Here is a 144179-nt window from a genome sequence, read left to right as displayed (position 1 = left end):
AGCTATCCATCCATCCATCCTACCTACCTACCTACTTACCTACGTCTATCAAATAGTCAATGGCTCCTTGTGGTATTCGTGCAAGAATACAGCAAATTTGAAGTCATATTTTTTTACACTATTCTGATCATCATAATAAGTAAGCCAGTTGGCCATAAACATAACTAGGGCTCTGATGAATGCAGCCCAAGTTGTTGCTCTCAGCAGTTGACGCATAGCCTCCTGCACCTACACACGAACGACTCTGCCGAATCTCGCTTTCATTATTGTGCTGCTTGCACAATCATTGGGAAACAACCACAGCTTTGTGGGTATGGACTGAATGCCAGGGGTGAGGAGTGCATTTCCAGTGTGTTTGCCATTGTTTTCTTAAATGAATATGGTCTCTGTCCTTCTGTTCTTTAGAATGTATATGTTGGGCTTCAATGATTTCAAAGCTAATGGTAAAATATGCACTATTCAGCACTGCTCTGTTGAGATTTGAATCATTATTTGTCCTCTTTCTCTGGACAGACTGTAGGGTTAAATGGCTGGGGTTTTTGAAACAAAAGATTTATACTCCATTTTCTTTGTACTATCCATCCACGCCTCCTGTAATAGGAGCCGGTTGAAAGCTCTATGTCTGGGTTGTCATTTCTCTTGCACAGTATATATTAGAGTCCAAACGACCTCTACACCATCAAGGTTCTACAAACCTTAAATTTAAGCTACTTTCTCCACCAAAGTACCTAAAACAATAACTTTTTTATGTTGCAACAAACATTACATTTAATGAGTACAGTGCACATGTAATGATACAGTGAATCAGTGTGAAGCCTCAAATAATGATTTCTGTTGGCACTATAAAAGGAATGTAATTTTTCTTGTTGAAATACCATTTTTCAGTTACTGCATGAGTGATGTGGTAATTATCCCCTACACCTGGGATTTAAATCCAATCCTACAACCCCATTTTCTGTTTGCAAGCTGTCAGGCTGATGCATAGGCTTTGTTCTTATCTGGCAGTAGGCAAGGAATCGGTAATTCAGAAACAACAAAGCCACTGATGGGTCATCATGTAATCTGCACTGAAAATTGCAATCTGTAATGAGATTGGGAACGCAGATGAGGTGACTAAAATTGATTACCTACTATATCTGAAAATTTCAATTTTATTGCACAAATATGATCAAACTAGTCCATAAGTTTGGGGATTAGTTGAGAAAGAATAAAGATTACTTTTAAATTAGGTGAATGCAGATAAGTTATTTAAATGTAAATTATTTGCTTTATAGCAATGTGGTTGGTCTGCAGGGTGATTCATATGGCGACATATTTTAAGCTCCCCGATGGCATCATTTCTGCCTGGGAGTTCCAATTAGAGATGACATATACACTTTCAGCTCTTAAAAGTAGTACAGCAAAGCAGACCATGAGTGAAACTCATACCAATCCCCAAGCCATAAAAATTCACCTTTCATATGCTTATTATGGGAAAAAATAACATCTAGAAGTCCTGGGAGCTTTAAAAAACAAGTAGCAGACTGTGCTTGGAGTATTTGAAAACATCTTCCACTCCCCCTCGCCCCCAGTGCACACAAACTGTTTTCCAAAAGGTCAGACTTTGTGGATTTAGCTCAGGAGTCAAGATGACAGGTTCAATCCCTTGCTTCCAGTAGGAGCCATGGACTTTACATAATCTTAGAACCACAAGAGATATTGGTGATATTCTGGGCCAACTTTCCAGCTACTATAAAGATCTCTTCATTTCTTGTCAGTAACACATGATAATAATTTCTATCTCTGGAAATCTGGCAGATCTCAATGTTCTTGAAACAAATGGTATATCTAATAAAGAATCTTTATTATGACACATTTTCCAAAATGAATTACAATATGCTCACATAATGCCACCAAAATATTTCACCTCTTTGTCTAGCTCCTAGAAAGAATCCATTAAGGGGGAAGGAAGAGACTTAAGAGATTAATTTCTACTTGAGAGAACATCCTCTAGGAAAAATACGTGTCATCAAAGCTCAACTTTCTTTGTCTTTTTGGGTTGTCAAGGAAAGAAAAAAAAATTTTCCATCCTGTGGGCTGTAGCTGCTCTTGCAGCTGCAAAAGTTTCTTCTACTCTTGAAAGTCATTACCAATAGATTATGAAACAAGGGTTCCCCTCTGATTATTGCATTCATGATCTTATACTCATATAAGACAGCTGAGGAGCTGGAAGGTCACATTAGTGAAGTGCTTGGTCACATGAGCTAAATTACTCTTCAGCATGAATTTTATATTCTGAATCTTTTCAGAGCTTCACTAGTCTCCTGCCCAGTGTACACTGTTCCTAGGCCTATTTTCATAACCTGGCCCTCTTCAGAAGGAAAATTCCTAGGAAAAAATGTGTTTTTATTATTAGTTTTGTTTTGCTTTGTTTTTGCTTTGGTCTTACATCCTGAATTTTCTGCTCAGTTCCTCTGAAACCCAGAGAGAGCCCAGTGGCACCGAATACAAGAAATATACATTGACATTGATCTACAAATCCCAAAATAATGACCGAAGCTCTAGTGACTCAAATTAACATTTGCTGGGCTTTGTTATTTTTTTAACCACCATGTACACTCTTCTCTTCTAAAAGAGAAAGGAAAGAATGGAAAGAGATGCTTAAACTATGGAAAGGTTTACATTCCAAGCACCATCTTCACAGAACTGCTTTGGTTATTCTTGCTCTTCTTTCAAAATGTAAACTCCTTCTGCAATGAACTTACTTTTTATATTCATTCTTCTCTTCTGAAAATCTCAATGTTGTTTTACATGTAGAAAAGTAATATGCTCCTCATTTCAAGCATCCATATCTCACATTTGAAGCACATAAACAAAAAAGATGTCAGCTGTCCCTGCACCCATGCAAATTTCGCTCCCAGTCCCTCTTTTTCATTGAAACTGCTTTCTTAGTGAACCTTAGTCGAAGACACTGTAGTCAGTCTCTAACCTGGGGGGTTGCAATAGCTCTCTGTTTCCCATCATACATCTCTAAACTGCATTCTCCACAAAACTGTCAGTTATCCTTTTAAAACACAAACTTGAGGCCATTCTTGTGTTTAAATCCCTCCAATGGCTTCATATCACACTGAAAATAAATTCCAAACATCTTACACTTACAATATTATGGACTCTGCCAACCTCATCTCATATAATCCTCAGTCTTGCTCACTGTGCTATTGCCAGGCTTGGCATCTTTGAACTTTACCGGCTTTTTCTTGCAAATAGGACCTTTGCTGTAACTTACCTGCTTTTTGTTCCTGGTTCCTTCTGGTCAGTCAGATCACAGCCAAGTTATCCCTTCCTCAGGCCTTCCTTGTCCCCACCTCCCCTCCAATCCAATCCAAAATATCCACTAGTCACTTTATATTCAAACATTCTCTTCAAATTCCTGAATAGTGTCTAACATTTCTGGTACTTATTATTTTTTCTCTTCCAACTCAATTTTAAGTTGTACGAGAGCTGGGACCTAGTTTGTCTTATCTCTAAGACCCAAGCTTTGAAATTGCCTAACACATGGTACACACTTAATAAAGATGTTAGAATAAATGTCAGTCCTTATCTCCTACTCATTTTACCCAATTACTTTTTCTCACAGTTTTTTAATAATTGTTTTCCCATATGCAGAACTGATGCTGTTGACATCTCCCTTCTTGAAATTCTCTTGGCCTTTGAATTCTATGTTACACATATTGGGTTTTCTTTCTACATTTTCATTTCCTTTTCTAGTCCTGTAATTAAAAGGCTGAGTTTCCTCAAGATACTTAACTGGCCTTTTTTTCTTTCTCACTGTCTTTCTTATTTCCAATACTTTTATGGCTCCAATGATTATGTCAAAGAAAAACTGCACTGGACAAGTTAAACAGGCTTTATTTAAGACTATTATAATAGGAAAGAGAGACTTAACTCAAATCCACTAAAACAAAAGGCAGGAGAGTTTTAAGCTCTGGGATGAGCTAGTGGAAAAGTACTGGAAGATGTGAAGAGGGAGAATGGTCAATGTGATTAGGCCATTATTGTTTGCTAATTGGCATTTATTAAAGTTAGGCTCCTACTTTCCCACAGAGATTGAGAGATGAGGTCTCTGTCTTTCTGGATGGTTACATTTCAAAGGGATGGCTCCCAAATCATTGAAAAAGCCATTTCTCAGCTGTAAAACTGGCAAGAGGTTGGGAGAAGAGTTACATCTCAAAGGAGCAGAAGGGGAATTTACAATTGCATTTTCTAAAGTAAGTGCTCTAAAAAAAAAAAGGGGGGGTGTGGGGAGCAGGTGGGGGAGGGTAGAGGTCAGAGTATTTAGACCAGAATAAACCTGTCTAAAGTTTAGTCAAGCTGAAGGGAACATTAGATCATTTTGAATGCAATTACCAGGTTATCTTCCAAATTAGTATCTTCAGACCTAATGTCTTTGACAAGCTGAGATCCTGAATTTTCAGTTGTCTGTTGAACACCTTCAGCTGGCTATTCCATTTTTACATACAATTTACCCTGTTATAAAACAAATATTACCCTTTCTTTTTTTTAAATGATTCTTATATATTCACTATGTCCTTTGCATTTTTATTGTTACTGATTTCTTACCTGCATGCTATTTTAACCACTTTCTCCACCTCCATTTTTTCGTGTTCAAAACAGATCTTCGATAATTTTTCCAAAATACTACTTTGAGCACATTCCTGCCCTACAAGATCTTCAACAATTCTTCATTGTCTATATGATCATAATAGTTTCTTGCCATTCTAGAGCTGAAAATAATTTCTTAATGTGCAAGTTAACAAGATTCATAATTTTGTAGAAGACCCTACTGGTTTTGACCACTTAAGGAGACTGCAGAACTCTTAACGTTGACATAACTAAGAAAAATAGTAATAGGAGAAGAACGTGGCCCAGACCTATTTGAATAGTGGCTTTACAATGGCTTAATAAGTGATGTTAATGAAATGAAAGAGAATTTAAGAGAAAAACGGAGTATCTCCATTCATGGTCTTTTAAAAATCTCTATTAGATCAGGACTTAGTACTTAATCTTTGTTTTCCCAGTTCATTTTGGGCTTACTTATCTTCTTATGTTTCCTCAATCCTTAAATCAAAAACAACTCCTACCGGTTTCTTTCACTTTTATATTTTTGGCAACATTGGGAGCCTGTCTGGCAAAATGCCTCCTAGAGACTTAAAGAAGAGAGTAGTAAAGCCAGTTACTTCTTATGCTCCACTCAAGGGAAAATTCTAGGATTCCTAATGTTCCTTGTAGCATCAGTTGGCATCACAGGTAGTCAAGGGAGAAAACATGTAATTCAGAGGGAAATATATTCTCATTCCTTTGCTGAGCTACCTTCTCCGAGTTTTTTATATCACAACCAGGGCATTCTCTTTGTTTCAAATACTATTTTAGGGTAGAAAAACAAGATGAACAAGCCATGCCAGGCACTCAGGATACAGAAGCCAGCTTCTGTATGTGTTTACATAGCTGGGCTAAACATTCGAACTGGGCCTTACAGATTATCCTGGTACTGGGCATAGGGAAAAGGATTCACAGGAGTTAAATTAGTCAGTGTGGAACTAGTTAGCTCCATTTAAGGAAGCAAAGTTCACTAGACTCTGAAAGACTCCCAATTCTTTTTCTATGGAGAAGTTATCTATTCTTAAGTAGTGATATTTTACTTAGCTTTTTTATATATGCAGTCAACTGTCATCTCTAAACCATTCCACATACATTAAGCAATGATGTTTTATGTTTAAATATAATATTAAGCTTGTTTATAATGTCAAGCATGCTTAAATGTAAAGTTTCTGCACTTTTGCTCAGTTTCCTTGTTTGTAAAATTTCCTTCTTACATTTTTCTACCTATTCTAAATCTATTCTTTATTAAACTACCTCAATTATTGGCAAGAGGTAAATTATGTTGGAGAACAAGTCTAGTGATTATAACATGTATTTCCAGGATTTTAGCATTTCAAATAGAATGTGCATTTTAAAATACTAAAATATATAGTAATACATCACCAAAAATATCAGAATTTTTTCGTTGTTTAGCATTTTATTAGTTTGAGTAATGCTAGTAACTCCAACAATTAAAGCCTGAGTCTTAGTGACCTAACCCGATAGAAGTTTATTTTTTAGTCAAGTAAAACTCATTTGACAGTAGGGGTGTTGTTGTCAGGTCTCCTTTTCAGGTGATATTCAGCCTGCTGATTAGAAGAGAATGGAGAAATCACACTCACTTCTTAAAATTTCTCACCTGGAATTGGCACAAAGCAGTGGGAACTAGTCACATGATCCCATCTAGTTTAAGGGAATCTAGGGGCTGCTTCCAAGCAACAATTCTACACCATGAAATGGGACCACAAATCTTTGGTACTCAGCTTTCTATTTCTGCCACAAAAGCTCTTATTTAGGTGTTTAAATAAAATGTGAAAACTCACTTAGTTATATCCTAAAGTCAAAATCAATTACTCATTAGAAATATGGTAAAACACAGTCCTTCACATAGATTAAAAGCTTAGATAGATATGTTCCTGTATATTTGCATTACAATAAACTTCTATTGGAAGAATAATTTTTTCTTGAATTTGAAGGCTTTCAAAACAAGTATGGAAATCGATACAGGCAATTCTGCAATAGAATTTCCATCTACTTAAGGTAAATCTAAAGAAAATGAAGAAAACGATTTTTTTTTTACAAAATTCATATTTCACTGAGTTTAAAAGGTTTTTCAAAAAATATCTCATGCAAGTTATAAAATGAGAGAGGGGATTATTTAAAAGTGGATTCAAAAGAAAATGCTTAGAGCTAGAGCAGGGGTTGGAGAACTATGACCAGCAGGACAAATCTGTCCCATTGGCCATTGGCCATATTGTAAGTAAGGTTGTATTAGAACAAATCCATGCCCAATTACTTACACATTACCTATGGCTGCCTTTACATGTTGCCTTTTGCATTGCAATTACTATTACAATTATAGCAGAATTAAGTAGTGCACCCTGCAAAGCTGAAAACATACTATCTGGCCTTTTACAGAAAAATTTTGCTAAACCCTGAACTACAGTAATAACTGTCTTCTCATTGTTCTGTCAACTCTTGTAAAAGTTGATGCCTTCCCAGTGTAAAGTAAGAGGTTTATCCACAGCTAGAACAATCTGCACAAAAATATTCTCATAACTGAATAATGACATTTTAAACCCACTTTCATTTTAATCTCACACTTTAAAAAAGATTAATATTGTTTTATTTTCTACCTGAATGACTCATTAAATTTCCTTTATCTTATATAGTATTTAGTGTGTTATCTTAGGAATGTGTTATTTTATCTCTAAATAATTTATATTAGAAAGGCAACCTATTTTAATATATAGTATACACATTTTCACTTTAAAATTTGTAATGCATTTATTCATTTTGTAATTATATTAAATATTCAGTTCAATAAAATATTTATAAATTCTAGTCAGACTATTATTCCCACTAAGCTTTGGTACTTCAACTACTTGAAAATGTCCACTATTTCATCAGAATGGATGTTTGAGTTAAAGGAGGAATTAATCCAGTTACTTTGAAGTTTCCTATTTATACATATACTGAGTTTCTGACAAACATGCACACCTCCTTTCAGAACCTTCTGGAAATGATTAATACATGAAAAAGTGCGCACTGAATGAAGAGTCACTGAAGTCTGAGACTAGATAGCAGAATAGAGATGTCACTGTCTGCCTTTGTAAGAGGTACATATGAGGAGTGCTGATGAGTGGTGGATGTTACTCAAAGTGACTGATGGGAGAAGTGGAAGTTTCTATTTGGATTTTAACTAAACAAATCGGAGAAGTGCTTCAACCCTCTCTCTGAGCTCTGGGTTTTTTCAACTACAGAAGAAGGAGCAGACTAGTAGTTTATTATATATAATAAATCTAATAAATTTATACATATATTTTTCAAGGAGTGCTTTCTTTAGATGTATGGATAGAGGTAGATAGCTACAGTGGTATAGAAAGAGTGATAGATTAGAGATAGAGAGAGAGATTAGAGATAGAAATAAGGATAGGTAGATGGATAGGTAGGTAGACACAGGGAGGTGTGTGTGTGTGTGTGTGTGTGTGTATGTGTATGCAGAGAGACAGAGAGAGAGAGAGAGTGGGGGGACAGAAGAGAGGAGGGGAGAGAGAGATAGATGATAGATAGATGGATAGATGATAGATCAACCAGACAGAGACAGGGAGATGTGTGTATGTATGCGAGTGTGTGTGTAGGGGGAGATGGAGACAGAATGGAGAGATTAGAGATAGAAATAAGGATAGATAGGTAGATGGATAAGTGAGTAGACATAGGGAGATGTGTGTGTCTGTGTGTGTGTGTGTGTAGATAGAGAGCTGGGGAGGGGAGAGAGAAGAGAAGAAAGAGGTTGAGAGAGACAGAGGCCTTTGTAACAGATCTGAGAAAGGTCACTCAGTACTAAATTACTCAAAATTGACTGCAGGGAGGAGTGGAAAGAGAACTGTCAAACAAAAAGCAGGGCTTTTACAAATAAAGTTCTGATTCCAATTTTATATATACATATAGATATAGATTTAAATACAAATAAAGATAGAGATGGACAAGTGAGAGAGCAAGGGCAAGAGTGAGAGAGTCATGGAACTCCCCCTTTGATTCTACACAATCTTATAAAGTTTAAAATGCAAACATAAATCCAACAATTGAAGTGGAGGCTGGAGGGCCATCTAGATACCCATTCTCAGGTCTGCCCAATTTTTCTAGTGTCTTTCTGGCTCATTTTAAGGCTTCCTAATGGAAAATAGCATTTGAAAAATGCTTTTAAAAACAGCATTTAAACTTCCTTCTATCTTTTACATTATTTAAAATCCCTCTTTTGCTAGTGAAGCATTTCCTCTTTTTTTTTTTTTTTTACTCATTTTCATTTCCTACCCCTACCCTCTACTTCCTGAAGTACTTCTTTTAATGTATCTATGCGCTGTATTTTGAAACATCATCTATGGTTATACTGGCCTCTTGAGTTTTTATTTAATTTTAAACTTATTTGGTCTGTTCTTATCAGTAGAGTTTAAGGTTCTCTTTCTTCTTCCCCACCCCAAACCCAACACTTTGCAGGGTGCCTTACAGAGATTGGAAGGATATTATGGCTTTATCCACCACTGTGTACTAGATCTCCAACCTAGTTAGGCCTGTTTATAAGTACAGGAAGTAGTTTATTTCCCAACGCTTAAGTGCTGTAAAATATAAACTCCTGGTAACCCTGCAGGATTTCATTTTCCATACTACATTTTACTTTAGTCATAGCAATGGAGTTGGATAATGGAGTTGGATAATCCAATTGTTTAATGCCATGACACCCTGTACCCACTTACCTCTTGCTCAGTTCTTTCTTGGGGGGAGAGGTGTAGTTGTCAGGCTTATGAGAACCCTCAACAGTATCTACTGTAGTCAGGTAACTCAAACTCTTATGCCTGGAGACTGTGAAGAGCTCTAATAATTATCACTTACCTCTGAAAAGTAAATGACCCAAAATAGAGAATTCTAATTTTTGAAATACAAATTTCGCATTTCAGTGGAAATGTACTCCTAGTTGATAGTTCAACTAGGATTCCCTGTAGCTCAAAATGTTTCCTATTTGGGTATTTGAAATAGATTAAAGAGGATCACTAAATATAATAGCTATTCAAAATTTGGAAACAGAAACTGAAAAAGTATGTGTGTATGTATGTGTGTGTTTCAAATGATAAATCACGTTCATGCCAGGGAGGATAAGTTAACGTCAATCTCACGGTGAATCGGCTAAGTTACACAGATACTGGAACACTGTGAAAGGTTTACTAACCAGTCCTGAGTCTTATTTGACATTACTGTCAGGCAAAAAAAGAAGAGTGTATTTTAGTATTTGAAATCTCTATGGTGACTAAATTGTTGATCTGTAGTCATTTTTCAGAAGTCATAAAATCACTTGAAGTGTTAAAAAACGTTCAGTTTTCATAGTCTGGAAATATTTGTAGGACTCTAGAAGCTAAAATAAACTGTTATCTTCATTTGAAGTTGTTCCCAATGCCTATTCAGTAGTGCAAGTGCTCTGCATTTTTATTTCAGTGGTGAAGATAGATGATCCATCCACACCTAGTTGTCCCTTAGTATAATGGCCTTTATTTATGAGTGTTCATGGAGAGAGCTATAGTCATTGGCCAGAGAATAGGATAAAACTACCAGGCCCTTATGCTGATAAAATGAACCTTGGCTACATAAAAAGATTAAAATCTTACAGTAAGGAATTTATATTTCTGGCTATGATGGATTAGTTTGTAAAGACCAGCCTTTCCTCATCTAAGAATTATACAAGCTGGATAGAACAAAAAGGAATCTATCTGAATACACTGGAAACAAAATGAAAAGTCAGCAAGGACTAGAGAGTCCAAAATCTCAGAGAAATTCTGAAAAGAAGAGAGTGACAGAGAGGGGAACCTAATATTCAGTTCTGTTTTTTCCCTTCCAGCGGTTTACTCATTTGTAAATGGTGGCTGAACAGTTGAAAAGCTTCTAGGCTTTTGTTCAGTCTCCTAGAGCTTGAGACATGAAACTTGGAGCTGGGCACTGTCAAAGTGGGATGCTTGGGCTTTTAGTTGGGATTCCTAGAGGGTACCTGTTATGAGAGTGAGAGTAAGAGAACCACGGAGCATCTTGTGAGTCAGAGCAAATCAGAAAATGTATCAGCTTTTATAACATTAACATCTAGCTCTCATCAGCTCAATCATAGATTGGGTTAATCTGTTTTATCCCTGGTACAAAGACTTGTCAAAACCAAAAACAAAGCAAAAATATAAATCTTTGATAGAGAACAAAATCCTTCAGACTCTCAAAATATCTCTACAAATTTTCACACACAGTAATTATCATTTAGTCAAAAGTTACATACATACCAAGAGACACTGCCAAATGACACACACACACACACAAGAATAAAAGCAACAGTAAAAAGAGATCTACAGGACATCCATATTTTGCAGTTACTAAATACAGACTTTTAAATAAACATGATAAACATGTCTAAGAATATAGATGACAAGATGGGGAATCTATTAAAAAGAGTCAAATGAAAATTATGTAATTGAAAATTACAATAACTGTAATTAAAAATGCAACATATGGATGTAATGCAAAATTCAACAAATCTATCTTTGCCTTTTTTCTATCTTTTACCACTAAAATATATGTTACAGAACAGGAACTTTGTCTATCTTTCCTTGCTATTTCTGCAACATTGAAAATAATACATGATAAAAATAGATACTTAACAAATATTTATTAAATGAATGAATTAATGATAGCTTGCCAAGAGACAAATAAAGTGGTATATCCTTTTAAGGCTAGAGTTACAAGCAAGGAGATGAAAAAGACAAGACAGGGCAGAAACATTTGTTGGCACAACGGCAGCAGAAAATGAAGATAGGAAAGAGCTGCAGAATCATAGACAAGTCTCCACTCAATGTGTTCTCTTATTTGCCATCTTCTACTTCTCTCAGCTGCTTCCACGGTAATGAGCCTTCTAGTTGAATACAAGAAGAAATGTTGAAAGCCACCTGTGGTTATGCACCTGCTGCCCAATTACGGGCTGCCTGGCAGAAAGACTGAGTTACTGAGTTGGTTCACACCTCAATAGGAGACTGATAGAACCAGGAAGTGCTATGATAGAACTTTCCTCATTCTTCTCTGAACCTCTCCTCTTGGGGAGGGGTTGCAGGAGAATCCTGTCTCAGACTCCTCCACAGCTTTGCAGTGGTGCATGGGAGGAGGTTTCACATTAACCATTTTCCTTCCCAAGGATAGGAAACTAAATGCTTTCCTTAAATACTGTGTGTGAAAATTTGTAGATATTTTGAGAGTCTGAGGATTTCGTTCACTGTCTCAACTTAGGCAGCAGGCCACGTAGTTTTGAAATATTTGTGCTTTTAGAATTAAATGATATTTAAAAGGAGCCATAATAACTGGAGGGAAAAAAAGCAGAAAAAAAAATAAAGGTGAGAAACTCAAGGGGGAATTAAGTAGCCCAGGCAGTTTATAGGCGACAGTTATAACTTCAGAATTTTCTATTGACATCCTTTAAATATCTTCAAATTAATAGAAAGAGGGAAAGAAAAAAATTTACTTGAGGTAAAATGTGGTTAGACCATAAGGAAACACTGAAAGCTAAAAAATAAAAGGCTAAAGTTAAATATCTACAAAAAACTTTTCTTAATCTATGCAACACAGATTTTTTTCTTTGAGAAATTTTTTCACTGAAGTGCAGAGATTATTCTTAGTTAGACTTACCAATTTAGTCTGCTGTTTGATTTCCTTGCTTTGATCATCAAATTAGTGTTAGTGTTGTCTCTGCGAGGCAAGCCATCTATTCTAGACATTAGCTAGGTAAAACAAGAGAATACAAAAGGCCATAGATGAATAAGAAATCCAGGTCCCATGGAAGGAGAGAAGTTTGAAGCCCTGGCCAGCAAGCCATTCCTAGAGGATTCAAGAATTCCAGGAATACTACAGATACCAGAATTCCAGGAATGAAATACATGAGACAGACTCCCTAGGGCATCTTTGGGTGAAGGCTAACTAGGGCAAAAACTAGCCAAGGGCAGGAGCTCAGGTTACTCAGGGGAGTCTAGAATATTATCCTTAATTTATCAACACTGATACTGTTTGTGAAGGCCTAAGAATGACCTCTGCAAACTTCATTCAAAGAGGCAACCAACTTTTCCACCCTTTATGTTCCAAAAGTACTATTGGGAAGTTGGATCCTTTCTCGCTTCGTCCAATTCCTGAAAGCTATATAGAGCAATTAAGAGAATACTTGTAGGTCTCTGAAAATATTAATGCTTTCCAGACTTTGAATAATTATTTTTGTTTATCTGTGTAAAATTACATAGTTCCAGAATGAGTAGGGTTATCTTCATTACAGAAAACAGGGCTCTCTTCATTGAGATCTGACAGGTAAACAGGTGGATGTTAGTGTTAGTGGCTTGAGAGATTATAGACAACTGTCAAAACTAGGTGAAGAACATATACATTCAACACATACATATACATACAGTGAAACAGATCTGATTCTACCAGATTCTATTAGATATTTATTTCATTTTTTAATAACAATGCCTTGCAGTCCAATAACACACTAGGAAATTAGGTAAAGGGGCTGTTTTTTGTCACTCAGTGTGTCACGGTATAATTTTACCCATCATTATTTCAGCTGAAGGTGGCATTTAGCAGTTCATTAGTGATTAATAGGGCCCTCCATTGCTCAAAGACAATCTTAGATATTTAAGGAAAGCATTTAGTTTAGATTGACGGTTTTTCTATCCTAAGCATGTCTCTAAAACAAACAAACTAAAAAGTTATGGTGAATTCTATTAAGAAATATGTATTTCATGTCAATTTGCGACCAAACTGTAGGCAGGAACGACAATAAGACATAGGTCTCTCTCCCTCAGCAAGCTTCATTTCCCTATCAAAAGAGAGCAATGCGTGCAAGGTCTGAGTAGAAGACTTAACCATTTTTCAGCCCCGTCATTCTCTTTTTATATTTTGTTCATAATGGTAACTGTCTGGTTTGATGCATTGGTTCTGATGCTTTCACCTGTCTGTTGTCATTCAGGTGCTAAATGAAGAGAATAAATATGTATAATTCTTTCAAGAGTGCATTAGAATGACCCATCTTGGCATATTTTATGACATATCCCACCAGACCCTGATTATTTTGTGAAGTTGGCATTCAAGTTATACTGGTTGGCTTTTGATAGCTTTTGCCAACTTCTTCTGAGCATACATGATTAATCAGTACAATAAAATGGGACACTCTAAAATGCAGGATTGATGAATGGGTAAAGATTTTAAAACTTTCATTCCTTTATCAGTCATTCAAGACAGTTTTACTACCCTGTTACCGGAAAGTATTTTAGGACATCTTCCACCATTTGATCACTGTGCTGGTATTGAGTAGCCCCTCACAGAATGGGGAGAAATGGATCTTTTGATTTTGATAAAGATTCTCCCTTCTAGATGAGGAGGCAGTGTTTTCTTCTTTGGAATATTGTCAAGTGACTTTTGGTAGGTAATAGAAACCAATAGTAGCTGGGAAATCTTAGGCCTAGTTGAAAAGGCCTTTTGAGAATCAAGTCTGGATTGGAATTGGAGAAGTTTCTTTTGCATACCCCTTCATTGGGCCACTGGGAAAAACACATGGAAAATTTGTAAGTCTGACTGTTTTTATTCATTCACTCATTTAACAAATTCTTATTGATCCCTATGTGCTAGGGACTGTGGCAAAAATGATGACACAAAGTTAGTAGAAAAAGCCTCTGTCTTAAGATATTCATAGTGTGACTGCCTGATGGGTTCTTCCAGCCCACTGCACAAACAAAACCAGTTCACTGAGACCATGCCATTGCAGTACAGAGACTTTAATTGACACAAGACTGGCTGTGCCATGTGGGATATGGTTATTACTCAAATCAATCTCCATGAACATTTGGAGGCTAGGGTGTTTCAAGGAAAGTTTGGCAGGCCAGGGAATCTGCTTCTCTGGATGGGGCTGCAGAACCCCTTGGTGCATCCAGATGGAGTCATTGGTTGTCCACCCATCCATGGGTCAGAAACGTGGACACCCGAAAAGACATCTCAAAGGCCAATCTTAAATTCTACAATAGTGATGTTATCTGTAGGAGTAATTGGAGAAGTTGCATATCTTGGGACCTCCAAAATAATATCTGGTAATCTTTTATGTCTGCACATTAGCAGAATTCAGGTTCTTCTCATCCTCCTAAACTGATGGTCTTTTATTAACTAAACAAATATGGTTTAGTTTATGGGAAGAACAATTATCATTTAAACTATAAACTAAATGTCTCCTAAAGTTAGCTTGACCCAGGCCCAGGAATTATTAAGGGCAGTTTAGAGATTAAAGGCAAGATGGGGGTTGGCTAGATCAGATCCCTTTCACTGTCATAATTTTCTCACTGTTATAATTCTTGCAAAGGCAGTTTCAATAGCTTTGTTGTGGAGAAAATAGATGAATGTACGGAAAATGTGCATGCGATCTTAAAGCATTCAAGTTAAACACAATCTCTCTTAATTTAAGGGTGGAAGAAAAGTGTTCCTGGAAATCTAATTATTCAAACCTTACAACTCTACTTTTGGTAAATGCCTTAGAAAAGATCAAGGCTTAGTATTGATGATCCCAAGTCACAAAATGGCAAACGCAGACCAGCTTATGTAGAAAGAAACAAAATGCATATATTTCAGAGATGAGGATTCAGATTGGACAATTATTTTCTTAGTCTCATTGATTAAAAGTTATTGTCTTTTTTTTTTTACTGTGAGGAATTTGGAGTTTTATTTAAGGATACACTATCTTTCAAATTTGATTTTCTATAAATACATCTGTTGAAGTCTATACATTTTTCTTTAAGATGGATAGTTCAGCCATTTTTAGAACATTATTTTTGTCATATTTATACAATGTCAAGTTAGAGTATCATTTAGCAATATTATTGTGTGTACATACTTGGACTGACTGAAGAACTCCAATAGGATCAAGATTCTGGTTTTCAGAGGGCACCTTTTGTGGAATTTCATCTCACCTGGGAAGACTGAGTATTGCCATGGCAGGGACATAACCACTCTGGGTTTTCTTTTCTAATAAGGCCTTCCAGAGAGGGAAGAAGAGAAAGAGGATCCACAGGAGCACAAGCAAAGACAGATGTGGATTCATAAGTTGCTGAGGGTTTCAGGACAATTAAATCATATTTTACCATTTCTCAGCAGAACTAGCAATATTGATTCACCAAAACACTTATATGTCTCTATCAAGATATCTTTGTGTCCATCTTCATTCTTACTATTGGCGATATCAAGGGGTGATTGAGTCGGAGGAATTTCTAGCTCCAGATAATTTCCATCTATATTCCCAAAATCGTGCATATATATACATACATATATAAAATACATTCCCCAACCAGAGCCAAGAATGAGGATATGGGTAGAATAAATAAAGCATGAGAGATGTAAAACATGTCCACTGTGTGTTTGCCTCCTCAAGCCCAAATGCATGTCATAGGATGAAATGGACATAGAGCACAGCCCATAAAGGGAAAGCAAGTCATCAATAGACAACCTTTGTGAACCATGTAGAACCTAAAGGAAAACTTCCCCTTCGTACCCTGAAGGTTTACTGAAAATCACAACTGACAAAAGATTAATAGGAGAAAAGTCATACAGGTTTGTTAATGTGCACAGGAGGGTCCTAGGGAGAAATTACAGAGTTATCACCCCTCAGCCAATGGGGTACAGATGCTCATATATGAAACTACCTTTGCAAAATGATGACAGTAAGAGATATCTGACACGGGTGACTCCATCTTGCTTCTAGCCTCACAGGGTGGCTGTCTTTGCTTATTCCTGGGTGTAAGCCAAGCTAACTTTCGGAGAAATTTAGTTTACAGTTTAAATGAGAATAGCCCTTCCCCAAAACTAAACTGTTCTTATAAAACTAATGAAACCAAGTTAGGAGGATGAGAGGGTCTTGAATTCTAAATAATTACCAGCCATTATTCTGCAGTTCATAAGATTTGCAACTTCCCCGGTTACTTGGGCAGATAACATCATCACCATTGTAGAGCCCAAGATTGACCTTTAGAGATGTACTTTCAGGTTTTTTTCATTTCTGACAAGGGATAACCCCATCTGGGCCCTCTAACCAGTCCCTGTGGTCCCTACCCAGAAACTGACTCAGCACAAGAGGACAGCTTAATTTCCCTATTATTTCATCTCCAACTCAACCAATGAGCATGCCTCCTACCCTAGCTCCTTGCCCACCAAACTATCTTTGAAAAATCCCTAACCTCCAAGCCTTTGGGAAGATCATTTTGAGTAATGACTCTGTCTCCCATGTGGTGTGGGTGGCCTCGTGTCAATTAAACTCTTTTCTGCATGCAATGACATGGTCTCGGTGAGTTGATTTTGTTTGTGCCGCAAGCAGGAAAAACTCGTTGGGTGGTTACATATACCCTTCTTCTTAGAGGAAAGGGAGATGTGGAAATGTAGATGATTTTAGAAGTATAATAAATGATGTTTTGGGAAAGTGAATGGGCTTAAAGAACATACAGTGGCCTGGGACAAAATCTGTTGGGCTCGAAGAGCAGACAGTGGTTTGTGACAAGTCTGTCCAGGGGTGTTGACAGATTAGTCTTTCTTCCTGTTATATGAGTTTAATTAATGAATATTCGGGGAAGGAACCAGAGGTAACTGTTTTCTTTGGTGGGTCAAGATTTTAGGCAGATGAGGGCACTTCAGAGAATGACTTCATCCTGTGCTTCCTGAGAGGCAGAAGGCTAAGAGACAGGGTGGCAGGGTGGTGGGGAGGGGGAGTTAGGCAGACCTTGAGATTTCCTCAGTTCAGCATGTCAAAATGCTATATTTTGGTTTCTGAACCCCAACAACAATAGCAGCCAATTATTTTTAACACTTACTACATGCCAGTTACTTTTCTGTATGTTTTTGTACAATAGCACTAATCCTTAGTTTATTCAGTCCACATTTGTATCCTCAGTAAGTGGAAGAGCCAAGATTTGATCCAAGGTGGTCTGACTCCCAAGCCATGTTCATATCCCTGGAGAAAAGATCTCTTTTAAATCTCATCTACTCTTTCTAGCAACACAAAGAATGGCTTAATGATTGCTCTGATCTTCAGTGGTATATGAATTGTTAGTGTCAGCTTTAGCTTTACAGAAGGGGGTACATTTGGGGTCCTTTCTCAAGGTTCTGAATTTGATTTATCATTTGATATTTAAGAGAGAGAGTGAATTTTCACTAATTTTGGTTGCATTACTGCTGACTCTAGAGACTAAAGGCAGAAAAGGCTGTTTTGATTCTTTGTAGAATGAGTTACAAAGTTAAAACTACTTAATTGCAAATTTCATAGACCAAGAATTCAGAGAGGAGGCCAATTTTGAAAGTCAAATACTCTATGATGATTATGGAGTAGTGGAAAACCATAGAATAAGGCTATATGGTAGCTCCACTTTGCCCTCCAGGTACCAGCAGATTTAGATGAGGAGCCCCTGTTGACAAAGACTCACTCCCTATCTGCCAACACCCAGATTTATCAACAGGAAATTAATAGCTTCTGTACCCCATCATTTCATGGGGAGTCTGAGAATAAGCAGATAATATATGCATAGAGATAGACTTTCAGAGGTAAGGTGCTACTGAATGTTTGATTTCTTGTTTTTCCTTTTTTTTTTTTTTTTTTCCTTCGAAAAAAATAAATGGAAGTGGCTAGAATTAACACACAGTGTTCAAAACAGAAGCTTGGAAAAACCACTAATAAGCAAAGTCTGACTTTCTAAAAACAAATGCACAGGGTTCCAAACAGAGTTGAGAAACAAAAGCCTGGGCTGCTCTGGTTAAATAGTTTCTACATTTTGAAAAAAATCAACCACAACTGGCAAAACATTTTTTTTCCCTTTTTTTCCCCTTAAATCTACAGGGAAGAGACATCTGATACCAACTATCCTCAGCTCTCTGGTCTTTTGAGTTCATTTTCCAAATCTATACACAAAAGCAGCAGAGAATATAGTAGAATAAATGTGTCCAGGGAAGAAATAAGTGCATTGGGGAATTGAATAGAAATGATAAAAATCACTCACACTTCTTTATTGAAATAATTAAATATGAAGTGGAGTGGAGAGTAGCAGATGAATTCTAATAGTAATTGAATTGGCACTTAGGAGTTACCTTATCTGCCTTGCCACAATTCAAAACTCCCCACAGTGTTTTCTCTCAGTCCACATCATGTTAATTATGCCTCTCATCCACCATCTTGTTTGTGAGCAAAGTAGTTAGTATGCATAGAGAGGCATTCAGCTCTCCTAACGGGGTTCGGTGAGTAGTTATTCCATCCCTCAAGAAAATGGCATCTGTTTCTGTAGCACACAAGAAGCAGCTAATACACATACCAACTGCCATGGGGATTTCTTCTTCCTGCTTTACGAAAAGAACAAAGGTTTCTGTTTTTTATAACTCAGATACATGGTCCTGCTTTCTCTATCTGGGTGAAAATCTTGGAGCTTGATTCTTGTCAACTCCATCTCCAAAATTATTTGGTTTCCCACAAGTAAGTTTTCTGTTTTATGTGCATCTTTGTGGATCCCACCTATCGCATGTCATGCACAATACTTGCTGAAATCCTACGTAAAAGTGGAATTTTGTTATAAAATTTTTCCTCCTATCATATTTTCAGCACACTTTGTTTTATTTTATAGAACAGAGAAGATTATCCATGTAGGTTTTCCAGCCAATCAAATTATTCTGCCTCTGATTGCCATGCTCTCTCTTTGGATGGGGGAGTATAATGATAGATGATTTCTGCAGTATATAAGTTCTTTTCAACCTTGATTATATAGACTAGTTTTCTCGTTTTAAGATTAGTCACTGGGAAGAATGGAGTTGAGAAGTAAAGATTTTGCTAGCTGGAATTCTATTTATCTTGTTCTGCTTAAACAGTTCCAGCAAAAATAATAATAAAAAATAAAAATAAAAAATGAAGGCAGACGGATGTTAACTAAGTTTAACCTAAGGCCAATTGGGTTAAACTAATTAATCACTTAAGAATAAGAGGGCAAATTGAGACAATAGAAAACATCGTGTATGGAGTTGACCTGTAGCCTCACTCACCCCTTTGTCTATGTGTGCATAATTTAATTGCCATCTGAAATTATTCTTGTTCATTGTCAAAGTAACCAATTCATTGGCCTGCAAAAAATGATGAAGACTTGGGCCTCTGGATCAAGGCACTGAGAGGTTTCAGTCATACAATAAGTTCCCTTTGAGGGTGAGGGATGTTATATAATTTCTAATCATTAAAACTATCATTTTGAATATTAATTTGTCTCTCTAGCCATCCGGTGGGTGGCCCAGTAATACCAGAACACAGCATGGAAAATTTTGCTGTAGGGATATGTTTTGGGAGGAATTGCCTCAGAGGCCAGTATAAGAGATTGCAGTAGCTGTTGGGGAGAGGATAGATATGAATATACTGGTTGATTTATTTTTCAAGATCAAATTTGCATCAATGTCTCTCCAATTCCTTTATTGTCTAGGTGTCATTCTTGGTGTCATTTCCTGCTATCATTTGTTATTTGACTCATAAGCTTTTATACCTTGTCTATTATCCTTAAGTGTTGCTTAGGCTAAGCTAGGCTTCAATCAAGTGTATATTTTCAGGTCCAATTGAGACTCCAAACTTTGATTTCCACATTTTGATATACCAAAACATAAGCCAGGAGTGAGGCTATGTCTACACTGTACTATTCAATAAATCAGAGATTGGAAAGGTGTAAGATTGCAAATCAGACTTTTCACAATAAAAAGCACTAACTTCAAGATTTTAGTTTATTTTGAACACCTTTGAAATATTTTCTAGTATTTTAGGGTGGTTCTAAATATGAAATAATTTGTTACTTTTTGCACTCCTCTGATGAAAGTCGTAATCTTCCTTAAAGTAAAAATATAACCCTAAATTACCTGATTTGATTACCGGTATTTTTCAAATTAGTTATTTGCTAAATCTATATTCTTACTTAACCTTCATGGGCATGACAGCAATTGTATAGGCTTCAGAGATAACAAAACTGTAAATGTTGTGTGGAATAAAAGATTTAACACCGAATGGTGTGATTAACTAATGGGATGGCATTGCAAATGGCAGCGCAACAGGAAAATCCTTGCATTACTGTGGAAAAAAAAAAATAAGATGGATAAAACGTATTAAGTCCTACAAATGAGAATGAAAAAGTTGTAGGAAAAAAACAAATTCTAGTGCAGGAAAATCAGCTTAGTGAAAATTGAAAATGCATGTAATAAAACTAATTCAGGCAGGATATTAATCTTGTGTAAAAAAGATAAAAGCATGTTAAAGCCTGATTGTAAAATATTAATGTGCTAAACCATCATAAAACTTCACATATGCCCTTTAGTGATAGTATTGCTAATGATGATAAAAACTTATTTGCAAATTCTTCTTTTATGAAGTCTGGGAACAGAAAATCTGAAAATGAAGACTAATGTAGACATCTACTGTGTGTAAAAGATAGGAAATGGTGGAGGTTAATGAGGTTTAGGGCAACTGGTCTCTTGACATTTAACTGTGTGACCATAATCAAAGACCCTGTGCAGTCTCTGAGTGAAGTGATTCGAGATGATTCAGGTTTGAACCCTAATAATATTGGGAGTATTCTTGACTCTTCCTAATTTGTTTTCTGACGGGGCACATACTCTTGGAATTACACTTATCTTGGCCCACAATAAAGGAAACTGCATTTCTAGATTTCTTTCTTCCACTGAAACCCCATTTTAACAAAAACAAAGGTGGAATTCATCTCAAGCCTTATTCTGCTTTTATATCATTATGTTACCGGCTCTGAATTTTAGGCACTAGAGTCACTGAAATTCTGTGATAGCTCAGGAGACTGTTTTTGTATAATAGGCGGAGGCAGCAGGAAGAACTGAAGTAGGCTGTCCTAGGTCAATCAGCTTGACCTGCATGCAAATCCTTATTATGTCACTTACTACAGGGTGTTGATTCGTTTATTTAACCCCTCTAAGTCATGCATACTTAATAGGAAAAACACATAGGGACAAAAAAAAGGGTTAATAATCCCTATTTGCATGGTTCTTGTGGGGGTCTATAATGAAGTATATAAAGCTTCTGTTATCAGTGCTCAAATGTAATAATAATTATTAAAATGTTTATTACTGAATTTTTTTTTATCTACTCAGAAAGTTCTACTAGCTGACCTCCCACACAGTATGGGTATTCCACACGTCATGATTCATTCACCTATTTCCATGTAACTGGAAAGTTTTCTCTCTTCACCAATGTTTAAGAAAATCCTATTCATGTATTAAGATCTGAGTCACATCCCACTTTTTCCAAAAGGCATTTCCAGCTCCTCCATCACAAAATGTACCTTCTGTGTTTCTCCGGTCTCCTGTTAAAGTTATCTTCCTTTCAACTCTGGTTGAATCATGTTTTATTTCTCCCTTAATAGCAGGAGCAATGACTTGTACTTCTCTCACATCTTACCAACTCCTAAAACATTTAGCATGTTACCCAATACAGGTTTGAAATTCCTTTATTTGGTTGCATTCTTAGAACACAGGACCGAGAGAGATTCAAATTCTTTGATTGATTATGAAGACAAGAGCATGGCCTTTGAAGAATTTTTAAGAGCACACAGCTCAGGTTCTGAATATGACTTCAGGACCCTCGTATTTTGTAAAATGACACTATATTTAAGGCATATGTCTAATTAGAAGTAAGCCAATGAGTAGACCATTTGTCATTGACTTTATAAACCCATCACTGACCTGATGGTGAATATATATTAAATGGACTTTTCTCAGCTACACTGCTGAATGTATTTGTGCTTCTGTTCTCTTTGGCTCCATTTACCTTTACCACTATTATCTTCTCATTGTTGATTCCTGTCCAGGTACTGTTTTTTGATGTCTTGTCAAGTCATCAGCCCAAGTGACATGGTGAACAAAGGGAAAGAAACTCTGCTCTTGCTAATTTCATGCCATTTTGCTTTTCTGCCTCAATAGATTTTGCTCTTTAAGATACAGAGAGACCTTCCACAGATCAGAAGGCAGCTCAGGGAACATGGAGGCCAGACATAAATAATCTAGACGACAATAGGGATGCCTATTTATAAAAGTTTGTAAAAACAAAAGAGGAGTCTGATGGCAAAACTGGATTGGTTTTACAGAGCAGAGGTAGCATATCCCAGGTAGCCTAGGCCTAGCTGTATTATCCCTGAGAGAAACTGAAGTCCACATAGCAGCATCTCATTAATTTAAGTAAACCTTCAGAACAAAAAAGCAGAGGGACAAACATCTTGTGTTGTTGATTTTTAATATCTTGTGTTTTGTTTTCTTATTTGTATTACCACTACTTGTGACTGACTTGTCTGCTAATCCATATTTCAAAATCTAGTGCACGGCTGCATCAAATAACCTACTACCATAGTCTATAATCTCCTATTTAAGAGATAAGCCTTAATAAAATATGGTTAGCATGAATAAGCTTTGGATATGATACTATGGCCATGTCATCCTAAATACTGTTTGGATTAAACCATCAATAAATGTAAGCTTTTAAAAAAATATAAGATGTCTCTAGAATGGATAAAGCAGCATCTTGGAAATGAGAGGTTAGTAAATTTAAAAAAAATTATGAGGCTTTTTATAAAAACATATTTTTAAGACTTTTCAAACACTCTGGCTTTATGAACAAACACACATATTGGCTCTGATTCAATTCTCTACTTGACATCATAGGTCCAAGTATTGCTTTGTTCCTGCATAGGATAGATGTTTTCAGACATAACAAGATTCAAATAATCTGTTTATGATACTGGAAACTTTTGTTTTATCTTTTTCTTTAAAAAAGAAATATCTGTTAGTGGAAGGCATTAGAAACCAGTAATTATAGCACTACTAAGGAAGTGACCTTACAGGTTGTTAGACCTGTTAAGTAAGTTAGATTTGTATAAAGTGAAGCTTATTTAGCACTTGATTGTATACAGTCCTATAGTGTTCTTTAAGGTTTCACATGGCTGGTCTTCCCAAATAGTTAGAAACAATTCAAGAGAAAAATTTGTTTTGCTTCACTGTTCCTAAACACTTCCAAGTCTGTCACTCACTAAACCCAGTGCAGTTGGACTAACCACACAATAACACTGAACTTCAGTTTCCTTTTTGTCAAATGACAATAATTATACTTGCCTTGACTAATTCATAGGATCATTCTGAGGCTTACTTGAGGTATCAGATGTCTAACTTTTTCATAAGTTGTAAAGCCCTATATAGCTGTTAAATATTATTATTGTGATAACTGACACCTATAAGTAGTTTTTCATTTTTATGGCATTAATACAATGAGGTCACAAGCCAAACAAACAGTTGGTTCTCACAGTATTTTATTTGTGGTATGAAAAAGTAAGCAGTTTCTAAAGTACTTCATGTAATTCTAGTTGTAGCTTACAGACCAAGAGAATTGATTTGTATGTATTTCTTCATATTGATGAAATCTATTTCATGCTCTGAAGAAAAAAAACAACAGTTTTCCATTAAGCAGCATATGTCATAATTCTACACCCAGGATCATGGAAGTTACTATAAAGGTGAGACATGGTACACTATTTAATAGAATTTACTAAAATTTCTTCCAACACCTATTTTTAAAAACTGAAAAATTATAATTAGAACCATTACAATTTTTATTGCTAACATGTCTATCCTCTCATTTTATTTTCTGAAGATCATAAAATATCTATTACCTTTAATATGGAAATCTATTAAAAAAATCTCTTCATTGCCTGAAGGTATGTGGGGGCAAATTCCAATGACTGGACTTGCTGAATATAGTACAGTTAAAATATATATATATATTTTGATTATTTTATTCTATGAAGTCAACACAAAGTTAATATAAAAACTTCTCTGTTCTTAGTCATTGGGTACCTAGTGTGAAATGTCAAAACTAGAACGATGCCAACTATATATATAGTTCTTATTTGCCAGTACAAACTAAGCCATTCCTGTATCAGTGAACCCATAAATAAAAGAACATATGATATATTAGAAATAGTGGGATAAAGAAATTGAAAAACTTTCTTCTCATTCAAATCCTTTATGCTCCCCTCCATAGCCAAGCTTCTTAATTATGGAAAATTATATAAGACGTTTGTCATTATACAGAAAGCCAGACTCCAGGCCCCTCACACCACTGATGCTTCTTCTTTTAAAGTCATCTACAGACATTTTTTTCTTTTAAAGCAAAGCAAATGGAAACCTTATTGAACTTAACTTACTTGAAAGCTCAGCTACGTTTAACACTGTGGTGACCTCCTTCTTTTGAACATACTTCATTCTCGTGATCTCAGTCACTCCTTATTCCCCATTTCCCTGGTCATTTCCTCTTAAGGCATTCTTTTCTCTGCCTGAAGATCAAATGCTTATTTTACTGAGGGTTCTATCCTCTTGTTGAGTTAAACAATTTTCCTGTAGAAAATGTAATTCAACATTCATTGATGACTTCTTAATCCAGCAACAACTTCTTCCTAAGCTTCAGACTCAAAAAGCCTAATGGCCTTCAGGATACGTGTATTTTCCTGCCCTATTTTAACTTAACGTGTCTAAAAGTAAATATAAAATATCAGCGCCAAAATCTGCTCTTCCTCCTCTGCTCTCCATTTCCACAAATGGTGCCATAGTCCATCCAGTTACCAAAGCCAGAAACTTGTTAGATTCTTATATTTCACTTTTTCCCCTTCTGTCCCATGTCTAAGCACATCAACTCCCATTCATTTTATTTTTTTACCTGAATGAATCCTGAGTCTTTGCTTCTCTCTCTCTCTCTCTAATTTCAGGCCTATGTGAGTATCAGTAAGGGCCAGGAAACATGGTAGAGTGCTTGAGTTCCCTCTCGTTTTCATATATCCTATTGCTTTTAGCTCTCTCTTGGATTAGAGGAAGGGTATGAACATAATTCCATATTAGTTTATATGTGTTATGAGGCACAGATCTCTGATACAAATTACAAAGGCAGCAGCCAAAATTTGAGAATCCTTTATGCTTGAGGCACAATCACATGGCCCAGCTACTCCATATTTTGCCCCACCCAGTACCCTTACCACAAATCTGACTGTCATTACCTCTTACCTGGATTACCTTAATAGCCTCGTAGCAAGTATTTCTGCCCCTGGATTTATAACCTTAGTCTATGATTCACACAATGATTGTAAATATTTTAGAGGCTTTTAAATGCCACTCTCATCCCTAAATAGGAAGGTTTAATTCCCAATTCACTGTAAAAAAAAAATTCTAGATGTATAAGTGCCCGTTAAATATTATAAGTGCCCACAAAGTCCTTTCACCAACACATTATATGTTAAAAAAAAAATTTGCCCTCACTTAAAAACAGAGATAGATAGTGCCTTTTTTCTCAGATACTTTAGTCAAAAGATATGTTTTTCTGTTAGGTATATCAATTTTAAAGCTGAGAAGAAATTGGTAATTATATTATTCTTTTAATGGTCATATGTGTGTATAATACATATATAAATATAATTATCTATAATTATTACGTATGACCTATAGATCCTCTGCAGAGAGGGCTATGATGACATCATCTAATCCCCTCCATAAGTCTTCATGACATTCCATTTCTTTTCAATCCAACTAAAAGCACATTTGCGATGGAACTTACCCAATTTACTTTGGGTGCAGTCAACTTTACTACCTTTTTGGTTTACCACTTCATGTTCTCCATGGTTGGCACAGCCTGGACTGACATAAAAGCAGGCCTAGTAATATCCTGGGGAAATAGAGCAAACAATTTTCCAGTCCCATTCTATTTTTATAGCTGCCAATGCTATCTAAATGGCTGACTTCCTGAGCTATATTAATTGCATTTTAGGCTTTCCTAGATTTCCTATCTGACCAAATTTTAACTAAGAAACTATAATTAGAAGATTTATAAGTTGACCCAACTGATTTTGCTATTCTGGAACTGAAAGGACAGTGTATTTTATGGTATTGCTACTAAGGATTACTAGGGATTTGCAATTCACTGATATGGATATTGTCCATAATTCGGCTATGATAAAATAGGTGTGCAGTGGGACTAATAATCACTGCCAATAAACTTGGTTTTGGTCTCAAGAGCTATGTGGATACAAAGATGAAAAATGAAGATAGCAACCATAGTTGCAGCCCTCACAGAAAGCAGACAATATACTGATGTTTGTATAATATACACAGATATAAATATAATGCAAAACAGAATCTAAAAATAAGAGCTGACATTCATTGAGTCTTAATATATGCTAGGAATTGGCTAAAAGCATGTATGTGGATAACCATCAATCCTTACAAAAAACATGCAAAGCTTTTCTAGATAAGAAAATGAATACTTAGAGAAGTTAAATAATTTGCCCAAGTTTGACCAGGTCAGGATTTAAACTTAATTCCATCTGCCTGTCTGTTTTGTCTGTAAACCTGTGATATTTTCATAAATGCCAGGGAAGAAATAAAGTTGTGTGTGTGTTCAAAGTAAGTTATATTTATCTCTATTTGGAGCCTCAGGGGAGGCTTATAATAAAGATTTTATTGTTATTTATGCTAAAAATAGCATGGAAAAGGGTCTGGATGAAGGTAAATATTCTAGGCAGAAGACATAGCAAGAAAAGCATCAAAGTGGGAAACAGAGGAGAGTGAACAGAAAGCAGGAAGTTGTGTATCTGCATTGCAGGCTAAGCAAAGGATGGAAAGGTAAATTGTGGTCAGTTTATGAAGGGGCTAAGGAGTTTCAGCTTAATACAGTAGGCTATGGGGAACATTCCAAGTGTTCTGCAAAGCTTAATTACTGAAATATAATTATACTCTAGAAAGGCTTACCTTGCAACAGAATGTAAATGGATAGGTGTGTGGGAGGGGAGACGGAAAGATAGATGATAATTGTAAAAGGCTATTGCAGTAAGAGGATAATGAAATGAGGTAGGACCAAAAAGGTAGGAAGGTGAATGAGGGAATGTATAACCGTAGTTATCTTCTAAACTCTTCAGCTTTGAGAATTATCATTGCTGATCTTCAAACAATAGATCGTGGTTTGACGCTTAGCAGGGCTAGAAACTACAAACCTTGGGAACTGAATGGTTCCATTTAGGTCTAAAATACCTATAATGTATGACCTGTTATAGATTCTATAAGTGAGAAACATTTATAATAAATATTTTTGTGCAGCTTGAGAAGCAACTCACCACTCAAGATGCTTGGCTCTCTATGCTATAGAAAGGAGAAGCTATTCAATGGTATAATCAAAGTCCTAGGTGTTTTGTAGAGGTCTTGGCATAACTGGTAGTGTGACTTCAATTTCTAGGCTCAGGTTTCTCGTTTGGAAGATGCCTGTGGTAATAATTATTCTCCTTGTTTCTCTTGGTTGTTATAGGAAGTCAAATGAGGTAATTAATGTGAAAATACTTTAGAAAACAAAAAATTATCTCTTCTTTTAAGGGTAGGGATTATTTCACTGTGCCTCTTTACAGTCTCCAAAGCACTGCATTAACACTAGAGTCTAGAAATACTCTTGAATGAGTGGTGTGTACAGGAGTTTAGGCGGAATGGCTTTTGTACCAATGCATTGATACTATGTTCTGTGCAGCAAATGTGGACACATGATTTGATCCCAAGTTGTAAGCCTTTATTGAAAGAAAAGGACAGGAAACAGACATGGTTGTGACCAGAGGTATTACAGAAACATGAAATAAAGTATAGCTACTATTGGTTCATTTTCTGTTAGAGGTTCTTTATGACCTACTATAAAGATGTAAAAGCTACAGAGAAAAAACTCATTAGTGAAGTAAACATGAAGCCTATAGACAATATCTCAGTCAGGAAAGAATTGGGTCTCATAGAGTGGGTGCTTCATTTACTATCCCTTGGGGAAGATGGGCCAAAAAGAAGAGTATCTAATTAGTATACGGACTGTGAAGAAGAGAATATTCTTTCCTTTGACATGACTTTAGTGCACTGGGCATTATAAGAGGAAAAACAAAGAGTGATGTTCAAAAGGAAGAGGGAAAGTCACATATCTTCATTTATTCATTCAGCAAATATTAATATTTAGGGTGCATATAAGGAGGCACAAGAGGAATGCACAGTGCATGTGAAGTAAAGATGGTGCTCCCCCAGAAACACTACTTGGGACTCATGGACTTTGAAGGATACGACAACAGATTAATTTACACACAGGCACATAATAAATTATGATTCTTACAAATATTGAGCACAAATAGCATGAATTTTCAAACTATAACAGGGATGGTTAATTTCTGAAGATGTTTTCACTAAATTGAAACACATTTACTCTATAACAGATGGAGAAAAAAGGAAATAAAAATTAAACAAAAATGGGATGAAAATCAGAAAGCTTGCCTTTCACTTAAATAATTTCTACTCTGAGAAGATTCTCCATTGATTTTTCAGGACTTTGGTCATTTGAATTTTTATTTTTTATTTTTTACTTATTTTTTTGAGACCATCTTGCTCTATCGCCCAGGCTATAGTGCAGTGACACGATCTCGGCTCACTGCATCCTCTGCCTCCCAAGTTCAAGTGATTCTCCTGCCTCACCCTCTCGAGTAGCTGAGATTATAGGCATGCACCACCATGCCCAGCTAATTTTTATTTTTATTTTTAGTAGAGACGGGGCTTCACCATGTTGGCCAGGCTGGTCTCGAACTCCTGACTGCAAGTGATCCGCCTGCCTCAGCCTCCCAAAGTGCTGGGATTACAGGTATTGGCCACCATGCCCAACTGGTCATTTGAATTTTAATTCTAAAAGGAAGGTAGCTGCTGTCTGAACGTTTCAATAGCCAGTGTTTTGTTTTGTTTTTTTCCTTCTGCTCTCAAGGTCATGGTGAACACTGTATTTAAAAGGAATTGAACTTTACCCAAAGGGTGTGGATATGTTAAACAATTTGTTTAGATACAAGCAGAATAATAACAGTCAAAAGAATCCAGTTGTATTCACATTTGGACACAGAACAAATAAAAAGGGATTGGCAATGTAGTTCCAAGTGGAAAACATCACAAAGAAGAAAGCTAGAGAATATACATTTCTGGAGAGATTCTGGCAAAAGCTAAGATATTCTTCTTCCCATGATCTAACAGATAAGATATAATTTTCTTCTCCTTTCCATTTTCAAACTACTTCCTCATTTGTAATCATTTATTGCCAATAAATGGGATCTATCTATCTATTTATAAACACGTAGCCAATCACATAGGGTGAGGTTGAACAAGGAAGGCTGACATAGAAACACAGACTAAAAGAGAGAAATAGGTGACAAAATGCATTAGAGGAGAGGATTACCCTTGGGTTTGTTTTCATTATTTTTTTGTCTGTTGGCTAAAATAACATTTTTCTATCTTGAATACAAGACCTTGTCTGGGGGTCACAGCTATATTTCTTTCTAGTTTAAGTGACATATTCACTTTTATTTCTTATTTTAAGTTGACCTGGAATCTTATAACACTCCTATTTACAAGAAATTGTAAAATCAAACACAGAAAGCTCTTTTGTTTGCTATTGATACAAACTTATTCAAAGCATCGTTTGGTGGCATTTTAAACATCCAGTCATTATTTTTAATATAACTGTATATTTTTAATATAACTCTATATTTTTAATAATATGCTCCTTGGAAATAGATGCTTTTTTTTTCCAAGTTTGGAAACATACAAGATATTTACCTGGAACTCTTCAGAAGGATCTTGGTTTTCAATTTGATAATATACTGAATCATATTGTGCATCTGCACAATACTGACAAAAGAAAACATTAGAGCACTCTCATTTCAGGATAGTTCTGACTATTGCCCTTCAGAGACAGACATTTTGGAGACACAATAATGGTGTCTAATAATTTCAGCCAAACTAGGTATTTATCACAGCTTCAAACAGGCAGTAACTCACTTATATTTATTTTCTCGGAATGTAACACTGGTCTGAATTAAACATTATGATACATACCTATACTGCTATAAACTATTTTTTCAGATTTTCCTAGTCAAGATTTCTTTCTCAAAGAAGAAAATTAGACAGGTGCAGCACACCAAATGAGATGAACTTTGTCCTCAAAGAAAATTGGTTTTTCCTTTTCAATTTCATTTCAAAGAGATCTGACAAGTGTGGCTTTGAACAAACTTTAACAGCACAATATCCTTTGTGTAAGTTTTCCCTTGTCAGCTTTTCCATTCCAGAAGGAACTTAGAACAAAGTGGATGTTGCCCTTTGAGTTGAGAACTTCATCAGTTGAATGAACACTAGTATAGTGCAGTGAAATTGAGGGCATACTCTCTCTACGAATCTCAACAGTACGGTGTCTCAACAAATATAATTTCTCTATCTGGAGGAAGGACAGACACTAGCTATACATTTAGATTCATGCACTCTCCTTCTTTATTCTTTATAGCAAAAGCCAAGCTATTTGGCAACATAACCACTTGAAACTTTCATAGATTATGCTAAGAAGCCTTTTCTTGTGTGTGGAGCACAAAACATTATTTTGTGATGTTGTTTGGATCTACACCATTTTATACCAAAACCATAGGGAGGCTGATTATTAGAGGGGCAAAATCAGACTTTTAGATGTGTGCTGTTTTTCCTTATACATGAAAGTTAAAAAAAAAAAAAAAAGGTTTTGTATTTGTTTTGCTTTGTTTCAATTTTAACATATTTTGTAGCTTTGTGATCATTTAAAAGTAAAATACAAAAGCAGAGAAAGGAAAACATGGGAAACTGCTTCACAGGGATTCTAATCTTTATTGTACAAAAGCTTGTTATGGCTACTCATTCCTTAGAGCTTTAGATTGTGTATAAATTGTGCTACTTTATGCTGGTAAGTAACTGCTTTGACAAGTTTATTTTTCTTCGCATACGCTCCTAACTTTCTTAAGGTTTTTTTTTTTTTTAATTGCTCCTTGCTTTTACTTTTTCTTGACTCCAACTGTTCCTTTCATCTTCTTTTTTTTCCCTATGCATTAATATGTAAAGACTGTACTAGTGTCAAACATTCATGTACAGACAACTTAATAAATGCAAAGTGGATAAGGTTACAGAATAAGTCCATGCCCAATTTAATTACAGCATTTTGATTAACACAGATTGTAAGTAGTTTGAACTAAGAATTTTAAGTTGCTCATCTTGAATATTACAAAGGCTAACCAGAGACGAAGTATAACTTTGACTCAGAAACTGCCAGAAAACACTCTGATTAACCAATTTAGATGTACTATCCAATTAAGGATCTAAATATCTTTGGATCACAGAAATTCATGTTAATTGATAAGATAAAATATTTATTACCCAGAGAGCTGAATTAGCAAAGAGAACAGCTCTAATCAGGTACTAACTTCCAGAAAAAAGAAGAATGTTGGTTGAAATTAAAAGTGTGATACTTACAAGCAAACCTGCCTTGTTTATTCATAGGTTATGCTTCCTGCCAGCAAAGTCAGTGTCTTTGAAAGGTTGGAGTTTAAGTCTGTGGCCAAGTTTCTAAATGGGTTGAAAGAAAGGGCATGGAGCAGAGATGAAAGAAAACTTCCCTGAAGTAAAGGCCTGAAGATACCTGCAAGGGCAATGGGGAAAAACCCCAAAGCCTTTGTATTTACTGAACTGTCATTAGTTGCCCAAAATTTTAATTTTTTTCTTTTTGGATAAATGTAATGTTGTTTCTCTTAAAAATACAAGGAAGGCAAGGGAACATTAGAGGCTCTTGTAATGTATTTTCTAGTACTTGGAAAAAATGCCTATACAGAGTAAACAATCAATGAATTTAGAACTCCTCCATCTTAAAAAGCATGAAAATGGAAGCTATTCCAATTTTTCTTTGTAAGATTTAATTAATTTGTTTTTGGGGTTGAGGCATCTCAAATAGATATAAAATCAGGTCTAAGCTATGCAAAGATTCAGAGTAACAGTAAGGTGATTGTTATTTAATTTTTTATTTGTAAAAATTTAAAATCATTGTAAATACAAAGTTTTGTACTCATGGATTTTAATAGGTAGAATATAATTTTTGATATAGTAAAGTTGCATGTAAGAGCATGCTACATTTTACCCATTTAATGTTATCAAAGACAACTAAGTTTCCAATACCTTTTCAAAGCCAATACCTTTTCAAAATGGGATTAGTCAGATAGAACCACTCGCCTGTTGGCAATTTTATTTAAATTATAAGAAAACACACACAATTCGCACAAACATACACAAGCCCCATTTATTCTAGCTTTGCAGACTCATAACATAAAAGGAATAAAGTCCAAGTAAGTCAGAGTAAGACAGATATTTTGTCTGGCAAGACTTAGCGAAAAGAATTTAGAGAGAAGCTGCTAGAATACTTTGTGCATTTCCTGAAGTTCTCAGCACATATTATACAATTATTGCTTCTGAAAAAGAAGTTTTCTAATCCCAGAGACGGTATATTCTACTTGCCATGTCCTGTAGTTAGTCTTACTCTTATTCTTTTTGGTTATGGTTTGCCCAAAATATCAATTCAGAAACTAGTGTGGACAATATTATAAAAATCAGGAACATTTTATTTCTGATTAGAAAGCTATTACATATAAAAATTATGTTAATAGTCCAATCAACTTCTATAAATTTTTACCTAATTGACAATTATAGAAATTTTTAGTGAGACATCTTTTTAGTTTCCTCTTCCTTTGTTTGCACACAATGCAGTAGTTGAATAATGTATTTATGCTGTAGAAATTAAGAGTTCAATGTATTATCCTATTAAAATAATATATTACAGCATTACCAGCATCATTATTACAAAAATGGATTCAGAATAATAAGCCAAATTTGACCAGGGGACTGTGCAGCCATAAATCTACCAGAATCGCACAAGGCGCAGTATTGCTGACAAGAAATTCCTATGTACTGGTCTCTTGAGACATGTTAGTTAGATTCATATGCACAGGATGTAAGAATATCAAGCACTTCTGTTTGAATGCCAAAGAGAACACATTTAAGCAGATAATGTCCTTCAGGAACAAAAAATAAAGCATTTCTTCACAAAATGAGAGATGCCACTATTCCTATATTGGGAGGAACATCAAATGTACATTAAAGAATCTCAAAATGACTATATATAAAAGTGAAAAGCTTCATAATAAAAAATATAGTGCCCAGAGTGATGGCACATTATAACCTATTGCTCAAAATTGAGGTCTGGTTCTAGGCAAAATTATAACTCAAACAAAATTTATCTTTGTTTCCTCTACTCCTTAAATCATATTCCCTTTGTCCACTGGCTACTTCATTCCTTCCATCCCAGGCCCTGTCATCTAGGGCGCTCATTTTCTTTAGAAGGGAACACAACAGAATATTGAGCCTGGGAATGCCCTATAACTTAGTCATCAAATTATTTACTTGTAAGAAAAGAGATCCTGACATATTAGCAGAGATGACCAACATCCCAAAAAAGAGTCACATCCCCTCTTATCTGTGTGAGGGTATATCCAAAGACCCCCAGTGGATGCCTGAAACTGGATTACACTGAACCTTATATATATTAAATATTATATATTTTTGTTATAAAGAATGTTTGTTCCTTTACATACATACCTAACACAAAGTTTATAAGGTATAATAAGACATTAATGGCAACTAATAATAAAATGGAACCACTATAACAATATACTATCATTAAAGTTTTGTGAATGTTATCTCCCCCTCTAAAATTATGTTACCACAAGTAACTGAAACTGAAAAAGAGGAAAACTCCAGATAGGGGAAACTACTGCATTTCATAGCACATTCTCAAATAAAGCACCTCATTTCTTGATTGATAAGATGCATTTTGTCTTCCTTCTAGGACCGTTTTTATTAATGGCTGGTAAATCCTGAGGCTGGGAGTCTGTGTTACTGACTGGAAATGCAAACAGCCATAGATGCTATTGTTCTGTGTTTGTGTCTGGGGCTTGAGGCACTTAAAGTGGAAGCCTAGCAAAGTTACCTCTGCATTTTGAAAAACCTCCACCAATGATTCCTTTGCATAGAAAGAGAAATTTTCATGGGTCTAGAAGAAATATTTTTAAGTGTAGGCAGAGCTCCTGGTTAATGTCCATGTTTGTCTGTAGAAAAAGACTAATTGATGGATATTAAAGAACACTTTTTAATCTATAATTTCCTTCTTTAAAAAAATTTAATTCCAATAAATTTCCACTAGTAGTTTATTTATTATTTGAAGAATCTTCAGACTCATCATTTATTTCTTCCTTGTTGGTATTACATACAAATTTTGTGGGAAAGTTATCCACACTTGATTTTACATATACTCTGTTAGTCTAAGGTGGTACTTCACAGACATTAGTGTGCATAGAAAACACCTGGGCCAAAGACCCTGGCCTGAAGCTCTAAAACGGTCTAAAAGGTTCCTCGGTAGGCTGAATGCAGTGGCTCATGCTTGTAATCTCAGCACTTTGGGAGGCCGAGGCAGGTGGATCACTTGAGACCAGGGAGTTCGAGACCAGCCCGGCCAACATGGCAAAACCCCCTCTCTACTAAAAAATACAAAAATTAGCTGGGGGTGGTGGCAGGTGCCTGTAGTCCCAGCTACCTGGGAGGCTGAGGCAGGAGAATTGCTTGAACCCAGGAGGTGAGGTTGCAGTGAGTCGAGATCATGCCACCCCACTCCAGCCTGAGCAACAGAGCAAGACTGTATCTAAAAAAAATAAATAAAGCTTCTCAGTGATACCAATGCTGCTTTTCTGGGGACCAGCTATTGAATGGTTCTACTATAGACTGAACAAAGATTGTCAGCCTATGGGTCATAAGCTTTGAATTTAGCTGTGTGCTATTAGATACGTATAAATGTCCTCATGTGGCTCTGCCTTGACGTGAACAATGCTTCAAAAGTGTCCTCACCTACACTGGAGAATCATCTTAATTTTGTTGCTCCTAGAATTCTTGAAAGATCAAATGATATACATAATGCATTAAAATGGAGCATAAATTATGAAGTGCTATGTGACTAATCTTAGTTATTAATGTATTATTTCAAGGCCCTCCTCTGAGTCAATGTAAACTAATTTATGAGAATCAAATTCACTGCCAGAAATAAAACATTGGGCTGTATGTACCAATTATTAAAATCACGTAATCATTCTAGAAGAAGAATTATGGGCCATAAGAGTTTGAAAAAGACTCAATCCCTTATTATTAAAAATGCAAAATTAAAAAACATCCTGTCATATTGGTAAACTTAATAATACTATTATTTATTCACTACAATGCTTAGTGATGGGGAAGGTACACCCATGATATACTGGTAGCGAGAGAATAAAATGGTACTTGGTTTCTAGATATATGTGTTAAGAACCTTAAAAAGTGTTTGCTGTTGATTAAACTCAGTAACTTCACTTCTGGGAATCTATTTAAAAAATAAAATAATGTGCTAAAAATAGTTTATGCATCAAAATGACTATTACAGAAGTAGTATTTATTATAATAAACTTTGCAACAGCCCAAATGACCAAAATAGTAGTGTTATGTTATGATCTGAATGTTTGGCACCTCCAAAATTCATGCTGAAATTTAATCCCCAATGTGGTAGTATTAAGAGGTGGGGCCTTTAAAAGGTGATTGGGTTACACCCTCATTAATTAATTAATCTATTCATGAGTTGATGAATTAATGGGTTACTATGGAAATGGGGCTAGTGAATCATATAAAGAGGAAGAGAGACCTGAGCTAGCCCACTCAGTCAGCCCTCTCGCTCCATGATGCCCTGTAATGCCTAGGAATTCAGCAGAGCCCCACCAGCAAGAAGGCTCTCACCAGATGCAACTCCTTGACCTTGGGCTTTTCAGCCTCCATAAGTGAAAGAAATAAATTTTGTTTCTTAAAAATTAGTTGCAGGTATTCTGTTATGAGCAACAGAAAATGGACTAAGACATACTGCTAAATAAAATACGGTACATTAATGTAATGGAATGTGAGAGCGAAACGTTATTCAGAAAAACCTGTTGTTTCAAACTTACATTTCAATGGACAAAAACAAAGCAGCTATCCTCCAGAGCAAATCTGGTGAAATAGAAGAGCCTTAGTATGCAGTGGATTCCCAAATATGTATATATACTTTGACCTTATAGGATCACTACAAGAACTGCCTTGATCAGAGGTTTGGAAAAATATTTTTGTATAAATATGTTTAACATACTATTACAAAAAATATAAAAACCAACCAAATAGCCATTTGTGGTGGAAGGTTAACATACATGCTCCAGTATGGAATATGATACCAGCATATGTGATATTTTATACATTTAACCATATGACTGAATGACTATAAAATTTAGAGAGATAAAAACACAGAAACTTAATGTATAATATGAATTTATCTTATTAGGATAAAATGTCCCAAGTACTAAAAATATCTTTCTTTAAGATAATTTTACATACTTTTATATATTTAATTTTTTATATTTAGTATGCACTATTTTTATTACATAAACCTTTTCAATCAATTCACATTGCATGTGTGCTTTTAGGGAACAGGTATAGAAGAAATAACAGATAATTCATCAAGCTAGCAGTTGATATTATATAAACACAGTAATAGCTTGACTGGATATATTTAATTTTTACCCTTTTACGATTGTTCTGATGTCAAAGAAACAGTTCCAAAACTCCTATAGAGATAATACCTACAAAAATAATCCTCAGGGAAAATGGAAACCAGGGTTTTGGCAATTTTTTAGGACTTACAATTTTATGTCCACTAGATTATGGATATGTGAACCTGTTCCCATTCTCAGAACTGAAGCAGGTGATTTAAAGAACTTATGCCTAAATTGGGGTTCTATTAAGTCTACACACAGCAACCTGTGAGGAAATGTAGTTGACAACTATCTCTGAAATGTGCAGATGGCATTTTGAGGGCCTTTACACTGCACCCGATCCATTTTTTGATATTTCAATGTAACAGAGTCCTTTTTTCAGAGGATCTTTATCGACACCTACTATATATCCAGTACAACACTGGGTGTAATAGGAATTCAAAGATACATGTTAATGTAAACTTAAGTTGCATCTCCCAGAAAGGAGATCGTGAATCTTAGTCATAGATGAGGCAACATGACGGCAAATGATATAACTATAAGAGAAGCACAAAGAATCTGATGGAAGACCAGAGAGGATTACCCTGGTAGGGTAGTTAGGAATGGCTTAATGGAAAGGCAGCCTGGAGAATAAGAACAGGTACAGCTGGTAAGTATGGAAAGGGAAGACTTTCTGATACAGAAAATAAGAGCAAAGGCAACAATCAAGCAAACAATTATGTCATATCTGGGAATACTAGATTCTTCTATTTAGAACAAAATATTAGACAAGTTGAAAAAAAATACCACGCTGGGTGCAGTGGCTCATGGCTATAATCTCAGCACTTTGGGAGTCCAACGCAGGCAGATCACCTGTGGTCAGGAGTTCAAGACCAGCCTGGCCAACATGTCAAAACCCCATCTCCATTAAAAAATAAATAAATAAAAAATTAGCTGGACATGGTGGCTGGCACCTGTAATCCCAGCTACTTGGAAGGCTGAGGCAGAAGAATCACTGGAACCCGGGAGGCAGAAGTTGCAGTGAGCCTATAACAGTCCAGCCTGGGCGACAGAGCAAGACTGTCTCCAAAAAAAAAAAAAAAGAAAAAAAAAAATCAAAAGGTTTTGCCGAAATCAAACCATCACGTGTTCTAAGTTTCAAGCCAAGGTATCTAAACTTCATCTTATGGGGAAGAGGAAGTCAGTGAAGGTCTTGGAGTGGCAAAATTACACAATTTAAGTAATAGGCTATGACAATTATTCTGATGTTAATGTGCTAAAGGGTTTTATGGGAAACCAGATCTAGGGGGATTATATAGGAGACAGACCAGAATTCCAAATGTATCTCAATAATGTGACTATTAATATTGCCCTGAGAAAGTTTCTCCTGTCCTTTCTGTGTAATCTACCATCAATATAAACATATCTTTATGTGAATTAGAAAAAGGAACCCCATAGGGCCGGGGAAGCCCAGGAGCACACTACATTGCTTGGGAAGCAGACAGCACCTTTGTGCCAAAAAAACCCAAAAAAACAAAACAAAACAACAACAACAAAAAACAGAAAAACTTTCCTCTAGGTCTCTGAGTAGATTTTGCAACATTATTTGCATATGAGGAAAGAGGAGTATAATCCTGGCTTTGTTTTAGCCTTCATTCTCCACTTAGGAAGATTTATGCATTACATGCACTGGACAACTACAAATGGAATTGTGTTTCACTTATCCTACCTTCCAAGATTGTGGTTAGCACATATACCCAATGTATTTAGAAAAGGATTGTAATAGATATCCAATGAATGATAAGGATGGTGGTGGTGATGACGGTGATCGTGAATAGGGATAGCAATAATATTAGTAATAGTGTCTACTGTTATTATCTTGACTTAGCATATAAAGGACTTGGACTAATATTCAGAAAATAGAAATGATCAGGTGAATTAGAAAATTCAAAAGGGAAAATGAATAGCACTTGACCGGTTATATTTGCTGAATGAGGGAAAATAAGTCAAAGGTGACTTTCAGCTTGATAGATAGTAAAAGAATAATTATGTTCCAGTAAGAAATGGTGAAGTCAGGAAAAGCAATTATGGGAAAGATGACAAGGTTTGTCTTTCACCTGTTGTATGTAAAAGTAAAAGTGAGGTATCCAGGTACAAATATTCATCAGGTGATTGAAAATGTGGGATCAGAGCTCACTGTAAGGATGGAGCTAGACCCAATAAATCTGAGATTCAGGTGCATAACAAAGGTGCATTATAAAACTGTATATGATCACTCAGGGAAGGTATGTAAAGAGAGAGAAGAAAACATGGATAGAAGTAAGAAGATTCCTTTGTGTAGTTGTTAGAGCTTATCTACTACTTAATTCCAGAAAGATGCCATTCACAGCATAGTTGATGTGACAAAATCCCCATGAAGGAGGGCAAAGTGACTTTGTACAATTATACATGATAGCCCTGTTTGGAGATTCCCCACGTTTAGGAAATGATGGAGTTCTGCTTCAGCAAAAGATGTCTGGTCTCTCCTACTGAATGCAACTATAATATGTGAACAGAAGGCATGCAGCAGCTCTTTGAGAATCTTGAAAAGAAAATAGTAGTAAGCAGATTGGGGAAGAAGACAAGAATTAAAAGTACCACCAAAGTGGTGGTGAATTTATCATTTTTCTTCTCCAGTATCTCCTAGCCTGAATGTAATGCAGTCTGAAACCTTAAAGTAGGCATTAGAAAGAACAGAGAGCTCCAGGAGAAGCTTGCTAGTTTTGGCTCAGGGAATCAAAAAGAGAGCTTCTCATTCTCAGAGAGAGTGTAGACTTCCCTGTTGTATTTTTCTTACCTCTATTTCCTTGTTCGTTATCCTACAAGCAGTCATATCATAGCAGTGGAACACGCCACAATGCAAGAGGAGGCCACAGAAAGCAAAAGAAGGAGGGTAATTGTCCGCTCTTAATTGGTGGAGTTGTGATCCTGAAAGAGTGGCATCAAGCTTTGGTGCCTTTTTTTCTCTCTGCCCTTCTGCCTTTTGGCTCCCAGTTTAGTCACAGAAATTCAAAATGAAGCAACTAAAACTCAGCTTTCTGGCTGGACAACCAGAAAGGGAAGTCCCAGGGAACTGGAAAGTCACAGAGACATAGCACAGAAAGAACCTCAGGAAAGCTACCCAATAAAATTTCTTAGAAATACCTGGGTTCACTCAAGCTGGCATGTATGGGTCGAACTCGCATACCAAAGGCTTTTGAAATGGAAATAGATCACTACCCACAGTGGTGCATATGTGAGATGGGTATGAATAGCACTTACAAAGGCTTTGAAAACATAACTGCCATAGGAACACAGCTCATAGAAGTTGGTTGGGACTTTCAGAATGAACCTAACCATGTAAATCACTTACTGAAATAAAAATATTAAAATAAAACAAGGTTGAGGTTGACATTCTCATATTTAAAATGTTCAGTGTACAATATTGCTAAAGATATGAGAAAACAAGGAAAACCTTGACTCTCATGAGAGAAGGCAAACAACAATGCCAAGAAGACACAGGTGTTGGAATTATCTGACAAATACTTTGAAGTAGTCATTACATAAATACTCTAATAAGTAATAAAAAGCACTCTAATAGTGAATGGAAAAATAATCTAGCAAATAAGGAGGAAATAATTTCTATTTCCATCCCATCAAATAGAAATTATGGAATGGAAAATATAAGAAATAAAAACCTCGCTGGTTGAGCTCAACAGTAGATTGGAGATAGATTTGAATCTCAACTTGAGCGAACCTGAATGATTAATATAAATCATCCAGTATGAATAACACAGAGTAAATGAGTTTTTTAAAAGAGTTGATCCTTAAGACCTGTGCGACAGTACAAGAGGTCTAATATTTGTGTCATCAGAATCTTGAAGGAAGGGAAGAAGAGTGTAGCACTATATATATATAAAATGGCTGAAAACTATGTTTAAAGATGTAAGCATACAGTTTGGGAAAGTTCATCAAATACCATTCAGGGTAAACTCAAAGAAATTCATGGAAATATAATAATGAAACTCTTGAAAACTAAAGACAGAAAAAAAAAAAAAACTAATTTTGAATGTAGCCAGAGAAAAACGATCAATTACTTGTAGGGGAACAATGTTCAACTGACAATAAATTTCTCACCAGAAATCATGGAGATGAGAAGAAAGTGGCAAATATTCTTAAAACACTGACAGAAAACAACTGTAAACCCAGAATTATGTTTCAGAAATGAAGGTAAAATAAAGATGTATTACGGAGGGAGTATTTGGAATGATGGAATTGCTCTGCGTCCTGATTCTGGTGGTGATTGCATGACTGTATACGGGTGTTAAAGTTCATAACACTATACATCAAAAAGTCAGTTTCACTGTATGATAATTAAGCAATACAAATAACAAGGGAAAGAAATGAGAATCTGAAGCCAGAAAATAAATGTATCCATAGATATCTTGATTTTATTCTACATTTTTTTCTTTCACTACCTGCGCTTTCTCTCTCTGACTGTCCCCTGGGTTTAGAAAGAGTGCCATCACGGATAATATCCCGTGAGAAGGTGAAATTATGGCTATTTTTATAAGTGGATAAGATAGCTTTTTCCCCAAATAATAAATTCCTAGTGGCAATTTGAAAACTATATTTAGCATTAAAGTCTTTAATATATCATTTGTTGAATGTTCTACAAATGTGATAACTGAAAATGTAGCAACCAGTGGCTGCTGTTTCATGATGACTGTGAGAGGGACTTCTTTGTGGACCCACATAATCACCTGGAAGTGGGTCAGTAGAAGCCATCTCACGTCACTCATCAAGGAATGGTGGAAAGGCCAAGATCAGAACTGCTAAGAGCAATATGGCAGCAGGAGTGAGTTAGGAAGTAACTGATAATAGGATTTATGTAATCCTAACTTTGATTAATACTGGACTAACGCTGATCACTTAGAGTTTACAGCAATGCTTTTCAAACATTGTTCTAGAAGACCTAGGCCTCAAGGTTTAAGGAGCACTGCTGGTGAGGCTATGAGGAGACCAAGTAGGTAGTGTTCCTAGTGCCTTCCCCAGTCTCCATAGTGTAGGCTACAATATTTGGGTCTCTATGAAGATTTTTATTGGAAAGGGGGTTGTATTTCTAGGAGGTTGAGGGAATGTTGTATGGGTCATACTAAAGAGAGCCCTACCTAAAGGCATTCAGCCAGAAGCAGATACAGAGGCAAATGGACCACATTAGTAAATTTTAGTGTAACTTTCAAGAAGGAAGTGTGAGGGACTTTTAGGAACAGCTAACTTTTCCAGGAGGTTCAAGATATGCTTTCATAGAAGCTCCCGAAATAGGAGTAGGGAAAGGGAAAAAAATGCTAAGAAAGCCTATAGGAATGCTATATCCAGTGGTGAGAATCAGAGAAAAACAGTAACACAATTTTCAGATTTTCCAGCTGAACTGCCTGCAAATGAATCCACAGTGCAGTAATACCTTCTGGATTTTCAGCACAAGTAATTTTCAGCCACTTCACTGAGCCTGTGAGAGAGGTTAAAAAGAATGGGGGAAAAGAGAAGAATGAGAGGAGCACGTGATGACAAGGAGAGCATGACACGGGCCCTTGGAAGTGAACAATTTTAAAATTGCTAAAGAATGCATAGAAAAGCCAGAAATGATTTTATAAGGCATGATTTAGGGACCTGAAAAAGAGGTTTTTTTAAATATTGAAGATTAAAGAGAAGAGAGACGATATTCATACAGTCAGAAACGAGAGGACTGTCACCACGGTCAGCCATGACAGGGTGGGTTCTGGGCCACATGAAAGAAGAATTCTGTTAGGTTCGTGCAAAAGTAAGGGCAAAAACCGTGATTACTTTTGCACCAACCTAATAGATGCATTCCTTCCTCACAGGGGCATGTCTCTGACAGCCTGTCATAGGGTAAATAGATACTGCCATAGGACCACTATTGATTTGTGAGACACCAACAATACCAGGACAACTGACCCCTGAGTTTCGCCTCTTCTAAATGTCTCAAAGAATGTGGGCCAGGTGTGTCCTTAGTCTGTGGGGTCAGCTCGACTCACATGGAGGAGTCCTTTGGTCTTGCTTTTAGTAGTGGAGATAAAACAAGATTTCAAGGATTAAAAAGGAAGAGGCTAAGAAAACAAGTTCTCTCTCAGTTCATATTAACTTATGTCAAGAGAAACAGACAGAAGTACCAGAGAAGGACGTTCAGTATTTGAAGACAGACTACTATAGGTTACTCTCATCTCTAGCAAAAACCCATGTTATTCAAACAGTAGTAGGTCTCCAGTACTAAAAAGTTGAAAATTTCTAAAGCTCCTTTTCTAAGGGCTGCTGATTAAGTAGAATTTGTTTTTTTTTTTTTTTTTTACTTTTAAATAAAAGTTTGTTTTTAACCTAGTAATTTTACTTATGGACCAGTTGGTCAATACGTTTTGGCAACTTTGAAAAATATGTTTTATTATTTCCCCAATCAAACCAAAAAGCCCCTTAGGGGCCATTGTAGTCTATTGGTTAAGTATGGTTTCATTCCTATGCTTCTTTAAAAGCTTTATTATTTCAAATAGACAGTAATGGCTTCATCTGAGCTAGTCCAGTTTATCATGCCATTATATATTTAGGGCATGTCCTGCATTTAGAAAAATCCCTTTAAGAATTCTGTACAAACTGCCAAGAGCCATAAAAAGATTCGTAAAACTTCCCAAATGCAGTATTATCTGCATCCTCACCCTAGGGAAGATCAGCAATGAACTTCTTGCTCCAGGAGTACTCAAGCAAAACCAATTCAAATACCGGGTCATGATGACTCTGCTTCAGGAAATGTCCCCAACTGGACAGGCAACAATTGTTTATTCTTTTTTTTTTTTTCCTTTCTTCATAAAACAGCACAAATTGTTAATTTTATTAAATATTGACCATTGAGTACATGGCATTTGCTATTCTGTACCTGCTGCATACTGAAGTGCAATGGTATCCTCTACGAAAAGCACTTCTGTGATAACAATTGTTTATTCTTGGCTGTTAAGGGGGTGGTGAGGGAGAATATGATGCACATTTGTTGTCTACCAAAATAACCATCAACTAATTAGTAAGGGGCATATGACGTACACCACTACACCACTTTCAGTGCTCCCAGACTGGTGAGGAGATGCTAGGAACTGGCAATGCTCACTTCCTTTTAATGTCTTACTGGGCTACCCATAAGAGAGTCATTTAGTTTTACTTTCTCCACTTAAAAAAAAATGTTCTGGTTTGTTTTAAAGAAAGCTGATATTCCACACCGAATTGTAGTTTACTTTCTTGCATCTGCAGAAAGGATAGTTTGGTAAAATATTTACTGCATTGAGTAAATTTTTCCGCATATATATCTAGCCCTGTGGGAAGAGAAATTTAAGTCAAACTCAGAGAAATTTTTATGAATCAGTAGGAAGGACACAGAGACCTCCAGACAGATACATGTAGATTATATGGGAATAAATGAGATATATCCATTCAAGGTTGATACGGCCCTTTAAACCCTTGCCCAACCAGGGAAGCCCTGCTTTGGATTTTGGCTGCTTGGCTGATCATTATATCTCACTTTGTGACCCTCTTGCTTAAAGAATATGTCACATCCTCCATTTATTGAATTTAGGACATTATCACTGGCTCTTTAAAGTAATCAAATGGGTGGAGAAAAAAGAAAATGCAAAGATCTTAATAATCACCCTGCAGTGTGGTAAAGGGACAACAGATCATGAAGAATACCTGAAAAGAGGAAGTCATAAAGAAACTGCTCAAGACAAAGACGACAGTGAGTTATTTGTGCTGGCTCTTCTCGCTTATCAAAGGTGGACACGGATGCCCTAACCTTTCAGATCCTGACCAAACTCTTCAAAGCTACCCCAACATGCCTTCAAATACATATTTGGAATAACATCAAGGAGTGGTGAAGAAATGTGAGGCTCTTGAGACTACAGATGCTTCATTTTCCATTTTCTGTGTACTTCTTTTGTTCCAGACAATTCCAGACTCCATTCCCAATTTTTTCTCTATGTGCAAAAACTAAGGCTTTGTGCACTCTGTTGCTATGGAAACAGGAGAGGGAGAAACAGTTTATGTATTTCAAAAGCTGTCAGCCTATATGCTGTGGATTTTGATAACTAAACCTACACATAAACCATCTTCCCTCCACTTCCAGTGCTCAACACCTTAACTTTATAGCTAGATGGATGGATGGATGGATGGATGGATGGATAGATAGGTGTGTGTGTGTGTGTGTGTGTGTGTGTGTGTGTGTGTGTGTGTGTGTGTGTTGCTTGGGAAAATTAAGGATCTATTTATTTAGCTTTGCTGCAATCCCTCTTATACTTAATTTAGTGTCCAGGGGACAGAAAGAAGCTTTGGTGATGCAGTTAGAGAAATACAAAACTGTTCTTAATAAATGCTTACTAAATCAGAATGAAGACAGAGTTAGCAGGCATCACAACTCAATTTATTGCCAAAATAAAAAAGATTGAAGCTCTATTAATTTTGAAACAGATCTGAATGTTGCCAGGCTTATATTTTACAGAAATGTAATGTCTGCTATACCCTCTTCAGCCCTCTAATAAAAGAGCTATTTTGAAATTACAAAATACACTGTTTTCCCCCAGAGAACCCAATTCAATAGCTTATTGATTTTTCCTGGCATCCTTAGTCTGGTGTGAAGGGGCTTCTGGGCTCCCAGACCTGGTAGGAGAGAGTGTGTTTGTAATTGATTCATATTCTGTACAGCAAAGCCACCTCCCCACACTCTTCAACTCAAAGTCTTTATGATAGTCCAACCCATTAAGTGCTTGCCTTCCTACTATTCTCAGTTGCTTGCCAGTATTTCCTAATAGTTTCGAGAAAATAACTGCCATCGTAAGGTCATTTTTAATCAAGTTTAGATAATACAGTTAAGTGGACCAAGAAAAATACATGAGAACTTTGACCTTCAAATCTAGAGCACACTCCAATAAATAAAGGGTCTGTCCCAGTCATTAAAAGGTCTGTCAGGTTCTCTGCCATATGACCCATTTTCCTGGTGTTTATAACTAGATGATTCACTTGAGCCTAAAAATCAGGCCCTCATGTAAAAATGTCTGGGATTGTTTTTCCCCTCCATGAAGAAATACTAGCAATAACTGATCTACGCGTGCATAAATGATAAGTGAGGGACTAATGAGAACATGATGAACAGCTAGTGATGCTCTTCATTTTCTTTTTCTTTTTTTTTTCTTTTTTTTTTTTTTTTTTTTTTTTACTAGAAAAGGAAAGCCCTTGATCTTAAAGGGAAAAAAAACCACTCAAGTTCAAAATCTACTGGTCACAATATGAGTTTCAGAATTCTATTAGCTTAGTCTCCTGGTTCTATGTAGTCATTTACCCAGTAAATGAGAATAGTTACAGAAGGATTAGAACTCTTCAGAGTAAATTATTGTGTTATTCTTAATAATCATAGGTATATAACCCTTTTCCTCCAAGGAACTCACAACATCTAATTGACCTTATCTTGCAAATAGTTACCCTACTCCTGAGAGGTGATACATTTTAAATTTCCATTAAATTGGTAGGGGTAAATAAAACCCAGAGATAGCAAATGGCCTCATCAAGTCTTTTGAAAGAGGATATGATAGCTTATAGATAAAATTTTAAAAAATGAAGTCTGATTGTAAGTATGTAGATTTTCTAAATCCCTACTAATTTGGAAAGTTTCTAAAAGGTGTCAAAGGATTCCCCTTTCAGTGGCCCTGCCCTCCTCACAGATTTTGCCAGTTACCTAAATGAGAAAATCAAATGAATGGTTACCACATTTTCAGACGGTATATGCTGTAAGGAATAAAATATATATTGTACAATAGGATAAGGTTCAAAAAAGATATTAACATCTTGGGAAGATGGCTAAAGCCAACAAAATTAAATTTAGTAAGAATGTAAGTTCCTGATCTTAGGTTAGAAAAAATTAGACACAGTTGTGAAAGAACAGCTTGGGAAAGGTGTGAAAATTGTTTATATAGATTTTTATAACAACAACATCAATATGAATCTGCCATGTATCACATCTGATAAAGGAGCAAACATGGCCTTAGGCTGTACTCACTTAATTATGGGATTCTGAATAAAGAAGGTGCTAGTTTGGATGTAATCTATCTGGTCAGACATTCTCTAACAATCTCACCTGTCTGATCTTAAAAATCACCTACACTTCTTGGTATAGAATCTCCTGGAAAAGAGAGTAGGAAATGAGTTTATTCCAGGGAGATGAGCAGAGTGCTAAAGGAATTACACCTATCCTTTAGTTTGACGAACATCTAACAGAACTAGTGATGTTTAGCCTAGAGAAAAAAGATCAAGGGAAAACACAATAGTTGTCTTCACTGTTTCCTTAGTGATAAAAGTAGGACTGCTGTTTTGGAGATATATGGGCCAGATTTTTATGTAATACACAATTTTCACAATCTGGGCAGTCCAAAGATTAAACGTACTGCTTCTGTGGGTAGTGAGTTTCTCCATTGCTATATCTAAGTATCAGATGGGTAATTAGTCTTTGAGATCCCTACTAAACAAAGTTTATAATTATGATTCTAGAACTTTCTAGAGTAAACCATAATATCCCTGGCCAAAGATAACAAAATATATAATGGACTGATACATTAAAATACATAATTCATAGTGCATCTGAAAAATGGAAAATATGGAGCTTCAACTTTATCTACCCAGTGTATGTAACGAGGAGATTTTATTAAAATTTTCACTTCTAAAGGTGATATAACAATGCACCTGTCAGGGAAGGGTGGTCTTTATGCTTATACACTTTGATGCAGGTATGCTGAAGCACAATTATCCCAGCTAACACCTGTAACATCCCTCCTGCAGACTGAATGGTTGACCAAAAAAGAAATTTAGAGGTGGTTCTAGGACTTGGGGTAAGAGCAGAATTAGTGTTTAATGGGTACAGAGTTTTAACTGGGGAGGATGAAAAAGTTCTGGATATGGATGGTGGTGATAATTGCATAACAATGTGAATGTACTTAATGTCACAAGACTGTATACTTGTAAATGGTTAAAGTAGTAAATTTCATTCTGTGTATTTTACCACAAGAAAAAAATTTAAAAACAGAAACCCAGATATTCTCACTCTGAGTGATTAAATTCATCCCCTGGGCATTTTCAATAATTTGGTCAGCATATCCATAATGAAATCTTCATCATAAAAAAACTGCTTACCAGATCCTTCTGGGTCTTCCCTTTTCCTCTCACAGAAGATGTCTCCTTCTGAGAGTATCCATAGAAACAGGGACACATATGTGGGATGTGCTTAAGGTATACATGTGTACTTGAGTGAAGGAGAAAAGATTTGATACTAGCTTTTAAATGCAGGGCTTCAGATGCCAGATATGATAGGATAAAAATTACCACTTACCTATGAAGGAAATAGAGTTACAGACTACAACTATTAAAGGAAGAGAACCCACAATGAGATGTGATTCTCATTAAATTATATATCTTAGAAAGTATGGAAGGTCTCTTATTTGTAGTATAAGTTGTAATATTTTGTTATGCATAAGATTGAACCAGCAGAGTTTATTTGCAATTCAGGTTTACTGGACTGGCCCCCACCTATTGACTCTGATCCAGTAGATCTTGGGTTAGGAAAGTTCAGTTTATAAAAAGAAATCCAGATGTTTATGATGAGGCTTGTTGAAGAATACATTTTGAGAAATACTAAACTAGATTATATAGCCCAATAGTTCTCAAACTTCTTGCCTCAGAATCCCTTTTTATTCTTAAAAATCAGTGAGGACACCAATGAACTTCTGTTCATGTGGGTTATATCTATCACTATTATATTGGAAATGAATACTGAGAATACAAAAATTTAACTTAATTCATTTACAATTATAATAAACTGTTAAGTAAATTAATGAATTCTAAAAACAATATTTTTACAACAAAAAAATTGGTGATAAGAAGACCTTGTTTTACAATTTTGCACATCTTAGTGTCTGGCTTCATAGAAAACTTATGAATTCTCATATATATGTCTACATTCAATTTGATGAAATATGTTGTTTTTGTTGAAGCACATGAAGAAAACCCAGCCTCAAACAAACATGTAATAGACAATAAAATATCATTTCAATAACCTTTTCATATATTGTAGACATTGTTCTTTGATGCTATACCAAAGCTCAACAAGTGGCTGTTTCTTAAAGGTTAGTTACAATGTGAAATCTGAAACCATATAAGCAAACATTTTCTTCTTTGTTACCTTAAAATTTATTGGCCCATGGAGGGTGGAACCAAGATGGCTGAATAGGAAGAGCTCTAGTCTACGGCTCCCAGCATGAGCGATGCAGAAGACGGGTGATTTCTGCATTTCCAACTGAGGTACCGGGTTCATCTCACTGGGGAGTGTCAGACAGTGGGTGCAGGACAGTGGGTGCAGCACACCGTGCGTGAGCCGAAGCAGGGCAAGGCATCACCTCACCTGGGAAGCACAAGGGGTCAGGAAATTCCCTTTCCTAGTCAAAGAAAGGGTGACAGATGGCACCTGGAAAATCAGGTCACTCCCACCCTAATACTGCGCTTTTCCAACAGGCTTAACAAACGGCACACCAGGAGATTATATCCTGCACCTGGCTCGGAGGATCCTATGCCCAGGGAGCCTCGCTCATTGCTAGCACAGCAGTCTGAGATCAAACTGCAAGGCAGCAGCAAGGCTGAGGGTGGGGGGTGCCCACCAATGCCGAGGCTTGAGTAGGTAAAGCAGCCAGGAAGCTCGAACTGGGTGGAACCCACCACAGCTCAAGGAGACCTGCCTGCCTCTGTAGGCTCCACCTCTGGAGGCAGGGCACAGACAAACAAAAGGCAGCATAACCTCTGCTGACTTAAATGTCCTTGTCTGACAGCTTTGAAGAGAGTAGTGGCTCTCCCAGCACTCAGGTTGAGATCTGAGAATGGGCAGACTGCCTCCTCAAGTGGGTCCCTGACACCCGAGTAGCCTAACTGGGAGGCACCCCCCATTAGGGACGGAGTGACACCTCACATGGCCGGGTACTCCTCTGAGACAAAACTGCCAGAGGAACGATCAGGCAGCAGCATTTGCGGTTTACCAATATCTGCTCTTCTGCAGCCACTGCTGCTGATACCCAGGCAAACAGGGTCTGGAGTGGACCTCCAGCAAACTCCAACAAACCTGCAGCTAAGGGTCCTGACTGTTAGAAGGAAAACTAACAAACAGAAAGGACATCCACACCAAAACCCCATCTGTATGTCACCATCATCAAAGACCAAAGGTAGAAAAAACCATAAAGATGGGGAAAAAACAGAGCAGAAAAACCAGAAACCCTAAAAATCACAGCACCTTTCCTCCTCCAGAGGAACGCAGCTCCTCACCAGCAAAGGAACAAAGCTGGATGGAAAATGACTTTGACAAGTTGAGAGAAGAAGGCTTCAGAAGATCAAACTACTCCAAGCTAAAGGAGGAAGTTCGAACCAATGGCAAAAAAGTTAAAAACCTTAAAAAAAAATTAGATGAATGGCTAACTAGAATAACCAATGCAGAGAAGTCCTTAAAGGACCTGATGGAGCTGAAAACCATGGCACAAGAACTACTTGACGAATGCACAAGCCTCAGTAGCCGATTCGATCAACTGGAAGAAAGGGTATCAGCGATGGAAGATGAAATGAATGAAATGAAGCAAGAAGAGAAGTTTAGAGAAAAAAGGATAAAAAGAAACAAACAAACCTCCAAGAAATATGGGACTATCTGAAAAGACCAAATCAACGTCTGATTGGTGTACCTGAAAGTGACAGGGAGACTGGAACCAAGTTGGAAAACACTCTGCAGGATATTATCCAGGAGAACGTCCCCAGTCTAGCAAGGCAGGCCAACATTCAAATTCAGGAAATACAGACAATGCCACAAAGATACTCCTCGAGAAGAGCAACTCCAAGACACATAATTGTCAGATTCACCAAAGTTGAAATGAAGGAAAAAATGTTAAGGGCAGCCAGAGAGAAAGGTCGGGTTACCCACAAAGGGAATCCCATCAGACTAACAGCTGATCTCTCAGCAGAAACTCTACAAGCCAGAAAAGAGTGGGGGCCAATATTCAACATTCTTAAAGAAAAGAATTTTCAACCCAGAATGTCATATCCAGCCAAACTAAGCTTCTTAAGTGAAGGAGAAATAAAATCCTTTACAGACAAGCAAATGCTGAGAGATTTTGTCACCACCAGGCCTGCCCTAAAAGAGCTCCTGAAGGAAGCACTAAACATGGAAAAGAACAACCGCTACCAGCCACTGCAAAAACAAATTTTAAAGACCATCAAGGCTAGGAAGAAACTACATCAACTAACGAGCAAAATAACCAGCTAACATCATAATGACAGGATCAAATTCACACATAACAATATTAACCTTAAATGTAAATGGGCTAAATGCTGCAATTAAAAGACACAGACTGTCAAATTGGATAAAGAGTCAAGATCCATCAGTGTGCTGTATTCAGGAAACTCATCTCACATGCAGAGACACACATAGGCTCAAAATAAAGGGATGGAGGAAGATCTACCAAGCAAATGGAAAACAAAAAAAGGCAGGGGTTGCAATCCTAGTCTCTGATAAAACAGACTTTAAACCAACAAAGATCAAAAGAGACAAAGAAGGCCATTACATAATGGTAAAGGGATCAATTCAATAAGAAGAGCTAACTATCCTAAATATATATGCACCCAATACAGGAGCACCCAGATTCATAAAGCAAGTCCTGAGTGACCTACAAAGAGACTTACACTCCCACACAATAATAATGGGAGACTTTAATACCCCACTGTCAACATTAGACAGATCAACGAGACAGAAAGTTAACAAGGATATCCAGGAATTGAATTCAGCTCTGCACCAAGTGGACCTAATAGACATCTACAGAACTCTCCACCCCAAATCAACAGAATACACATTTTTTTCAGCACCACACCACACCTATTCCAAAACTGACCACATAGTTGGAAGTAAAGCACTCCTCAGCAAATGTAAAAGAACAGAAATTATAACAAACTGTCTCTCTGACCACAGTGTAATCAAACTAGAACTCAGGATTAAGAAACTCACTCAAAACTGCTCAACTACATGGAAACTGAACAACCTGCTCCTGAATGACTACTGGGTACATAACGAAATGAAGGCAGAAATAAAGATGTTCTTTGAAACCAATGAGAAGAAAGACACAACCTACCAGAATCTCTGGGACACATTCAAAGCAGTGTGTAGAGGGAAATTTATAGCACTAAATGCCCACAAGAGAAAGCAGGAAAGATCTAAAATTGACATCCTAACATCACAATTAAAAGAACTAGAGAAGCAAGAGCAAACACATTCAAAAGCTAGCAGAAGACAAGAAATAACTAAGATCAGAGCAGAGCTGAAGGAGATAGAGACACAAAACCCCTTCAACAAATCAACGAATCCAGGAGCTGCTTTTTTGAAAAGATCAACAAAATTGATAGACTGCTAGCAAGACCAATAAACAAGAAAAGAGAGAAGAATCAAATAGATGCAATACAAAATGACAAAGGGGATATCACCACCGATCCCACAGAAATACAAACTACCATCAGAGAATACTATTAACACCTCTATGCAAATAAACTAGAAAATCTAGAAGAAATGGATAAATTCCTCAACACATACACCCTCCCAAGACTAAACCAGGAAGAAGTTGAATCTCTGAATAGACCAATAACAGGAGCTGAAATTGAAGCAATAATTAATAGCTTACCAACAAAAAAGCCCAGGACTAGATGGATTCACAGCAGAATTCTACCAGAGGTACAAGGAGGAGCTGGTACCATTCCTTCTGAAACTATTCCAATCAATAGAAAAAGAGGGAATCCTCCCTAACTCATTTTATGAAGCCAGCATCATCCTGATACCAAAGCCTCACAGAGACACAACAAAAAAAGAGCATTTTAGACCTATATCCTTGATGAACATTGATGCAAAAATCCTCAATAAAATTCTGGCAAACCGAATCCAGCAGCACATCAAAAAGCTTATCCACCATGATCAAGTGGGCTTCATCCCTGGGATGCAAGGCTGGTTCAACATACGAGAATCAATAAACATAATCCAGCATATAAACAGAACCAAAGACAAAAACCACATGATTATCTCAATAGATGCAGAAAAGGCCTTTGACAAAATTCAACAACGCTTCATGCTAAAAACTCTCAATAAATTAGGTATTGATGGGACATATCTCAAAATAAAAAGAGCTATCTATGACAAACCCACAGCCAATATCATACTGAATTGACAAAAACTGGAAGCATTCCCTTTGAAAACTGTCACAAGACAGGGATGACCTTTCTCACCTCTCCTATTCAACATAGTGTTGGAAGTTCTGGCCAGGGAAATCAGGCAGGAGAAGGAAATAAAGGCATTCGATTAGGAAAAGAGGAAGTCAGATTGTCCCTGTTTGCAGATGACATGATTGTATGTCTAGAAAACCCCATTGTCTCAGCCCAAAATCTCATTAAGCTGATAAGCAACTTCAGCAAAGTCTCAGGATACAAAATCAATGTGCAAAAATCACAAGCATTCTTATACACCAATAACAGACAAGCAGAGAGCCAAATGACGAGTTGACTCCCATTCACAATTGCTTCAAAGAGAATAAAATACCTAGGAATCCAACTTACAAGGGATGTGAAGGACCTCTTCAAGGAGAACTACAAACCACTGCTCAATGAAATAAGAGGATACAAACAAATGGAAGAACATTCCATGCTTATGGGTAGGAAGAATCAGTATCATGAAAATGGCCATACTGCCCAAAGTAATTTATAGATTCAATGCCATCCCCATCAAGCTACCAATGACTTTCTTCACAGAATTGGAAAAAATTGCTTTAAAGTTCATATGGAACCAAAAAAGAGCCCGCATTGCCAAATCAATCCTAAGCCAAAAGAACAAAGCCAGAGGCATCACACTACCTGACTTCAAACTGTACTACAAGGCTACAGTAACCAAAACAGCATGGTACTGGTACCAAAACGGAGATATAGACCAATGGAACAGAACAGAGCCCTCAGAAATAATGCCACACATCTACAACTATCTGATCTTTGACAAACCTGACAAAAACAAGCAATGGGCAAGGGATTCCCTATTTAATAAATGGTCCTGGGAAAACTGGCTAGCCATATGTAGAAAGCTGAAACTGGATTCCTTCCTTACACCTTATACAAAAATTAATTCAAGATGGATTAAGGACTTACATGTTAGACCTAAAACCATAAAAACCCTAGAAGAAAACCTAGGCAATACCATTCAGGACATAGGCATGGGCAAGGACTTCATGTCTAAAACACCAAAAGCAATGGCAACAAAAGCCAAAATTGACAAATGGGATCTAATTAAAGAGCCTCTGCACAGCAAAAGAAACCACCATCAGAGTGAACAGGCAACCTACAGAATGGGAGAAAATTTTTGCAACCTACTTATCTGACAAAGGGCTAATATCCAGAATCTACAATGAACTCAAACAAATTTACAAGAAAAAAACAACCCCATCAAAAAGTGGGCAAAGGATATGAACAGACACTTCTCAAAAGAAGACATTTATGCAGCCAAAAAACACATGAAAAAATGCTCATCATCACTGGCCATCAGAGAAGTGCAAATTAAAACCACAATGAGATACCATCTCACACCAGTTAGAATTGTGATCATTAAAAAGTCAGGAAACAACAGGTGCTGGAGAGGATGTGGAGAAATAGGAACACTTTTACACTGGTGGTGGGACTGTAAACTAGTTCAACCATTGTGGAAGTCAGCGTGGCGATTCCTCAGGGATCTAGAACTAGAAATACCATTTGACCCAGCCATCCCATTACTGGATATATATCCAAAGGATTATAAATCATGCTGCTATAAAGACACATGCACACATATGTTTATTTCGGCACTATTCACAATAGCAAAGACTTGGAACCAACCCAAATGTCCAACAATGATAGACTGGATTAAGAAAATGTGGCACATATACACCATGGAATACTATGCAGCCATAAAAAATGATGAGTTCATGTCCTTTGTAGGGACATGGATGAAGCTGGAAACCATCATTCTGAGCAAACTATCGCAAGGACAAAAAATCAAACACTGCATGTTCTCACTCATAGATGGGAATTGAACAATGAGAACACACGGACACAGGAAGGGGAACATCACACTTTGGGGACTGTTGTGGGGTAGGGGGTGGCGGGAGTGGGGAGTGATAGCATTAGGAGACATACCTAATGCTAAATGACGAGTTAATGGGTGCAGCACACCAACATGGCACATGTATACATATGTAACAAACCTGCACATTGTGCACATGTACCATAAAACTTAAAGTATAATAATAATAAAATTAAAAAAATATATTGGCCTATCTTGCACTAATTCATAATTTTGTAATGGTAAACATTTGTTACTTGCAAAATCTTCTTTTTAAAGTTATACAGAGCTAAATGTTGATACATTTTGTTAGACATCAATCATATCACATATATTAACTTCACTGCTGATCTAATTAGAGAAGTCTTAATATACCGGGACACTACCAAGATCATGATACTGAATAAAATTTTTCCACAATTGTAATTATTGTTTGAAAGCTTCAACTTCATAGCTTACAACCAATACTGTAATTGTTTTCCTTGAAGTGTCAAATTCAGCTCATTTTAGAAAATGATGGCCAAATATATAAGTCCAGTAACCACAATTTGTGAGTTGTTCTTTGTAGTTAAAAAAAGAAAAACGTTCCTCTGTGAAAATGATGGCTAGTTCAGCTTGCAACTCAACTACACACATGCATTAGTATGCAGCAAATGTACATTGTGCATATTTCTATTTTATAACAGATACTCAACAGATGTGTACTCGGGTTGAGATTTAATAAAATGAATCATTTTAACTACTTCATTCAATGGAATTCTTAAGAAATACTGATTTTTTTTTCAACTGCGAGTGTGTGATGGTGAAGATTATAACTGCTAGTATATATTTGGTGGCACTGTGTTGGTCTACCATTAAGGTTACAGCAGCTCTTCCCATCACAGCTTTTGCATCACCTGTGCAAAATGAACAGTGTTAAAAAAGCAAGTAATATCTTAGTATTATTATGGGAATAGTCTTGACCTCACAGACCCAAAATGGCCTTGGAGATACCCGTGGATCTGCAGACCATACTCTGAGGGCCTCTGATCTACACTATCAGGCCAGTGTTTACCTATGGGGGTGCTGAGGTTAATGGCAATGTTAATGATTAAGACAGCAGCAAGTCAGACAAAAGACAGAAAATCTAGTGATCAATATAGATCAGGCGGGTGATTATAGTTAACAATAACCAATTGTACATTTCAAAATAGCTAGAAGAGAATAAGTCAAATGTTCCTAGCATAAAGAAGAGATAAATATTTAAGCTGATGAAAATTCCAGTTACCATAATTTGAGCTTTACAATATGAATGCATCAAATTATCACCAAAATGTGTTCATCTATTATGTATAAATTTTTTAAAATAATTAAAATCAAAATAAATACAAAATAGAAATGACAAACATTTAAGGTAATGCATATTGCCTCCCCTCAGAAAAAAGATAGCAGCCGACATTATTTGTGCCACATCTTTTTTTTAGTTTTACATTTTCTTGAATCCTCACTAGAACTCTATGAGTTACATACTATTCCTGTCCTCATTTTACAAGTGAGGAATGTGAGGTACAGAGGGATCAAGAAAGCTGCAAGAGATCACAAAATTGTTAGGTGGCAAAACCAGAACTGTCCTTCGGACCTTTTCCTGGAAGTAAGGTAGGCGTGCATGGGGAAGAGGCACCGCCCAGGCACTGAAACCCAGGACATCTGAGGTAATCCACCAGAAGAAATAGTGTATGGAAAGTTATTAAGGTTATGTTTGCATGAATAAATACTAAGAACCTGTCCGATTTATACGTAGGTGTTAATTACCTTAATGTAGTTCATGTACATTTTATGAATATCCATATCTGTACTTTGTATTTTATCTTTTCTTAGTTTGGTCAAGTAAACGTAACCGAATCTCTTCCTTTAGCCTTAGCTGCCTTGTTCACAGATGATCTTTTACAATGAAATTTACCAACAGTGACTCCCAACTTATTCAGCCATGTAAAAGATAGACACATTTATGCGTCTGTTCAATTTAAACTGGAGAAGAAGCTTTGCCACTGCACACTCGAAGAAAAGACACACTATCTCAGAAGCTCTATGAGACTCCAGGCAATCTAGAGACTAATCTGTTTATGGACATCTGTTATCATCAGAGGGGCCTAGCCCACACGTAAATGGCTATATTCTTTTCAAATCTTTAACATTCATTCTACAGCTAGAATACTTTGCTTTTCCTTATATTTTTGGTGTTTTAGTGTTTCACTTTCATAAGGAGACTATTAAGATTTAGATTTAACTAACATTTATTGTCTGTGCCCCAACACCATCTTGTTTTTCCCCTTTCCTATTTTACAAGTCCAGTAACTTCTAGTAACTTCAACTGTGACTATATTAACATATCTTGTTTTATATTTTTTCCATCCACCTTCAAAGGAAGAAATCAAAGCTCAAAAAAGTTGAGGAACTCACCCAAGGTCATACAGATCTTAAATTGCGTTTTAGCCAGAATGTTAGCCTAAACCCTCTGATACCAAATCCAGAGAAATACTGAAACAGAACAAAAGAAAGTGCATAGAATTCTGAATACTAGGCATGTCCTAATCTATATGAACTGTATGGTATATTTAAGAAAGGCTGGTAGCATTTATTCAGGCAAGACGCCTTGTTTTATTCAGTAAACACTGTATTCTGAAATAAGAAAGCACCTATGAGTAAATCAGAGCTAACTCTCTATCAGCAGTTGAAGATATTTTTCCTTCCAAATGGTAATTTGTTGCTGGTGGAAGGACAAATACTATTACTATTTGAATAGTAAGTACAGTATGTATGAATGGTATAAAGAAAGCATGTAGTAGAAATGCTGCCACTACCTTCTTTGCAATTTAGCATGGTTTTCTCTTCCATGGAGCCCAAAGAATATTGCTTCAATATTCTTTTCAACACAGGACTCCAAATAGCCACTACCAATTGATCATGGTTAACAATTTAAGATGAAGCAATTTTCTTCTCTCGTTTAAAGTAAATTTCATCTATGTAAACAACCAAGTACTATTTTTGCTTTTAGAAAGATTTATACATGGAAATAGCAGGCTTTTGATCCATAGATGTTTAAGATTACATATATGTTTATTATCACAAGGAAAATAGTCTGATTCTATGTAAAAGGTAACTCAATACCTCCTTACACAGACTGGGTAAATTTTCCATTACCAAACAGCATCTTTAGTCTCTTATCAGAACCTAAATACAGCCACTTGCCACTTGTTTTTCTTCTATGCCCTTCAGTAAGTCAAAGGAAGATGAGAGTCAGAGTTCTATGCCACTGGGATCCAAAGAAAATGAGTCATACCCACCTGAGCACTATGAGCTCCAGTTCAGACATCGTCTGTTGCTCACTCATCAGCCCTTGCATGCATACTCAAAAAAGAAAAGCATAGAATTGAAGTTTTGTATGAGCTCCCCCCCGCAAAGAAATCCGTTAGTAATACTAACTGGACTCTTAATCAACTGCCCAATTCCCTTGGGCTTTTCAGAAAAGTTAGGCTAGGTCTGAAGATAAACCTCTAATAAAAATTAAGGTGATTATTCATTGCAGTGCAATAGGAGAATCAACATTTCCTGGTAGGCAGCAGGGAATTGTACAACCCACCAGCTGTGCGCTAACATCGAAGCGCTCCCACGGGTGCTTTCAAGCCCCAATCAGGACAGGGATAAGGGAACTATATTGGAAATGAGGGGCTGCTGATGGCTCAGGTGAGTCGGGCAAAAATAAAGAATCAGACTTCAAAGGGTTGTGTGCATTAAGAGAAGCACAACAAAGGAGAAGAGAGAGAGCTGCCCCACATCACCAACTCTATCATGGAAGCTCTCCTTATCATTCCGCTCCAGTCCTGTGATTATGAGGAGGGAGTGAAAACATCCACTAATCAGGGCAGTGTGGTGTGCTATTCACAAGCTCATAACTGGCAGTAAAACAGAAAGGCCCATGTCTGCTCTGCTGAGTAATTTCCACACTGAGGCCCTGAGCAGAGATGTCGTGTCATTTGTAACATCTGCCTTGGCATCCAGGAGCCAAAGTAAGCTAGTTAGGGAGTTGCACTGCTTCTTTCTCCCTCTTCCTGTGACAAGTCTAAAGGACTCAAAGTTATCTGCAAGGAAAACTAGCCTGAGCTCTTCAGAGTTGTCAGTTCAATGAAGGTAAGGCAGAAGAGTGTATTGGAGGCTAAAGAGATACTCTGGCTTCTTATTTACCTAGAAGAGAGGGCAGAAGTAGCATCAGATAGGGAAGGAGAAACCAAGTATCAAAGCAGAAACAGACACTCTGGAGGAGAGATCTTCATAGCTGCACAGGAAGGAAGAGTTAGTCTTTATGCTTCATTAATTTTTTTTCATATAAGACTATGCCACAATGATAGTTATAGAACTCAATACCACTACTAACTCCAAGGACACTTGGGTTTTTAACCTTTCCTAATTATTCTAAAGCCCATATCCTAGCCCAGTGCCTCTTACTCCTAATGTGTCCACAAATAACCTGGAGATCTTATTGGAATAAGAATTCCGATTCTGAAATTCTAGGTTGGATTGAGTATCTATAGTTTTCAACTGATATCAGTGCTGTAGGTACAAGCACTCCCTCTGCAGTAGCATCGTACTGCATCACAATTTTGGGGGTCCTGGCAGGGCCAGGAAACAGTAAGGGCCAATAAACAGCCTTTATTTTTATCTTTCTCTCATAAGACATTAAAAAAAATACTGTCCAAAGTGCAGTCACAGTATATAAACCACATCTTGCCATTAGTAAGTCTTATTCCTCATATGGATGAGAGAAATAAAGATGTAAAAGAGGATGCACCTGGGCCTTAACAGGTGTGGCTGGCTACTTTCTAATGAGTTCGAGGGTAAAGTAAAGCTATATTGAGTGTGTGCCCAAGCCATACACCTGTGCAACTGCATATTCAGAGAGCCCAGAGAAATTGGAAACTAGAAATATGGAACCTCTTAACAATTTGGCACTTAGAAAATGTATCAAAGTGACGCAAGGCAAATCAAGGCCATTAGCCATTCTGTCTAAAACTTCAAGTCCCAGGACTATTCAGTATAGCTTCTCGTGGCCTTGAACCATGCCATGAAGAATGACTCTCAGCCGATGGTTTCTTTGGTGCAAGGCCCTGAAGTAGGTACTATGGGGAAAGTGAAACATGAAGAACACATAGAGTATGACCTCCAGAAGCCTGCTGAGGGGCTGGGGAATGGAGTATCTAATGCACATTCTTGTTTGATGTATTTCTATTATTTTCCTACACAATTTCCACATGGCAGTTATTGCTGCAGTAGTTCCTAAAAGACTGGCTACATCTAACAGCCAATGCCAGTAATTTTAAACACATTTATATCAAATGATCCCATACTGAAGTGATTTTAAACTTTTCCACTGCCCTTTCTGTATCCAAAAGACTGTGTTAATCATGGTTGGGTTCTGCCTCACAGCTTCTTTGAGAGGTTCATCAGTATTCCTCTTTCCGTTTTACAGATGGGAGGACTGGGCAGAGAGACGTTAAGTGACTGCCCAAAGCAAAAGCTGGAATCAGAGACTATGCTTGGGCCCTCCGCTCTCGCCCTTAACCAACTGAGACATCCTGGCTCTGTTACCCCGGCTTCTTGCACACACCAGGCCTGCCAACCACTTTAACAGCCAGCGACAGACGAGTCATTATGAGCTGCTATGTAGGGAAAAGAAAATATAAGCCAGATTCTCATTCTGTATAACTCTAGGGGAACTTTAAATTGCCAGATGTCAATCTGGAACCTCTCCTGAGTGCTCCAGCTCTCAGGCACAGATGGAAAAATTGGGCTTTAAGGATACTTTCTGGGCAGACTCGGAGTCCAGAACTCAGGAATGGGACCTGGTGCTCCAAGGAAGGCTTGCAAGTGGCCTTTTGAGATGTCATTTAACCTTCCCAGACTCCAAATCTCATCCGTAGAGGAGGCTTATTTTTCTCATTTGTCTATGAATCAGAGTGTTGTGTTAGAGAATAGGCTTTGTTATTGGCAGACTTGGATTTGTATCTTGTCCTCACCTCTCATTAACTGTGTGACATTGGGCAAGTTATTCAACCTTCCTGGGCTTCAGTGTTCTCATGTTTGAAAATTTAAACATTCCAGAAGCCATTTTCACAGTGATACAGTGAGGGTTAGATACGGCTAAATAACTAAAACGTTGCTGATACATAATAGACACTCAATGAATGTCCTATTTTTCTCATTTCTTGTTGATATTCATGAATAAAATATCTTGGAAATATTCAGTAAAGAGAAATAATGCTGATATATTAATCCTATTTTAATAAGCATTCACTCTGGGTCAAAAATGTATCAACAAGTTATCTCATATAGAAGCAAGGTAATTGAGATAAATTAACTGGAAAAAATAGAATACTAAAAAGGGGTTAGTTAATTGTCCTCAAATAAATGAACTGTTTTCATTCAATAAATTATGGCTTCCTATTAGTTTTCACCTCTGCTGAAAGACACAGTAAAATGTGTTCAGAATGAAGTAATGTACAAACAAAAACCTCCTGATGATAACAGTTAAAATCTAGAATATTTTTCTAGGAAAGAATGCACAGAAGTTTATGGAAAAGCAGATACAACCCCAATTCAAGCCAACAAAATCAATGAAAACCTACAATTATACTAACATTCTAAGATAATAGATGACAAATATGGGAAGTTGTTAGATTACTTTAAAAAACTATTAATAAGAAGAGAGAGTTTACAGCGATAGCCTAATATGGAGGAAAGAGAACAGCTATTTTTATCCTGAATTTGTAACTATCCTTTTCACCTTAGGTAAGTTAAATATTTGGTTTAAGTCTCCTCGTATATAATGGGAACTATTGAATTAACTTAGTTCTAGTATAATTTTAGGTAGTTGGCTTCTGATTAAAATGTGTCTAGATTTATAAAATAAAGGGTATTTAATACTCTTTAGAACCAGACATACTGTGTAAGATGAGGTATGTCTAATATAAATTTCCATCCATCTATTAATAAAACGATCAAAACCACTCTCCAGTTTAGAGGCAGGATGATGAACTCAAGGTCACAGTGCACAGCAAGGTGCCTCTCTGTCTGCCCACAGATGACCAATACAATTTTTTTGGAATAAAAGACTGCACAACCTAATCCCAGACACGAGCGCCATGATTTGTTCCAGCATTAATTTGACAAACCTACTATGTGCCAGGCAGTATATTTATTTGCAGTGGTATTTGGATATGACACGAGTACCAAATTTAATTTTTAAAAGTAATTTGCCACCATTTGATTCAGAATTTTCCCCAATATTCTCGAAGGCAAATGAAATTAGTTGATTTGTATTATATGGTAAAAGCTGCAAAGGACAATGTGCTGACCTTGGTCTGCTAGTTTGTCTCTTCGTTGGCAGATGCTCTCAGGGAGGAGAGTTGAGATAAACTGGAGGATTAGTAAAATTCTGAGGGTAAAAGAATCTTCTCTCAGCCTTTAGGGAATGGAGTAATGAAGCATGGCAAAGCAAGTCACATTACCTATATTAACTTAGAAAGGAAAATGAGTTTTCTGTTACATGTAGACCTTATTAATGAATAATCACTACATTGTTCATAACTCTGCCTATGCTGAAGAAGGTAAAGTGGACCAGGATGAACAGAAAAGATGTCAGCAGGTAAATTTTCATGGGGCTTTGACATGCAGACTGATTTTCAAATGCTTTGACTCAGAGGACTCAGAAAGCAAAGGCAAGGAACAAGTAGGTGTACAGAGTGTCATTTTGGTGGGTGAATGAGTCATACCATAGGTTTGTTTCCTGCAAATGGTATTGTCACAGCGTCTGCTTAAGTTATTTGATCCAAGCTTTAAAAAGAAACATTGCAAGTCTTCCTTTCAGAAAGGAGACCCTAAGGAGTTTAAAAGAAATTATGGTTTCTTTTCATCAACACTGCTACAAGCCTTACTGCCACCAGCACTAATTACTGTAGCTCACAAACCCTGTACTCTTTCTTCAATTTAAGGCTTCAAGAATACTCAAAGTAAACAGTGGAAATCCAACACGGATGTGGGCTTTTTGCTCTCATTTTAAAATGCCTTATATAAGAGGGAGAATCCTTATCTGAAACTACAGGTTTGAACACACCGTAGGTCTTAAATTAGACCTCTCTTTGAAGCTTAGTAACAGAACAGTAGATGGGAACACAGATACAGCTGAAACTTATATTCTGGTGGTGCAACTGCAGTGCCTTGTCTATAAAGAGGCTAGAAAAAGATGAGCATAAACTGAAAGACTAATACTAAACAGCTGTGCTTATTTGGGGACAAAATGTGTATTGTTGAGAATGTTTTCTTGAGATTTATTCCTAGGAATTATGTACACATGGAAGTCAGGTTGGCTCTCCTTTGGAGGAAAATATTTCCCCCATGAGAGAAATAAGCTTTTTAAATCACAATGCTGTTGAAGGTAGAATTGTAGGAAATCCTAAACAAAGGAACAGTCCATCTGAAATCTGCAATATCATTTAGACTTTTCTTTCTTCTCGTAGAGCATATCCCTCTGTTCACATGATTCTGTTGTACTTACCACACTATATATTCGTCATCTTTTTGTTGGTCTTCTCCCCTTCTTACTCATTATTGCTTATATCTTATAGAACAAATATATATTATCTATTACAAAGCCTGATGTAGAAAAAAAGTCTCTCATATATACACGCATATATAATTTGTTCCTTTACCTTTTTAAAATTCATTTAATTAAATATATCAAAATATTATACAGAGTTTATAATTTAAAGGGACTAAATCACTCATAACCTCAGTGCCCTAGCCAGCAAATGTTATTTTAGGAAATGAATATTATTTGGAAAAGAACACAAATCTAAAATTAAAAATCATTTTACATCTCTAGGTGGAAAACATAAAATCATACTCAGAGTGTTCTTAAAAATATATTTCCTATATTTAAATTTCCTTAAAAGCCATAACACTTCATCAAGATGTCTTAAGTGGGTGAAGATGATCTCATTTAGCAGATGAGGAGAAAGAAAAAGAGCTTTACACAACTATTTCAATGACAAAGAATGGATTAGATTTAAAGTGATACTTCCACTTCAGGCTCAAATGGTGGTGACATACTTTCACTGCATGGGCAGGGAATGGGTTTGGAATTGTTTTTTGTATCAAAAGGTTGGACTGAAAATTGCCTTGAAAATATCTTCTAAATTGTGAGACTGATAAAAAATTATTTGAGGAACATGTCCGTTTTTATATTAGACATCAATTTTCCAAGGTGAATAACAAGAACAAGATCTAAGCAACCCCTTGACTGTTGGGACTTGGGATTTATACCTGTATTATTTTCCTATGTTGACAGATAAGATCACGAATCTCTGCTTTCTGGAGGCAATAGAGAACACTTCATGGGCAATATAAGTAAATATAATTTGATTTTTAATTTTTCATATTTAGAACTGATATAAAAATAGTGACTATTATAAAGCCAGTAGTAACTTAGGTATCTTAAAACAATATTTTTTTTGCTCTTATACTCCTAAATGAAAACAAGGTATAATCTCTAAAATAAATGTTTCATGTTCCATTTTCCCATAGCATTGTGGTTACTGTAAACAAAACAGTTTAACAGATATGATTTCTATCCTCCTGGAGTTTGGTAAAGACAGTTGGTTTAAGATTAAAATGACCCTACTACTTCACATATCAGATGGTTAAGCCTCATGCTGCCTGTCAGTGTTAGGAATAGATTTGGTGATCTCAAACCAGCACAGCATTGTTAACACAAAAGGGGGTCAGAAGAGAAAATTTTTTTTTCCTTCATTAAAGGATTTGATAAACATTGTTTCTTCACATTTCCCATGACAAACTTATTCAAGTGAAAAAACTAGCTCTTTTTGGGTAGGTTTGAAGAAATGGGAAAGTAGGTCAATAACTGATCAGAGTAATAAGGCCATTTTTTTTAGCCAAATCTTTATTATGTCAATACCCATACCATGAGGAAAGTACTCCATAGTCAAATAAGAAATGCTGCCTATTGAAAGCAATTATTCAAACCAAACATGTTCAAACTGTTTTTGAGGATTAAACTGACTGTCTAACTCCTCTTTAGGCTTCCCAGCCCCTAGGTGCCACTCCATGTGTCTTTACATGATTCTAGTTAATCCCAGGCTATGTGTCTTGCGTTAAATAGTGCACAGAGCTGGTGAGTGGACCTGCTGCCCCAGCACAATGCTTGGCCTTTCAGAAGGACCTAGAACCATCAGCTCTAGGTAGAGCATTAGAAGTTCTATAGGTATTAGCCATGGTTGACAAAATGCATGTGTTAAATATTTAGTTAATGCTGGCCTCTGGTATTGGATTTCTAGGAAAACCAAGGTAAGAGGTAGGATGGTAAGAGAAATGGATTTCTTTGACAGTCTTTAGCCTTTAAGAAATTTCATAAGCATCCAAACTGTTGCCAGAGGTAACATGTTTCCCAGTCTTACCGTAGTGACAGCAAATCCAGGCCTTTGGATTAGAGCACTATTTTAGGAATTTCTTGTAGTTCAATGCATATTTCTTGTAACAAGTTAATTCCAAACCACCCATTATGCTATAACTGATTACTCAACCATAGCATGTGCCAGGCACTCTGCTAGTCATTGAGAAAAAACAAGATGAATAATAACAGTGGTTAGAATTGCAATGGAGGATAATTGGTGCTATATAAACAAGGAATATCCAAGGAAGAGTAGGGTGGGAAAGTTGCTGAAGGAATTTTAAAAAAACAACAGAAAATGTGATACTTAAGTGGAGACAAAGCTAGACAAAGTTTAGGAGGGCATCCCAAGCAATGGGAAGACTGCATAAAAAGAAGTGTGGGTATGGTGGCTCACACCTGCAATTACAGCACTTTGGGAAGCTGAGGTAAGTAGGATTGCTTGAGCTCAGGAATTTGAGACCAGCCTGAGCAACATATCGAGACCTTGTCTCTACTTAAAATTAAAAAAACAAATCAGTCAGGCATGATGGTGTGTGCCAGTAGTCTCAGCTACTTGGGAGGCTGAGGTGGGAGGATTGCTTGAGCCTAGGAGATAGAGGCTGCAGTGTGCCATGATCATGCCACTGCACTCCAGCCTGACAGAGTGAGACCCTGTCTCAAAAACAAGTAAGAATAATAATTTTAAAAAGACAGAAGCAAAACATCATAGTGGGTCCTCAGAAACGAAACATGATGCAGTTTGTTCCAGGGAGGATGGTTACAACGGTGTCAGAGGGTTAGTCATGTAAGGCCCTGAGTAGACTGGCGAGATAAAAGATCTTGCCTGGGTGATAAAACATGGAAGGGTCTAACTGGCCTGCCAAGGGGCTTGATTCCAACCCATCTGTGATGGAATACTATGGAGGCCCCGGAGTATCTGGATCAGACTCACACTTCAAAACAGTAACCTTCTTTGCAGTATGAATGGTGGATTGAAGGGAGAAAAGGATAGACTTAGGGAAGCCAGCTAGAAGAACATTATACTAAAACAAGCTGCAGGTGATCAAGGAAAGGTAGGCTGATGATGGAAATGTCAAAGAAATATTAGAGGTGGAATTGATGAGACTTAGTTACAAACTGAAAGTAGTTGATGAGGTAAAGGAGGAATCTAGGACAAAGTCCGTGTTACTGGCTTGAGAACAGGTAACAGAAAGTAGGTTTGATCATGAATTCCATTTAAATTAATTGAACTTGAGGTATCTGTGAAACATCCAGTTGGAGATGTCTATTAGGGTATATTATATTATATATGGGTCTGGAGCTCAAGGAGGAGGTCTATTTTTGAAATGGATAATTGTGAGTCATCAGCATATAATCTAAATTAAAGAGTCTTTAGGAGATTAAATATGATGCGGCCAGAGGAGACGTTTTAATTGAGAGAAGAGGAAGAAGGTGCAGAAGATGAGACACTGCCCCATTAGGAGGATGATCCAGGTCATTTCAGAGGTTGTTGCAGGGGTGGTTCTTACTCATTCTTACAACTGAAGCACAGACACATATCACTGTTCTGAGTTTGGACAAAAGCCTGAGGCAAAAGGAAAGAATAAAAAGTCATTCTCCTCTCCTAACAATTGCTCTGGAGTTCCTTAACTTGGTCATGATTATCAATAAATAGAGGCACTTATTATCATGACATGTCCTGGAAATGTTCCCCTGAGATGGATGTTTCTAGTCTGCAAAGTGAACAATGAAGATTATGGGTAAGATAAGAGGGGAGTGAAGGACTCTCTCCTTCTACATGAATGGGTCATCTTGTTCTGACTGTTTACAAGACTAATGTTGCAATTAGGCACTCTCTGGGCTAAACCTCAACCTCAAGGCCTGCCTTTATTATTCTAACACTATACCTTTAAATCCCACTGGGTTTTTAGTCTATTCAAGGGTATCTATTTATATATACATGAGATATCATACTTAAAGAACTTTAATTACTTGGGTGTTATAGTGTCATAAGTACTGGATTTAAACTCAGAACATCTGACTTTGATTTTCTGCTCTGTCACAGATTAGATTTGAGATTAAGTCATTCTCCTTCTCTTGGCCTCTATGCCCAAGTTTATAACATATGACAGGGTTAGACAAGATAACCTCTAAGATTTCTTCTCTAAACTTTCTAGAAGGGGTTGATAGTCAGATACAAGTAAATATGTATTCATTTTCTGTCTCAGTTCTTCAGTTATTTACTTGATGAACATGTACTAAACACAAATTAGGTGCCCTGGGCACAGATAAATAACGAGCTCAGAAACTAGTGAAAATTAGATATATATTTTTCCTTAGGTGAAAACGTATTTTCTCAAAAACTAATTCTTCAAGCTGTGGGTCCTTTTTTTTTTTTTTTTTTATGAGTCAGGCTTGGCATATGGGTTTGGAGGTCACTGTAGAGGAACAAAAGCATTTATTATCCAAAGTGATATCCTGAGAAAGTAATCTTGAAACTACAGATGCTGAGGGACACAAATAACCACACTTTGGGGGACTTTTAGCAAAGAGTAGTACCAATATTTAATGGTTAGAGACATTCTTGTAAAACAGTGATCCAAAACAGCAAAACTCAAATTTCGAAGGTAAATGTAGGAGATAGGTAATCAAAGGTATGAGAGAAGGATAAGCGTGTGGTTCTGGGGTCTTCCTGAGGATATGGAGCTCTGCCTAGGTATCTATGTCCCATGTGCATGAATCTGAGTAGAGACTAACTCAGATGTTCGTATTTCTGGAGCATCCCTACTCTTTCTTTTCCACCTGCCCCATCCAATAGAATATAAGTTATCCTTCTACGAGTTATGAAAGCAACTTTCCTACTTATTGAGGAAAGGTAAGATACTGGGGAGGTGAGCAAGTGCTGATAAGAGAGATAAAGATCAGCTTTGCACCCCAGAATGATCTGACTAGGAAGTTAAACTTGCTGTCTAATGGCATTATCTCTCTTTTCTCATGTTTGTTTCTTCCTGTTCAAGATCTATTTTTTCTTCTGTTGGTAACAGTAGTCTATTTTTCTTTTAGAGAACTACTCCACCATCATCTGATGTGGTTCTGATGGCTGTGCATTTCTCAGCTTTATCCTCAGCCTGTGGGTAAGTCCAAGACTCATGGAAAACCAATTAGACTATCTTTTCTTGGCATTTAGAAATATTGAAGAAAAATAATGTATGCCTGGGAAATGATTGGTGCAAAGTCACTCCCTGGTGTAATGCCCCTTCATTTGGGTATTTGGGGCAACCTTGGCTCTCACCTTCCCACAGCCTACTTAGTCCTTTCTTCAATTCGCTTTTCTTCTCAATATTCCTGCAATAAGTTCCTTATCTCTCTATGCTGTACATTCTAAGTTCATTATGTTCATATTAAGTAGCTTAAGTCTCTTCCAGATGTCACTCGATCCAAGGAGCTCTTCTTGTTCAGAGAAAGGTTAGGAAATGCATTTTGAAGTAGACTTGGGAGACAAAGGGCAGGGCCCTGGGTCCCCGTTTGGCTAGGTATAAGAAAAAAACAAGGCAATTCAGACTATTTGAATGTCTCTTTTAATTGAAAGTTTATTTGTGGCATCTCTGTTCTAAAGAGATGGGTTGTGAAAGCAGAAATCTCCCTTGACAACATGGGGGCTTCTTTAGAGGTTGTGACATGTTCCTGTTCATGAGTCCAACTGCTACTGCAGGAAGATGGATTTCATTTGCCCCAGCCTCTCTCTCTTTTCTGGTAGATAATGTAGAACTTTCAGCAGTTTCCTTCAGTTTCTGGGGCCGTGGTTCTTCAGCAAAGAGATTCCATTATCTTCTACTCTTTCTTCATCCTTGTCTACAAGTCATTTGTTACATTACAGCATTTCCTGAAATTTAGCAAATTCTTGAAAAGAAAGATTTAATCTTCTCAGGAGAAGCTGGGGAAGATTTATAGACGCCTATTCTTAACATGTCAAAATGTGGCTTGGCTGCTAAATTTACTGGGACCGCCTACACAGCTGAGGATTGCTGTGACTCTGCTGGAAATAATGGCTTTAGGAGGTAACCAAACAGCATTAGAGAAAAACATTTGAGAGAAAACAGATTTTTAGGTTGCAGAAGTATTTCTTGTTTTATAAAAGAGCATTACATTTTTAAGAGCTCATTAAGTTGTTTTCCTTTATGTTTGACCCCAAATTAGAGTTTGGATTTCTTAATTTTCTCTTCTAAAATCATCTGCAAGGTATTGGTAACTTGAGTTTCCAAGTCTTCAAATGCCATACAAAATGAAAGCATTAATTCTTAGGTATTACTATGGAATGAATTGAATTCTGTTAGGTAGCCTTTTATAATACTTATTTTTTTCTGTGCTTAATCATTACAGGTAATTTAAAATAAATACTTTTGCAAGTGAACCAATAGAAATATTTCATTGTCATTGAACAGAAAGCTAAAAACCTAATTACGGTATGTATTGAACAATTTTTGTGTTGGTTTCTTCACTCTTTCCATATCTTTGTTCACTTTATTTAACATCCACCATTTCTCCCCTCATACAGTCATACATTGGCATTTTTTTCTTCATTTCATTGAAGAAAATGGTACTCTGTTACACAAATCTGCTCCCTATTTCTTTTGAAACTGTATTCATTCAGTCCCCACAGAAAGAACAGGTAATGAAATTCTATCTCTCAAGTGTATGTAGACATATCAATCACTTTAAGTGGAAACAATCATTCCTCTGCCATTTGGAGCCAACATCTTTGAACAAAGAAGCAGCATCATTGCTTTCTGTTGCTAAAAATAGTTTTTCCATAAAATGCTAAGGTTTACCTTCCAACCACATGCCACAGAGGTCAAGAAAAGCAGATTTCCTGATAACGTTTGATTTGAGCAAAGGGAGTGATAAAAGGTGCGTTCTGTAATCTGGATTCAAAGCCGACTGAAGACGTGGAGTCCAGTGAAGATAATCGAGCAGACCTGTGCTGTCACCCCGCTACCATTCCATGATCCCTGCCCTGGGTTGGTCAGGAAGTACAAAGACTTATAATCCTTTTCCATGTTGTTGATAGTCAGTACTTCCAACTCTAACATCTCCTATACAATTCAGCATCTTTTCTCCCTCCTAAATAAGCAAAAAAGATTTTGGATTTGTGATGCCACCTTTTCCTCAAGAATCATTATACACATTTGGCTTTTGTTTTGATTTCAGTGCTTTAGGAAGCTGGCACCAGGAGATACAGAAAATAAGGCACTTGACCTCCTTTATTGCAACTGCCCCCATCCTGCATGCCTCCCCTACCTGCCATAAACTTAAAAATCCACGCATATTTAAAATGCTGCTGGCTAAAAGCATGTTGCTGATGGATTAGAGAAATACCACGTTAGCACAACGCATTCTAGTTACAATGAGGCGCTGCTGTCTCTACCCAGGGCATTGCTGCTGTGAAGCAAAACAGCTCTCACTTTCAATCCCCAGATACAGAGCAGTATCAATGCAGAAATATTAAAGAGAAAATTAATAATTTATTTCAAAAATTCATTTGCAGCTGCACTTCAGTGAATTAATTAGTTTTTGTCTTTCTCCTCTTATTCATCCCTCTCTCTTGCTAATGATCAAGTTGGAACTAGGAAGAGGAAGTAAAGTATGGTTGGAAGAGGTGGGAGTCTGGTGCTGCCAGAGCAGAAAGCACAAAGAAAAACGTGCTTTTATGTGGGTGCCCTAAGAGACATGATAAGTGAAAAAGGATAAGTTCAACTTAATCCTATCTTCTTTACACCAAAAGCAATAGAAAACCACGTTACTATGTTATAGGTTCTACTTAGTATTTTAGAGGAGAGAAAAATTAAAATCCAGCAAGCAAAATCTCAAGTTCTTAAAAAGATTAATCTGTTGTTTATCACTATATGATCTATGCAATTCACTTCCCTGTATGCTCATTAAAACAGACCACACAGACAAAACAATTGTATAATTTTGCTTAAGTGTCACGTGGAGCTCACGTACTGACTTCCAGAAGGGTTGGGGTGGACACAGTAATTTTTGCATACACTTGCTTATCACAACTTGCCAGATGACTCTATGGTGACATTATGGCAAGGTTCAAATCCATAGCCATTTAAATCATTTTCTGAGCTAGAATAGAAAAATCAGTCCAAGAAATTTCATCTACCAAATCCCAGACTGAGGCAAAGCAGATGCTTTCTTCCATATTTAAAACACTCACAAAACAGGAAGATAGTTTCCATCATGCCAGTTCAAGCTACCATTTTAAAGCAAGTAAAAAGTTGTGCTTTTTAGTATACCTTATTCTAAGTAGCTGGTTTAATGGGAGAAATAACCTTTGTACTAATGAGATTTTGAAAAAACAAATGAATGCAAAAGCAAACACTGAATTTTCTCTAATACTCTTGTTGCTCTGGCACAGGACCCATAGCCATTTGGGTACCAAATGATCCCCTCAGGGATAAACAATTTCCATGGGTGCAATTGGATGTTCTGGTATGTGTATCAGCAGAAAGGGGGAATAAAGTTAAGGAAGAAGACGGAGAGAAATCAGTGTTTAATTTTATCCAAAAGATAAGAGACAGAGGAAGAAAAAGAAGTACAGAGAGGAAGGGTATCAAGAACCAATGCTGATGGTGTCAGAGGCAGATACTCCTCTGTTCTGTTCAGTGAAACTATCACGAGAGCCCATTGACTCTTCTGTAACAATTTGTATAGTTTGCACCATGACACTGTGCCTCAGACTGTCTTAATGACTCATTGTCCCTGTTTTGACACAACCTAACGTGATCAGGAGCTCATCAGCTAACTCAAAATTTGTTTTCTGAAGGTTGAAATGAGACACCATCTAAAGGTATACTTGCTATAGTCTCACCTCTGAGTAAGGAAATAAATGCTTTGTGACTTTGTGTCTTTCAGTACTATACGATTTGGGATACTATAGCCCAATGTACCATTATAGCTCTTTCCATGGATTTCTAAAATATGCCTAATGAGTAACCAGCTTAATCAATCCCAAGTGTCTTGGTGGAAAAGATTTCCCCTCCCAATATCAAAAACCCTTCAGATGAGTGCATAATAAGGCCAATGTTTATTTATGTAGCTGTTGTAACTTAAAAGAGATCTATCTGAAGGAAACATTTATTCAGTATCGTCAAGCCACTAATAACTTCCATGCACTCAATATACTGGTCCATTGGCTATGAATGCATTCTTACTTTTACAGCTTCCCTAGAAATTCTTTATCTGAAAATTTACCAAAAAGCAACTCATCATATCATACAGTAAGAAACTAAAAATCTATACCTAAGACATATTGTTGCTGTTCCGAACAAACCTGGAATATAATTTGATAATTCAATGAAAATTTGTTTGTTTCATATTGTGTATGTTAAAAGAAGTAGCATTGACTGGAATCATCAATCAAAAAATTTCCCCAACATCTCCCGGCAAGTGATTGCAACAGCAGCTGGAAATTTGGTAGACATCTTTCCTTCCTAATTCCTTCAGCAAGAACATTTAGAACGCTGTAATGATTGGCTCTAAGGAATCTTGTGTTTATGAAAAACTATCCTGCTTCTGCCTTATGCATTCTAATTTGTCTCCAACCAGACTCTTTGTACGCCCTGAAAGCTCCCAGAGGCTTTTGACTACGTAGTACTGCCCCCATGTGGGCCAAGGGTGTCAATCGTACAAGGAGCACCTGCATTGCATTTTTGACATTAGCAGAGGGAGGTAAAAACTATGATTTTGTGGTAGTTTTTATCCTACACATTGATTTGAATTTTCAAGGGAAATAAACTTTTCCAGTCTCAGAGTTAGTCATAAAAAGTAGCTGGGTTAAGATGCCTGGAAATAAAGAACAGAGGAGAAGGGATAGGAAAATCTAGGCCAATGTTCTCTCTCACCTGGGATTCTTGTTTTTCTCCGCCCAGAAGGTCAAATCTCAGATGAATTAGTATGCAGATCACATACACAGCAACTACAGTTCCAGACTAGGGAATGTGCTAATTGGCTCACCCGCCCAAAGTACCGGGGTACCAGTCGTCTGACACATAGCCTCTGAGGGAAGCAGGACTTAATGCAGGACACAATGTTCTCACCACTCTGTACTGTCCCCTATTCCTGCTTCTAGCAAGCAGCCTGGCCATACGCAGCGATGGCTGGAGCACTTTCATAATTATTCCTGCTTCGTAGACTAATGTGTACACTTGGGATTTTAAAATGCTATCTAATTCAGAAGAAATTAAAATTAAAGCCAGTGTCCCTCCAGGCTCCTTTCCCCATACATTTCTCCTGTAGTGTTCCAAACAGTGCTCTAAATAGCATCATGCATAAAAAAGGTAGGTTAGAAACTCGGCATTGGTGGTGCTAACACCCTTTAAATCTGTCATAGCATTGAGAATATGGTTAAAGCTAGTCCCTTACCAGACAGTACAAATACAAGAAACAACTCTTTTGCTAGTACTCAAAGAAGTTAAATAATTAAAACCCCTTTTCTAATTCCTTTATGATTAGAGAAAACACCTTATAAATAAATGATTAAATAAATAGCATCTCAAATATGAAGATTACTTGGTTACTTGTTTGTAATTCCTTTCACTACTGGCCTCATCATTCCAACTCATGAACTGTTTTGCTCTCTTCTGGGATTGTCTCCGAAAGAGGTGGGATGCTTCAGAGAAGAAACATAGAATTTCCTAAGTGTTAGCACCCGTCTTTTTCCAGGAAGCAATGATATGCTTATAGCTCTCTTTGAATAAGGAGCTGTCTGAATCATATGGTATCCATGTTGCTGATGCAATAGGATCAGGAAAAACGACAGCCGTCAGTTGTTGATTAAGTCTGATAAGTTATCCAGGCTAATGAGGCGGAGGCTTTTCATGCTTCCCCTGCCTAATGTCTCTCATTAAATGTACACTTATTAAATATCCAGATAATTGTGGTAGTCATAATAGCGGTAATAATAGCCACATGATGACAATGGTGAAAAAAGAAAGCATCCTTGAATGGAAGAGGTTTCATTTTGCTGAAGCAAATCAAAAGAGGTTGTAGAACTGCTGTGAGCTGTGTGCAGAGTACATGAGACTATCTAGATGTTCCTTTGCTTTATCATGTTTTTAATAAACTAAAGGTAATTAGCTAGATTTCCTAGGATTACTTGGACACACAAAAGTACAACAAATTTTTAGGGAACACAAATACTTCTCCTGATTTGAGTTTGCATTTTGACCTGAAACTAGCAAAGCAAAGCTAATGCTCAACATTGTAATTTACATTCTACTTCAGTTTCTTATTTATGTTAGTTCAATTTTAGGTCAAATGCCCTTGTGGAGCCACCTTATACTAAAAAGACTATTCAGCCTCAACTGAATGAGACTATTTTTTGTTTGCTTGGTTAGTTGGTTTTGCTTTGCTTTTTACAGATTTGCAGCTGAAGATTTTTTCTTGCTTGTATTTTTCAACTTTTATGTTTGTCAGAGCCTCCAAGTCTGGGGCAGGATGAGATGTGAAGATGTCAGAAAATTCAAGAAACCTTCTATTTTGTAGACTCAAAAGGATTTGATAATAATATGAATTGTCAGTTTTGCTCATCACTCAGTTCTAAAAATCTATACTCAAAACCTTTCATGATTGTCTTATCTCTCAGTAGCATCAAACATAATAAAATCAAAATAAACTTCTGATGAAAATCAGGTTTCAAAATTTTACCGGAAGTTTCTTTTCTGTTTGATTCTTTTTGATCAGCACCAGATATACCAGAAACAAACAAGTTTCTCCAAAATCTCATTTTGTTTTAGCAATACTCCTAGCAAGAAAAAAAAGACAAATATGGAAATGATGCTGTTCAGGTTTTTCTTCTGTCACCTCTATTAATAAGTTCATAAAAGCAATACTAATATTAATATTGGCCTTATTAATTTTCCAAATTAAAAATAACATAGTTAATACAATAGACTCAGCTTTTGAATTTGTGGTGATCTTTCTCTGGTATTAGGAAATTTTGCATCCCTGACAGTTCAGTAGCACTGCTTTCTCTTTTCTCTTAAGTCTAATGTAAGTCTAACGGGCTCATTTAGGCTTGTAATGAACAGTTTAGGATTTTTACTCTCGGGTTCCCAATCTTGGTAGGTGACAGTAGTTTGTTTGCATTTGCCTTATGTATTTGATGCTACACAGTAGTGAAATGCAATCCTTTGCTGTCTATACAATTATTATGATGCCTTTGCAACATGATGTGCTCACTGACACAAGTTTACCTTCCTTTGCCCCAGGCTTGCAACCTGGTAGCATTTGAATGTGCCTGTTCCAAAGAAAGTATTGGTCTTATGACAGTTTTGTGATGTGAAATAAGCTGAAAGTAGGCTCAACTGACCCAATTATAACAACATACCTCAGTCTAGAGACTCTTCTAGCTACTGATGATTGCTTTTCTCATATTTGGAAAAGGCTATGACATGGCCAAGAGAAAGAGAGAGAAATGTCTTTGACCAAGTCTCTGAACTATAGAACTTGTCAGAGACTTTTTTTTCTTTTGTCCTGAAAAGGAAAGCAGAATACCAGAAATATATTTTTGATACTTAATAAAGTCCCAGCTAATGTTGTCGATGAAACAGCAACAGTAGCATTTCCAAAATTTCTATTTTGGAAAAGATTATGGGTAGCAATTTAATTGGGAGAGATAATTAAGGAATTGCAATCATATGGTTTTTACTTAGAGTGTATGATTGTATACCTATTCAGGAATAATAATGGATAGCCTGAAGGGGATTATGGACAATGGCAAAAATCTCCCATCCTTACTTCTTGGCACCCCTCTGCATATTCACTGCTAGTTTGATGGACCACTTTGGAAGTTTACTGTTTGTTAACTGTTTCTTTACTTTATGACGTATAATATGTAGAGTAACATAAAACTAGATAGGAATGAGGAATATGCATTTAAATTAACCTACCTAATGAAAACAAATGAAACAAAATATTTATTGTATACCAGTGCCTTCCGTTCCTGTTTCTTCATGAGATCTAAATTAGTGCTCTTAAGTCTAATTCCCAAAGCAGCTTCCATTGTCTGGGCCCATATGCCAGAATGAACTGCCATTTACATTGTACCAAGAAAGCAGTAAGCATGTTGGGCAAATTTCACACAAATATGCCAGCTACTGGTGATACAGGAGCAGAAATAGTGCATAAGCTTTCTTTGAAAGAAAGAATAAACTAAAAACCAATCACTGAGTACATCAATTTCTCATCCCTGCTGAGGTGCCACAAGGCCCCAAGATTCTTCCTTACAAAGCCACCCACCAGAGAGAAAAAAAAAGAAAAGAAGAAAAATAACAATTCTAATGTTGAGAAAAAGAAGTCAAAAGCAGACTCTAATACTTATGTTCTCTCTGGAGCTCTGTGGAGAATATTCTGTGCTGGTAATTGCTCCTAATCAACTGGATGGAAGAGAAAGCAAAAATAAGAACAACCCATGGCTATATATTTAGTATATGCTTAATTCTTCTCTGACATAGAAGACATCTAGGAGAATCCTAGAAAAGGTTTTACCAGACATTTCTTTTCACCTATCACACAGTTCTAATCGTTCTTTTCTTGGAGTGCTTTCAATACTTTCCTTGAAAATATGTAGCAGCATAATACTCTGTTATTATGGTATAATTGGTCTAGCAATATTTAATATTCTCTATAGCTCAATTGTCACCAAGCTCTAGCCATGCTAGAAAATAGACTTTGAATAAGTAGAACTGTCTCAGCTAACTCACCCTACCTGGAAATAGGAAATCACCATAGGATTGTGATAATCTTTGAAACCTAGTACTTTGGGCAGGATAAATATTGGGCTCATACATGATGCATACTCATGCAAGGACTCATATCGTGTCTCCCTCAATTGTAACTGAGTTACGAAGTTGTCTTGACTTTGTATATTGGAATAAAATTGACTAATATTCATTACAAATAAACTGTACCCCAAACAGTTCTTAGAATAGATACTTCCAAAGAGCTGACAGAACAGAGCACTATTATTTTTACATCATGTGCCCTCCTTATCCAAGGATAAGGCAATACCCTAGACCTAACATTTATGACAGCCCCTAAAATAGCCACCAAGAAATTGTGTATTTAATTCTTAGTCTTTCAATATTTTTTAAATGTTTTTCAGGCATAAGCTAGAGTTACTCATTCGTGCTTCCTTCCATATTGCTTGGATCAGTGAAGACAATTATCTTAGCAGCAAATTAATGTGAATTTCACTACACAAAATTTTGAAAAAAAATTGAACAAGAGTAGCAATACACATAAAAGCCACATCTTAGGCTCATGGGCTATGCATGTATTTTTTTAATTGACATAAATCTTGGAAAAATTTCCTTGTATAGCTGTGACCACTAAATTATAACACTCCTGAAGGACTCAGCTATGTTTTTTGCATCCCTATAATTTCAGATTACAGAATATCTGACTAGTAGTAGGTACTCAATAAATACTCGATTAAAAAATTAAGCCAATGGGACATTGTAACCTATGTTTTGTCTCTTAATGTAACACCGTATCTTGCAGATTTTAACAATTAGTCACATCTACGCAGTATATAATAAGCTAGCTAGTTCTTCAACACTGACTTGGAAAAAGTTAACTTATTTCATTCCTTTTTACCCTAGACATGTTTCACAGCGTGATCTATATGTAACCCTTTTAAAGGAAACCGGTCTTCTCAAGTCTCTTCAGAAGTTAAAAGGATATTTATAAAAGAAATGATGATATACCTGAAACCATGGGTATGGAACCGGAAATAGCAATTTGACCACAGAAGTTTTTTCACAACTCATATACTACTACCCAATGATCTAGGATCCATGTGGCCTCACAAAATATATGAGAATAGCCACTCATAGTGTCAATCTTTAGAACCTGAATGAAAAGAAAAAAAAAATTATGGTGAGAAGAGGAAATGACACAGGAGCACACATGGTGATGGTGGTGAGGACAGAGATGTGGTAGTTGAAATCTATTAATGGTAAATCACTAAGAGAAGACCCTAAAACTCCTAAAATCCTTAAATGACCTTGAGTTTGGATCCATTTCCTTGAGGGCCAGTCCTATTACTGATCATCTGCTTAGATATCTATGAAAGCCCACTACTGAAACCACTCCATATGTATTCTTTTGTTTTTGTTTTTGTTTTTGAGACGGAGTCTTGCTCTGTCGCCCAGGCTGGAGTGCAGTGGCACAATCTCGGCTCACTGCAAGCTCTGCCTCCCAGGTTCAAGCCATTCTCCTGCCTCAGCCTCCCGAGTAGCTGGGACTACAGGTGCCTGGCACCATGCCCGGCTAATTTTTTGTATTTTTAGTAGAGACGGGGTTTCACCGTGTTAGCCAGGATGGTCTTGATCTCCTGACCTCGTGATCTGCCCACCTTGGCCTCCCAAAGTGCTGGGATTACAGGTGTGAGCAACCATGCCCGGCCCTCCATATGTATTCTTAAGCTGGCTTTTCTTTAGCTAGCTTAAGTAATACTTTATTCCTCATAATCAAATAATCCTAGTGAAAAGCACTTGGAGTATTTTCACATTTGTGAGTAAGTTAAAGGTGTTTTGTTTTTTTGCATTACTTAGCCCTCTTCTCTCAAAAGATGATTAAGGGAGATGAATGGAAAAACAAGGAAGGAAGGATACTAGAAAGTTAGGTAAGGTCTTACTAGTCTTCCAGGATCCAGGACAGAGCCTCACTGATAATTGTGGGCTTCCTTCTGCTTACTGGATGGATGTAATAATTAGCATCAATATTCTGTGTATCTGAGATGAGCTATATAGACTAGGAAGTCTTATAAAGGCCAGGTCACAAGATAAATCTAGGAAAAACTTAAGAGATACTTCTTAATCTGTAATGTTAATAAGAATAATCTGAAAGTCACGTTAGAAATGCAAATTCTTATTCAATAGATGTAAACTAGGGCCTAAGATTCTGCATTTTCACAAGCTTCCATGTAATTTCAATGCTGCTGATCTGTCCAATACATTTTGAGTAGCAAGAACGAAGGGACCCTTAATATAATTACACAACCTTTCTCATTTATTCTCTGCAGGGTAGTAAAATAGAAGATGACCATTGAAACCAGACAAATTCACCATTTCCAAGCTGTGTGGCTTTGAACAACTCATTTAGCCTATCAGCATTTTTGTTTCCTCATTTGTAAAATGGTGAGGATAATATTTATCTTGCAGAATTCTAAAAATTAAATGTTATTAAATATGTAAATTTCACAATAGCTCCTAAGCAAGTGGTATTTATTTTTCAATTCATTCACTATGTTAATTAGAAAGCATTTATTGAACAGTATGCAATTTTCTACAATAAATGCTGGAGAGGAAGAAATACATGATCTCTGCTCTAAAGAGTTTATAAACCAATAAAAGTAAAAAATTGTCTACAGGATTATATCTTGTGACATATAATAAAAAAATTCCATAGAGAAAAACAAAATGCTTTGGAGTTTTGAAAAAGGCAGGTTGACAGAGAGGAAGGAGAAAAAGGTGGAAAAATCAGAGAATGTTTCAAAAAGGAGGCTGCATTTCAACTAAATCTGTATTGTTGGATAAGAGTTCATCGAACAGAAAAGATGGGGGCTATCATTTCAAGTAAAGGAAGAAGCTTGTAGAAATCATGGTATGTGAAAACTGTGGCTTTTTAATGCCTCCAGAATTTCAATGTGGCAAAACTAGGTTGAACTGGGAGGAGGCAAGGAAGACAAAGCTAGCTGCATCTAAAAGCAAAGGCCTTGTATGACATGCTGGCATCCTGGGACAGTCTGCACCTCCTAATATAGCTTTCATCACACCTTATTACAATTAAAAACTAGCTCATGTATAACTCTGCAACTCTAATATAAATGTCTGGTCCATAACAGGTACTCAATGAGTTCTTGTTGACAGAATAAATGCATCATAAATATTAAGGGGAGAGAGTTCTTGGGGAAGGGGGAAAAAGGCCTAAAATCATATTCCACAGACAGATCCCATAGACAGCTGCCTGTTCTGCTTATCCTGCAGTGACTTTGGCCCACGTGGGGGCTCTAGCATAAATATATGTCTTAGAGCAACACCAAGCATTTTTTATTTGGCATGATTGTTACATTATATAACAGAAACAACCATCCCATTATACAATCTATTGCATGCATTCCATTTGGCCTCCCTGTGATGATTCAATCTCTTAGTGGTGCTTAAGATGGTAAAGGTTGAGAGAAACTATTATACTCTAAGCAGATTGAGATCATCAGATGAAAACTATGATGTGTCACAATGCACCCACCATCGCTTGTAACACAAAGTTCAGTAATATAGCTTGCAGCTACTGGTTGATTAGAACAGCTTTCCAGACCAGGACTTCTGCTTTCCTAACACGCAGAAGCACAAGGCTGCTTGTTTTCCCGAAGAAGCAGGATGGCACAGTCTCCAGTGAACAATATGATTTCGATATAGAAAGCCTGCTTACATCTCACTTCATTTTCATTCCATCTATTGATTTCTTCAGGATTGTGCACATGTATTGGAATATCTTTATTGAATCCCCCAGGCATTCCAAGTAAACATAAACAGAATAATTAGGAACAATAGTAAAAGAATCATTGTAAAGCAGAGCATGTCTTCATATTATATTAGAAATAGAAACCTTGGATTTATCAGATGGAACTATTTTAGGGCTGGCTTTAGGCAGAATTAAGCAGGAAAATCTCATCTTCTACAACAGGACAGCACAGTGGTGAAGGGCATGGGCTGGAGGCAAGTAATCTGGATTTGAAACTCTACTTGAAGACTTTCTGGCTTTGTGATTTGGGATGTATTGCTCAATCTTTCATGCTCCAAGCTCATCATCTATAAAGTGGGAATTATACAATTACTTAACCCACAAGGATATGGGGAGTTAATCCATAAAATATGACTTAGAATAATAACGACACTCGAGAGCTTAATATATGTTATCTATTCTTATAATCTTCAGAGCCTCCACTCTACTAATTCAGTAAATATCCCTACAACCAGAGTACCCCATTCTATATTTTAAATGTCTCCAATATTATTTTTGTCCTTTTGCATACTTGTATTTCTAGCAAGAGTTCGAGTCATTTATATGTTTGTGTAATTGTGTCCTCACAAAATGTTGCCCCTGTCCAAAACCTTTTTATCTTTCCTTTCATCTTTCACTGTGAAAAGAAAAACACTTTTTAAAAGTTATTAAGAAATCCACAGCATTAATAATCAAGTGGTGAGAAAACTCCTACCCCAGCCCACAGCCAAAGCCCCTGAAGTTACAGCAATATACAGTCATCCATGCAACAAATATTTACTGAAGTGTCAGATACTCCTGGACGCTGGGGGCACAAAGATAAACAAGGCAATGTAGATGCTGAGTATTCACTGGGGAGCATGGGAGCACCAGAAAATGGAGCTTAAATCAGTCTCATGTAGGGGAGGAAATGGTGTCAGGAAAGATTTTCTCCCTATATCCTTGTAGACTTTTCTAGAGTTGTTTAATGACACGCATCAGTTTTCCTTTGTTGTTTGACATTCAACTGGTTAGAAGACAAAGTCTTCTTTCTCGTTCCTCAATAAATCCTAAAAACATATCCTTCCACACATCTATAATGCTCGGAGAACTGGAAAAAATATAATGATTGTCCAACTCAGAAGTTAGAGACTTGAGTCACATGCAGAAAACTTTCCTTCGGGTATAACTTATTAACACCATGAAAGCAGCACAAATGCATCCATTCATTCACTCATTCAATTACTCATCCTCACTGTGCCTTCCCGCACACTGCTAACTGTGCCCTCACAACCTGATATGGGTTGGCTGTGTCCCCACTGAAATCTCATATTTAATTGTAACCCCCCTAATTCCCATGTGTCATGGGAGAGATCCAGTGGGAGGTAATTGAATCATGGGGGTGGGTCTTTCCTGTGCTGTTCTCATGAAAGTAAGTCTCATGAGATCTGATGGTTTTATAAAGGGGAGTTTCTCTACATAAACTCTCTTGCCTGCCGCCATGTAAGATATGACTTTGCTCCTCATTTGCCTTCAGCCATGATTATGAGGCCTCCCCAGCCATGTGGAACTGTGAGTCAATTAAATCTTTTTCCTTTATAAATTACAGTCTTGAGTATGTCATTATTAGCAGTGTAAGAACAGACTAATGCACAACCCATGTCAACAATGTTAGACGAAACAGATCTATTAAAGAAAGTGTCCCTGTCCGTGTGGGAGCTAAAAATAGTTGAAGATGTATCTTATAATAGAAATAAACAAAAATAAAATGAAATATATGATTAAATACCATTGAATTGTTTAATAAATGACTTGAAGTTCTGGGAAAAAAACATCAGCTAAGATAGCAAATACCGAAAGTTTTACCTCAAGTGCCACTCGTATCAACTGGAAGTAGATGCCTAGAAAACTGTGTTGCCAGTGATAATGTGACTGCCAGACTCAGAAGGAAACAGCTTAGGGGCCAATGTTGGTCATGTCACAAGAATCAGAAGTATCAGCACTTTGCTACATCTTTGTCATGGTGTGCTGGCTATGTAGCATGACAGTTAAGAAAAGTGGTTGTAATATACTAGACTTGGATTCTGCTGCTTGTTAGCTCTGGGACCTTAGGAAATATATTCAACTTCTCTGGGCTTCAGTTTTCTCAATTAAAAAGTGAAGATACTATATCTCAAAAAATGTTAGCTATTATCAATTAGTCTGTAGCTTCATGAAGGACAGAGCCAAGTGTGTCTCAGTCATCTTTACATCCCTGATATATGGTCCAACAAGCATCTTCTCTTCACACACACACACACACTCACACACACATACACACACATACACAATGGGAAGGGTATTTAAAAGAATTGGGATTGGAGAAGAACTATAAAAGATGGTTAGACTATTAAGTCAAGGAGCATGAGAGAAGAAGTTACTATTTGGGCAAAAACAAGTTGGCAAGACATGGAAACCAAATGAGTATGACAGTCACGGACTAAAGAAGAGACAGACAAGCCAGAAGGAAAGATAAATAGTATCCAAACAACTTCGACTTTGGAAAACACAAAGAGATCATCTCATTTATATTTCGTTTTGTGAAGAAAGACAACTGAAGCTCAGAGGAGTTTAAATAGCTTATAGTGGGAGATACTGGCATAGCTAAGATTACAACCCAGATTGCCTGACACATACTTCAGTGCTCACTTGGGAAGGAACTGGAAGAAAACGCTGGGAAGCTGGTCTAAAATCATATGATAGAATTCTCCATATGGAAAGTTCACTCCTTACATGATGAGGATCTCTCTACTCTGTTACGAACAGAATAAAATAGAATAAAATTCCCTGGAGGGCTCCTTTGTGGGACATATAGTGGGACATATAGTGACAGATAGTGAGGCCACAAAGCAAAGCACTATTAATCAGCAAGAGTCAAGAATATGAACTAAAAACATTTCAAGCTTACTTATACAAAAACAGTACCCAACAGTGTTGGGAAGTGGGGGAGCAATGGGCTGATGCTTAAGTGGAGATTAGATAAGGAAGCTAGGAGGAGAATTTCCTTTACCCTGAAAACACCACATTGTATTTGTAATGTGCCACATACTATCTGAAGGTGAAAACTACACATAATGCTTTGCTTGATACTTTGTGGGCTTTTTTTGTTTGGGTTTTTTTTTTCTTTTATGAAGAGCTCAAGATATTCTCTTAGATATTAACTATTACTCATAACATCTATGCCCTTTTGTTTAGGGCCAGACATATTTTTATTCTCATTTTATAATAGAGCAACAATTAATAGTCAAATATGAAAAACATTCTGGTTTATTGACTTCTATCACCTTATTTCTTACACTTGATGCTTGTTCTACCCAAAGACAAGAAACCAGCACCAAATGTCTTCCCTAGGTAGGTAAATGTTGCTCATTTTTATTTGTCATCTAATAAATAAATGCCAGATTTGGAGGTGGAACCTTCAAAGTGAAGTTGCCTCATCCTGAGAAAATGTTGGTGTCTGTTTACATCCATATATTAATGGAATAATCTTCCAGATCAGTCAGAGTACTTGAGACACAATCAGTGATACATATGCCCCCATTGTTCTTAATTAGCTTCTGATTAAAATGTCTTCTCATGCTCTTCAAGCTTAATTGTTGTCATTGACATCCATGAAAGTACTCTTGCAAGGATTTCTGTATTGAGAATTAGAGGCAGGGAATCTATAGTGAAGCACTGTGTCCCCAGGAAGTTCTTCTCTCTCCCCTGATTATAATCAGTCTCTGACTGCCATCACACAAGAATTATAATACCTAGGTAATAAACACCCCGAAGACATACTGTGACTGTAATATTTGGGTTCTTCAGGCTAAGGGGCCCTGCAGTGGCAGCGTTTTGTGTTCAGCAGTGCTCAGCAGTTCCATCCCGAATTTTCTTTCATCAGTAGATAGTGTTTACTTCTCTTCTCCACTGGGACGTAAGCATTGCAGAGAAGAATTTGGGACTAAATTCCACCATAGTGTTCTTCGCAGTGAACCTCGGGATTTTTTTTTTTTTTTTTAAAAACATGGATGGTACCCTTAGCCAACTGCATAGCAGATTTGTTTTTCTAAGTCTGCATGTGCATTGCAGTCTTTGGGAAGTATTTTTTAGTCACAGATCCCTAAGCCATTTCCTAGTCCATTTAATCAGAATCTGTACAGAGGTTAAGAGCAAGGGCTCTGGAGTCAGCAGTCTGAGTTTGTATCCTGACTCTAAAATGCAAACCTGGGACAGGTATTTAAACCTAGTGCCTCAGTTTTCTCATGCATGAAAATGCAGTTAATTATACCTACCTCATGAGGGTGTGCTTAGAATAGCACCTGTCCCATATAAACACAACTTAAGTATTGGTTATGATGGTGGTAGAGGAAATGGAGCTAGGACTTGACTAAATCCTTCCTGAAGCCCATCCTACCTCTGGACATTTTAGATTGGGAAGTCAATAAACCCCTTTTATTTTTTAACTCTTTTTGAGTTTGGTTGTTCTGTTATTTTCAACTTACATGGATCCAGTGCTTAGTCTAGGCTGAGCAGCCTCATCTGGGCATTCTACCAATACAATAGAAAAAGCACCAGTCAGAAAACTTGAGTCCTAGTCCAAATGCGACTCTATCTAGAAGCATATATTTCAGAAGCCTTGGCAGTGTTAATTTGATTACATATGAGTCTGGGCATTGACATCCAATAATCTACGTACCAAAATGTCTCACCCCTCAATTCTGTTTATCTAATATATAAGGAGACTGAACTAGAAAAGCCTGAAGGGTGGTCAAGCTTAAGGAGTCAACATTTTTAATCTTCTCCTGGAGGCCAAGGGGTGGACTGAATTTTGTAGTTCATTGTACAAGCTCTTCTTCTCTTGCAGACGAGTGTGATTCCCCTCCTCTTTGAAGATGAATAGGAGGGAGGTGTTGAATGCTGCTAATTCTCAGAATGGAAACCAAGGTAACAGGAGAAAACAATACCAGAGGGGTGCTGATTCTAGACGGCTTATGAATACAGAAATTACCTGTCTTTGTTACATGTTTAGAGCTGAGCCTTCCTATAATTTATCTATGCATCTCAAGAGGCTTTATACAATACACTGAGATATTTTCTTAAGTAGAAGAGACTAAAAAACAACATTAAAAAAAAGCAACCATCCTTTTTGTCTGATTGTTCTTCCATGCTGCTTGTCCAAGACTGGTTTAAGGTAACCTAACTGTGCACATGAGTGCTTTAGGCTGTGGCTGTGCAGTATCCAAACACCCATTTGAGAAGTGAATTCTAAAACAGGGAACACAGACTGACCACTTAAAGGCTTAATGTTTAAAATCAGTACTTTTCAGATAAAAATCCAGTTTTCTGGCCACTCTAGAACAAAAATTGGAAGATCTGGCAACACCAGATCGGCATTCCCCATCACAACAATAGGCTAATACTGAGCAGCAGCTGTCCCAGGACTGCGTCCAGTTTGCTGCAGTTCCCTGCAGTTCCCAACCTCCCTGACATCAGTGGGACTCAGAGGCTGGCAGTATTCAACATTCAGCTCCTGCTCTTGTCTTCTCACACTTGGCCAGACTCACTCATTTCTACTAGTTGTTAGATATTCATAGGTATTTGAGTTTGTAACTCTAGCTTGCCTTTAAACTTTGTCCACATCCAAGCTGATGGGTCTAAATTCACCTTCCTGAAAATCAAGTGGAATGCTTCAAATGGTACCACAAACAGTGGGGAAGAACACTGGCTCTATGATGTCATATCATCAGTTTAACTATTTACTTTCCAATAATTCCAGATGAGATTCTATAGGCATAGTAATGTTACTGCATGTATTATGAACTTCTAATGTGGACTTACACCTTTGTGTACCACAAAGAAGTGATGGTTCTTTAGATCACCTAATGAGATGAATTGAGGAAGACTTCTGGAATAGGCCTCAAATAGCTTTAGAGATTAGCCTGAAGCCTTCTCTTCATTTTCCTCATTTCCCTTATGGAGCTTAGGTCAGAAACTGCTTTTCCAGCACCATCTATTAGGAGCACATGAAATGTCAGGCCAGATTTATGGATTCAGGACTTGACACTGGATCATAATTCAGTTTAGAGTAGAAGGAACAAGAATGCCACAAATGACTTGGAGCCAATTGCTTTGTGGTCACAAGAACAACACTAAAAAGAGAGCATTGGTTTCTTAAGCCAAGCTACTCCTCTTTCCACCCCTGCCCCAACTCTTGTTTTGGTACATATACTGGTTACAAAATACTAAGTATGCAATTACAACAAAGACCTAAAAATCTGCTTACCATTTCTGCTACTTTTTTCAGACATCTGACTGTAAGCTTCTTCTCTGTTACCACCATGTCCTGTCTTTTTTGTCCTCCCAGTTCCTCACTGCTACTGAATCTCTCTGCTTTTATGGGTGGCTGCACCCTTCACCAAATTGTGACTGTGTGAAAAGAGCACATCTTATGCATTATTGCTCCCCCTATTCCTAAGCATGTTACTTCTGCACTGTAGAATCTATTTACAGTTACTTAAATGATTGATGGCCTCCAGTACGTCAACCCTTCCTCTCATTCCAGGACATCAGTTTATTTCTGAGTTCATTTACTTCACTACCAAATTCAAACCCCATCATCAGCCATCTTAGTGAATTCTTGCATTTCATTTTCTTTCATCTGTCTTTGCCAAGTTACCACACTGTCAAGGGTGACCAGAATTAGCTCTGTAACTAGAAGTTTTGAAGATATGTTTATGTGTTCTAAAGCAAATACACTCTGTAAACTAGTAACTGATACTTCACAGACATATAGTGTAATACTTCTAGTCAGTCATATCATAGCACATATTCCCCAAATGCTCTAGAATCTTCAGTTTCCCAACATCCCACACTCTTCAGTCTATTAGATGACCTAATCCACCTATGAAATTTAAATAACCTCATTTTCACTCCCTTAATTTCCTATTTCCCTTTTTAAAATATCATTGCATTGTTATTTCTCTATTTTTATTTGTCCATATTTGTTATCTAATTGATCAATTTGTTCATTTGTTCCTTCCCATCCCATAATCCCTGGGACTTTTTTCTGAATCCCTCTTCTTCTCTCTTACGCTCATCCTCCCTCTCTCTCTTTTCCTCTCCATTTCTATTCTGTTTGTTATTGTCTTACTTTCATTCACTTCTTTTATCTACAGCAGCTCTTTCAAAGGTTAACTGTGAGTTCACAATTGGCAAGTGCAAGCTGTTTCTAAATTCTATTCCTCCTAAACCCTTGCATTTTTCAGTGCTGTTTATCACTCATTTTACATTCTTTGTAACAGTAACTTTTTTGACACTGCCACATTTTTGTTCTATTACTTTTTCAAATACTTCTTACCTACTTCCCATTTGTGGCTCCTCCTTATCCCACACTCTCAATCACACAGATTTCTAATCAATTTTGTTTCTTCCTTCTTCTTTGTACCCCCTTGTGCAATCAGTCCCCAAGTCCTGAAGTGTACTTCAGGGGAGAAGAGACACATTTAACTTGCCATGTTGTCATCTAGTATTCAATTTGAACATCTCAGTCTCTTTTCAGGTGCCTAAGATGTTCTAGAAATATACTCTGGAAAACTTCAAGTCAGATATTAAAATCAGGAATGGGGCTAAAGCTATAAAAATCAGAAAAGTAGTTCACTAGTTGACATGTAACAGGTGAGATGATGCTTGGGCATATTTATCTTCTGCTTCTATAGCTAGTTGGGGATTTAGTTCAGAGAAAATACATTTCTCATGCCCAAGCTCCAATTTACTCCCTTCCTACTATGAGGAGAAAAAGGAGAAATAAGTTTTTTTTTATGGGGGATCATTTCTGTAGCAAGCAAGAGAAATCCAGCTCAAACAAGCTTAGACTAAAGTAGGGGATGTATTCACAGGCATGATTAGACTTGAGAAAGGGAAGCAGTGGCTCTGGGAAAACTAGAACAACTGATTATTTCTTATCCATTGACCATACTTTTATTTCACTTCAACTATGTTCTCTTTGCTTAACTTTTTTGACGATACTTGAATCATGGCAACTTGAAGTCTGGGTTCATATAATCTCCTTTCATTCAACACAGAAAAAAAATCTGTTTCCTGTATTCTCCAATTTGAAAAAAAAAAAAAGTAGAAAAGACTTTTGTAGGGCCAGTTCAGGAGATATACAAGGTGGGCCTCCCTAATCAGAAAATCTGAAACTTAAAATGTTCCAAAACCCAAAAGTTTTGAGCACCAACATGATGCCACAAGAGGAAAATTACACACCTGAAATCATGCAATAAGTTGCGGTCAAAATGCAGACAAAACATTGTTTCCTAAGGCTATGTGTATAGATGTATATGAAACATAAATAAAATTCTTGTTTAGACTTGGGTTCTATCCCCAAGATATGTCATTATGTATGTGCAAACATTCCAAAATCAAAATATATATGTATGTGAAATCTGCAACACTTCTGGTCCCAAGAATTTCAGATAAAGAATATTCATCCAATACTAACTGCTCCCCCAATACCCCAATCCATCAGATTGCTTGTGCATATAGGGTCATACAAAAAGCTGACAGCTCTCATTTGCATAAAACAAGATCCATAAAATGAGGACCTATATAGCACCAACCTCAAGCCAAAATCAGTTCAGACCCAACACTTGATCCTTATTTTAGTAGAATGACCCATCTTTATAAAGATTTGCTCTCAAATTTTAAGCATCCTTTCTTTCAGCCAGGAAAGTTGATTTTAATCTTTTAGTCCTGAAAATTTAACTGTTCCTAGTTAAAAAATCAGGATTTTATGTTATCTATGGATACTGAGTTCAGAGAGAAAGATTAAGCGCAGCTCTTGCTAGTCTTAGAATATCAGAAATCAAAATTACTTTGATAGAATTCACCAAATGGATTACATGGCAATGGTACTTGCATGTATTTTACAGGTGACAGGGCAATTTTGTAAAACTCTTAAAACTGTCCATCAGGCTGAACTTAGGTTGAATTAATGTGGTGGTTGGGATGGCACAGGCCTGCAACAGAAGACAAGTGCAAAGCCATGCTGTTTCTCTGCTCCCTCTTCCCTCTGTTGTAGCATTGTCATTGCCACTTTCTTCCATCACTAGTGACCCCTAGGGAACCAAATGCTTCCATTACACTAAGACTTTCCCTTTATTTGAGGTCAGAAATATAAATTGGTGAAGAAATCTCTTTTTCTCACAGTTCAAATTCCACATAAAGTATTAGTTCCCAGATTATAACTCACCTGATATGATACCTAAATGATTAAAAATGATTCCAAAGACCTGGATAATACACTTACAAACTTAAGGTCCCATTCTGACAGTCTTTTGTCAGCAAAATACTAAAGGGAGAGAAAAGTCCGGCGTATTAGATTGTGGGTTACTATATGTGTCTGAAAATAGATGTAATGGAAATTTCAGAAAGCCAAACAATCAAATAGAGAGATAGCTGCCCCCATGCTTCTCTCAAATGGAAATCTTCTTTTTTGGGGTAATGCAATTGAAAACAATTTTCTATGTAAGACACAAAAACCACAGTTGAGAAAAATAAAAGTTTATAGAATCAGAAAATTCTTTCCAATCCATCTACCACAAAGGCTGATAAAAATCAAAGCTTGAAACAAGTCGATACAGACCCCAATTCACAAATTCAGCTTGCCTTAGCTACTGCTGCCACTTTTTTGTTTAAATTGGATACTCAAGGTCAGTAGTTGTAGAATCAGTAATTGATAATGCATTGTGTTAAACTCACATGTGTAACAGTGAATTCTATAACAATGACTGCTATAGTAAGAAACTGTTGTTAATGCCTTCAGTGCTCCAAACAAAAAATAATACTAATGAATCTGCTGAGTACTGATGGAAAGAATGTAATACGCATTTCCACAGAAATGTCTTGTAATTTAGGATTAATTAATGTCCAATTATTGTAAGCTGTTACTAATAAATTTTAAAAGTCAGCTCTGCACTTCCATTTTGTAATGTTTTTATAAAATGGAACATTAGATGTTTTTAATCTTGTCTGTTCTTGCAAAATACCCCAGATAACATGCTGTTTTGCATTTCAAATAATATATACTCATTTAAATGCAAAACCAGGGTCCAATCAGAATATGATGGCAATCAAATTACAATATTCAATGAAGAGTTTGCCAAGCTGACTTCATTAGTAAACTATCATGAATTTCAAGATCTTACAGGGTTTCTATTTGTTTGTACAACTGCAAAGGGCTCAATTACAGAGATTTGAGAGAGTCTAAAAATAATATCAGACTAATTAAAAGTTTCAACTGGATTTGGGCTAGCACTGTTTTGAAACTCTTTTTAATCCATTTGACTTTCAAAATGGACTTAGGAAACTAAGGCTCTGTTTTTCAGCTATTGAATTAAAAACAAACAGGCGAAAAAGAAAACAAACAAAAAACAGTGAAACCCGGAGCCTTCCTCTTTCTGGTATCTAAGAAAACACAGAGGACTGTGCAGATCTGTCTGAAAAGACCAGCCGTGAGAGTGCTGCTCCACGTCCTCTTGGGCTCCTAGGGGAACTCGGTGTCATTTTCTGGCATTATTGTGCATATTGAAAACAAGCTGGAAGAGGCTGTAGCTTCAAGTTACTGAATCTTCGAAAAATGCAGGCAAGAACTTCAGTCTTTGAAGTCATTTTCCCTTTGGGAGGTAAGATCCAGGTAATCAGGAAAAGCTCAGGAGGTCGGGCTATTATGATAATGCTCTGCCAGTGCAGTTGCTGCTCACGATATTACATCTTTTGGATCATCAAACTTTGTGGAAACTCCCAGCAAGACTTCTGTCTCAACAGGTGCTTTCTTTGTTTGACAAACAGGGCAGTGATAGGGTTTGGGATAGAAAGTACTTACGTTGCCAATTTTTTTTTTCACATTTATCAGTGCAGTAGTGTGGTTCACTGAACATAGCAATATGGGAAAGGCTGCTGGATTTTTTTTTTTTTAATTTTATTGTAAGTTCCACGATACATGTGCAGAATGTGCAGGTTTGTTACATAGATATACATGTGCTGTGGTGGTTTGCTGCATCCATCAATCCATCATCTAGGTTTTAAGTCCCACATGCATTTGCTATTTGTCCTAATTCTATCCCTCCCCTTGTCCCCAGCCCCCAACAGGCCCCAATGTGTGTTGTTCCCCTCCCTGTGTCCATGTGCTCTCATTTTTCAACTCTCACTTAAGAGTGAGAACATGTGGTGTTTGGTTTTCTGTTCCTGTGTTAGTTTGCTGAGAATGATGGCTTCCAGTTTCATCCATGTCATTGCAAAGGACATGATCTCATTCTTTTTTATGGCTGCATAGTGTTCCATGGTGTATATGTGCCACCTTTTCTTTATCCAGTCTATCATTGATGGGCATTTGGGTTAGTTCTAAGTCTTTGTTATTGTAAAGAGTGCTGCAATAAACATATGTGTGCGTGTGTCTTTATGGTAGAATAATTCATAATCCTTTGGGTATATACCCAGTAATGAGATTGCTAGGTCAAATGGTATTTCTGATTCTAGGTCCTGGAGGAATCGCCACACTGTCTTCCACAGGGGTTGAACTAATTTACACTCCTACCAACAGCATAAAAGCGTTCCTACTTCTCCACATCCTTGCTAGCATCTGTTGTTTCCTGACTTTTTAATAATCACCATTCCAACTAGCAGGAGATGGTATCTCGTGGTTTTCATTTGCATTTCTCTAATGCAAATGATGATGAGCTTTTTTTCATATGTTTCTTGGCCATATAAAAGTTTCTTTTTTACCTCTTTATATTTCTGCTTGAACTGCCCTTGTTTTTTCTTTCTTCAACAGAGTTTTAAGCACTCTTGAGATTTTCCATAAGATATGAGATTTTCCATATGAAATGATTGTCTTTAAAGAAATGCTAACTTCTTACTCTAAAGCATCACAAAAATAAATCTCACTAATTTCAAGGTTTCCAAAGTTAAATACTATAAATACTACATTCATTAAACTTCTATTCTGGAGGTTATATAGGTATCAAAGCATCTGTCACTGCCACAGGAAAACATTAGTGGTAGCTAACAGCTTGAGGAAGAGTACAGCCTTGTAATTTGGTTTTATGTTGTGCCTATTAATGTACAAACTACAATGCAAGTAGCATTTATTCCTATGCCATTTAAATGAACAAAAGTTAGATTGTGGCCAAGGCAATGATATCATCATAAACTGAAGGAGGCAAGTGTGCCTTTCAGATCATCAGTGTAATGGTTGTGAGCCTCATTTCAGAGGCTGGGTTTTCTTTAGAGGGCTTCTTTTATGGTTACGTATTTTTAAGGGCAATAACTCATGAATAAAATATCGATGAGTGAGGGAACTCTAAACTCTTGTAAAGCTAACTCAATTATCTATGCAAATGGGAGCATGGGTTGCATAAATCAACAACTTCCCAAGCTAATTCTCTGGTTTCAATTTAGCCAATAGTTGCCACATTTCATCTTTTCTCTTCAACAAACCCTCTACTTTCTCTCTAACCAGAACTGTAGCTAAACAACAAAATGCATCAGCTTGCATTTCATCTCACCTTCTCTTTTTATCAGCAGGAGGAAAGGAGGGAAGCAAAAAGCTGGAAAGCCTACCAGCTGGATAGCAAACCCCTGAAAAGTCCAGTATTGGGGGGAACTCACATAATTTCTAATTTTCATCAGAATCATGTCAAAATTTAGCAAATTCCAGTGTTAAGGCTGACAGAAATTATTTGGCAGTCAGATTTCATTTGTAGGGGGTTTTCTATATGACTGGATTTGTGCTGAGTACAATTTGGGTGGATCTTTGCAAATGAAAATGTCCCTAAGGTTAAAAAAAAAAAAAAAAAGGACTAGATGATCAAAGAAAATAATAGAGTGCCATAAGAAACACAGAAGCTCCTTAAAAAGTAGCTACATTTAGAGGAAATTGTTAGAGGACTGGAAGAAAAACATATCATTAAAGTTCAATAGATGAACGGAGCTGATGTAGGAAAAAGATGCCACACCATTTCTATCAAAAAGAGATCAGAAAGCAGGAGAAAAACACCATCATTTTGTGAAAGTATTAGACGTGGGGTAATATATGAGCTCATCTGAAATATCACACAGCAGTCCCACTTGATGTTACCCACATATCATATTCCTTTATAGTATTTTTAACTTGAGAATACCTTATGTATCAGTTTAGGTAGCAATACTCTTAGGGATTAGAAGTGTTAATTTATCACATAATTCCTATTTTAATAGAAGTTTGCCCAGTTTAACTTTTGACTATTTTAACTTCCTTTTCACCATAATGGAGAACTGATTTTAAACACAATTACATAGTGGTTTTTTAAGAAGGGTACCTGTACTTTTCCAAGAAAAACAATTATCAGGATGAAATTGAGATCATAAATGAAGGTAACTCATACTTTTAAAAAAAGAGATGGTATGAAGACAGATCAAGTCAATTTATGAAAAGAAGAAATGAAATAGGTAGCTATTTGCAGACACTGCTTTGCAGGAGGAAGATGCTCATATGAACATACATGAATGTGTGTCTTTTTAATGTCTACCCAATGCTCCCATGCCTTTCTAACAGAAATCCAGTATCCTTCACTGGATGTGCACTGCCAGGAATCTTAATATACAGTAACATAACAAAAAGAAAGAAAATGTTTCGCTTTCTCTTTTATCTGAGAGTCAGCCCTCATTGCTACCAGACCACTATCGTGGTTTTTTCTTTCTTGTCTCCAGCACTGCCTTGATTCCCCATCCATTCAAGCCCAGGTCTCCAGGCTCCTATACATTCTTTGAGCTCACTATATCCTTCCAATAAATTTGCTTTTGTTTGTTAGTCAAAACCATTTCTGTTGCTCTCAACAAAATAATTATGAAATATGGAATCTTTAAGGCAGCTTAGAAACTGAGAGGACATCAAATGTGGTAAGAAAAAGAGAGGATCAATGTTATCAACACAGAATTTTGAATCATGTCATTAAAAAAGAAAGTTTGTTGGTTGTTGGCCCTGACTCACTATGGGAGTCTCAAGAGGTAAAAGTGATGCTAAGGAGACAGTATCTCCCAAAGAGATGTTTCCCTGAACACATATGCTTGACAAGCATTTGTGTCCTCAGAGAAGGCTCTCTGTGAAGGTGTTAGACCAATGGTCTTCAGTCTTTTTCCACCCCTGCATGCTGGAGGGTTGAGAAGAAAGCTCATCAACACTATGCGCCCTAGAAGTAGTGATTCTGAGTTCTGGAGGTAGATCAGAACAGAGTGAGGGGGGCTGGAAAAGCCTTTTAGGTGATTCAAATACTTTTCTCCCCAACACCTGTCAGTTTCAAAAGACAACTGCTTTTGATGTTAGTAGACAGGTTAAAATAAATTTTAAAAGTAAGGTTAAGTACTGACTAAGCAAAGGAGTCACAAAAAATATACCAGCAGTAAAATATAAGGTTATAAAATTCAAAAACAATTTAGTTACTCAGCCTTCTTATTTTGAGTTTGGAGACATTGAGGCAAAAATAGTTAGCACATTCTCAGAGTTAACACAGCTTGTCTGTTAAGGCAGGTATTAGGGCTCTTGGTTCTCGAACCATGGCCCATTTCATTAAGACACATTGCTTTCTTATTTTTTAAAATATCTTCCTCCAAATAATATTGATTCTTAGTGCTGGTGTATCAGAGTAGTTACCTTGATCCATCATGACATATTAATAAAGAAAGATCAAAGATCCATCATGATATATTAATAAAGTTGCATGTTATAGGAAAAGTATTACTTGATGAATTATTACCACTTTCAGTACCAAATCATGATCTATAAGAGATACTACATGCAGGTTGCTACTTAAATTATTGTGTCCAAAAACATAATTGGCAAATTTAACCCATATTTATTGATGGTAAATATTACAAATATTACAAATATTTATTGATGGTAAATATTACAAATCTGAACTAGGTAATGGTAATAAATATTATATTTTAGAAAAAATATATAACAGAAGCTCAAACACATTCTGTTTTCTCTTTACAAAAACGTCACCAGAAAGCTAAATGTTAAATTTTAGAAAATACATCAATCAGAAGCTCAAATTCAATTTACATTTTTCACCAAAAAAAATTCACTAGCTAACTTTTTAAAGATAATTGTGACAAAATATTTAGAAGCACATATGTATATATATTGGGATACATCCTTCACAAAAAGAAGGAATGTCAAGCCACATTAAATATCACTTCAAATATATTTTAGATGCCCTTTGAGATAAGAAAATACTAAAAACATCTACATGTGAAATTGACTTCAGTAGTTATTAGATCAACCACAATTTTCCACAAATAAAATAGTTTCATTTTTTTCAAAATAAAAGTATTTCTATCATTTTGGGCTGTCTTTGAATGTTTTTTTCTGGGTAGTCTTTTGTTCTTCTATACTTTTCAGTGTAGAAACTTAGCTGATAAAGTCATCAAGCAGTTATTTTATGTATTCCTATTTGGTTTTTGTCTTTCTACTTCTCATCATTCATTGATGATACAAACAGACTTGTCTTTTGACTGAAATTCCTTTTCTTATGGCTCATAATTTATGAAGAACATGGCCTTCTGTGATAAAGACCCATCAAAAGCATCATTATTCTGCATTTATCGGCATTGAACTGCCTGTTTTATCTGTTAGTATTAAAAGGTTCCGCTTTTTTTTTCTGTATCTGGCTATAGTCCTCTAATTCATCTCATCTCTATTATCTTCCGGGATAAGGCTTTGCCTTAGACTGTGGGTCAAAAAATCACATTATTAAAATTATCTTCAACATTCAAAATAAAAAATATTTCCATGCAATCTTATTTTGGTGAAGATGGCAAATGAATATCATTTAGCCCTTCTGAAGCTGATCTGATCTTTTGTACCTATTGCCTCTAGTAATGCTTTGCTATACAAGATGTACTGAAATAAATGATTTGTCCTTCGGTTCTTTCAATCCTGTGTTCTTTATCTGTTAATGGGGTTCCACATGCTTTGCTTTTCAAAACTCCTCAAGTTGCTGCATTGAATGATAAATGTTTTGCTGATCCCCTTTCTGAACACCAGCCATTGTAATCTGCATATTAACAACAAATGAGTAAAAATGGTTGGAAAGGGGGTTAAGAATTTAAATGAAGTAATGTTCAAGGTGAGGAAAAACTCAGAATGCAGGTAGACTAAGGCAAACAACAAAGACACTTCCAAGTTCTTAGAGTTCTCCACAAACTTCCACTCATTTGTGTTTAAAATCTAGAATTTGTCAGAGTGGCTTAAAAACCCTGTGTTGAAGCATGACATGAAGATTAATATTGTGTGCTGTTATTCCTTCTCATCTAATTAGTAGTGATATGTATATTGAGCTCTTCTGGATGGTAACTTGATTTCTACCTTCCCTGACCTCCCAAATTTGACTTGTCTTTGCATAATATTTACATAATATTTACAAAATGCCCAGGAACAGGCAGAATTCAGAGTTAAAAAAGGATATATAACTAAGTTACAAGAACCAAGATTCCTTTGGCTATAGAACCAAAAGGAATCTTTAAAAACATGTAGTTAATTTCTTTCCTTTTGGCAGGGCAATGCCTAAACCCTGCCTCAAAGGCAGGTATTGATCCTCCTTTTAAAGCCATCCAGCAAAGGTAAATTATACAACATACCCTGGTGACCTGTTCAGGGTATCTCAATCCTATTAGAAACAAATTCATGTCAGATCTAACAACTTCATACCAAATGTCCTAATGTTTAACACAAAACAGAGACCTTATTTATCATGGTGTAGTGGAAACAGCCCTGGAATCAGAATCTGAACAACTGAGTCATTGCCTCTTTCTGGCTGTGGGCATATTTCAAGTCACTGAAATTCTGTGAGTCTATGTCTCTTCATCTGACAGAACTATATCAGCATAGTTTTTTTTTTAAAGAACTGTGTACAATAGTTTAATTTTACTTCATTACTATTATTCTTAAATACAAGAACGCACTCAGCACTTCGTAAGAAAGGGGCCCTTTGCTGGTAATGTGAAAAACAGAGGCATATTGTGTGGTCTCTGCCATTAAGGAGCTGAGCATTTCATAGAGAGAAAGAGAAATATCCAAAACTATGACCTAAATTGATAAAATAACATATTGCCACATATTAAATCATGAGTACAAGAAGTAAGTTCTATTGGAAGTCAGAGGAGGGCAATCTAATATTTGCTAAAGCGGCCAGGAAGTCAGTGTATTCCTGAAGACTGGCACATGCAGCTTCTGAAAAGAAGACAAGGCCAAATTGAGGCTCATTTCTTAAACACAGTATTTTGGACTGAACGTAAATTAATTGGGAGTAAAATGAACCCTTGTAATGCCTTGTATTGATAGCTAGGACATTACTCATTTATTCATTCAATAATGACAATTTCTCTACTATGTGCCAGATTAAAGAGATATAAATTAAAACATAGTTGCATTCTAAAAGAATCTTAAAGTTTAGTGGAAGAAAACTGAAACTAAGATAAATCAAATGACTCTCCTACTTGGCCCAAATGAAAAATAGTATAGCCAGGATTCCAAATTAGCTGTGATGAGTTCCATATACCATTCTCTTTACACACTGTACCTCACATTTTTTCCCACATTCCTCTCTCTCTCTCTCTCTCACACACACACACACACACACACTCATGCACACACATGCTACATACACATGTGGGTGAGGATGTAGCATGAAAATATACAAAAATAAACTAGGTAGGTTTTAAAAAATTATTTCCTTCTGTCTTTTCCTTCACTATTCAAGCAGAAAGAAGAACTTACCATGTACAGTGAACACGAGAAGAGATAATACAAAAGAATAAAGATCCAATTTGCTGGATTTTAAAATTTTAGCTAGATTATGAAAATATCTAGTGGAAGTAATGAACTTGAAAGTCGGAACTTTTATTTTCAATAAATAAGCATTTAAGAAAAAAGGTTTGTTTTTATTTTCTTATTCCAAAGATTCAGTTTTAAATATTAAAAATATTGAAAGTTCAAGGCATGAGTTTATAAATAAAACCACTATTTTTTTTTATTATACTCCAAATTCTAGGGTACATGTGCACACCATTCAGGTTTGTTACATATGTATACATGTGCCATATTGGTATGCTGCACCCATCAACTCATCATTTACATCAGGTATATCTCCCAATGCCATCCCTCCCCCTCCCACTACCCCACGACAGGCCCTGGTGTGTGATGTTCCCCACCCTGTGTCCAGTTGTTCTCATTGTTCAATTCCCACCTATGAGTGAGAACATGCGGTGTTTGGTTCTTTGTCCTTGCAATAGTTTGCTCAGAATGATGGTTTCCAGCTTCATCCATGTCTCTACAAAGGACATGAACTCATCTTTTTCGCTACATAGTATTTCATGGTGTATATGTGCCACATTTTCTTAATCCAGTCTATCATTGATGGACATTTGGGTTGGTTCCAAGTCTTTGCTGTTGTGAATAGTGCAGCAATAAACATACGTGTGCATGTGTCTTTATAGTAGCATGATTTATAATCCTTTGGGTATATACCCAGTAATGGGATGGCAGGGTCAAATGGTATTTCTAGTTCTAGATCCTTGAGGAATCGCCACACTGTTTTCCACAATGTAAAACCACTGTTTGTACAAGAATGGTCTGCAAGCCATCTGTATCAGACATGTAGTATGTGTCATAAATTACAGATTGAGGAGCCATACCCTAAGTCTACAAAGACAAAGACAGGATAATGTATTTTTACACACAATCCAATTTTCCTTATCCATTGTAAAGTTTGAGTAGCTCTGCTTAAACCCTATCATGGAGAAGAAGACATGATGAGATAGTCATTTTTCTGCTCAAAAAGGGTTATGTGTTTGGTCAGCAAAACAGAAAGAGAATTGGAGGGACATAACTGATGTAGAGATAACTGTTTTTCCCTGAGAAGGGTCCAGAACTCCAGCTGGGCTGAAAGGAACAGTTTGTGGCCAGTTGCGGTGGCTCACACCTGTAATCCCAGCACTTTAGGAAGCCAAGTGGGGTGGATCACTTGAACACAGCCTAGGCAACATGGTGAGACCCCATCTCTACCAAAAAATACAAAAACTAGCCAAGTACAGTGGTGAATGCTTGTAGTCCCAGCTACTTGGGAAGCTGAGGTGGGAGGATCGCTTGACACTGGGAGGTCAAGGCTGCAGTGAGCTGAGATTGCACCACATCACTCCAGCCTGGGCAACAGAGTGAGACTCTGTCTCAAAAAAAAAAAAAAAAAAAAGAGTTCATGATAAGTAACATTTCTTCAATTTGACCTGATGTGTATTGAAGAAAACCAGCATCTGAGGCCCATGGAGAAAGAAAAAGAATAAACTTGGACAAAGAAACAGACGTGCATAAAGGGAAGACAATGGAAAGAGACACAAGGAGTAAATGGCCATCTACAAGAAGAGAGGCTTGGACAGATTCTCTCTGCTCAGCCCTCAGAGGGAACCAACCCTACTGACACTTTGATTTCAGACTTCTAGCCCCTGGTGTCATGCAGAAATGGGATTTAGTTACGAAGTTTACAGTTTTCCAGAGGAAAGACAGCCTGGAAAGTCAGACCCCAGTTCTTTGTGTTCTAGAATCCTTTCAAATTTACTCAGGATTTTCACTGCTCTTTCTATCACCTAAGGACATCAGTGGTGAATACGGCAGGCTAGAGACTGACTTCCAAGACCAGGTGACAAGCGCTATACATCAGCTAAAGGAAGACAGGAGCACAAATGGCATACAAATGCAATATCCCCCAGATGCCTGGAGCATACACATCCTGCTTCTGTTTCCTGTGGGGCAGAAAGGTGAATCAGGGAGGGAATCTTGAATCGACCGAGCACTAGTTTCCAAAATACTGCTTCTCATAACGAAAGTGACGGAGTGATCTTGGATTGACAAGCACTCATCCTCAGCAAAATCTGAGTTTGAGAAAGTATGCAAGTATAAAGAAACAAAGGAAGACATATTTTTTACATAGCTAAGTTTATAACAGTATAAATACTGTATGATTTTCATTTCAGTAAATGTGCTGAATGTGCTTGGCACTTAATTAAGAGTTGGGAATACAGTGATGCATGTCTCTCACGTATTGACTCATGACTGGTGCCAAAGCAGTTTAAGGCACATTCCATGCATCATCACCATCCCACACATCAGATCTACATGTAAGTTTCATTATCAATCCTCAGCAAATTAACAAACTGAGGATTACCAAGATTTTGCCAAGGTCACATCATTGCTGATTGGTTGGCAGGGATCAAACCCAGGTCCACTCAACTCTGCTGCCTGCCTTTTATTCACAAGGCCATAGGAAGTTCTGAGTAGAATAATATAAGAGAAGTAGCGAATTGTAATAAATAATTCAGTAAATGCCGTAAGAAATGTATGAGTAAAATGAAGTAGCAGTAGGGAGCAGGAATCACTACTACCAAAGGTCTCAAGGAATGTTATATAGGATAGTAGTATTTCTCCTTGCTGTTTTGAGCTAGGATAAGAGTTTTGGAAGCAATAAACAGAAAGAAAAGGTGTTCCAGAGGAAGGAAATCATATGCTAAGCCTAGGATTATGAGAATTATGGCTGGTGCAGAGAAGGTTGAGATGTGGTCTACTCAATGACAGCATACGTCTGCCAGGCAGTAGGGAAACTCTGTTGGGGAGGTGGGCTGAGCCAGAATATGAAGGCATTGCAGAGTCATGCAGCTTTTAAAGTTTAGAAATGATGGACTCAAATTTGCCTTTAGGAAGAACTAACTTAGAAGAGTATAGAGGCTATATTTGGGAAGTCAAAGCATGTAATCATGTGATAGGAAGACTGAAGATGATGGGGCTTTGCAGTGATCCCAGGAGGAAGATAGGAGAAGCATGATAAATCAAGGCACCAATTTTGGAGTCTTTCCTGAAGTGGAATTAGCAGACTTTGCTGGCTAATGGTATGCTTGGAGGACAAATTAGTGCATACTTGAGAACCTTTAACTCATTATTTAGTGAGGCAGAGTGGATTGAGATAATTTCCTGTATTGTTTATCAATACAGGATATCTGGGCAAAACCAGCAGCAGTGTGGTCCATCAGTATTCTCATGAGATATTAGAGGGAGAATTGTATACAGGGAAATGAAAAGCTAGCCAAGGACCAGAGGCCAGAAGAGCAACATTTAAAAACTTAAGTATAATGGAACTCTTGGCATGTCTTTGCCAGAATTTATGCCATTCTTTCTTTAAATAAATGTTCTAAATATTCAAGAAATGTAAAGTTTTAGTGGAAAGAGTTCTGATGTAGTAAGGTTTTAGTGCTAAATTTGCCATTAATTATGTGACCTTTGACATGTCACTTAATCTAACTCAGACGTGGCATCCTGATCTGTGGAACTAGGAGATCTCCAAGGTCTCTCTTTCTTGCTTTCAAATGCAGTGATTCTCACTCATTTCTTTAGAGTATTTTAATTGAAGTATATATTACATGATATTATAGGCTATAGTGTCATGTGCTCCTCTAGTATTAGTGATAAGAAAAATATTAATGATAATTCTAACTTTATGACTATAGAGCTTTCAAGCTTTTATAACTCAAAGTCATGGATATTTCTTTCTCTTTCTACAACTGAGAACAAATTGTATACACTAAAAAGATGTTGCAACAGACTGGTAATGAAACAAAAGTTATCGGGACTAGGTGGAAGTTTTCCCAAATCATCACTGTAATTTATTAACGTAACGGTCATCATTAATAATGTCTATAAACAGAGACTTTATATAATATAAAAAATTTTTAAATTGAAAGGATTATGTTCTAATAAGAAATAACTTATGGATTCAGCTAGACATTGAATTCTAACAATGAAATCTCTTCAATGAGGGAGAGAAATGATTAATCCCATAGTCTTGCCCCTGAGCTGTGGCTCTTCTCATTCCAAGTATTGCACAAAATAAAAATGCTCCATTATCTTAGAGCTAATGCTCTTCAAAGAGAGAAGCTGTTGTTGAGTCTGTCTTACAACTTAACATTTAATAAAATGACCCATTTCTTAAAAGATGCTCCACTCTCTTAGAGCCCAGAGGAATTCAAGCGAAGACTTTACAAGGTGAACTAATGGCCCAAAGCATAGCCTTATGCCAAGCTAGTAAGTCAGAGAAAATCATTTTAACCTTCATCCAGAAATTAAATGGTTATTGATTCATATGGAAGATAGTGTAACCTTTCAGATTAAATTAAGAAATGTTGCTGAACACAATTAAAATTTTTCGAATGTAACGCTGTTTGCAGAGTGCATTTTTGACTAAATTCCATCTCTGAGGTTAATTACCATGTCTAGGGTCCAGGAATAATAGATTAAGTGGAAAGTTGGCTCCAAAAGTTAAAGAATGGGGAGAAAGATAGAAGTATTCAGAAATGATTTATGTCTTACTGATGAGTTTGAGGGAGGCAAGCCAAATAACCACACCACTCTTCTACGCTAAAAGTTTTAAGCTAAAGTGGTGATATAAAATTAACAGGATGTTCATTCCTTTCAGTGGGGCTGAGGCAGCTCCAAATTTTTCTCACAATTAGGAATCACCTTATTCTTGCTAGCAAGACTAAAGGTATTAGGTTGGACAAAACTCATTGTGGTTTTGCCATTACCTTCATTGAAAGATCTGGAGGCACTCAGCGCAGGTAAAGAAGGTGGGTAAAATTGAATTATAACCTCTAAACACACACCCTGTCTCAAAGTGACAATGGTACTGTGATATTCTAGAAGGGCTAAAAATCGCTGAGTTTTTTTTGTCTTAAATATGCTCTTAACTGGCTGATCTTACAAAACACCCAAATTAATTTTGCTGCATTTTTCTCATCTGCAAAGTGAGAGTGTTGGGGCTCATGCCTTCTAAAGTTGTTCCAGTTCTATAATTTATAAATAATAAATACAGACACAGACACAGACACACACACACACACACACACACACACACACACACACACTTCCCTTAAGCTCTGTTGTAAGAGCTCCCACTATGACCCTGCCTCACCAAAGCCATGCTGGGTAGAGAGCATACATTTTTAGAAAACCCAGCTAAACTTGTTTTTACATAAATCACATTTCCAGAACGAAAAACCCAAGTATTTCACAGTGAAAACAGCAAAGAATGTATACAAGAAAAAAAAAAAAAAAAGACTAAAGGCCTTCATGACACATTCAGTGAAGAGATGCCCTGGTAACTTTTACCAGTTAATTGATGCATAAAACGTTGTGAAGATTAATGCACATCAAAATCCAAACTAAATTGAATTTTTGACATTTTTGCAAATAAAAACCCCAAAGAATACATAGGTGCCTTTTGATTTGTCACAGCTGGAAGAGTCTGAATCATGAAGTGCTCTAGGAGAGACCATTAAATAGTGTTAGACGGTTTTTCAGCGCGGAGGAAAAGTAATTGAAGAACCAAACTGTCTGTATAGACATTGCATTTTAGAGTATTTATCAAACAGAGATAAAGAGAGGTTTTTCTTCTACAACTAAAGCACAAAGTGTTGATTAGGAGGTCACAGGAAAATTTAATAATTTAAGTCCTTAATTTTTCTTATGGGGTTAGACTAAATGATCCTTGCTTAAAAATACTTCTCGTCTACATTTAAAAAATATTGGCCATCTAAGTTAGTTGTATCTTCTGCTTATGAGCAGAAAAAAAGATTTAAAAGTCAACAACTGTTTTATGGGAATGATATTTGAAAATAGTGATATAGTATGAAATGAGCCTAGCAGATAAAATAAGAACCAAATTCTTAATATCAATTCAGTAAGACTGTAAGTGTGAAAATAACTTCACGTCACCTCATTCTGATACTCTTTGCTTCAGTCACAAGGGCAATCACTGATTATACATATACATATATTTGTGTGTATATATATATATTTAAAATTATTTTATACACGTACCAATGAAATAAGCAAGTGTTAGAATTTCATTAAGCCAATGAGACTGTTTTGTTCTTTAAAAATAATATTAATCCTAATAATATGAATAATCAGGTAAGTGTAATGCCTTTGCAGTCAACATAGCACAAAGAACATGCAGAACAACAGAAGGTCTATATTGCAATCCAAACACATCTTCGTTGGGGCCACATAAAGAAGACCCTGTCATTAGGTCCATGTGTTCCCATGTAGTCTGAAATGCCCCAGGAAGAGATGAGTTGCAGCACATGAAATACAATTCTGCCATCCAAATAACTGGTTTCATCTGATTTTATTCATAAGAGTTTATAGGTATGCTTTTCTTCTTAGGTGGAATAATTTAACTTTTTTTTTAAATTGCTATTCGACTAGTAGACAAGGCTGACAAAGACAATACAGAAAGGGACATGCATTTGGTAATTCCAGAAAGCTTTTGTGGTTGTCTTCATTGTCCTTACTTCAAATGGTTAGCAGTTGTCAAAGTAAAGCTGTTCGCGCCGTAGAGATATCAAGATAAAAACAAACATGGTCTCAAAAAACTGACTTCCACATGGAGGAGAAGGAAGGAACAGTTTCTATTCTTGGAAGGACAACAGCACTTTGTTTTAATCAGTTGCAAAGAATCTAAAACTCTAAAATTCTAAATGAGGTTAATAAATCAAGAAGAGTTTAAATGAAAACAAGTTTCATAATCAGCTTGCAAATAAACACTGCTGCATATTCTATTAAGATTAGTCCCAAGGCTAAGGCAAGTCAGAACAGATTTTTTCTATATATCCACAGTTCAAAGCTTTTAGGTGGCAACAGACCATGAGAAAATGTTTTAATAAAAAATACCACTATTTAGTAAAAATGATAGCATGCAGTTAGAGACTAACAGAAAGCTCCTTTTCCCTGGAAGATTTTTTTTCATCAACTTCCAAAATAACTGTATTTTGACAATCACCTGCAAAGTAAGTCTAAAGCATCACGTCATATCCCATTGAAGTCATTCTTATCTCTCACTGAGCATAAAGTATTCAGTTACGTCTTAGCTCCTGCAATTAAGACTTTGACTGAGTTAAGGTTTCTCTAAGGACATCTGCCTTTGTCCCCTAAAGTTGATAATATTTGGGAAAATGGACAGTCTGCAACAACTTTCCTACAGACCTCAAGAAAGATTCCAAATTTCTACTTTTAACAAGGAGATGACTAAGGTGAAAGAGAAAAAATATAACTTTAGGAGACAATGATTATTTAAATTTTACACAAATTAGTTGTAGAAAACTCAGGTAAAACTTTGGTTTTTGTAAATGCAGTCAAGAGGTCAATGTAAGAAAGTAGTTGCAGTCACCCAAAGAGAGACTGATTATAAAATGAAAAGAAACATTGATCACTGAAGCTTGTAATCATAATACTTAAAATGGGAGAAAAAGAAAAACCTATGAAAAAGATCATGAACAAACAGTAAGAGATACAAGTCTGGAAAAATTAAGAAGGTGAGGAACTAATCAATTTTATCAAACACTACAGACATCTAGATAAGACTAGGGATAAACAGCATCCATTGGATTTTGCATGTTGGGGGCATATTGGTGACCCTAGCAAACGCTATTTCAACGGGAAGTCATTGTAGTGAATCGAGAGGAAAGTGAGAAGTGAAGAGTTGAAAACAGTATCCATGTTCTTAAGGCAAACCTGATGTACTAGGTAATTATGCATACTCCAAAGGCAGAGACCTGCGTAGACCTGCGTAGACCTGCGTTTTAATCCATGCTCGCACATTTGAGATTAGACCTTGAGAAAGTTACCTAACATCAAGGAACCACAGCTTTTTGTCTTTACAATTTGGGATAGTAATAGTATCTCCCAAGGATTTGTGAAAATAAAACAAGATGTTATATATAATTAGCTAAAATAGCACCTGGCATATAGTAAACACTCAACAAATGTCACTATTATTTTGAGAAGAGAGACATAAAGTCAAGTGAACAGTTTTTGTGCCCTTTGTGACTTTGTTTTAGAATTGATGTTGGTAGGTATGTATGTGTGCATGGATATTTTAGATAGGAAAAACTTGAGCACAGTTGTAGGCTAAGGAAAATCAGCCAGTAAATAAACAAAAAGAGATGCTTGAATTCTGCTTCAGGAGAGACATTTCTGTATTTGGAAAATATAATTTCAAAAGCCTTCTGGGGACAAGTGAGATCCTCTGGGCAGAGATGTGGCTGGTACGAAGACATCAGAAAAGGAGGAAGATGCTTTAAATGGAATGAGAGGAAGAAAGTATGTTGTTAATACCAAACATAGACCCTGAGTCAGAAACTTAGATACAAGGAGTTTATTGAAAGGTGGTTCCAGGGAGCAGGAATAAGGGACCACAGATGTTGAAATTAGGAAGGAAGAAAAACCAATATATTGCTGCATCTCAAATTTCCACCTGAAGATGGAAAAAAAAAATAACCAATAAGCATTAATTGATCATCCTCCATCCCCCATTGGTAGAGCCTTGCCCAGAGGGCATGAATACCCTCACATTTCAGATGTGCTTGCATATGCCCTGAATAGGCACCATCAGCATCCCATGGTGCAGAGTCAATGAAGGCTTGAAAGATATTTTGGTGCGTGCTTGAGAAAAGATACTGTCAGTTCAAGCTATACTGAAGCTTACACAGAATTAATTTGATAGAGCTATATATAACTGGAATCAGAGATGAGGTCAAGAAAATGTGAGTTAGTGAACAAGAGTCATATGATACAGTTCACTCTTTGCTGTGTTCCTGCCTTTCATTAAGTCCAGTCTTTAATTGAGTCGTCTAGTTCCTGACCTTCAAATCACTTAGTAGAGGGCAGTTAGTGAAACAAGACACAATTCCCCCCCTTTTCCAATGCAATTGATCACCAAGTCTTAATTGATCTTTATCATCTCTTGTCTTTATCACCTATTTTAAATTTCTCTCATGCTAAGCCTTCAGCTAATCTGGCTGCTTGCCTATGGGGGTGATGCAGACTTTCACTACTGAAGGGTCTGAGCCCTCATTAGTTTTGCCCTTATTGAGAATTATTTCAATTGCCTATTCACTATTATCACTGGGCATACAAATGCCAAGAAATGCTTCAGTTAATACCTTGAGTTCCAGATATCCTCCTTTCTGTTGCCATCAAATTAATTAGGAGCTTCTTTCTTTGTCTTCTGGTCCACTGACATGAGGATCCTAAAGTGATCTGCCAATAGTCATAGCTTCAAGCTCAGTAGAAATTTTGTGTCCAATAGAAAACAAACTATGGCATGAGATTCTAGGGGAAGCCTGCTAGGCCTGCACACATGCAAAGCCTATAAATGGATGAAAGTTAACACCTATTACCATAATCCTCAACAAAAAGGGAGTTGATGGATAAATGTTACTCCTTGTTAGTCTATCCCGTGGTGCAAGGAGTCATATTGGGGAATGTGGACATTTAAGGTTCAAAGTACATAGCTTAAATTTGAAAGCCCAAAATCCACAAATGGGTCATTGGAAATGGTGGCGAGAGGGGCCAATCCTTTTTTCCAGTGCTAGTCTATCAACCTAGGTGTTCTAGCTTTTGAGGAAACAGTACACTGATGTAGTACTCTAACACTGCAAGGTTTTGTTTCCAAGCTAGCAGCTAGCAAATATTTGAATAGACTATTCTTATTCTATTAAGCTGACTGCTTCTGGGGATTGCATGCATATATTTATATGAGGGCCATAGAATTCCATGGTCACATATCCACAGCTATAAAATGAATCCTTCATTTGGAAACAATATTGTGAAAAACATGCATGCCAATGAATAAGGCATTGTTTGTGCTCTTAGATGATGTTGGGGGTAAAGGAACTTTGAGCAAGGAAATGAAAACAGATCTGGAGTCCCTATCAATTCCTGGATAAACTCTTGCTGCCTCCTTCAGGGTGGAAAGACATCCAAGTGGCTGACTAGTCTCTTCAGGATGATCTTACATAGGATAATCGTCATCAGTCTCTGAGGTTGACAGGTTGGGTATTCAGACGTGTAGTAGCTAGGTCAGCCTTGGGAAGAGGGCGTACATATTTCTAGAGCCATGCATAGCTTCCACCTTGGTCTCTACTTTCACAGCCCACTGTGTAAGCACTGCAATGATGGGAAAGAGGCTGGTTGAGGCCCAGTAGATAAAGCACAGGAAACTTTTCGAGGCTGGACTTTCCTTTGAAGCTCCATGGTCTGGTTATGAGTAAAATCTGCTCTGTGGCTGCAGGATATGACAGTTTTTCTAGATGCTACCTTGAAGGCCTTAATTTGAGAGTTGGTAATTTAACTCTCTGTATAGGCTCAATCTTCTAAAATTGTAAATAGCGACCAGTAAATTCCTCAATCCTTCAAATTACCACTGCCCCCAAAGCATTGTTAGAGCCCCTGAATCCCCCAGAGCTTCACCCTTCACCCAGCCTCATCCTATTCCACCAAAAGTGAGAAACTTACTAATTGTGATGCCACAACATGCCTAGGCTTCATCTTCAGCCCACTGTCTGCTCCCAATAAGGCTCTTATTTCCATCCGTTCTGGAATCCTATCCTGCACATCTACTTTTTAGTACCAGTTGGTCCTAACCACGGGCCCCAGAAAGCAATGCCTCAGTCAAAGATTTTAATAAGATAGTTTATGTGAAAGTTAATCGCAGTGAGCAGGAATAAGAAATCAATAACAGAAACAGGTAAGAAGAAAAGGAGGGGTGTTATTCAGTCCATCACTGCTGTAACAACAGCATGTCAATCACTCCGGGAAGTTCTGAGAAACATATAAAATGCCTCTCAGGATTGTCCGCTTGAAGACTGACAAGGAGTAACATCCATCAGCTCTCTATTGGTTGAGGATTGTGTCAGATGTTAACTCCTGCACTCTCGGGTCCTGCATGTGTGCAGGCTTCTCCTGGCATCCCAGGCCACAGCATCAGAAGAGCCTCATGCAACACTTGGTGTGTGACTGGGGTGAGATGCTGCCAGAATGCAGTGAGTCAAAGCCTACAAGGAACATTTCCCTGCAGTGACGGCTGGAGTCAGGTAAATGAGAGAGCATAGAAGTGCACAAGGAGCACCTGATACAGAGGGAAGAGAATATAGAGAAGAAAAGTCAGAATGAGAAAAATGGGGAAAATCTAGACCTAGATGCAGGAAAACTCCATAAAGGTGGACAAAGAACGTGTCTATGAACAATGATACCTATCACATTTAAAGTTCCATGCATGATCCCAGTGTAAACCACTTTTCTATATGCTTCAAAAGCCTCCAATCAAGTCTGTGAAGCCAATGTTAATGAAACATGCATGCTAATATATATTCGGTGGACCCTAAGGACATGACTACCTGTTATATTTGAGTTAGCCCAGGAAGACACAAGGCTAGCCCTGAGGAAATGCAGGAGTCCTGGAGAAAGAGAAAAACAAGAGGATGCTATTGTGCCTCTCTCTAGACATTTGGCAGAATATCAGAAGAATGCTTTTGGAATTCTAACCAGTCATGAGATTTTTTTTAATTGAAGTATAACATGCACATTGAGAAGTGTAAAAATCATAAGTGTTTTTTCTCAAAGTGAACAATCTCATATAAGCAGCACCCATATCAAGAAACTGAATAACTATTCTCAGCTCAGCATCACAGAAGCCTCCCTTGTGTTCCCTTCCAATCACCACTCCCTGCAAGGGGGAGACGCTTTCCTTATTACTAACACCATAGCTTGGTTCTGTCTCATTTCGAACTTTATTGAAATGCAAACACAAAGAATGTACTCTTTCAGGTCTAGTTTCTCTCACTCAAGCTTTGCTCATGATAGTCTGCAAGCCTTAGATTTTTGGTAATGAAATTCAAGCCAAGCCTTTTACATGTGTTATTATTATTATTTTTTTTTCTGTTAACTAAGCTGGAGATGCTTGACAGCTATGGCTTTGTCTCCCACCAGGCTATGAAGACCTACACTGTGTCTTACTCATTTTTTTTCTCCCCAGCACCTAGTGTAATGCCTAAGACAATGATAAAGTGAATGATATCTATTTTTATCCACAGCATTGACTAGCACAGAGCCTAACCTTTATTGGTACAAAATGAATGTGAGTAGATTCTTTGATGGTAAAATTATTGTAATTGTCCTTTCTTATATCTCTAATATTGTGATTGACATCTCAATCCGTAAATACTAAAGTGTACAATTTATACATGTCTATTTTATTTTGTTATCTATTCAGTTTTGAGAGAAAATAATCTCTTAATTTTGTAGCCAAGATGCCCCAAATTGCAAAAGTAATGAAAAAGACCCAGTGATAATAATGCGATTGGAAAGGAAGACACTGATTTCTCACATGACCGTGGCAAACTGTGAAGAGTGAAAATTCCAGAAGACTTAAATTGTCTATAGTTTTGGCATCTCTCCCTCAATGTACTTGCTACCTTTTTTTTTTTTTTTAGTCTGCTTAGTAAAATTATAGATTTGGAGATGTTGGAATGTTTCCTCAAAGATAAAAGCCAATTAAAAAAATTTAACAAACAACAGAAGAAGCAATCAAGAGTTTGTAACAAATTATTAGGATTAATAAAAAATATGCTTTGTAGCCCTGTTTTGTCTTAGTAGACATATGTGCTTAAAGATCAAGGAGAGATTGTTCGTAAGTTTTAAAAAATATATTTCTATAACAGAGAACATAATCTAGCATGATTTTCCATGAATAGTCTCCCCTTCATTATTGTGAACAAGCTTAATAATAATAGTATCAGCTAAAATGTATGTATCTATAATGTAGCTATAGTGATAGTAATAGTGTACTAACATGCTGATAATTACATAGTAATAGCATGAGTGGCACTTACTATGCGCCAAGTATTATTCTAAGTACTTGTGCATTATATGTTAAAATTAAGTATTTATATATTAACACAAATACTAATATATTGAATCCTCATGCAGACTTATGTAGGGGACTTTTATTATCTTCATTTTCCAGTTAAGAAAACTGAGCTCTTAGAAATTATGAACCAAGATTCCAATAACAGAGGCAAAGACAAGATACAAACCCAAACTTTAGAGTCCGTGCTTTTAGCCACTAGGTTATATTGCTGCTGAATAAACTAAAAAGAGAGAGCTTTGGCATTTGTACTTAGTTTTGAAAGGAGTTCACTTATGTGTTCTCTCAGCCCTATGTCTCTTTTATGCGAACTTTCTTGAAGTCTGGAAGGGATAAATATAGGAGGTCTGAAAGAGAGTTTGAGAGCAGAGGAGACAGAGAGGAACAGGCAAGAGGTTGCGGGGTTGGGTTCACAAAGCAGGGTGAAATGACTAGGGACGGGAGGTAGACCAGGTAGGAGTCTCAAGCAGTGTGACTCTGGGCACTTGCCAAATAGCAATAACATTTTGAACATATGACCTAGAATGAGGGTTGGGAAGAAAATTACATGGTTCTAAATAATCTATTCTAAAATATTGTTTTCAAAACAATGGAAACTAAATTTTCACTTAGGTATCAGATGGTTAGAATATGAAAATATTAAAAATTAAACCAATCACATTTTTTTAAACAGGAGATTAAGACACTCTAATGTTCTTAAGCAAATTGAATGAGAACTGAAAGGGATTAATAAAACGAAGTGACCAGTTCTGGGATGATCAAATGGTAAACAAAATATCAATCAAGAAAAGGATAGAAACCTAATTTACAGAAAAGAGACATATGCTCCATAGTGCTGGTCAATATAGCCCACCTCTAATTTTGTCCTTTCATCTCTCCCACTTCTTTTTTATTCCTTTATGCTTTAGAAACAAAGATGGTAAAGAATCAAATTCAGTGGGCAGTACAATAACTTGGAGATAATGTTTCTGAATGCCTTTTCCCAGAGCCTATCAGACTTATATATATAATGATATTATAAAATAATATTTTATTGTTAAATAGAGATTTGTTATTAAAGTAACATAGATGTTGTACGAAAAATCACCAGCCTCCCAAATCCCATGTGGAATCAATATATTTACCTACTTAGGAAATAAACACAAATTGGACAAGTGACTCCATATCCCAATACACATGTGGAGTCACTTTTACAACATTAATGAGCATGTAATTTGTTCAAGACAAGAATTCTTAGATATTATTCTGTATCCGTATGTAGTTTGCAAATATGTGACTGACCCAGAGCATGCACATGACATATTTTCTGAGGACTTTAGTCTTTATAAATTTCTTACATTTTATTCAAATCTAAACACCTCAAAAAATCTTTTTTTTTAAGTTTCAGAACAAATGTATGAGAAGTTTTCAAGGCAAGCATATAATGAATTTTATATCAAAAGCAAATACTAAGTCACATAAATTTAGCAAAATTTGATCTTATATTTGAGAAAGTATTTTGAGTATGTTTGAATGAATTAAAGGTATATTAATTATTGTTAAAAGAAAAAAATTTCAAATTCTATTTAATTCCACAATATCTTTGAACATTCTCTATATGACATTCAGAAGTCACCAAAAAATTGCATGGCATAATTATCATTGAGAAGCTTATAAGCTGATTGGAAAGACAATATGTATATACACACTTATAAACACACATATGTGTATATATATTACAAATAACAAAGACAATATGTATATATACGTATATAAATACATATATGTGTATGTGCATATACATATATCTATATATATACACATACATATATGTACATATATAAGGGTCTGTGCTGAGGAGGATTAGTAAAAGAGGAAGGCCTCTTTGCAGTTGAGATAAGAGGAAGGCATCTGTCTCCTGCTTGTCCCTGGGCAATGGAATGTCTCAGTGTAAAACCCGATTGTATATTCTATCTACTAAGATAGGAGAAAACCGCCTTAGGGCTGGAGGTGAGACATGCTGGTGGCAATACTGCTCTTTAATGCATCGAGATGTTTATGTATGTGCACATCAAAGCACAGCACCTTTTTCTTAACCTTGTTTATGATACAGAGACATTTGTTCATATGTTTTCCTGTTGACCCTCTCCCCACTATTACCCTATTGTCCTGCCACATCCTCCTCTCTGAAATGGTAGAGATAATGATCAATAAATACTGAGGGAACTCAGAGACTGGTGCTGGCACGGGTCCTCCATATGCTGAGCGCTGGTCCCCTGGGCCCACTTTTCTTTCTCTATACTTTGTCTCTGTGTCTCTTTCTTTTCTCAGTCTCTCATCCCACCTGACAAGAAACACCCACAGGTGTGGAAGGGCAGGCCACCCCTTCAAAATCAAATCACAGGGGTTAAAAAAGCCAGGGAATGTAAGGCTTTCAGAAAACAATAAGAACTTTGGTTTGAACTTTTAATACATTTTCCTAAAAGGCTTTGAAACAGAGTGGTACATGATATTAACTTAGATTTCAAAAGGGTTACTCTGGCTGCTGTGTTGAGAATAGACTCATGGATAGAGTTAAGAGGTCACAAATTGAAACAGGTGATGAGGTTAGTGCTATAATCCACATAAAACAGAAGACTTGGAGTAGAGTGATACCAGTGGAAATAGAGGTAGTGAAAATTGTTTACAAAGGTGTGGGTTCAGGAAATCACCAGCGATAGTAAAGTGTCCCAATGCTAGTTGTCTCTAGACTTCATGAGTCAAGGAGGGAGTTTATTATAAATTCAGGGAGACAGTTGGGTAGGGTTGATTATAAATTGAGGGAGTTGAGTAGATTTCACTACTGTGAGAGAAGACATATAATCAGCTCAAGGCAATCTTCAAGGGAGGGAGTCGAGAAAATACATATCTGACTTCATTATTCTCCCTCTCATCTCTTACTACGGCTTTCGATTGACTGGATGTCACTGAAAGCCAGAAGGCACAAGATCCTACTCATGTAATCCATGCAGGTTAGCCTCACAGGCCAGACACAAGAAGGGAGATGAATAAAGTGTGCCTTGGGAAGAGCAAATGGAAGATCAGCAGCACCTGCATCTTGGCAGCTAACTGACCACATATCAAGAAGGATGGAATGAGATACTGTGTCAAATTCTTAGGTGGCACAAATAAGGAGGATGGAATGAGATACTGTGTCAAATTCTTAGGTGGCACAAACAAGGAGGATGGAATGAGATACTGTGTCAAATTCTTAGGTGGCACAAATAAGGTGAAGACAGAAATTTGACCATAAGATTTAACAATGTGGAGTTAATTGAAAAATTAAAAAGGGGATATATTCAGAACAGAATATTGGAGACAAAAGCTAGATTAGCATGAGGCTAGGAGTGAATGGAAAAAGAATAGGGGGCACTGAATATAGACAATGTCTACAAACACAGCAAGAATTTTCAAGCCCTTTGTTTGAATATCAGGCAAACCGAGGAGCAGAATTATAGTATTATATGATAAAAATACCTCACTTCTGAGTGCCGATATAACTGAGTTCTAAAAGACAGTGATATCATTATTCTTGAACTCTTTGTCCTGATGGATGTTTCAAACCATGTGGGATGCCAAGAATGCAATTTGAACATGCTTCCACCAGATACCAAGAAAATCTAAAAATTGTGACCAAGCATTTGCATTTTTGTCTTTTTCATATACATTGCCTCCTGCTTTATAGCTGCTTCAAGAGTAAATCAAAAGAAAAGAACTCGAATTGCCCATTCTTGCCTATCCCTGAAAACCCCACTGCATGTTCTGACCAACGTCAGGTGAGCATTAAAAAGTGATTGTGATAATATAGGTATAAGGTAGTGTGAGCCTGGTTAGGTTAGTGGAAACAGACATTCACGAAGTAATATTTTATAGATAAAATAACTAATATAAGGTAACAAAGTGAATGGATATAAGGAATGAAAGATAAGGAGAAGCCAGCATTTCTCCTCGTTTTCTTAACAACAGAGCAGAGAAAAATTGTGATTCTATAGACAGATGCTTAGAATTTTTAGAAAGCATGAGGAAGTAGAGGAGGAATCCAAAAACACTTGGTTTGCAATAATAAAACTTCTATTCACTGAGTGCCTAACATACGAAGCAAGCAAGGAGATAGACACACTCATGAACATTACCTGACATGAAAGCTTAATCATCATATGGATAGTCAGGAAATAAACCTGAACCTAGGCATTAAATGATTTCTCTGGTTGGGTGGTTAGGAAGATACATAGGGGAAAGAAGTAATGCAGACAGGCAGCAAACCAGTCAACGATACTTGTGCAATTCAGAACCTAAACACTTGTTTTCATGTTAATCCTTATTGCTTTTTAACCAGTTGATAAAATTCTGATTTTTGTCATCTATATAATTAGTTTCCATTTTACACCTTGGGATCTCAGCAAATGTGACAAGTTTGCTTTCTACAACTTCATATAGGCCAGAGTTAACATTGAAAGACCAGAGCTAAGAATGGACCTCTGTGACATTTGTTGTGGAGTGGTCAGTGCAGAAAGTAGATTGAAGGAAGTCAAAAGTGCCAATTCAGCCTTGGATGAGATGCATGTTATACATGAAAGATGCAGATTCAAAATAAATAGATTTTCAGAGTGAAGCTTCAAGCAATAGTAGAGTAGAGAAATCAGCCAGCCCTCTTCCAGAAAAACTTTCATAAAATTGGACCAAATTGCCATAACCATTTTAGTTATCTGGAAATTAACCATTGGCAAGCAATAAATTTAGAAGCATTTATTCAAGAAAAACTGCTTAACTGTGTATAAGAACAGAAAGATTCTGTAACTCTGGCACAGTTAATGTAACCAGGATGGGGCTAGCCATGAAAACTAGTAGCATTGCTGCTAGAGGGGGATGACTTGATATGAAGTGTAGTTAGGAAAACCAAGTCGTGTTATCATAACATTGAATTTGCTCTCTGACTGACTCACACATCCATTGGTGGAGGTTGGAAGCCTTACACAGTCTCAAGATGTTTAAGCACAACCTGTGATTAATCATTGGCTGACCTCTAAACTATGATAAAACAGGAGCAACCCTAGAAAACCAAGCTTAAAAATAAGAATAGCATTTTAAAAATTGAGCAGAGATATCAATGCCACAAGTGTGGAGGAAACAGATTCCACAGACTAAATCCAGTCAACTTAATAAAACAAACAAAACAAGATTCCAGAATTACTACATATATCATATAATCTAGTTTTCAACAAAAAATTATGAGATATGCAAATTATATTAGTCAGGATTCTCCTGAGAATCAAAACCAACAGGATGTGTAAATATATAGAGAGACTTATTTTAAGAAATTGGCTTGTGTAATTATGGAGCCTTAGTGAATCCAAAATATGATGGTGTAGGCTGGCAGGCTGGAGACTCCAGAAAGAATTGCAGTTCAAGTGCAAAGGCAGTCTGCTGGCAGAATTCCTTCTTTCTCAGGGAGATCAGTCTTTGTCCTATTAAGGCCTTCAACTGACCAGATGAGGTCCATCCAAACTGTGGATGGTAATTTGTTTTACCCAAAGTCCACTGACTTAAATCTCAATTTCATTCAAAAACATCTTTACAGAAACATCCAGAATAATGCTCGACTAAACATCCCAGACATCACAATCCAGCAAATTAACAAATAAAATTAACTATCAGGTAAAGTAACAGAAAAGTATGACATATGCTCAAAACATGAAAAGAAGTCTGTATAAATTCTCTCAGAGTGGGTAATGATGAATTTAGCAATTAAAACTTCTGGCCAGGCATGGTGGCTCATGCCTCATCCCAGCATCTTGGGAGGCTGAGGCAGGCGGATCGCTTGAGTCCAGGAGTTTGAGACCAGCCTGGGCACATGATGAAACCCTGACTGTACATAAAATACAAAAAATTAGCCAGGCATGGTGGTACACACCTGTAGTCCTAGCTACTTGGGAGGCAGAGGTGGGAGGATCACCAGAACCTGGAAGGTCATGGCTGTGGTGAGCTGTGATCATACCACTGCACTCCAGCTTGGACAACAGAGTGAGACGCTGTCTCAAAAAATAAAAACAAACAAACAAACAAAAAAACACTTCACAGCAGCTATTATAGATATAACCAAAGAATTTAAAAAATAAATATATAATGATAATGACTCAAATAGAGAATGTCAATAAATAATAACTATAGAAAAGAACTAAATAAAATTGTAGAGTTGAAAGCACAATGACTGAAATAACATTTTACTAAATCAGATTAATGACAGGTTGTATATAGCAGCAAGAGAAAGAATGAACTGGAAGACAGATTAATAGGAATTATGTAATCTTAAATACAGACAGACAGATGAAGAAAGTCACAGAAATCTGTAGAAAGTATTACATATATAAACATATTTGTAATGGAGTCCTAGGAGGGCCACAAATGAAAAGGGAGCAAAAAAAAAAAAGAAAGAAAGAAAATAATTCTAACTTCATAGATTTGAATTTTTAAAAATTAACCAACAGATCCAAATAGTTTAACAAATCCCATGCAGAATAAATAAAACAAAGAACTTCACACCTAGACACATCATAGTTGAACTAGTGAAACCCAAAAACAAACAAAAACTCCAGAAAGCAACAGGAGAAAAGTGACCCTTCATGTACAGAGAGCAACAATAGCATAAACTGCTGACTTCCTATTTGAAACAATAGGAAACATTAGGAGTGAAATGACATATTCAAAGTGCTGAATGAAAAAAATAACTGTCAGTCAAGCTATTAAGTGAAGCTATCCTTCAAAAATGAATATGAAAACAATACATTCCTAGATAAACAAAAGCTGAGAGACTTTATTATTAGCAGCACTGAAAAGGTGAAAGTAAAGGATGTGGTAACCCAAGTCCATAAGAAGAAAGGAAGAGCACAATAAATGGGAAATATGTGAATAAATACAAAACATTAAGTAATATGTGTTTTCTTTTCTAAATCTATATTTCTAGCAAAAATATATGTACAAACTAGCAAAAAGTAATGGGGAAGAAATGAAGGTATAACGTAGCAAGATGGCTATATTTAACTGTATTTAAGGAGTTTCCGTATGAGCTAGATATTGATAAATTAAGATATATATTGTAACCCCTCGAGCAGCTTCTAAGAAATAACTTTGAAACATGTCATTTAAAAAATTGACAGAGAAACTAAAAGGATACACAGAATAGTATTTAATACAAAAGAAATGAAAGAAGAATGAAGAAACAAATATGAGACTGTTAAAGAAAATGAATAACAAAATGGCAGATGTAAATTCATGTATCAATGACATTCAGTGTGCATGGGATAAACACCAATCAATAGACAGATTGTAAAACTAAACAAAATAGCAGGCCCAATGATATACTCTTTACAAGGGACATACTTTAAATTCAAAGACACAGATTGAAAGTAAAAGGACATATATATATATATATATATATATATATATAGTTTTTGCAAATTGTAATTATAAGATAAATATAATGGCCATGTTAATTTTCAAAATCCCCAGAATACAGGAAGCAAAGTCTAACAGGATTAAAAGAAGAGATAGATAAATCAAAAAATTATAGTTAGAGATTTTAGTACCTGTCAATAATTGCTAGAACAACTAGACAGAAAATCAGGAAAGATATAAAAGGCTTGGACAACACTAACTCGACCTAATTCACATTTATAAAACACTTTACCTACCAATAGCAGAATACACATTATTTTCAAGGTCACAAAGGCAAATTTATAGCTTCAAAGGCCTATGTCTGAAAAGAATACAAATCTCAAATCAATAATCTATTCCACTTTGAAAAACTAGAGAAACCCAAAGTAATCAGAAGGAAGGATATAATAAAGGCCAGAGTAAAATCAATGAAATAGAAATCAGAGCAACAACAGAGAATCAATGACACCTAGATGTGATTCCTTAAAAAATCATTTAAATAGGTAAAACTTTAGCTTTAGAGACCAAGGAAAACAGAAATGACCAAATGACAAATGACAAAAACCAGTGATAACATGGGGAACATCACTGTTAACATAGAGAAATTAAAATAATCCCAAAGGAATACCATAACATGTTAATGTAGACAAATTAGACCATGTAGACATTTAATAAAATGGACAAGTGCCTAGAAAGACACAAATTACCAAAACTAACTCAAGAAGAAATAAAAAATCCACAGAGACATGAAGGATTTATAAAGAAACTGCGTTACAGAAACAAAGTCAAATGCTGTATGTTCTCACTTGAAGTGGGAGCTAAACAATGACTACACATGGACATACAAAGTGGAATAACAGACACTGGAGACTATGAAAAGGTGGGAGGGTGGGTGGAGATGTGAGGACTGAAAAATTACCTATTGGGTAGAGTATTAACTATCTGGGTGATGGGTACACTAAAAGCCCAGACCTTACCACTCTGCAATGCATAAATGTAAGAAATCTGCACTTGTACCTCCTAAATATATTTTTTTAATTAAAAAAGAAGAAACTGAGTTAGTAATTAGTAATTAAAGATGTTTCAACAGAGAAAAGTCCAAGACTAAGTGGTTTCACAGATGAATTATTTAACACTTGCAGAAGAAATAATCCTACTCAAACTCAGAAAAAAAAAAGGAAATACTTTCCAAATCAATGAGTCTAATATCTCTCTCAAAATGATGCCATACAAACCTATCACAATAAAACTACAGGTCAATATTCTTTATAAATATAGATGCAATAGCCCTTAATAAATTTTAACAAACATTCCAGAAACATATAAAATGGATTATATATAATGATCAAGTGGGATTTATCCCAGGAATGCAAGGTTCGTTTATCATTCAAAATCAATTAGTAGAATTGTTGATATTAATAAAGAACAGAGAAAATGCAAAATTCAGCACCTATTTATGATAAAAACTCAAAAATGTTAGAAGGAAAGATCCTCAATCTGCTAAACAGTATTCATGAAAAACTGCAACCAATACTATACTTAACTGTGCAAGACAATATTTTCTTTTAGATCATAAACAAGGCCAGAATGTCTATTATTAACACACGGAAGGTTCTAGCCCATGTATTCAGGTAAGAAAAAGCAATTAAAGTCACAGACATTTGAAAAGAAGAAGCGAAACAGTTTTTATTCAAAGGCAATATACTGTTACATACAGAAAATTCTAAGAAATGTACCAAAAACATAATTGAACTAATAAATGTTTTTAAAAATCAAAGGATAAAAGATCAATGTAAAAGTCACTTCTATTTGTAAATACTAGCAATGAAAAATTTGCATGTAAAACTAAGAAAGTTGTTTATTCATAATATAAAAATAACAAAACATTTAAGAATAAATATAACAAAAGAAATACGAGACCTGTACATGGTAAACTACAAAAATTTGGAAGACAAATTAAGAAAGATCTGTGGAGAAAAATTCCATACTGACAGATTGGAAGACTCCATATTATTAGGATGGCAGTTCTCCTCAAATTTATCTATAGATTGAACATGAAAGACTTAATATATTTAAAACAATTTTTAGAATGAACAGCATAGGATAGCTTATACCATTCCATTTCAAAACAAACTCTAAAGCTATGGTAATCAAAACAATGTGGTATTTGCTTAAGGATAGGCAGGAGAAAAAACCCTCAAGTTTATAATCAGTTGATTTTTGACAGAGGTGCAAACACAATTCAATGATGAAAGCATAATTTATTCAACAAATGGTGCTAGAACAATTGAATATTCATCTGCAAAAATGAACTCACACCTTTATCTCACGTCCTACATAAAAATCAGCTAAAAATGTGAAAATGTGTTACAGACCTAAGTGTTAAGAGCTAAAATTATAAAACTTTCAGAGAAATCATATGAAAAAAGTATCAGTGATCTTGGGTTTGGCAAATGTTTCTTAGATAAGACACACAGAGCGCATTTCATGCAAGAAAAAAGTAACAAATTAGACTTCATAAAAAAGAAAACTTTTGTTGACATTGTTAAAATAAGCCATGGACAGGGAGAAAATACTTGCAAATCATATATCTGATTAAGGATTTAATCGTAAATATTTACAGACCACTTATAGCTCATTAATCAGAAGACAATCCAATTGAAAACTGGCAAAAGGTTTTATCAAAGGAAATATTAAAAAGCCAATAATCTCATTGAAAGATGCTCAACATCATCAGTCATTAGAGAAATGTAAATTAAAATTTCAGTGAGCTACACAGTCACTAGAATGGCTATAATCAAAAAGCCTGATAATTCCAATCGTTGGTAGGAATATGAAGAAACATTAAAGTAGAATGAAATATGGTATACACATTGTTGAAGACAGCTTATGAAATTGTAAATTTCATAAGTTAAGCACAAAACTATCATATGATCCATTGTATTAGGCCATTCTTGCATTGCTTTAAGAAAATACCTGAGACTGAATAATTTATAGAGAAAAGAGGCTTAATCGGCTCATGGTTCTGTAGGCTTTATAGGAAACATGATGCTGACCATCTGTTTGGCTTCCAGGGAGGCCTCAGGAAGCTTACAATAATGGTGGAAGTCAATGGCAGAGCAGACATGTTGTATGATCAGAACAGGAACAAGAGAGAACAGGGAGGGAGGTGCCAGATACTTTTAAACAACCAGATCTCAAGAGAACTCACTCACTATGGTAAGAACAGCACCAGAGGGATGGTGCTAGACCATTATTGAGAAATCTACCCCCATCATTTAATCACCTCACACCAGGCCCCATCTCTAACATTAAGGATTACAATTGAACATGAAATTTGAGGGAGACACAGATCCAAACCATATCACCCATCAATTCCATGCATCAGTGTCTACCCAAAGAAAGTGACAACTTTTGGCCAAGACTTGAATGTGAACAGTAACTGCATTCTTCATAATAATAAACTAGAAACACTTAAATGCATGTCAAAGTGTATAAATGCAGCGTGGTATATTCTTACAATGAAATACTATTCTGTAATACAAAAGAATGGACTACTGAAATATGGATGAACCTCAAAACATTATGCTAAGTGAAAGAAGCCAGACACAAAAGACGACATATTATATAATTATGTTTACATGGAATTTCCAGAAAAGGCAAACTATGGAGAAGGAAAGCAGACCAGTGCTTGCCTAAGCCTGGGGATGATCACATGAATTGACAACAGACAGAGGTAAAGGAACACTACGGTGTCATGAAACTGGAAGCTAGTTTCCCTGTATCATTTCAATTGATCTTTAGCTTTCTTAGGAATAACATCTTCAATTAATTCTTGAGAGATCATGTTTTTTTTTTTCTTTCCTGTGCTCTGTGTGTTTAACATTTTCACGTTTTTTTAAGTAGAGGTATTTAGTTTTGGGTGCAGGCAACAGATTCATTTTAATTCATGTCACCACCAATTGTTCTGTCAATCCATGGTCCAACAAAAATTAACAATAAGACTGATTCTGATAGTTGATTAACAGGTCTCTCCTTAGTGAGCAAGGCAACCGTCAACAGCAGAGCCACTTTAGAGTCTCCTGGGAAAGTATGAACTAATATGAAATTGTGGTGATGGTTGCACAATTGTTCAAATATACTAAAAATAATTAAATTTGTACACTTAACAATAGTTGTATTTTATGTACACATACCTCAAAAAAGCTGTTTAAAAAATGAAATAGCTTTTCAAAAGATGACAACACTTCAGTATTCCCACTCATGATCAGAGCATTTGAAATACAACTTTTTAAATTCACCCCAAAGGTATAATAACTAAGTAGGCTCTACTTTGAGATATCTTGTTTAAAATATATTTTCTCACTTCCTGCTCTATGATGAGAGTTCAGCACCTACAACAATAATGAAAACATATTTCTTATATTGTGATAAGTAATTGAATGATTCTTAAAAAATTAGTTTAAGCTGATCAGATATTTATTCTACTTGATATTGTACATCTGTGAAGTTAAAAGTTAATTACTTTTTTAAAAAGTAATTGAGTCTAATACACAGGGCCTCAATATTTTCTTAGAAAATTATTTTTTCATCATCTCTTAGAAATATTTTATGGTAATGACACAAATAAAACATGGAACAAAAATTTCTTTCATAATTTCATCTGAATAACTTTTTCCAATTTCAATTGTGGTAGAACACCATGTAAAATTGACCATCTTACCTATTTTTAAGTATACAGGTCAGTGGCATTAAGTATATTCATATTGCTGTGCTATATAAATCACCATCAATCCACAGACCTCTTTTCATCTTGCAAAACTGAAACTCTATACCTATTAAATTCCATATCCCTTTTCTGCTAGCCCCTGACAACCACCTACTTACTATTTCTATGATTTTGTCTGCTTTAAGTACCTCATACAAATGAAATTTTCAGTATTTTTTCCTCATGTGATTGGTTTATTTTACTTAGCATTATGTCAAGGTCCAACCATGTTGTAACACATGTCAGAATTGCCTTCTTTTTTAGGGTTGAATAATATTCAATTGCATATATATATATGCATAATTTTATCTATTAGTCAATGGTTTACATTTGACACTTCAGTTTTTTCCATCTTTTGACTATTATAAATAATATGCTATGGACATAAGTGTAAAAATCTCTTTTCCAGTCCCGACTTTCATTTTTGCTGACTATATACCCAGAAGTGGCATATCTGGATCATATGGTAATTCTATTTTTAACTTCCACAGCAACTGCACCATTATATTCTCACCAACAGGGCCCAAGCATTCCAATTCCCCCACATCCTCACCACCTGATTTTGGGATTAAGGCTTTGCTTAGTTGGCATACCATTGATCATACTGTATGCACTTGATCTAATGGAATATAATTAACAGAATCCATTACTCACAGTTAGGATGGTATATTAGGCTCACACTTCCTCCAAGTATCTCTTGGTGGTCGGCCATATACCTGCTTAGAATCAGTATACTGAAGCAATACTTCGCCTAGAAAAAATTAAACTCCAAGTTAGATCAAACTAGAAAGACTTTTGAAGCAAACTAAAAACAAATTCAATACTTAATGTTTTAATCATGAACTACATCTTATCCCATATACAAATCAGAACGAAATTCATGCATTTAAAAAAAATGGTTAAAGAAAAACTCTGAAGCATTTGAAATATGTTTCCAAAACAAATAGAAACTTTAATGTATCACTTGGTTCAAGTCTCTGAATGAAGGTAATATTGGCATTTGGAGTTCCTGCTGCAAAATTGCATATTCTGTGCCATTCAAGCCTAGAGCTATATGAACTAGTGTGATTTCAGTTTTTTGCTGATTATAGAGCATTTCTATCTAATACCTGAGATTCTCAGTAAACATTCATTTTCTCTGGAAGCTAGTTTCCCTGTATCATTTCAATTGATCTTTAGCTTTCTTAGGAATAACGTCTTCAATTAATTCTTGAGAGTTCATGTTTTTTTTTCTTTCCTGTGCTCTGTATATTTAACATTTTCGCTTTTTTTTAAACAGAGGTATTTAGTTTTGGGTACAGGCAACAGATTCATTTTAATTCATGTCACCACCAATTGTTCTGTCAATCCATGGTCCAATAAAAATTAACATGAAGACTGATTCTGATAGTTGATTAACAGGTCTCTCCTTAGTGAGCAAGGCAACCATCAACAGCAGAGCCACTTTAGAGTCTCCTGGGAAGGTGTGAACATGACAGTAAATAGCCTACATCAAAGACATTTCAATTCCGCAACAAACCTTTCTGTTTCGGGTAAGTGATATACACCCAAACAAAACATTAATCAGAAGACCTATTTCATCTCCCTGGGGAATCTGACTAATTCTACTCTCTAAGTGTGATTTTGAACAAGAAAAGAGTTCCTTTAAGGAGATACAGAGGCTGAGATAAGCATCTTAAATTTAGTATGGATTTCATGGTAATAAAAAGAGTCTTCCTGCAAAGTTAGTATTCTAACATTGTAAAATTTTAACTCCTTCTTCTAATTAGGCTCATCAGCTTGGGGCCTCTATTTGTGTTTCATCTCTAGCTAGGTGGTTTCAGTTAACATAAACTTGAGAATGGTAGAGAATATGGCATTTACATTGTCTACATAAGGACTGTTTGACCTGTTTGAGGGTAGAAGTTTGTTTATTCATTTGTTTTCCAATATATCTTAAAATATGAGATAAAAAGGAGAGACTAGCAATAAAGTCTGGAAGTGGGACATGCAAAGAGGACAATATTTATTTTCCAGAAGGAGAGGGCCACTGTTGTGGAAGTTTTTACCCACTCCATACTTCTGTTTGGAAATGTCACTGGTTTGTTAGAGTATCCATGGAAGCCACATTGAATTGACAGATAATGGTCCTTTGGTCTGTATTTTTCATCCTTATGTTTATTCTTGTAGAAAACAATGAATTCAATTCACTCTGTCTCTCATCCTACATTTATTCCTCTGCTGTTATCGCTGAATCTCAAAATCTTTATGTACAACATGGGGCCTAAGAAGGATCTGTAGAGTTGTTAGGATTTGGCCATATCCTTTCCTGACTCTCATGCAAAAGGTGAGGAAAAAAGAATGTCGTTTAGAGTGGCTGTGTTTTTCCTGGACCATCTTGTACAAGAATCCAGTTCCTGCTGAAATTCTGACAACCCCCGAAAAAGCTAAAGCCTTTAACCCAAGTTAATTTTCTTGCTTTGCTAAGAATGATAATCTTGTCATAAATGCTATTTAAAATTTTAACATTTGAGCTAAAGTAGCACATAGGAGGTAGATTTTTTTTTAAAAAGAATGAAATGTTATTATCTAACATTTTTTATAACTTGAATGAGCATATTTTGTTCTAAATCTTAAAACAAATTTAAATCTAATGTTGATCAAATATGGAAACACTAGTAAGTTGCCTTTGGAAATTGTGTGTTCATGGAAACACAATAATGAGAGGCGTCTTACAAGACCATGAGACCATCTTTTACAAAGCTAATACATACTTTATTTTTATTTTTTAAAAAAAATTTTATGGGAAGGTGAAACTTCATTTTCTCTCAATGATTATATTGTCTTCCCTTATAACTGTTTTCATAATGAAAGTGCTGGTTTCACCCTATGGCAGAGTCTTTTATTGAGGATATACTTCACCTAATGCTCTCTCTTTTTGCAGCCGAAGAAATGATCAAGAAACAAGCTAAATTTCTTTTTGTTTGTTCTGTTGCAATGAAAAGGGCTTTAGGAAAGAAAAAAAGTAATCTCTTCAATTTTTGCTTCCAAGGAAGGTAGACAGGCTCGATGCTCATGAACAACCTTTACTCCATCAGTGTGTTGTATATATCAGATATATTTTACTTAAATACTTTCAATACATGTGTGAATGAATATTTTTATTGCATTCTTAGTGATGAATCAAGTTAGCATTTTTTTCCTTTATCTTGTTTATCTTTGGCATGCTAGGAAACTGACTACTGAAGTCTCGTATATGACATTTTTCTTTTATGAACAATCTAAGCTTCCAAACATACAAACTTTGATGATGATGATTATTATTTTTACTTGCTGATCTCAAATAGATCCAGAAAGTGGTGATTCCTTATATTCAGAGCTAGCCAGACCACTCCTTAGAATGTAGTGGTCAAATTTAATTTTCACAACTGAACATTTTTGATTAGGAGTTTTAAATAATTTAGAAAAAACCCAGGGGAAGATATATAAAGGGTTTGTTAATTCGATTTGAAGAAAACATTGAGTAACCTGCATGTTTTAATTTGGCAATTAGAGACCTAAGGTAGAATTAATTGTCTTTTTACCATTCCAAAACAACTGATGAAATGTCTCTACCATGAGATATAATTCAGCTAAATCAATCATGTCACTGAATTTGGTTAATCAAAATAGTTAATCTGGTAACTCTACACAGATAATCCTAAAAGGGTTTTAAAAAGTGAAAAGAAGTAAGATTACTATTTATACTGAAAACAAAGTGTAGGAGATTAAGTTTACTGTAATAGTATGGGAGAATTAAACAGATTATTCAAGATTACACCACACTAAGTATTGGGTCACACTTTCTTTTTATACTCATCTCTTAACACTATAAATCTTCACCTAATTTGACTTTAGACACATTTTTTTCTGCTATGACTTTCTTTCTAATTATTTCTGGAACCTCCTGGGGCATGTTTATAAATTCAGACCCATTGCACTATGGATCCTAATCCTGCTCTCTGGCTCTGGACTCCCGGATCCTGTGAACTGTCTTGGCCATCATGCATTGATACACTGCAGGCTGCTTCTCTCTCCTGTATTGTTTTGTTCTAAACATGGGTCAGGCCTTAACTTTAATCCCCTGCAGACCACATTGAGGGGGTGGTAACATTTCATAAGACTTTTTTGTTTTGGTAGAACTCAACACATGAAAAGATAAGAACTACCAGAGAATAACATAAGGACTCCACATTGCCCTTTATTGCGTAAATATCTGACATTCCTCTCTGGTATTTGACCTGTAACTAAGAAGAGTTTCTCCCCAAGTCCCAGCAACAGTGGAGCATGTCCACTTCTAGCTCTGAGCCTACCCAAATCCCAAGACTCAGGAAGATTTTTTTTTGCCTCATCTCTGGCTAAGGTCACCACTACACGTTATTGGGTTGATTGGTTCTCTAGATGTTTTAAAGTAGATATTTATCTCCATTTCTTTCTGGTGAAATCAAACCTTACCCACAGATTCTGTGACCTCAAAATAAATGAAACAATTGTCAGACGTCAGCATATACTCCCAAGTCTAGGTTATTTAGACGTATATAGTGCCAGACCCTAATCCAAAATTGGTTAGTGCCAAGGTCAGCACATTTCAAGATAGCTCTTACCCAGGTTCACTTTGCTTGTGAAAAAGAAAGCGTATTTATAGCAAAAAAGAAGAATGTTTCATCTGTTCAACCCCTTGATCAAAATCACATAAAACAGGTATTTATATAATCAGCTCTTCCCATTACTGTTAAAAAAAGACAAAAATATTCATTATGGTATTTGATATGTACACAGGTCTCAGAAAGGCTTAGTTTTGATAGACAGTCTTATAGTCTTAGCCCATACAAAAATAAAAAAAAGAAGTCCTAAGTAAATTATAGCACCAAGCGTTGCTGGCTCTTAGGAATTGGTATGTATTCGACTCTCATCTAATGTCATCTAATGTGCTTCTTTACATTTTTATGGGGGAATACAGACAGTAAGAGCAGGATATAAATTAATTTTCTTTAATATAAAATCAAAAGAAATATCGATGTAACCATCTCAATATTTCAATGTTTCCTGAACAATTCTTTTTTTGCCCCTTCTAAGCCACAGAAATAAGAAAAAATAGAACAGAATGAACAGTACTTAATTCAATAGCATTGGAAGCAAGTTATAAAATATGTTGCTATTGGAACAGTCTGTAGTATTGATGAAAGTCTATATTAGTACGACATTTCTCTGTGGAACTTTGACCATATAAAAATTAGCTTTAAAGTGTCCATCTTTAAAACAGAAATTCTACTTGAAAATAATTTTAAACAGGTGATTAAACATATGAAAAGGATATATATGCAATTATGTGCTGCAACTGACAGCACTTCTTAACAGCCATATGGAAATTGAAGTAATCTAAATATTCAACAATAGAGCAATGGCTCTACAGATTATGGTGCCTCCACCTTTTAATGTTATATGTATTTTAAAATTATCTTTTCAAAAAAGATTAAATGTTGTCCTGTCTTCCACAATGGCTAAACTAATATACACTCAAAAACCTAAACAGAAATACCATTCAGTGCATCAATCCATTGCTGGGTATATACACAAAGGAATAGAAACTCACACCTGTAATCCCAGCACTTGAGGCCGAGGCGGGTGGATCACAGGGTCAAGAGATCAAGACCATCCTGGCCAACATGGTGAAACCCCGTCTCTACTAAAAATACAAAAATTAGCTGGGCGTGGTGGCACTTGCCTGTAGTCCCAGCTACTTAGGAGGCTGAGGCAGGAGAATCACTTGAACCTGGGAGGCAGAAGTTGCAGTGAGCCTAGGTTGCAGTGAGCTGAGATTGTGCCACTGCACTCCAGCCTGGTGACAGAGCAAGACTCTGTCTCAAAAAAAAAAAATTATTATTATTCTATTATAAAGACACATGCATATGTGTGTTCATTACAGCACTAGTCACAATAGTAAAGACATGAAATAAATGTAAATGTCTATGAATGACAGACTGGATAAAGAAAATGTGGTACCTATATACCATGGAATACCATGCAGCCATAAATAAGAATAAGATCATGTCCTTTGCAGGGACATGGATGGAGCTGGAGGCGATTATCCTTAGCAAACTAATGCAGAAACAGAAAACCAAATACATGTTCCCACTTATAAGCGGGAGCTAAATGATGAGAATACATAGACACATAGAGGGGAACAGCACACACTGGGGCCTTTCAGAGGGTGAAAGGTGGCAGGAGGGAGAGGATCAGGAAAAAATAACTAATGGGTACAAGGCTTAATATCTGGGTGATGAAATAATCTGTACAACAAGCCCCCATGACACAAGTTTACCTATGTAACAATCTTGTAAATGTACCCCTGAACTTAAATGTTAAAAAAAAAAAAAGAGATTAGATGTCTTGAGTAATGCTTACATAACATTATACATTGAAACACCAAATATAAAATTATGTAAGTGGATGGGTATGCTCAGAAAATTACAAAAACATAGTTAGAAGTAGCTATATCTGTATGGTAGAATTTGAGTTTTTTGTTTCTTCTTGGTAAGTTTTTATATTTTGACAACAAACATGTATTATTAGTAGTTTTATGATCAGAAAAATTATTAAAAAATATCTTCTCGGGCCGGGCACAGTGGCTCACACCTGTAATCCCAGCACTTTGGGAGCCCAAGGCGGGCGGATCACAAGGTCAGGAGATGGAAACCATCCTGGCAAGAATGGCATGAACCCGGGAGGCGGAGCTTGCAGTAGGCTGAGATCCTACCACTGGACTCCAGCTTGGGGGACAGAGCAAGACTCTGCCTCAAAAAAAAAAAATAAATAATAAAAATAAAAATAAAAATATCTTCTCTACTAAATGGAAGAGTAAGCAAGTAATTTTACCTGTGATAACAAAAATATTATACATAAGGAATCCTGAAAAATTGTTTTTAAAACCTATGTCTGAATCGTAGGTAAGACAGGTGAGGTTAGAGATTACTACAAAGTTGAAAAATTTTGTGTAAAGATATGGAAAAAAGGCAAGCAGGAAATCTAAAACTAAATACAAAACAATAATAACACACACAATGATGAAAACTTCTATTAAATATAAACCTTCAAAAAGATGAACTTTAATTCAGAGGAAAAAAAATTACAACTTCAAAGAAAATATTGAACTTTTCCTAGCAGAACAAAAGGTATTAATAGAAGTAAAAGAATATATATATAAAAGAAAACAAAATAGATTCAGAGGTACATGTGCTGATTTGTTATATAGGTAAATTCACGGAACAGGGGTTTGTTGTACAGATTTATTTTTGCTATTAATATTATGTAAAACATAAATATGTTTCATATATGTTATATATAATACATACAATATTATATATTATATATACACAGATATTATATATATGTGTGCTTGTATACATATATACACCCATGTATACACACATATATATACTTTTTTTTTTTTTTTTGAGATGGAGTCTCGCTCTGTCACCCAGCCTGGAGTTCAGTAGCGTGATGTCGGCTCACTGCAACCTCTGCCTCTGTCTCCCAGGTTCAAACGATTCTTGTGCCTAAGCCTCCAAGTAGCTGGGATTATAGGCACCGCCACCATGCCTGGCTAATTTTTGTATTTTTAGTAGATTCGGGTTTTGTTATGTCGCCCAGTCTGGTCTTAAACTCCTGAACTCACGGATCCACCCGCCTTGGCCTCCCAAAGTGTTGGGATTACAGGCGTGAATCACCATGAGTGGACAAATTCAGGACATATTATATTTATCTGGACTATTTTGATAGTCTCATCAATTATCTCTCTGCCTTCTGACTGCTCTCCTTTACACTGCCCCCAATCCATGTGCATACTTCTCAGTCTTCCATAATGGTAACAGACTGATCTTTCCAAAATGTAAATTTGATCATGTAATGCACTTCAATGTCTTACCAACAGCTTTAGGGTAAAATCTGAATAATTCTGTGTTCTTTAAAACAATAACAAAAACTTCCTTGTCTGATCACCAGACAGAAAATTGTCTTATTTTCTAATTTTATCTTCTGCCATATTATCTTATAATACCAGATTAATTGTACATCCCCAAACATCATATTCCTTCCTATTTTGCTGACTATATTTAAAATATTGTAATTATTTTAAATACATTTTAATAGATGACTCCCACAACTTTTAATTTGTAATCCCTTTATTTTTGTTAACTTTAAAACATGTAATTTTACTGTGATTACATTGTTCATTCATTGCTAGTGTTTTCAATTTCCAAACATAGAAATGTTTAATTTCTAATATTAATTGTTGTTAATTCTTAATTTAATATCATTGTGATATTCTGTATGTTACTGTGTCCTTAACATATGTAACCTATATACATATATATACACATATATATACACATATATATATACACACATATATATACACATATATGTATATATATATACACATATATACACACATATATACACATATATACACACATATATATACACATACATACATATATACATACATATATACATATATATGTATACACATACATATATATGTGTGTGTGTGTGTGTGTATATATATATATATATATATAAAATATGACCTGAATTAAAGAAGAAGCAGTGGAGTCAGAGGAAAGAGGACATGTTTAAAAATCAGAGAGGAAGAGTCAATAATTTAGAAGTTGACTGAATATGGAAGGTAAGTGAGACAAACTGAAATTAATGTTTGCTCTCTATCCCAGGTGACTGAAGATGGTGTATTAGTCAGCTTGGGCTGCCATACAAAAATACCAGATTGAGTGCCTTAAACAACAGAAATTTATTTCTCAGTTTTTGAGGCTAGGAGTTTAAGACTAAGGTTTTTTTCTGACGCCAATTCTCTTGGTTTGTAGATGGCGCCACTTGTACAATCACATGACCTCCTCTTTGTAAGCCCATGCAGGGAGAAAGAGACAGCAAGGTCTCTCATATCTCTTTTCATAAGTGATTATCTCATATCGCTATCGTGAAAACCTTATCCTCTTGACTTCACGGAACCCAATAGCATCTCAAAGGCTCCATCTCTAAATACCATCACCTTGAGTGTTTACGGCCTCAACGTACAAATTAAGGGGAGACATGACTCTGTCCATAGCAGATGACAATGTGAAAACTGTACAGAGAAATGAAGGAGAAAGGCAAGTTTGCCCAGGAAGGATGGGGGAAAGTTGAAGAGTATAAGTTTAATTTTAGATATGATGATTAATTTCAAGTGCCTTTAGGATGCAGGTGAAGATTTATGGCAGATCCTTGGTTATGTAAGTATAATGCTTTCAAAAGGGTGGGAATTGATTAGACAGTCATTTATTTATTGCTGATAAGCCTATAGAGGAGTGGAGCATGTGAAAGAATGATAGCCCCTGAGAGATCTCTTGGAAACACTGAAACATGGCCCATATGGGAGTACAGAGTGAAGGAGACCGAGTATGGGCAGAAGGATGGGAAGAGAAACCGAAAACTCTGTGGGCATAGAAACAAGGGATGTGATTGTCATCATCCACAGAAGGGTCAAATAAAAATTCTACCCATTAAATATAGGCATTAGGATTTCATTGGGGAACTTGTTTTTTTGACAATGCCTCCATCTTGCACCAAGTTTCATTAGCTCTGCCTATTTCCCATTTGCTATGCCTAAGAACAAACCTGAATAATTAGCCTGCTACACTAGCTCTGGTGCTGCAGAGAAGGACCCTGTTTTGCTCTCATTAGTTAGCCCAGATAGTAGAGTCCCAGGAAAAATCTGTACCTTCTCAGCGGCCATCTGGGACCCATGCTTGGTTCTCGCTGACCCCGACCACCTTCTTGAGCAAGGCCTCTTGGATGCCTGCCCCCATTTCTCTGTATATATCCAACTGCCCAGTCCTGCTCTGCTATGGCTGATGTGTCCAACTGTTCATGGAGATCCAAAGCCTCCTACTTGGATGCTTTATATGTTTGATGTATTTTGTTTTATGATCTGCTCCTTAATTCCTCTGCTCCCTATAGCTTTTGGAGAGCATTCTTTGAACAGGGACTCCTGATTTTTTAGAATTGCTTTTCTAAGGAAATTGTTGCTAGTGTTTGCAAGTCTAACTTTACTTTTTTAAAAACCAAAAGAGAAAAATAGATAAAAGAACCCACTTAAGCCCAGAGGAAGTATTCTGGGAAGAGATGCCGGCTGCCCTGTGACTGTGCATTTTAAACGGGCACCTCTCCTCATGATGAGCATTACCTTGGCCCGGGCTGAGCATTCCCAGTGGGCTCTTTCCACTTAAGCTTTTTATTAAAAAAGTAAATTGGGATTATTGTATTCCCTTACTTTACTTTGGAAGCAGAAATTTTAAATTAATTGTGGTCTAAACTGAGAGCAAATAGAGAGGTTCTGATAGCAGTCTGGTGGCCTCTTGTTTAGCCAGCAGAGAGTTCGGTTATTGCTGCTGGGAATGGCTTGGCTGAGATATTTTCAATTTACATTTTTTTCTTCCCTCTAACGAAGGATTGAATTATGACTTACCAGAAAATCCCCGGTGTCATGGAGAGAGAGATATTGACTAACTTCCTCTAACTTGATTTGAGCTATTTGTTTGGAGCTGGGTTTTAAGTTGCAGGGGGTGGCATTCTGAAGTATTCTTGTATTCAGGGGAGCACTGTTCAGAAAATGTTTTTAGCTTCCTTCAGGAGTCATCATTTCAGCACAGTGGTATGTTGTAAAAGATAAGAAAGGCATTTCTGTACTGATTGCTTGCATGGCATTATTGCAACGTCCACACTGGTAGGATTGGTCGCTGCTGTTAGGTCAAGAACTTCCCTAGCCATTTTGAACCTGACTCTGCCTTGGCAAGGGAAATTCCAAATGTCAGCCTAAGTAGCCACCACCTGCCAAGGGCTCAATCCCCAGTGGAAAGGACGGAATTGTAAACAGTCATTCTCTGTGGTATAACAGTAGCTTTTTGGCTGCTATGGAGTGGGGATGGTAAAAATGTGGATGTTGCAAAACATAATTACTGGCCTGGAAATTTTCCTTCTGTGGGCAGATGGTATGATCAAGAGCAAAGACAGACATGTCCTTTCACAAACCAAGGGCGATGGTTACACAATAGTCTTAGGTAGCAGCCACTATAATAGACAGCTTTAAGTAAAAGTCAGTGATGTATGTTAAAAGCGCTTCCTTGAATCTAGACAGCTCAAGTGAAACACCTTTTGAGGACATTGGACTCAAATCTCACTACAAACACACAGCATGAAACAGAGTAGATGTATCAGGTTTGCCTATGTCCTAAAACAACTGAATCCTAGACATCCCCATATTTCAGAGAAAGAGTTTAAAAAGAAAGAAAACAGCACCCAAATTGAGAGCAGAACTTGGGCATAATGACCTTGGAATAACATTTATTCTGTGCCTCCAGTTTTCTGAAAATGGCTTTCAACTGCAAAAATATTTTTTGAAGTTGCCTATTAGAGAAATCTGTCCTGAAGCTTATATTACAGTTTCATTATTGCTGTAATGCCAACCAGTATATGGTATCTCAAGGTGCATGTTTGTTTATATCGATCTCATGTGCAACTGCTACACTCCCCAGCCCTTATTCAAAAATAGAGCATTTTCCTGAGGATTAGATGAGACATGCTGTGGATTTCAATTAATAATTTTTTTTTCTAAATACAAAATGTTTTTTTTTTCAAGCACTAAGCCAAGTAACACATGGAAAAGAACCTTTTATGTTTTGTAGAAAACAGTTCCCATTTGGTAATGCACACTGCAAGTTGAAATATGGCATTCTGGCTTTTCCAATTGCTTCAAAAAGACACCCTAATTCCTATTTATTGTTTCTGTTTGGCAAAGCTCAGATTCCTAAAAGGAGGAGGAAGATAATTTCCTAAAGAAATTGAATTTTCTTTCTGAATAATTAAGGCCTTCAGAGTCCAATATTTAGAAAAAATTTAACCACAAGCTTATAGAAGAAGAAGATAAAGAATTCTTTTAATCTCACACAATTTAAGCCTAAAAGACAACTAAAAATTGTTTCTTTCCCCAAATTGTTTAGATTACATGGTACAGAAAGCAGGTTTGCTCTTAGAATTTTCTCCTTGTTTTGGTTGGACATATTAGTAGACAAAGATTACTTATGAGAAATAATGAGAGTCCGTTAATATTGGAAACTCAATAATTGATGGGCAAACAAATGGCAAAGCATTGAGAATCACTCCTCTGTATGCCCCAAGACTAAGAGTAAAACCAATGAAGGGGCAGTTGTTCTTGCTCTAGTCCTAAGTGAAAGAGGCATAAGGAAAATTAGAAATGAGGGACAAAAGTCAGCCATGCAACAAATGCCACACAAGTGATTCAACCTTGGGGCCAGGAAGTGCTGATAAGTTTGTACCTGTGTCATAGTGGTATCACTGAATAATTGCTGTCAAATACGTACATTTATAAAGATACCCATAATATTAATCATGTTTCGTGTGAATCTTTTTAATGAATTGAGTGTCCTATATTCTTTGTTTTATTATAAAGTATTCAGATGAGGCTATCTCAACACAAAATAGCTAGTTCCTAGGCTAAAAAGGGAAGCATATTTTAGAAAAGAAAATGCAATTCTTAGAAGCAGTCTAATTTTCTCAAATTTAGTGCCTTTCTGACATCCATATGGGAAAAACTACTGATCATGTTATATTTTAATAGTGTTTTATCTAATAATACAGATTCTTTGGGCCTTTCATGCATAAATGACAAGAGAAATGGCTGTCATTCATCCTGAAATATGAAGAGAAGGTGAGCGGTCAAGCTCACATATCACTTGGAGATGAAGATGTGCACCAGGATCTATGCAGCCCCTTTGCCTATGCTGTCATTCTTCAGAACTGGGAAACATGCCTTCCTTTTCATTCTTAGCAATCTACAACGTGGACTGAGCCCCCCACTCTCACTCTCAATCCTGTCCCTTCCAATCTTTGTTTTGGGTGCTGGGCCATGACCTTATATTATTGATGACATTTTAAAGATTAAATTTCTGGATAATGCGCCAGTTCCTACTGATCATGACATCCTCAGGAGTAGGGTCATTGAGGCTGGAGAGCAGGAAGGGGTAGAGGGAGCTTCTGCCTATGAATGTGACTTTCTAAGGAAAAGTTAGCATGATAAAGGAGGAAGGTCTTTTCAAAATGTAGTCGAAATATTATCAAACTACCACACTTAAATTCACACTGCAATGTATCTGTGACTGAGTGACTGTCTAACTGCCTGAAAATGCTTTCTCTTCCAAGAAGTAGGTAATGAGAATTTTATTTTGGAAATTCTCTATTTCAAACAGAATTCTGTAGGAGGTGCAGGCCTCTTTATACATTATTAAATCTCTCACTGAGGATTTTTTCCCCTGAAATCTGACCTAAGGTTTTTCATTGGAAATCCTTGAATTCTCAGTTGATATGGAATGCTTAGCAACTCAAGTGAGCTGCATCACTCTGAATTTGATTTCATGTTCCTAGTACTGAAGTGTGTTTCCAACATCTGCAAATGAATCCGTGACCTCCTGTTCTTTGTCACCAACTCCACATGACTTTGCTGTGCCCATGCTTCATTTTGCAACATGTAACAGGTTTCCTTTGTTTCCAGTAGAGAAAGAAGAAAGTTGGAAACCCCCTTTTTTGCCACTTCATGATTCCAGCTGGGCTACACAAGGAACTTAAAGAAGCTTGTGAATTGTTCTTGCTCCATCATGTCCTTCCATGTCCCAGCTTACACTTACTCTTTAAGGAATGTACTACCAGTTGCCTAAATGCAGTAGAACTAAATAGGGATTTTAATAAATAAGGGAAACAGATGGAGCCTAGAAGCTCTTGCAAAGTTAAAAGAATTGTGTGCTTAATAGACTAAATGCTTAATCGCAGTAATAGCTGCCAAGCCACCACATAACTCACCAGTATGCGTGAACTGTAGCAGTAAGAGAGTGACTGCTTTCAGTCTCAAGGACTTTCCTAAAAATTCAAGGTTGTAAGAACCTAACCTAGAGAATAATTACTTGTCCAGACGTGATAACAGACTCTGGCGGAACAAAAATGACAGCTTGATTCACAGACAAATATAAGTCAGTCTTGGATGTCTGGCTTCCATTTTTCTGTGGAGAGATAGATGTCTTTAAAAAGCCTCAGCAGTGAACATCCTGTCAGTTAAAAAGGTCAGACACTGAAGTGTATCAGAAGAGATGATGCTGCACAGACCATTGAGAGAAAAGAAAATGATTTCATTATCCTCGTTCATCTGCTATAGATTAATTCAGTTCCCATCATCGTAGCAATTAAGGTATTTTTGTAGTCCTGTCCTGACCTAGCTGAGGTGGAACAAGGTAATAAAAAGAGGCATCAAGGAGAAGGCTACTACAGCTGAGTTAATACACCTTAGGAACAAGTGCTGTTAGGAACAGAGTTTGGGGTTGATACATTCAACTACAATGCATTAAGAAACACACACACACACACACACACACACACACACACACACACACACACAAGCATGCAAATCCCCTAGAAACATTTTCCTATATATTAAAGTGTAAAATTTGCATCTTCTATACCCAGTGAACTATACCAGTGCTTGAAAACAATTTTGTAAAAGACAGTTTTCTATTCACAGTATATAAGTTGATGGAACACTTAAATAAGTGAATGGAGAAATAGAAGAATGCTGGGAGGATTGCTGCCCTCCAGGTCAAATGGAGGGCTTTTTTTTATTATTTTTGTATTGAGAGCCAACCTGAGCTCTCAATAGTTTGAATGCAGCATCTAGAAAGAGAACATAACAGATCCTCCTAAACTAGCTCCTTCTAATTTTCTATTTGCTCAGTCACTCTAGTTTAAAACCTTTGTCATCATGTTTAGCCACTCTTCTAGCACTCCTTATACTGTTTGCCAATTTATATTCCTTCCACTTCCTTCTATTCATTGTGCCTTCACAAGGTCATATCTCTCCCCTTCTTTCCATTTTCACTTACACAGTCCTCACAGAAGCACTCATTACTCCTCACTTGGACAACCATAATAGCTTTCTAACTGACTCCCCACCTATCCTTTTCAAACTCTAATGTATTCTACTCTCAACCAACATATTAATCTTTCTAAACCTTATCTTTAACTGTATCACTCTGTTGCTTGAAAGAGTCAAATGGCTTTCCAGTGACTACTAAATGAAATGCTAAGTTACCACCCTAGCACCCAAGGCTCCCCAGAGCAAGCAACAGCCAACCATTGGTGCCTTATTTCCCAGTAGTCTTTTATCCTCCCTGTACTCTGATCTATCCAGCCCATGAGCTGCTTCTTAGACACATCTCCTGAACAGTTCCATTTATGCTTCTGCTCATTCTTTTCCTTGTTCTTGGAATGCTCTTTCCCTCACTTTAACTTGAAATTCATTCCATCCTCCAGGGTCAGTCATTCCTTCAGGTAACATTTCTTGACTTCACCCTACTGAACATAATTCTCCATTATTTGTACCTCTCTTAAGGTACTAATTATAACCTTACAGAACAGTTAAAAGATTGAAGGGACTTGAAGTAAGAGCTATTTAAACCTGTCTCTTTTGGACTGGGGCAATATATTTAAACTTTCAAAAACCAACGTTTACATAATAAAATTCAGCAAAATTTAGTAAGCGCCAACTCCATGCTTGAAATGCATCAATGAACAAAGAAAAGCCTTACAATCTAGAGGGAGGAAACAGACACCTAGACATTTCAAAATATACAAACTAAATAATAAGTAAATTATATAACATACTATATGTTGGTAAGTGTGATTTTTAAAAATAGAGTAAAGGGGATGAGGGAGTCAGGACAGGTTGCAATTCTAACTTTGGTTGTTAGACCTCTTTACAAAGGCAGTATTTAAGAAAAGACCTAAAGGAGATAAAGGAGTTTGCCACATATCTACCTGGGGAACATGCAACCTCAGCAAAGGAAATCTCATCCTATGCAAAGGCCATGAGGCCTGTGCTGTTCAATAAAGAGCAAAGAGTCAGGTGTGTCTGGAATAGAATGAGCAAGGAAGAAAGAGAAAATGAGGTCAGAGAAATAATGAGGACAGAAGGAAGAGCTTGGAAGGTTTTTAGTTCATTGTAGGACTCCACAAGGTCCTACACTGTAGGACTCCATTCAGTAAAACAGGAGAAACTGCAAGTTTTTCACACATCCCGAGTAAAGGAGTGACATAATCTGACTTGCATTTTGAAAGGATCATTCTGATTGCTCTGTCGAGATTACACTGTGGGCAGGCAAAGATAGGAGCAGGGGTACCTATTAGGAAAGTATATTATGTGAATCTGGTAAAAGATGACAATGGTTTAAGTGATAGTAATAAAAGTAATGGGAAGTAGTCAAAATATGGCTATATTTTCAAGGTAGAGCCAATGAGATTTTCTTGTAGATTAAATGTGGAATGGAAATAAAGAAAGGATTCAAGAATAACTAAGATTTTTGGCTAAACAAACTACAATGGAGTCAGATCAATTGAGATGGAGAAGTCTGTGGGTTAAACCATTTGAGGAGAATGGCAAATATTAAAGGTTCACTTTTGAACATACTTTGAGTTTGAGATTTCTACTGGGTATCCAAATTGAAAAATTGAGCAGGCAGTTCGATGACTCCAACTATAAAATGAGGATAATAAACCTTACAATAATGAACACAGAGTTGACCTGAAGATAAAATATGACAAAATTCATAAAAGATAAAATATGATATATGTGCAAATTTCATCTTTGTTTATGCTACACTGCATGTCATTTTATTATTATTGAGTTTGTGTATGTGGTATGTGTGTATTTGTGTTTATTATGTATTCTATATCATCTGGATGCCAAATCTATAATGTTTACTTTTTCGTTTTCAAAAAAAATTAGCTTTCTCTTGTTACAAATGAATGCATCTTCATAGCAGAAGATACACTTCACCCAAAGTAAAAACTGCTAACATTTCAAAGTATATTATTCTTGAACTTTACTTAATTTTTGAAGGATTTTTACTTTTTGGGCATCACTCCCATAATTTTATCTTTTGAATTGATGTGTTTAAAATATTCATTTCAATTAAGATATGTGTCACAGGTTTTCAAAACATAACCTATTTTAAAAAGACATAGAAAAATCTATGCTTTCTTGACTGCTTTACAACTTCCTCCATTTCCTTGGGTGGTATTAAGTTTAGCCAAAAGCTGCCTTCTTTCATACTTTCAGTTTGGCCTAAACGTTTCTCCATATATAGTGCTTTGTAACCTAACTGGATGTGTAAACATGCTGTAATCTGCTCTTTTACCAATTACTGAGTTTCGTCCAATCAAAGGCAGACAAATGTTGAAACCATGTTCAAATAAGACAAATGCTGAGCTGTGACCAATCCAGCTTTTCTCTGTAAGCTCACTTCTGTTTTCTGTACATCACTCTTCTTTTTCAGTCCATAAATTTTCTTTGACCACACAGCACAGCCAGTCTCTCTAAACCTATTCTGGTTCAGGTGCTGCCTGATTTGTGAATCGTTCTTCGCTCAATTAAACTTTGTTACCTTTATCTAAGGTTTGTAACAATTGTTAAACTGAAATTTGAATCCAAGATTTTTCAAGTTACAAAAAAAGCATTCTTTCTTTATATTACACCTTCAATATGTAAAAAATATTTATAAAAATATTTATAAAAATAAATAAATAAAAAAATAGATCTTTCATTTCAGAATCTCCTACTGAGGATCCTCAATAAGTGCCATAAACCCACTAACATGAACTGTGTGGTTGATTTTATCATGAATTTTTAACCTAATGCCTGGCTCTATTTTATGTTTTTCTTTACTGTCTTATTCCTAATGTATACCATCTAATTGCATCTTATGTGTGTCTTTTTAAGTTTTTTTTTTTTTTAAATCCTTTCTGGAACAAGGCACAAATCAACCAACCAATAAACAAATAGATTTATGCCATGTACATAGGTCCTAGATATGAATTACTGCTAATTGCCTGACTCCCAGGCGAGACAGAGGAAAAGATATTTACACACAATATGGCAACTTTAAATACTCGTAGCTGCATACTTTGGAAAAATGTGGCTTTTCCAAAGAAATTGTTTCTTAGATTGGCTCATTATGAAAAAAGAAAAAATTGTCTTACACACTTCCTCTATCACTTTCTTTTCCAGTTGGAAGAAAAAAAAACCAATTAATCAAATATTGCTATAAAAGCCAACCCCCCTGTTGCTCAAGCTGCAGTGTATATGTTTATTGCTGTTATTAACAATATTATTACATTTGTGTTTTCTGTAGTCATTTTCCTCAGTATTTATTTTTTGAGATAAAATTGTCTCCAATGGCATTCTTGCAGACATTCTATTTATAGTGCAAAAATTAAGACAAGCAGGAATTTTAGTTCTGACTAATAGTGTGATTATCCAAATATTTTATACCAATAAGTGCAGGAGATCCATTAGTGAAAAAATAATTATTATTTCCAATCCCTAAGGGTTCTTTCTGTACATATATAAAATTACTATTTATGGAGAAAATAATGAATAGGTGTGAACATCTGCACAAAATATCATAGAGGCTTAGGCAAACTAAAATGTAATTTTAAGTACAGGGTAGAAATAGACAAGAATGGGCAAAGGAAATATGCACATATAAGACGAACATTATCATAGAGCATTAAGGAAGCTTCAATCTAAATATCAGTCCATAGTTAGAAAAATTTACTCTGAGGTTCTTAAACTACACATAGTTTTGCTGCAGAGAAAATACTTCACTCTCAATCTGACAAAGGGAACTAAAGAAATGGTTTAGACAAGGCAGCAAAATATAACCAAAAGCATCCTGTGATGAAGATTGCCATATTACATATTATATTATTTTAACATGAGGAATAAAAATAGATTAAAGAGTGACATTTGAGGAAATGAACCCATAAGAAATTTATATTTCAAAAAGTAATGCAAAGAGATGAAGTGTAAAGTGACAGTGTTTTCTTTTTTTGTTATTAAGATTATTGCAGCAGTTGCTTTATGTTTTGGACTTACTATTTTTATTCATACTGAAGCCTTACTCTTTTGAGCACTAGGAATGGAAAGATCAGGAGACAAATGGTCTTTCTGCCTAAATGTCACTGGCACTGAACTGATGGAGACCACTAATGGAGTAAACAATTCATTCACGTTTCTAGTTGGTGAAATTACCTGTGGTCTACTCAACAGAAAAAAGAAAATAAAGCAATATAAAAATTTCCTCACTACTTGGAATCTGGCAAACAAAGAGTTTTGAGTGTCAAAGTATCTGCATTCTGGCAAAATGCAGCAGCAACAACATCCTCCCAGTCTAACAAAGAGCCAGCGATTAATTCAGGTGGTAGCTCCCTTTTGCCAACATGTAGAGTCAACATTGGGTAGGACAGCTGGTGAACAATTTTCTCAGCATCCTTGAGGTAAGTGAAAAAGAATCTCTGCAACCTGCCACCATTACTGCCTATCATCCAAGATCTTCCTCCATCAGGTTTGATTATAGTTCCCAACACAATATCTAGGAACAATTCAGATGAAGTGGTCTAACTA

The 144179-nt window shown here is 36.4% G+C and overlaps 1 long non-coding RNA gene and 1 other non-coding gene across 2 annotated transcripts; one reads left to right on the top strand and one right to left on the bottom strand.

Annotated features, from left to right (window-relative positions):
- Window positions 1-23721: 23721 nt before the first annotated feature.
- LOC129049726 (uncharacterized) lies at window positions 23722-86069 on the bottom strand. The gene is made up of 5 exons (XR_008513007.2): window positions 86029-86069; window positions 32077-32169; window positions 26321-26428; window positions 24924-25113; window positions 23722-24152 (listed from the first exon to the last, which is right to left on the bottom strand). It is a non-coding gene; the product is annotated as an uncharacterized LOC129049726 (long non-coding RNA).
- A 14745-nt stretch (window positions 86070-100814) lies between these two features.
- LOC112128932 (small nucleolar RNA SNORD37) lies at window positions 100815-100879 on the top strand. Its single transcript, XR_002911376.1, has one exon. It is a non-coding gene; the product is annotated as a small nucleolar RNA SNORD37 (small nucleolar RNA).
- The last annotated feature ends 43300 nt before the right edge of the window (window positions 100880-144179 follow it).

This window comes from Pongo abelii, chromosome 15, assembly GCF_028885655.2.
Source record: "Pongo abelii isolate AG06213 chromosome 15, NHGRI_mPonAbe1-v2.0_pri, whole genome shotgun sequence".
NCBI lineage: Eukaryota > Metazoa > Chordata > Mammalia > Primates > Hominidae > Pongo > Pongo abelii.
Note: the sequence above shows the minus strand (reverse complement) of the source record. Positions and strands in the feature narration are given on the sequence as shown.